Source organism: Plectropomus leopardus, chromosome 4 (genome assembly GCF_008729295.1).
Source record: "Plectropomus leopardus isolate mb chromosome 4, YSFRI_Pleo_2.0, whole genome shotgun sequence".
Taxonomy (NCBI): domain Eukaryota; kingdom Metazoa; phylum Chordata; class Actinopteri; order Perciformes; family Serranidae; genus Plectropomus; species Plectropomus leopardus.
Window position 1 is genome coordinate 33,845,161 of NC_056466.1, and position 144,179 is coordinate 33,989,339.

Genomic DNA, 144,179 nt, shown 5'->3' on the forward strand with positions numbered 1-144,179 from the left:
ATCAAACTCCCCACAGCCACCCACTGAGTCTGTCAAAATGATAGATAACCAAAAGAATAGGTTTTAAAACAAACGAAAAGTGGGATTCACTCAATAGGGGGGAAACAAAATGAATGGCCAAAAGAAGAATCACACTTCCAACACCACTCAACCCAGATTTCCACTCAAAACAAAACAAAAAAAAACCCCACCTCCTAGGTAGGCTGATTGCAGGCAGCTGGGGGAGAACTTCACAGCTGCACCGATAGCAATGGATTTTGGATCTGTGGATCTCTGACCAGAGCAGCCTCTGCCACTATCGTGTGAGTGTTTTGTGTGAATGGGTGAATGTGACATAAAGTGTAAAAGCATTTTGAGTGGTTGGAAGACTACAAAAACACTATACTAGTACAGTCCATTTTACATTTATGTCCACTTAGACTCTGAACTGATTACAGTTTGGTGGCAAAAGGTCACTTTGACCATGCAAAACACATTTTTGGCCATAACTCAAGATTATTTTGACAAAATTTTACATCATTGATCCTTTGCTAAGCCCCTCTTGGTTACTGTTGCTACGCCTAACATGTGTGAAGCGTCCTCGTTTTAGATTTTGTAGGTTTCCTGCAGCAACATCTGACACATTGTCAGTTGTGATAGCTACATGTGAGTTTGAGCAGACTTGGATGTAAACTGTAATGTGGCTGGTTGGCAGAGGCACACAACCTTGAGGCTATACTTCTAGTTGTCTCATCAGCCCTTTAAAACTTGAGCAAATTGGTTTGACTTTTTTTTAAAACTTGGGCAGGAGCCAAAAAGCACCCTAAGCAACAAATGACACAAGAATTAGCAATAAATTAGTGAAAAGTTACACAAAGATGACTTGAAATTAGCCACGAAAAAAAGGTAAAAGAACAAAAACAGAAACAAATGACCTAAAAGTTAGTAGGAAATTAGTTTAAAAAAAAACAACAAGGAAAATACCTGAAAATAAGCCAACTCTTTTAAAAAGTATGCATTTTTACCTGTAACATAATTTGAAATATATGGTTATAATAGTTACACATATAGTTTTCTGGACCCTTTTTTAAAAATGAATATTCAGGTCATTTTCTAGTCACCTTTTCCTAATTTCTTGCAGTTTGTGGGACATTTCTTGCCAAGTTACAGCACAACAAACCTGATGTCATGGGCCACCTGGTGGCTCAGTGGATTGAGCAGGTGTCCTATATTTAGAGGCTGTGTCCTCGCTGCAGCGGCTGCAGGTTTCGATTCCAGCCTCCGCCCTTTGCTGCATGTCACCCTCTCTCCCTCCCTCTTTCACACTGTCACTGTCAACAACAATTAAAGGCAAAAAAAATGCCCTAAAAATTAAAAAAAAAAAAACAATACAAACAAAACTGATGTCAATCCAGGTTTCACAGGGTTAACATGGCTGCATACACATGCCCAGTTTTGATTTAGGGTCAGTCTTTTAGGGCTATTACAGAAACTACCGATTAATTACATAAGGTGTGTTTTATATCGTATCATACTAAAGGCAATTACAGTGTACCTGTATTGTTTTACTGAGGGCTTGGCCCTATACAGATAATTTTTTATGACCTTTTATTTAATAAGTGTTACAATAATCAGTTCAGATATCAGCAGCCATAAATCAGTCTTTTAAAATGCCAGCTGCCTCCTGTAACCTCAAACCAACTCTTATCTGCACATCTTTAATTTATAACACTGTTTACCATCTCAAAAACCGATTGTTTTACTTTCAAGCCAACATGACAAACAGGACAAATTACACCCGAGAACATCGTTAGTAAACAATCTGCACTTATATGAGCAAAATGCTTAACTGTGTTTATTTCTACATTAGTTTGTCACTTTCAGTGCTTCAAACAGCCACATGATGAATGACAGGAGTGCTGTCTTTGTTCATCTTCCAAGAAGAAAGAAAAAAAGACCAAAGGGAGTGCTTTTTAATTTCCAGTAATTAAACTGTGATGTGTCTAATAAGTAACACATAACACACACACGCACAAAAATGCACCTTGAGTTCAATTTAGTCAGATTACTGTGGAATGTATGTATCAGTAACTGAACACATCATTATGCAACTGTGACATGTTAACCAGCAGTTAAGACATGTGGAGCTGCAATGTCTGGGTGGTATGTTGAAACACATATGCAAACACACACACACACGCGCGCGCTTACACAGACAGTGATGTTGAAATGACACCACAGGGAGGGATATGTGCAATTTCCTTGCCAGGAATTTGACGTTTCTTTGAAAAGATCTGTTAGGTGTCTTATTAGTTTTTCTTGCTGACTGACACACCCCACACAGAGTGCAACTCAGAACAAACCCACCTGAACGATAGACAAAAAAATAAAAATAAAAAATCTAGAAACATTTATTTAGTTTTATTTTTGTCACATGCTCACACGACAAGTGTGATGGAATGCTGACTGTATAAATGCTGACAGTATAACTTTGAAAACTTTGAAAAGAAAATTAGTGTGAGAATTTGAGTAAAAATAAATCTTTCGTCTAATCCTAACCCAAATAAATACAAAGGATTAAAAAAAACAACATACAAATAATATGTATGTGTATATAGGCCTGGTGTCTCTGTGGGCTGTGTCAGAGCTAAAAAATTAAAGTAAACCAAAAACCTTTTGTGCATGCTTGAGTACAAATTTGCAAATAGATGGTGGATCTCTGAGAAGCTCAAACATCATCTGTCAACAGTAACGGTTAACTCATAATGCTAATAACAACATTGTGGAGGAAAAAACAGACTTTTAATTACAGGCTTTAACCCTTTAACACCTGGATCGGCATCAGTTTTATTGTGCTGCTTTCAGACACATTTCACAAGAATTTAAACCTGTGAAACCTAAGAAAATTGATATCTTTAAAAGTATGGGGAATAGGACAAAAAAAGTTATAGGTGGCAAAAATTATTATTTTTTAAAATTAAACTAAGGACTATTGTTCAAAAATGTTCTTTTTTCGTATTTTGTTTGATTTTTCTTTTTTTTGTGCGCTAATTTTCACATATTTTTTTGACTACTTTCTGGGGCATTTCTTGTTAAGTTGTTTACTGCCCCCTCTTTCTATTATTATCATTATTTAAGATTTTAAGATTTTGGGCTTGTATTGCTTTTAATGGACAGGACAGTTTGAGCGTGAAAGGGGGGGGGGGGTGCAACATGCAGCAAAAGGGTCGAGGCCGGAATCAAACCCGCAGCCGCTGCGGCGAGGATACAACCTCTGTATATGGAACGCCGCTCCATCCACTGAGCCACCAGGCTCCCTGTTATTATTATTATTTAATCCAACCAGTTTATTCAAGTTTTAAAGAGTTTACTTGTTTTCAGCATTTCTCATTTAATTTGTGGATTTTTAAAAACAATACGACAGGGAAAAAAAGACAATTTATATAAAGTGCACCTTCTTATCTTTCCTCTCTGATTCCTCTTGTAACTAACATTATCAATATGTAAGGCATAATTTCCTGTACAGCAAAGGGTTCCCAGAAAACTGATAAGCCCGATCATAGGTTGAATACAGCATAAAAAAGCTTTCTTCGTCTCTATTTGAGTAAAATAATCTACTGTTATCAAAAATAAATATATTTGGATTAATATTTCAAAGGTTGAGCAGATGTCAGACCAAAGGTACAAAAGGAGGAGCAAGTCCAGTATCATCAGGAGCTGACTTTATGGCCTCCATCCCCTTAATTATCCGGGTGCTTCAGGTAAAGTAGCTGCTTATCAGGATTTAGTGCTGCAGTGGAGCTTTATGAGCTGTGACTGACAGCGTTTGACCTTTTGTACTGACCAGTGTGCTCTGATGTCAGCGCCTGATGTGCTGGTAAAAGTCTTTAAACAGAGCATCATTAATGATTACATCCACCTGGATGACTTTATACGCCACATAAAAGGATGAAAGAAGATATTTATTGGTGTGTAAAGGTGGGCTGATAGACACACCCTGCTAGTCCACCCACCTCTTTGGTCCGTGCTGAAAAATCCAAACAACTGCAGGATGAGTTACAATTAAGATTAGTGAAGCCATTCATGGTCTCTTGAGGATGAACCACCCTAACTTAGGTGATCCCCTGAGATTTTCCTTTGGCACCACCATGAGGTTCACTTTGGTGATTTTGAGTGAAATGACTGGATTGAGTGGATACAGACTGTACATATGAATACATATGAATTGCTATAACAATTACAATTATATAACATTTATAACATTATAACAATTATTTAGCACAGATGTTCATGTGCCCCACAGAATGAGCTGTAGTAAGACCCCCCCTCTCCAGAGAAAATTAAGTTTTTAACCTTGTAAACACGTCCATTCCATGTTTTTCAACACTTTCTCACTTTCTCCCAACTTGTCAAATACCGACCCTCAGTCAGTGGTCCTAAACCTCAAAATATGTTGCGCCAGGTTCCCCCCAGCATCAGTTTTAAAAGCACAGGGACAGCGTGTCAATTAACGTGGAAAAATCCCATGGGCTTTTTGAGGGAATCAGGGCGATATTTGCTTCTGCATTGGCCTAGAGAGAAACATCATCGCTAGGGCACCCTCACTGGTTTCTACCAGAATAAAACAGAGTTTCATAATCTCTGATATCACAAACATATGTTGCCATCAAAGTACTTATTTATAATCAATATATAATTATCACATCCCAGGGTTTAAAACCCGTCTCTCGGGCTGACTCAGAGTGCGCTGGCTCGTGGTTGTAGGAGGACACATTGCATGTGGTGGAGCTGTGTGTTGGGCAGGGCGGGGCGGGGCAGGCCTGAGGTGGAGTGAAGAAGGGTAAATAGATGCCAAGTCAAATAAAACAAAACTCCGGGCAGCGGCACAACCTCTGGCAGTCTGTTCGGCCTGGCAGAGAGGGACACACATAAACACACCAGACACACACGCTGCACACATGCACTGTGTTTACACACAGCGTAGGCGGCACTCTAGACGGCGGCTGATCCCGTTCCATCTCGGCTCATTCAACCAGAGAATTAAGAAAATCTGTCCTGTGAGGCCGAGTCTCAACCGCAGTCACGCAAGAAGCCGTCCCTCCTGAATAGACAATATGTTTGTGCCCTTTTCAACCTGCAACACTGCAGGTGCACACACACAAACACATATACAAAATCTTACAACACTGCATAATAACTGAGCCTTTAACACAGGCACATACACGAGATGGGCATGTCTGCTCGGTCAAAGAGGGGGTTATGGAGTTTAAAAAAATCCGAGAGATCATCACAGATTAGCTGCATCGAGCCCTGGTGAGGCAGGTGATGGTGATGTGCTGGGTGTGGCCGCGAATCAAGCACTCATGCAGTTTACCCGCTGATCGCTGTCATTAGTGGCCTACAGCAGGGCGTGTGCGGCTTCTCGGTGCTGTGAGAATAATCTGACTCCCTTTGTTGCCGCTTCGTGGAAATCTCCATTCAGCTGGAGTGTTTTGTTTGGATCAAGACTTGAGACTTTAAAGCAGAATGATCGCTACAAGAGTTCACTGACGGTATTAATTATGGTGTACAGCTCATAATATGTTTCTTTTGTTGATCCCTGTAGGGAAAGTCCTGCCCTTATCCACAGGGCAGGTCAAAGGTCATTTGCAGTGCAGCATTTCTGAAGCTAACAAGGAGTCAGTAGCCAGCATACATGTTTTTTAAAATAATTTTTGCCTTTAATTTATTGTGACTGCCACTTGTCCCACAATGCAATGCACACTGTACACACAGAGGAAAAGGACTCACACCTAAAAACATTAGTATGAGTTGCAAACAGATGTAAGATAGGTCCTGAAGACAAACAAGGAAAAATCTTAAGAAAGTTTTGTTTTTCCTTAAATTTCCATGAAAGATTCACAGTAGGATTGTGCACATATTTGATCATTTTTTGTTAGGGTCACCTGCATTAAAGATGGAGTCAGCAATTCTAATCCGATACACTTGTTGTCAAGTTCAGTCTGTCCACAAGCTGTACGTTCTGTGTTCATGCTGAAAAGAAAAAAAGTCTAATGTTCTGCAAATGAGAACCAGACAAATTTTCATACTGCTTTCAGCCCCAGGCTAACAGCTCCTGTAGCTCCTGCTTCAGAGGCAGCGCTCACACTGGCACATTCCTGACACACAAGTGGGCTAACATTGACTTAAACTTAGAGTTTACTGGCCCTTCCCTGGAGCAGGGTTAGCTTCAAGTTTGCAGGGTGAAAACTGGACCTGGACCTAAACTGGGACTAAAAGTTGCCAGTGTGAAACGGGGCTGAGCAACCAATAGAATTTTATAAAGTTGATGTGAGTTATGTGTTGCAAATGACTTGTAAGCCAGGGCTGGTAAAAGCGCAGTGCAAATGGTACAGCCCTTGTCTTAGATTAACAACATGTATTGGAAAATGGGCCAAGTTAGCCCAGGACCAACTCTCAGCCTGGGACTATCCTTAACCCACAGTGACCTTTGACCTTCGACCACAAATTCTAATCATCTGTGCAAAATTTGAAGAAATTCCCTCCAAGTGCTCTTGTGATATTGTGTTTAAGAGAATGACACTGATGCAAGGTTGCGGTGACCTTGACCTTTTACCATCAGAATCTAAATCGGTTCATTGTTGAGTCCCAGTGAAAATTTGTGCCAAATTTGAATCAGTTCAATCAAGATGTTCTTTATATATCACACAAGATATTCACAATAATGAGAAAGACCAGTTCACAGTAACCTTGATCTTTGACCTATGACCAAAATAATCCAGTCATTCATTGATGAGCCAAATTGGATGTTTGTGTCACATTTGAAAAAAAAAAAAAAAAAAGTTAATGTTACATCAACTGTGTAGAAATTCTGTCTTTGTGCAACCAGTTCAGTGCTTTATCATATTTTAACAGCGCACTTAACCATATAAAATGGTTGTTGTTTTTGGTAGTGATGATCATGCACTCACACAAAAACATCCTGATAAATCATGGGCTTCACCCTGACCAGCTGGTTGATTAATGGCTGCACTCAGAGGTCCTCACACAGGTTTAGGAATGTGAGGAGAAAAAGCTCTCGCTGGGAGACTTGAGTAATTGTTCAATCCTGTTTCTGCGGGCTGGACTTTGAGGAAATGCAGTCTTTCGCATAACAAAACAAAAAGACACCATCACCTTGAAGAACCATGGCATTTAGCAGCGCAGTGTCATGTCAATAATTCATGATCAGTGTCTTTTTTTTTTTTTTTTTTTTTACTGTTTTAAGTTTGTAATGCACAAACCAAAGAGGTCAAAATTCTCATCATTCCACATTCTGATTTATTGTGTCTTTTTTTACTTTTCTTTTGGTTGAGGCTTTGCTGTTTTTGCGTTTTTCCGTTGTGTACACACTCATACATGCATACTAACAGAGCCACAGCTTGCCCAGACATGCCTTTTTTTCTTTAAACCTCAGGAGGAGTTCCTGGAAACAAATGCATGTCTGTGTCCTAAATATTGTGTATGGTATATTTCCCATATGACTGAAACCTTCTACCAAGCCCATAGCATTCAAAGTGAGTGGCGTGTTTAGACAGGAGCTACAATCTACACCAACTTCAACAGTCTGACACCTGACCTGACACACGTGAGTCTGCACTGTGGGCCCCGTAAACACACACACACACACACACACACACACACACACACACAAAGAGAACTCACTTGAGACGTGCTGAAAGGATATGAAATGTATTTTAAAGAACAGAATAATAATCAATAAAACAAAAAAAAATGTGCAAGAGGAGTATGGAGTAAAAGCAAAATATTTTTACAGTGTAAATCAGATTTGTTGCTATCAATGAAGTGCACACACACATTCACTCAAACCAAAGCTGCAGCTCGGCTTGAATTCAGTGTGTTGGATACAGTAAAAGACTCGTAGCTGACAGATTGTCTCAACAGCAGAGGTTTTATCTATTTGAAGTTTCAGACAGAAGTGTGTTTTGAAGCAAACTCATTAATCAGTCTGTGCTTCCCCTCACTAACAAGGCACAGCTTCAATTTTCTGCTGAAACTGCATCTCGTTCCCTTTCCACAGAAGGATCGACGCATATTCAAAGGTGAAAAAACAGGATGTGAAATGGACTGGATTTATTGTGTTACTCTTCCTGTGAGCGACTCTAACCGAAGTTTTAAAAACGCACGGGATCAGGAAACGAGACCAGAAATACAAAGGAGGAATCAAAAATAGTTTGACCTCTGAATATGAGCACCGCCATCTTGGATCTGACATCATTTAGCTTATGTCATATTCAATGTAAAATGGTAGAAAAAAACACTTTGTCATGAAGTTAATTTCTTCACCCGTCCCTTCATCTTACTTTCTTGTCACACTTCTCTCCTCTTTGGAAACATTACATCTTTGTATTTTTTGTGGTTAAGTGTTATAAATACCATGTTTTGGGATCTGATTCTTTGTTCGAGCTTCTTTTATAATAACAATAATGACATTCTTTGGCTATGTTAGCCTTGTTGAATCCGACACGCGAGTTAAGACACTCAGACATTCAAAGACACAAACATTCATACATGTACAGGTGCAAATGTAACTGTTCTTTTTTTTACAGTAGAGGCCCAGTGGGACAGTGCTATCTTTGGGAATTGTTGTTCATATCACACACAGTCAAAATAAACCATTTGTTTCTCTTTAAAAAGTTAGTGTTGGGTTTGACTTAAATTGTTGACTAAATTTGAGAAGACAAGTTGAATCATTATAAAATCACCTCAACTCGTATTCTCAAATTCAGCTTAGGTTAAATTAAATTTATTTTTACAGTGCATGTTTATTTTTCTTTTGTTTTGGGATAATACTCAAGGTTGCCATCCTTTATTTTTCATTTCTATCATTTTTGGGTTTTTTGCAGTTCTTCTCCTCTCTGTTTTAGGTCCAACTACCTCCGTGTTCCCTCTATTTATCAAAACATTTTGGAGGATAAAGGTCAAGGCAAGGAGTTTTACTCGACCCTCTCCTCCTGGGCCCTCCACAAACGGCTCCTCCTCTGCTCGACCTTACCATTTGGAAAATTATTAGGTGCGGTTAAGATCCCTCTGGAAGCACCAAAGGGTGGGGAAGGGCGTCCACAGTCCTGTTCACAAGCCCCTCTCCGTCTTCCACCTTTGCTGAAGCTGTTATGTTGTGTCTATCGGAGGGTGGGGGGAGCGTGTGTCCGTCAGGGGTGGTGTGTATGCCGAGGGTGGCGAGGAGGTCCTGGAGGCGTGTGACGGTGCTCACCAGCTGCTCCTTCTCCTCCTCCAATGCAGAGACGTGCTCCTTCAGTCGGCTCTCCGACTGGGCCAGAGCCTCTACTCGGCCCTCCAGGCTGCAGACTCGAGCGTGTGACACCTGAGGCAAAGCATGATGGATCAAATGAGAGCAAAAGAGAAAATAACTTGTTTTTATTTGTGAAAAAAAAATTGACCACCGCACACTGAAGAACTTTATTGTGACTTTATTCAAAACGAACGACGCGTTTCGCCTGTAGCTTCCACAGGTTCGCTCAGTAAAATTACATGAGTATTCACAGGTGCGATAAATACTCATGAGTCACATGACTAATTATCAACATTATTATCATTATCATAGTTATCAACCCTGGCACTCACCCTTCCCACTTTGTGAGACAAAGGGACAACTGTAAGACTGGTGGTTTATTCTTTTTAAGAAATGTAGCCTTCTGGATAGCAGTTAGTTTCCTTATTGGGAAAATGGTAAATAAATAAGTATTCTAGGCTTCTTGATGTTTCTGATAAATGTTATTTTGTAAATAATGTCACATTGACTATTTGTCATGAAATCCTTGTTGTCTTTTGATAAGTTTTGTGAATATTGTCATGATTTATGCTTTCTTCAGATAATATGTTAGAAATACACTATATAATGATATTGATCATTAGTCATGTGCACTGGATGTTCACAGGGAGTTTTGTTCATTGTTTTCATTTGTGTTTGTGAGTGTACCTGCAGCTCCTCAAGCAGGTCGAGGTTCTGCTGTCGGAGGCTCTGATTGGTCCGCTCCAGCTGCGCTGCTCTCTGGTGTTGGTTAAGGGTCGGGGGCGTGTCTAGCAGCTCATCCTGCAGGACGTGGTACTCCACCTCGTAGGCCTGGAGCTGCTTTGACACGTCCATCTGACAAACCTGATGAACACAGGTGGTGTTTACAATGTGCAGCAACAACCCAGATCCCGCCATTCATACTTCTTAAATTAACCCTTTGAATCCTGGATCAACATCAACTTTCTTGTGTTGGGTTCAGATGGCTTTCTGAAGTATTTAAATCTTTGAATGCTGAGCGTTTGGTATGATTTCTTTAAAAACATGGGGGAAAAAAATTGGCAACTTGGCAAGAAATGTCCTGCAAATTGCAAAAAAATAGTAGATTAAGGGAACCTCAGCTCAGAAACTTTACCAACAAAAATAGACAAGAAAACTCACCTTTGGAAAGAAAATTCCCGACTATTAAAATGTTTCCGGATTACTTTACACCTGTTTTTATTTTTTTAAAGAGACAACCTGACATGTTTTAAAAAACAAACTTTAAGCCGCTCTTCAGTAAATACCTCGCAGCTTAATATAAGAAGACAATCTATTCAAAAAATGTTGTCTGATTAAGTCGAAGATATGCAAGAAATCTAGACTCTTTGTAGCCTTCTTCCTCCTCCTCATTTTACTTGATTAGTTTTCCTGTTTTTCACTTCCTGATTGTGTGTCCTTGTCTAACACATCCTTTTGGCCCACTAATCATCAAAGCGAGCAATAACCAAGTCATTGTTTCCTACGTATGACACATGAGCCTTTTTGCTTATGTAACAGATTCTTGAACCACTTAGTAGTCACAACTTGGGTTTAGGGCTGGGCAATATGGCTTTAAAATATTATCACGATAGTTAAAGGCTGTATCGCCATACATGATGTTTATCCCAATATTTTTAAATGTCCTCTAAACTAACTACTAAAATAAAATAAAAAATAGTGAACGAACTGCAGTTACAATATATTTAAATACTTACTTAAGTATTTGTTGAGATCTAAGACAGTGACAAAGCTAAGTAAAGACTTATCAATCAATCAATTAATCAAGCTCTAAACAAGCAGTTTGGGCTGATCCAAACATGGCTAAAAGTCTTTGTCAGGTTTTGGTTTTTTGACCGAAATGCATTGGTTGCTGTACAATTTTAAACCCTTTCTTTATAATCAGATCTTAAAAGTGTTTTGAATTTTTGACATGTTTAAGCAGAAATCTGATCCTAAATTTTGGGCCGGGTGGGGGATGATAATCAACATAAACAATAAAGATAAGGTGCTTTCCTGATGGAAGCATGTAGCTACATGTAGCAGTGTACTTATCAGTCATGGAATGACTGATAGAAGTACAATCCAAAATTGGGGACAAATTAACAACATCTGAATACAAGATTCCATGTTTTTCTGACATCAGCATGTAGTTATATGTAGCAGTGTAGGCTACATAGTATAAACACTTGCAGTAACATACCTGGAACAGATGACCATATATATAGAGAAATCTGTCATGAGCTGACATCATCTTGATGCAAAAGTAGAAAAGTAGAAAGTAGAAAAAGTTTTTGCTCACAGGGTTTACATATCTTTATCTTATTACTTGAAACTTTGTGTCACATTTAATATGATCATTTGAGTTTGTAATGTTGTGTATATATGACAGAAAATTTGAAAAAGCATAATAGATCCCTTTTAAGGACATTGTTTGTTCATAAAACAAATCAGATCTTTTTTTGTATTGATTTAGGAAGAATATTTGAGCCACTTTATTGGGAAATAAAAGTCAGCATGAGCACACCAGAAATGTTTCCTTACAGCACAGTTATGGCGAGTACAGAGGCCCAGGCAGTCATTATAAAGTAGCAAGATAAGCATTCACCTTTGTTTTCTGACTAACCTGTTGGTTTCTTTACAACTTGTAAATCTGTCTGATTGTGTCTCTTATAGTAATGCTACAGTGTTCTCAGATTTCAGAAATCTAACTTGGTGAGTTATTATTATTAATAGGAATGACTAAGAGATGTTTCCTTTGAATGTCACAAATTTAGTAAATTGTTGTTTTCCTGTACATTCACACTCAGTATTATTGCAGCATAAGTTTTGCATAAGCGGCTCCAAACATTCTGTGAGTACACACCATGTTTCTTTCTTTTTTTTTTGTGAAACTGTGAGACACACCACAGTCAACATACAGACAACCTGACGTTGATAAGTGGCACCTGAGGGAAAGTACCTGCAGGCTTGAGCATGACTCAACACCCTTCTGCAATTGCATGCAAATGATATGGTATATGCATACTTTCTAAACTATAGAGTGCCTTGATAACGTCTCTCTACATGTATGTGACTCATCACATCTCATGCAAACTGACCAACATTACAAGCAACTTCACTTGTAAGTTTTCCATCTTGCCATCAGCTTCCACTGAACTGACTCATAAAAACATTATTACACAAGAAGACTTCTGTAATCTTTTGCTTTTTGGAGTCGTTAAACACGTGTGCCTGGTGTTATTGACATTCGGTAGTTTCCTTGATTGTCACCGCAAACACTGACACATGAATTTAAGGTTAAATGACCTCACTGACGCTCCACCCATCAGCTGCCCTCATCAGCGCTGAAGGAGAGGGTGTGGTTCACACTGGTAGCACCTGCCACTCATGCAGAATATCCTTCTCTGTTTTGTTTGTTTTGGCTGTAAGCAATTATATGCTGTCTTTATCACTGCCGTGAGCTGTAAAATCAGACCTTGTTATGAAACGCATATTTAGATTTTGTTTTCTGCACAGTTTCTTGTATAGCAGCACGTGCAGCTGTTTGGAAAATTACCAAGTTTTTATTTCAAAATTAAACTACAGTATATATTCATGATTTATTTTGAAGGATTTGTGTTCTCAGTGGAAGTTAATGGGCTGTTGTGTGAGTAACAGACAGGAAAGGGAAGCTGAAAGGCAGTGACACGCAGACTAACACACTGTTGGTTTTGGTATTTTTATGGGATTTGGTGACGATATGAAGTTTTTAAAAGGAATGTCAGACTCATTTTTTAGCAATGGATAGATTACCGTTCCTTGCTTTCCCAGAAGTATCATCAACCTTCCCAGGCTGGGATGTGATTCAAGCACTTTACTGCAATCCCCAAAATTAAAATACATAAGATCAGCTAGTGCTGCGCAATTAATCTACCATTCTTAATCTCTAATCACAATAGCAATTGTGCGATTACATAACTGCATAAAAGGCTGCGATTTGCGTATTAAAAGGAGAAGGATAGTCTGGATGTGGAAAGTCCACCTACAGCCAAAGCCAAACAGAAAACTTTAGCCAGTTAATGAAAAAAAATACTTTTTTGGGAAAATATTCAGTTATTTTGGAATCAGTACTGTAAAAACGTAAGGTTTTGTATTATTCTCATTCTACTTAATATCTGTATGTTTTGAGTTGAGAAATACACACTTCAAAACTTTTATTATTCTCTGCATTTCCTTTATAACCAAGAAGGCAGACTCATGATATCATTTATTTATTATTTTATCGTAATCGAAATCGCAATATTGTTCAGTAAAATCACAATTGCACATTTTTACCAAATCGTGCAGCACTGGATCAGGCCCATAAAAACTTTTTATTATATTATTATTAGGAAGTCCAGTGACTAAAAGTGGTATTGACTTAGAGGTCCACTGATTAATCGACCCGCCAATTAAATGCTTTTTCGAAATAATCAATGCCTGCACTCACGAGGCGGCTTAAAGACGCGATGTCTGCAGACACATTTGCATGAACTGCATGCAGCCTGTCAGTGCGGCTGCTGTGTGTGGAACGATGCTCTTTTTCCCTCTGCATCTAACTGAGCAAGCAGATCAAGCAAAGGATGTTTACCAGGGTTGGAAATTAACTTTTTGTCGACCTGCCACTGTGGCTAGCGGATTCCAAAATCTACCAGTACTCAACAGATTACTACTGTTTTTTTAAGCTATTAAATAAAGCAAATCTGGCAGCCATTTGCATATATTACCAACATTAAGCTGGTGCTAATTTCCTGATGATTACCATGGGCTTTGCTTTCATTTGAAATGGAGACAAGAACTGTAAAGTTTGTATTACTAACAACATAGTCCACTAAAAATACTTTAACAGAGCACATGGAAGCAAAATAGGCCTTTTATAGAATGCCATTTTTAGTGAAAATGGCAAACAAATTGTGCTTTATAATTAATTTTCTAATATACCTCCTGTGGTTCATAATTATTTTGTTCCTTTTTTGTGAATACTGAGCTTGTGTGTTCAATACTTTATTCACAGAATATAATAATTAATAACAGAATCCATATTTTTTTGTTTATTATTACATTGTTGTATTTTATCAGATGCAATAAACAATAACTACAAGAAGATATTGCATTACACACTGGCCATTGAAAAACCTATATCTGTTGACTCCTTGTAGGGTCTGTTTGTTATTCTCACCTGGTTGATGGTTTTCTCCATCTGCACCAGGCCCAGGTTGGGCAGCGTGGTCTTGATAAAGTCCACTATGGACTCCAGGCTCTCGTGCTGTAGGATCAGCGGCTTGTGGCTCCCCAGCAGGCTCAAGGCCACCTTAAAGATGACCTCTGATCCCTGCAGGAACAACATATCTGAAAGAAGACAAACAGGAGTCAAAAGTATACAGAAAAGAAAGGGGAATAATTGGTCGGAAACACCGTGCCGTGACTTTTTTTTGGTTTGAAATTACGTAACAGTAAAATAAATAATAACAGATGATCAAAGCACAGCCTACTGTGTTGATTGGTGACTTCACTGTTTCTTTCTTTAAATGATGGATGCTTTGACGTCAATAAAAAGCTTTGAGCAAGCATAAATATAGGTCAGAGACGGAGTAGGTGTGTGTATTTGTGTGCGTGCTTTGAATGCATCAGGGTGGGGTAGGGGTGAGGCAGTATTGCATGAGATCACACCACAGATTAAAGAATGGGAAGGGAGTGGTGGAGCCCAACATACTGTATCATATCAAAGACTTTACAGCGTTATGATGATGCCTCACTGTAACGCACACACACTTACACTCACTCACACATACACGGCGTTATGCTCAAATGAGCATGAGGAGCCAGAGAGTCTGGTTCAGTGACTGAGCACCGTGTAAGAAATTAAGCATGAAAACAACAGTAAGGAAGGAATGAGGGAGAGGAAAAGACGTATAGCACGGGCTGTGGGTGTGATGGTATTTACACAAATGATAAAAGGTCACTTGAAAACAACAGCCTGTACCTGACAAACAAAGACTTTATCTCACATGTATCTGAGTGTACGTGACTCCCTTTTGGAAACTTGATTCCAAAGAATCATAAAACTTTATAGTTTATTCTTTAACAACAAAATGCCACTCCCATCTTCTTTTCCCTATTGCCAAACTTTCTCTGTATGCAGTTTGCTCTCTACACCGTCTATTTCCTCATGTTTTGCCAAGTCCTTCAATCACAGTTCACCACAATCACCTTCATCATTCCTTCATCATTCTGGATCCAAGATCTCATTAGTCCTACATCTATACTGCAGCCACAAAGTAAAACAAGAGTGTGGTCTAAGAGCGCGGATACATATTCAGCTCTCAAAGATTACCGAAGACTCTGGCCACAAAGCCGAGGGGGAAGTGTGAGGCGAAGGCGGTGAGGAACCAGGGTGTGGCGTACAAGCTGGGTCCGATCTCCTGCTGCTCCAGGTGGCTGTAAAGATCCCTGTGGTAGTCGTGGAGCAGCCGCGACAACTGGTACATCTGAATCTGACATGACAACACACCAGAGACTGTTTTATTAATCTGACTGGGAGCATGTGGTTGAGTGTACAGTTTTGTGCTTTTTTTAGATTTGTTGCTCATAAAGGTGTTATTGACCCAAGCTGTTGCATAGCAATGCATTATCAGTGAAACGGTCCATAGCAGAGCTTTGGAGCATATGCACACAGCTGCAGCATTACGTGCACCTGCTCAAAATGTAACTACTCATTGGATTGAACAACATCATTATGTTGACTACACATCAAAAGACCTGAAAAATAATAATTAATAAAAAAAAAAAAAAATAAAAAAAAAAAAAACAACACAAATAAAAAAATGAAGGAAAAAAAAAAGAAATTGCCTGGAAAAAGTTCTTAAAAATATAATTTCTTTAGCTTTTTTCTTTTTTTCCCCCAGGTATTTTTTTCCAAGCTATTTTTTTTTTAACTATTTACTAAATCTACTAATTTATTGTGATTTGTGGAACATTTCTCATCAGTTTCTTCACTCCCTTGTTTACCATGTTTAACAAAAAAACTCTTGACAATTTGCCCAGGGGTCAAAAGTTTAAATATTACGAAAGGTGCCTGATAGCAGCACAAGAGAAGTGATGATGCTCCAGGTTTTGAAGGGTTAATATGCTAGTCTATGAGACATGTGATCTAGATAAGGGTGTGAACAGAGGCAGATTCTGTAAATGTGCTCTGTACATGTGGGACAAAGAGATCCTGTGTTTGTGTTTTACCTGCAGGATGATCATGTCAGGCCTGTACTGTTTGCGGAGCCCCACGTCATACATCAGAAATTTGAGCATGTTGAAGGCGTCCTCTTCCCCCATGTGTAACAGCAGCACTCCCGCAATGAAGGACAGGCCCTGGCAGTAGCCCACCTACAGTAACAACAATAACAAACTTCACGTCTGCACAGATGAGGAAGGGGAAAAAAGCTTAAGTCTTTAAGACAGCTGACAGGTCAGTTTAGTCCACTAAAAGAGGAGGAGGGAGACGCCCAAAAAGAAAGTGAAAGAAAGAACACTGAAGGAAGAATTTAAGGATACCTCGGGGTCCAGCAGTGAGTAGGCTTTCAGTAAATTATACAGAGACAGCTGTCCCGCTCCCAGCTGTGCTTGGAAATATGGATGAGTTGGAAAAGTGCGACCTGTGACCAAAGAGAGAGCATGATGTTATCTATATTGCAAAAACATCACCACTGTTTATATTTAGCAAGATGCGCCGCTGCAGACTGTTTGATTTCTCAGAGATCAACCTGTTAAAAAACAGTTTTAACCCACACACACACACTCATACCGTTCTGTGCACAAAATACGCTTTTTCAAAATCAGGCTGTAAAAACTTTTAACCCTTTGAATGCCAGGTTTGTTTTCATGATGCCACTATGTTTTTAGATGAAAATAAATTAATAAACAATTATTTATATACTACATACAACGTAGATTTTTTTAGTATTATCAGAGCCTGGGATATGTCAGTGTTTGCTGAAATGTTAACTGTTACATGCATTTATTCGAAATAGCGTGTATTTTCTCCACATACCAAATATGGTCAAAATGATGTAATCAGGTAGAAAATAGTAAAAATGCCAAACAGTATGAATGTTTAAGTTTTGTTTCCACAGTGTATTTTAGACTTTCTGTAGGATCGAAACTGGAAATTCCAAAATTTAACAAAAATTCGCAATTTGCCAGAATTTAAGCCATATGCATGAACGCAGACAAAACTCTAACTAATGAAGAATGAAAGGCGCGTAAAATGCGCCAAACAGGCCCTAAGGGTTAATAGATTTGATTTATTTGATTTTCCTGACATACTCCTGCAAAAAATCTGAGTGAACTTTCCATAAGAGACCTTTGGGTGTGTGCATGTGTTTGAATGAAGCACATAAACTCTATTCGACTTTGCCTTGGGGTTGCGAGACTTCACACTTCGCTGTTGATGAGTGAAAAAGGAGCTAAGTGCACAAGCATTTGTCGACAAACATGTTGAAAACATACATGGCTTTATGCACAAAAAACAGCCTGCCCTCCCTTCAGAAGCTTAACATGTAACAGAGGATGGGACATCTGCCTTGACAACATAATGACCTGGGATCTGTAAGAGAACATTCTTAACATGGATGGGCTAGTAATTGGCAGGTGTGTGTGTTTTGGGGACCGAGGACTTCTTGACTTACAGTGTGAGACAGTAAAGCTTTGGAGAAGACAATGTCGATCCGGGTGAGTGCTTATGCGTGGAATGTGCTGTGGGGGCTTTATCGTTTGTGAACATGAAGCCAAGACTCCCTCCCCTGCCTGGAGGAAAGTGTGTGTTTCTGAATGTAAGGTTTGGGTGTGTTGCAACTTCACAACGCTAAATTCTATACCTTTATTCTCTCGCCTCACTCATTTCAACTGCAATTTTGCATGTTTACGTGAAGCCGGGCGGGTTTAGAGCTGCTGTGCAAACATCTTTGCCGCGTCAGCATCATAAACACCTTGCGCTTTTATCCTACAGGACATAACACCTTCATACTGGGCCATGTTAGCTATAACCATCACTCAATTGCCGTTACCTCTGTCGCCGCCCTTATATTTGATGTAGAGTGAATAACATGATAATCAGATGAAAGACACAGGGTGAACAGCAAAAACAGGGGAGGTGAGGTGCTGCAGGGATGGATGTGTGGGTGGATGTGTGTGTATATGTATGTGGGTGTTACGTGGGTGAGGTGTAGGTAATGTTTGTGTGTGTGTGTATGTGTGTGTGTGGGTTTTTGGGTGGGAGGTGTTTGGTACATTTGAGGGTGAAAGCGTTAAAATGAGGTTTGACACACTGAAATGTACTTTGACAGGGAGTTCACCAGATTATATCTAAGACCTTTAGAGACTTTTTAAGAAAAATCACAATAAGGCAATTTAATACCTTTTTGATGATCATACTTGTCAAAGAATTGTGGGAAATCATTAGGCACAATCAACTATAATTTAACATACATTTAATTTCATGCATATCTCATAATGGCAATTTGTAAAATATTTATTTTTCTAGTAATGGACCCAGATGATGTGGAATGGTTTAACCAGTTCAGAAATAAGTGAGTCAATACTGATGTAATTAAATCTCTGTGATTGCTATGGCGTATAGAAGTATAGAGTTTTTTGCTCTTACATTTATTTTTCATTTTGTTACCTTAATTTAGTTTAGTTTATTTCGGTCATTCTAGAACTTCTACAGCTCAAATACATACAAAAATAAATAAATATTTTTCTATGTTTACGTTACTTTTTACTTTGAGTTTGGGAAGACCTGTTTAGTTCTCAGCTACTTAAACTTGAAAAATTGACAGTGAAACAAATAACATCAGCTAACACTGCTTAGCTAGCTGACCTTAGTGGGCTGCGGTTGTCCCACAGAATAAAATAACTCAGTCGACTAACTGTGATGTGATTGTGAAATGTAACATTAGTTCCACTAACTAGAGCAACCTTATGAACAAAAAGTAAACATCATTCAGTCAAAATCATGAACACTGTGACCTGGCATGGCGGTAATGGCGGCAAGGCAAGAGAGTAAAACACATGAAGCTGTCGCTGGATGCGTCTCAAACAACCCGCAACCAGATACAAAAAACAGAACCAGTCAAGTTGCACTTGCAGTTTCCATCAATATCTATCCAGACTCACATATAGCCATTTGACAATGCTTCAAATATGGATGTTGCTGCGAAGACCTTAAATATTCCAAAACATGGAAATGTCATATCTTAAATCATGCAGCAAAGTAAACAATGACAACAGTCTTAAGATTAGTGTCACCAATTCAGTATCTAACCAAATGTCTCCCCCTCTGTGTTCTTGCAGACTATAATGTCAAAGTGAAATTGACCTTTGACCTTTTGGAGATAAACTGACATCACTTTATCACATATTTTTGTCATAATGAGGGAAAGAATTCTTGAGTTATGGCCAAAGTCGTGTTTTATGAGGTCACAAGATCTTCATGAGAATGAGATGGATCAGGCCGCAGTGACCTTGACCTCTGGCCACCAAAATCTAATCATTTCATCTTTCACTCCAAGTTTGTGGTAAATTTAGGGAGATTCCCCCAAAGACTTCTTGAGATATTGCGTTGATGAGGATGGGACCATACACTGTATATAAAGACGGAAGACGTGCCCCCACTAACCCCCCGCTATGCAAGTGAGGTTAAAATATTTGAGATAAGAGCGTTGCCATCTTGTGAGGGTGATGTCATTGAGAGCCTGCATCTGCGCAGTAGCGATATCCATGGTGGGGGAGATCCCGCCAAAAAACGTGAGCAGCCCCATTGAGTGCGAGCACACGGATTGGCTGTCACAGCTACCAATCATGGTGGAAAAGCCCCCTTTAGTATAATTCAATAACTCATTAAAACCAAACTTATCATAAAAACAAACACTTGAACAAATATCAGGTTGGTGAGAACCACCTTCAGTGACAGAAGCCATCTCTGGACAATATTTATTTGGTGTGTACTTTGAGTTTTTAGTTTGGCCTATATCCCATTCACTATCATGGAGGGGTGGGCTTTATGACCTATACTGCAGTCAGACACCAGGGGGCGATTTAGATTGTATAACCTCACTTGGGGGGAAGTTGTCATGTCGTCCATCTTTATATACAGTCTATGGATGGGACAGATAACCCAAAAACACTGTCACCACTGCAAAGGCATTTAAAGAGAACTAGTGTCCACAGCAGGCAAGAAAGAAATATTTTTGTCAAGAATATTCAAGACTTTTAATACCTTCTATGGCCTTTTGTTAAGGGAACTGAATTCGACCCTTTATAATACTTTTTAAGACCTGTAGATACAGTCTGCAAAATGTAAAATGTGTGAATGAGAAGGAAATTTGTGTTTTTATGGACAGGGTTTACTGTATATTCATGTGTATCTCAGTGTTCTTTCCATGTAATGGAATAGCTTCAAAATCAAGCATATAAAAATGTGTGCAAGTGAATATGAATATTATCTGTGTGTGTGGTGTGTGTGTGTGTGTGTGTGTGTGTGTGTGTGTGTGTGTGTGTGTGTGTGTGTGTGTGTGACCGAGATCTATGAGGATGGCGTGTTGCTGCGAGGTGAGCTGTTTGAGCAGCTCTTTGTACGGAGTGTGATTGGCAGGGGGTCGGGACGGGACCGTCTGTCTGAGCAGGTACTGCTCCGACAGAAACTTCCAGATCTCACCTCGATGTTGCCTTGGGACGCCTGCCGAAAGATGACAAGAGATGAAAGAGAGTGAGGGTGGGGTTGGGCGGGGTAGTACTAAAGTGGAATGACACGTTAACATGCCATACCTGACAGAGGTTCAGATGCAGACATTGTCAAAGACCCATTTCTACCAGTAATATGCAAATCATGAGAAAAGCTGACGTCAGGGCGTGAAAATGTGGTGAACCTCAGGGGGCTGAAGATACTCAGAAGTCCTAACTCCTCTGAAAAAATACCTCATGTAAGCCCAGTAATTAGTCTGACTGAGTGACAGACGGGGAGTTTGTTTGCCAGTAAAAAGGGTTTCTAAACAGTGAGTGAGTGTGGAGTTTCACTCCTGACTTTAGGAACACATACGTAGCTGTATGCAAATATTCTGTTTTTCCACTTAAATCTTTATTAACACAAATATGTGTGACGTTGCCATGTAAGTAGAGTTGGATGATTAACTGATTTTATCAATGAATTTGTATTTGTGTTTGTTTTTTTGTTTTTTTAAATTCATATCTAGATTTTCTCCTCCTCTGCTCTCTCTCTTTGGGCTTCCGTAGGTCACAGTGGGCTGCGAATGTACATGTGAAAAGATCGCTAGAGAGCTGGAGGGGACGTTGTTTGACTCCACTACAACAGACCAAATCTGAACTTAATAAATGACATTACTTGTTAACACGGAACTAATGTTTAAAGACGGTTGTATGATCTCAGAATTGATCGTTTTTAATATTCTCTGCTGTAAAGCTGTACAATATGCAAAACTGTGTGATATGCAATACAGACTTGAAGCCCTTTACATTTTTCAGTTTGCCTTTGTTCATTTTTATTGCTGAAATTAAAGCAATTTGTAGTTTGTTTTTAAGAGAGAAAAAATGTCCATTAAAACTGTAAATCTACTTTGGAGTGAAAAAATCTGAGATCTTATTTTTAGGACATATCGCCCTGCCCTACATGTCAGTAACGACAGAATAATAAACCCAAAGACAATAGCTTAAGTACAAAACAAAAACTGCTTGGGTGTATATAAATTTTTACATCCTTGAAGATTAGTTTCTATTGTTCCAGTCCAGTGTCATCTTTTTGAGTCTGTTATAAAGTTAGCTTTTTCCATTTTCTTTCTAGTTGTGCTTCTTGTAGTCATAGTATGTGTCAATTTTTCAATTAAAAAGACCTTTTCCACAGCTGTCAGCCATTGGTCCTTCAATGGTGGTGTGCCATCACCTCAGTTCTAAGTGGTAGCTTTCTTGCTTGCTACTAGCAGTATTTTGATCAAATATCTATCACTGGCATTAACAGTTTGTCCAAAGAATTTACATACAAAAAACACCAAAGGGACCTCATGTCCTAGTATTTTCTTTATCTCTTTGCATACCATTTCTAAAAATATAATTATTGCTGACATTTCCAAAAAACGTGAAAAACATACAACAAAAGAACCACACTCTCACCAACGTTTCTGACGACAGCAACTGATTACTTTACATTTTTGGCGTAATAAAGACACAAATCAGATTCTTCCGTGAGAATTCCCTCCAGGCGAATTAGTGTATGAATGGTCCATCTTACACACATTATGCCAATTTTTCACTGAGTTCTTTTTTCCCCATTTCACCTTGATATATTTAGTTAAATGTTTGTTATTAGTGTTCAATCATTGATATAATGCTTAAATTATTCTTATGTTACTTTCCTGATATGCTTTAATTTTGATTTGGATAGCAGTATTCACCTCCAAGAATCTGACATGATTTCTTTTTTTGGAATAGTCCTTTAGTTGAAGGTACGTATGAATTTTTTTCATTCCCAGTTTGGTATCTTCCTCTCAGATTTCCAAAACTCTCCAACTGTTATTCATTTTGATACCCATTGCTTAGATCCTTGATCATATTTTTCAGGCTGAAATTTCTATTGTATGTATGCTAATATTCTAAAAGGAGCAGAGCAAATATGTTATTTTTACACTTAGGTATTTGTATGGAGTAAACAACTAAGATATAATAAGATATAATTCACTGAAATTAAGAGCCTGAGTATAACCACAAAACTGTGTGTGAAGATCACAGGGGGGAGGATGTTCAAACATGTGACCTTGCAGCTTTACTCCCGTGTGACCACCGTGTCAATTTGATGTCATCATCTTGCGTCATAATCTAGATCTTAAGGTTAACTCAGTTCTGAGACTGATCTTCATTGGCCAGAAGCCTTTCTGCTTGCATGTGCAGTTTGAACTTTAGATGTCCCGTTACGTTAAAGGCTGAGGACAGCGGAGATAACCTCCCTGTCCTCTGTGCGGAACATACTGATACTAGAAAGCAGAACAGAAGGTCTTGACAATGAGAAAAACTCAGTGAGCGGAACAACTGTTAAAGTGAAATACAAACTGTCTTTACTGTGTGCACACATGGAATTTAAGCTCTCTTTTTTTGCAGTATTTGTTAAAAGGGTCAAGGCTGATGATAAGCATATCCTTACAATTCATATTTTCAGTTTTGGAGCTTAATACATTAAGCTTTGGTCAATATTTGCTTATACCTCTGGGTTTTTCTTTAAAAAAAAAAAAAGAAGAAAAGAACAAACATTTCCAAGAGGAACTGATACATGTATTTGTGGAACCAAATATGTACCTTGTGCAACAGCAGCGTGTATGGTCTCTGCGTCAAATTTGACCTTTGCCCTCGCAGGAGTTCCCAGCATCTTTTCCCACACCAGAGTGACCTCCTTTAGACACGGAGTGATTTCCTCATAGTCCAGCTTCAGACGTTTGTTCTGCAGATCGCTCTCTGAGGCTACGAACATAATAAACACACAGACTTCAATAACATGACAACTCTTTGTCAACCTCTTGTCTCGGTCCTTAGGTGGGTGTGCGCGCGTCTGTGTGTATAGCCGAGGTGCTAACACCTGGCCAGATGCCAGTGCGTGGCTGTCTTCAAAAAGCACCAAGTCCTGTACATTTTGTCTTTCTTTTTGGTTTTGTTCTGCACTTGTGCACTTTCATACACTACGGAAACAGACTTCAACATGCTCTTTGTTGTGGTAACCTAGCCAGAACAATAAAACCAGTGTAGAAGACAAAAAGCAACTGTGACTGCAGACAAAAACTGATTTAAATTTAGAGAGTAAAATACAAATGTGTTTTTACTATCTGCACGCGCGCGCACACACACACACACACACACACACACACACACACACACACACACACACACATTTAAAAAAAATAATATACATTTTATTACATTACACTTTAACTTTTATTCTCATGTTTTAGTCTTCTTAGTCTTGTTTTTATTTTCTATTCTCTAGCTCTTTAATGGTGTCTTTAATTGTATTTAAAACTCTTTTAATAAAGTATTTCTTTTGTACTTTGAATTTCCCTGCTGTATGAAATGTGCTATACAAATAAAGCTGCCTTGCCTTGCCTACTTTGTCTCTATGCAAAGCACTTTGTATTGCCAGCACAATCATGTTTTCTTCCTGTAAAACAAACTATGACGTGTGCTTACATGAGCTAGTACCCACCCATTTCAGCCAATAATATCATGACATCCACCTGTCAATCAATCTGCAACTTTTAGCCACACAGAAGCTAAAAATTAAATTAGCGAGCAAGCAACAGCATGCTACATCTGTGTGTTTTTGTTTCCCCAAAATACCGTGGTTACAGGCCATCTGGCTAGAATTTGGCCACTTTTAGGAAAGTGGTGCCTTTGGCAGCGTCAGATAATGCAAAAGGGTTTGGAACTCCAGCAACACTTGTAGTATTTAAGTATGTAGTATTCAACTTTATTGCAAGACAACACACCTTATCAGGGTCATCTGATGTTGCTGGATTCCAACCTCCTTTTGACTTATTACCCTTTTCCATGCACCTTGTAAGTAAGTCAAGTTGTGCCAAAAATCCTCACCTAGCTCCATAATGTGTTCAGTGCTTTTTACAGTGGACTGCCTTAAGAACGTTACACGGTGCCTATAATGAACTTCGTATCTCTCTTCCCGACATATATTAGCGTATTGGCATTACACCACTGAGACTCACTTTTACGACATGCCCACTTTTAAATGATTAATCAAATAACCTCTAAAGATTATATCTCACCTTTTTATGCTGTTTCTCTATCACGATAAATGTATCACGATACTGATGCTAGAAATGTCTGGACTTAAATTACCACCTCTAATAAGGTCAGACTGAGAAATTATTAAGGTTTTATGAATTAAAATCTTCATTTTTTAGACAAAGATCATTCTAACAGGCCAGGCCAAATGCATTTAATGAGTGAGGCTGTCATCCTCTAGTGACTGAATTTATCAGATAAAATATTTAATAATGAGTACAAGATTTAATCACACTTGAGGTAGTAAATCAAAATACATATATCACACAAAACCAGAAAACCTTTCCTTTTTTTTGGTTTGGTTGGATATGTTGGAGGCAAATGGCTCAAACAGAGTGAGCTGGGGATGTGTTAGAAATAACTGCTGCTGGTTAAACACCGTGTTTAACTTTCAAGGTGTTTTGTCAAACATGCAATAAGTGATTTTGAGCGGAAGCAAGTTGTGAACACAACATATCATTACCGTTTAAGTTGATTTATCGAATTTGACACACACATGCGCGCACATACACACACACGCGCGTGCGCGCGCACACACACACACACACACCCCTGCAGTGTCATAATAAGATGTTTGCACAATCAAATCTGTGACTTTCTCATTAACAGGGCCTGTAAAGTAAACAGAAAGACACAAACTGTGAATTCCGTTGCAACATGTTGACAGCAGTGATCAAAGAAGGTGAGGGCACACCCAGCACCCCTCATCTGTTCCTCTCTCTCTGGCAACACCCTTCCTCTCTTTCCTCCCTAATCTCTTCACCCACAGCCCCTCTCTTCTTCTCTTTTCTGCCTGCGCTCGACTCCTTCCTCTCATTCAATCCCGTATTTGTCTTGTCCGTCAATCCCTCTCCCTTTTTCTCTCCCCCATTCCCCTTGTGGACTTCCCCACCCTTTCCGCTCATGTGTGGTGTCCACCCAGCAATGACAGGCTGCAACTTGGCAGAGCTTGGGAAAGTGACATCATCACAGGAAAGAGACAGCCGTCGGTTTCCCGCTCTAGCCTGTACTGACATCTTCCAGGAAACGAAGGTAGATGTGCAGCCAACAGGAGGAAGACCTGTATTTGCATCAGCAACATTTTGCTAAAATAAGCCTGGGGCTATAACAAAAACACTGCAGCTTTAATGAAAACATCTACAATATGCAAATTGCAAATATGCAATAGACTGCTTTGCACAGATCTGAAATCTAGAATAAACACATTTTTAAATAACTTGGCACTGGATGAATTAAGATCTCAAGAGGCCTGGAAGTGTTTTATGAAGTGCCTCTGCAATCAGAGACCGAGGAGGCGTGAGTGACCTGGAAGGTGTAGTCTGGATAATAAAGGAAAACTTGGACGGAGCAGATAGCTGACACACCCAGAGTAAGAATAGATGCTGCTGGAGAGGCCGAGGTCTTATCAGCTGTCTGAGCAGCCAGAGTCTGGTCCATCAGGGACTCGCTCACTGGCTGCGGCCCAGCTCACGCTCAGTCTCTCCTCTCTCCAAACTCTCCTCCATTTCTCTCCCATTTTGTTGCCGGAACTATCCGCCCATGATAACACACACCAAGATAGGATACGCCGCCCTGGGGCTGACAAAGATACACACACACACACACAGATGGAGGCACACACTTTTGCAGTTTGACCCATAAACCAGGGCAGCAGTGAGGGAGATAAACAGAAAGTATAGAGGACAGAGAGTTCAGCTCCACCCAGAAAAATAAGGGATAGAAAGGTGGAGCGCACCCTGTGGGAGAAATAAAACATCATCAAACTATAGACGCCCAAGAAAGCTGCCACACACTGCAGATGTGTGTGCTGGTGTGTACAGTGTAGTGAATGTTTGTGAGTGTGTGTGAGGTCGCTGTCCGGACTTGTTTCTTCCATCAATATTGACCCACATTCCCTCCATCCACACCCTGTTATGTAGTGATGATTTCTATTCACCCTGTTATGTAGTGATGATGGATGAAGTGTGTGTGTGTGTGTGTGTGTGTGTGTGTGTGTGTGTGTGTGACTTAATGGTTTGTATACAGTGCAGGTAGTTAGGGGTGTGGTGCGTAGCTAAGCATGTGTTGATGTGTGCCAACTAGGTCAGAAAAGCGATGGTGCACTTGGCCCACCCTCAGATATGCCCACAGCAATCTCACACACACACACACACGCACACACATTATATAAGCTGCTGATTTGCAATGTGTCTAAATATAAAAAAAGAGATAAAAAGAACAGGTGTGCCCTTTCTCTGGAGTTGCAGCATTGTTTCAGCCGGGACATTCTGGCTGCGTCTAGTTGCTATGATATCAATATTTGCAGAAGTAAAAATGTCGACAAAAAGGTAGAGTATAAACCCTCCCGGAACAGCACAGGGCTTTGAAACCAACAGTGCAATTACAACTTCCGGGACTCATATGGGAGATCACATCGAGATTTGATCCACTTGATCTGATAACATTTAGAAATTCTGAAGTAGCTGCATGATTGAATACCTTAATCCTCACTCAAGTTAGCGAAGGGTAACCAGAAGTTAGCTGCACGGCTAGTAAAAATCTGTAGTGCACCTGCTCTTTGGACCCCAAGACGCAGAAGATCCGGGTGATACCAGGGAGCTTCTTGAACGTCTTTGGTTTCAAGCGCCACTGAGCAACTTTTAAAGGAATGAATAATAATAATAATAATAATAATAATAATAATGAATTTCGCCTTTCATGAAGTCAAGGTCGCTTTACAACAACAACTACAACAAACACATCCCATCCCTTCTCTGCTGTAACTGGACAACGATGAGCGGAGCATTTTATCCAAAGATGAACATTTTTCAAATTCAAGAGGAACCAACTCACATGATTCAAAAGACATACAATAAATCCAATTCAACTTTGCAGGACCAGGCAGAAATAAAATGTACTGTGTTTCAATCTGGTATGTATAACTGGACAGTTACTTTAACTGCAACACAGTGCATGGCAATGTAAGTGTTAATGCTAATTATAAGAGAGATTATGCTACCAGTTTGTTTGGTAAATGATTTAGGATGTTTGCAAAAATAAAACATCATCTTTTGTTTATGAACGTGTGATAAAATTACTATGAAAGGCTATGGACGGGGCGCCTAGTGGCTCACTGGATAGAGCAGCTCTCCATATACAGAGGCTGTGTTCGATTCCGGCCTCGGCCCTTTGCTGCATGTTGTCCCCTCTCTCTCTCCCCCTTTCACCCTCAGACTCTCCTGTCCATTAAAGGCAATAAAAAAGCTCCAAAAATCATCTTAAAAAAAAAGGAAAACAGGCTAGGCTATGCTATACTGTGTGTGTGTGTGTGTGTGTGTGAATACTCTTCATCCATTTGACTCACCCTGTAGTTTCTGGTTCTCCCTCTCCATCCTCTGCAGCAGGATCTGCTGCAGGATGGCCTTCCTCCAGAGCTCCCTCAGCTCCTCTTTGCTCCTTTTTGTCCTCTCCTCAGGTACCACCCTTATGGACGAGTCCCCGCTTCCTCCAACTCCCACTTGGCCCACGCACACTCGACCCCCCTCCAGACAGGGGTCCCCCCTCTCTGAAAGACATATCAGATAGTATGACATTATCTTAGATCAAATTACACTACATTACAGCAGCAGGATACAGCAAATAAAACCAGAGTTACCATATTATAATAGTCATATCATAAAATAATGGAAGTTTTCATAATATTTGGTTGTTAAGAGAAAATTAGGGAGTTAGGGAAAATTCTATATTCACTGGACATGACACACTTGGACACTTTTTATCTGGGGGAGACCTTTTATTGACCCATATTCAAAAACCCCAAGTCAATTCTGTTATTGACAATCCCTCGGATATTCCTGCAAAATAAAATGAAAACTGCTAAACATAGATATATTTGACACAGTCGGGTGCAACGCACTGGCAGTAACAAAAAAAAAAAGTGTTTGTGTGACTCCACCCCAAAGTACAGGGTGGATCCCAAACCTCAAAATACCCGGTGTTGTTTAAAGGAAGGACATAACAACTATCCAGATAGCACTTCTCTTTCACTCCGTTGAAACATCATGTTTCAGTTGATCACATGCATGCACACATGCACTCATGCACGCACACATACGCACCCATACGCACACACACGCGCGCACACACACGCGCACGCGCGCGCGCGCGCACACACGCACACACACACACACACACACACACACACACACACACACACACACACACACACACACACACACACACACACACACACACACACACACACAGACACACCCCTCACACCCAGACACACACGCCTTAGCTTGGCTTAGGTATGTCAATGTGATGCTTATCTCTCCAAAGACTCATCTGAGGAAATTAGAAACATGTAAGATAGGTCAGCGACACACACAACACACACACACACACACACACACACACACACACAATGACAATAGTGTTCTTTGTGCCAGGTGAGGTAAGGATGTATGTATGCCTTTGTGTCTGTGTCAGGCAGACTTTCCAAGACATGCTGGAACCAGCATAGTCACTATGCAAACATATGGCTCTTATGTTTTTAAAGAAGTGAAGACAAAGCAAACGTGTGTGTGACACAAACACACACACACACACACACACACACACACACACACACAGACTGATGACGACTCTCTTGAGAGACACATGTATTTGTTAGACAAACACAGACTCCTGCCATGCTTTAACGTAACAGCTGAGGAGTTAGCTTTTAGGTGTGAAAAGTGCACACACATTCACTTGTACAGACTTATCCTGCTTATTTAAACTTGAGGGGATTATCTGCTACATCAGTTTCCTTTATCTGTACCTTAACTATAGCTACCATACTGCATATGCCTAATCTTAACATAAAAACTACGCCTTAATGCTAAAATAACCACACGCACGCACACACCCTCTTGCATAAAGTGGCACAATCCACTCCCTGAACAAACACTCCAATTTCACCAGAAACATGTCCTGGAAAACACACACACAAACACTACATGCAAAGTGGGTCAACAAGGCTGGCGCTTTCCTCTGGCGCTGTCTGTGTGTGGACTGTCAACATGACCTTGAGACACCGCCATCCTCTCCAACACACACACACACACACACACACACACACACACACACACACACACACTCAAAAAGTCGACACACCCATGACCTCATGTGTGTAAGCACACACATAAATACACGCCCAACTCAACCCAATTTAGCTCTGCATTCAGCCTGCACAAAGCCCATCACACTGACCTGCTAAAAGCACTGTTATTCCTTTGCTTGACGGCAGTTGACTGTCAAAATAAACTTCAGGTGCAGATTTTATTTATGATGAAGAGAAATGTCCTACTTGATGTTTACCTGTTTGATTTGAAAGGGAAACTTAGCACACAATGACGGGCCTTAACCTCTCTAATCCCTTCAATAAGTAGGTGGATAAAAAGGTCACATTAGTCCCACATTCCTGTTGTGTTTATTAGACCGAAACGCAGAATCCAGAGGGGTGTGTGCAGAAGTGAACAAATGAATGGTAACACTTCAGTGTAATGTCATCCATTATCAAAAAATACCATCTTTGTGAAGGTCAAAGGTCAATAGAAGTGTGGGAGTATGTAGCTGGCTGAGAATTTGTACAATATGAGACTTCGACACCCCCCAAGGGTAACATGAAAAAAAATAATCCCCGTAGCTGTGCTTGGATTCCTATTGAAAATATGCTGTTACTATTCAGTCATGTGTTCAGTCATCTTTGCTTCAGCAGTCTCCTTGTGGTTAGCCTTGGATGTCATTGTTGTCGAGAGCTTAAAGGGGTACTTCAGATTTTTTGAAGTGGGGTTGTATGGGTTACTTATCCATACACAATATTACAAATGGTAGATGTCAGTGAACATGCCCAGTTTGAAGAAGCAGGCTTAAGCACAACATGTAAGCTAAGCAATGTACTACTGTGGAGGGATCAGCAACAAAACACATTTATCCATCTAAAAAAATCAATATGAGTTCAAGTGTATGCCTTATTTTGAGTATTTTCACTGCTTTACCTTAATGTTAGACAGTGATTCAGTGATACTTCACGGGAAAATGAAGTGATTATATTGCTCTCTTTAAAGCCAGAGTCCATTGAGAAAAACAGTAATTTAACATTGCTAAACATGGGAGCTGCTGCTCTACAGGATCACACCAAGATGCATGGCTGGCAAAGCATGGCCAGCGAAGTGTGGCCAGCTAAACCATCGTTTCCCCAGAACACACCTGTTGGGTGCTCCTCTCTTGCTGCTGCATAATGCATTTTTCAAGCTTTTTGGGCACGCATAAAAGTCAAAATATTTTAAACTTTTCATCAAGGTGCAAAGTCGCACTGCTCGTTAATGTCACTTTTGGCCACGTGCACACAGCTCTGCTCCACAGATGTCCCATCTGTTTTTCAAACTGCACTTTCAAGGCGCTTTTGGAGCTGTCGCGCCCAGTGCGATGAGTCTCAGTTATTGGGTATGTGTTATTGTGTGAATACGGCATTTAAAAGGATTAGTTCAGATTCACCAAAGTAACACATAATACATACCAGCTCTGATTATTTTTTACTTTTTTTTACTATTTTTATTTTTTTATTTTTATACTGGGCACCCCAACACAAATTAACTAAATAACTGAGACAGCAGTAGACCAGCAGCTCCCGTGTTCACCTAGCTAAAATCACTGTTTTTGTCTATGGAGTTTGGTGGCTTTGATGGTAAGAGCATGGATGGGGAAGTGAGGCAGTAAACCGTTTTCCCGTTGAAATGGGTAATATGACAGAAAGGTAGAGCGAAGAAAATACTCTCAATATAGTGTACACTAAAGCTGTTATTGATGATTTTAGGTGGAACTTTTGGCTAAAAAGTGGCTAAAACACATTTTGTTGCTGACCCACCTCCACAGCAGTACATTGCTTAGCTTCCTTTTCCAACTCCAATCTGCTTCTCCAAACTGGAGGTGTGCCGACTGACATCCACTGCACGAAATACACAGACGAGGGATAAGTACCTCATACAACCCAACATCACAAAATCCAAACTATCCCTTTCATATCAATCATCTGTACAGCTTCTTTCGTAATTCACTTATAGTACTTCAAAGTTAGTCTTTTTTCTCACGGTATGTATGTGATTTTACTCGTCTCTCCAGATGAAGTCAAAACTGAAATGGAAGCTACACAAGTCATTCATTTTAGGTTTTATAAAGATTAACAGTATGAAGTAGCTCAGAAGTCCAAACAGCACTGGCATCGTAGGACTTTGTTTCAGAGCAGCTACCTCTATTATTTTTGGTGCAGCGTGCGTCGCTGCAGGCGGATCCGCCACCCAATGGCAGAATGTGCCTGTTTACTTTTCAGGTTCAATGCCAGATGACACTTCAGAGCAGCAGATTTTTGTTATCTTTTTTGTTGTTTGTTGTTTTTGTTGTCCATATCTCACCTTAACAGACACCTACACAGCATCTCTACTCTGGTTATAGTACTTGAAATAATACCCAAACATTCTGTTAGACCTGCCAAGCTGTTTCATGTGTGCAGGAGGTGGTTTTGGATATACAGTGCCATAAAGAGACATAATGGTTTCTGTCTGAACTGTTGGTACTGTACTGACAAAAACTGCAAAAATATGTAATGTGTCAATAAAGGAAAGGTTCATGTGTTCTATCATGACAACACAGGGCAAAGAGGTGACAGCGATCACCTCCACATCCTTACATTCATTCAAAGACTTGACAAGATATTTCCACAACCACATGAGAATCTGTAACCTTTATGATCGTTGCCGTGAATCAGCGCTCTCTCACAGCATCAATAAAATTTTATAAATAAATGTAGGGTTTACTGCTGTTTATTCCCTATTGTATTCAACCTATTGTATTCAACTTGATCCTACTGTAGAGTGCGTCACTATAAAAGAAAGCATATGTAATTGACATCCATATCTGCCATACTTTTGAAAGAGATGTCTTGGGGACCAGACTTTTAATGTCACTGATAATGTATGATAAAAATAGTTTTCCTCAATGAAATCTTTCAGATTCATTTTACAGATAAAACAAGAAGTCGAGTTACTGACTGAAAAATAAAACATAAACTAATAAAATATATCAACGTTTTTGATAATTATTGAGCCATAAGTACACCTCCATGCAACTATGGAGTTGAACTTCTTGTCTGTGAAAATATGGATGCTTCACACACATCTTCTTCCTGGCAGCGGAGAAGACAATTTTGAGGTAACATCAAGGATTAGTGTCACCAATTCAGGATCTTACCAAATGTCTCCCCTTCTCTTCCTGAGATATGACATTAAATAACAGCCAGAAAAGTGTTAAAAGGCTAGAAAAGTGCAGAACATTATGATGTCGAAGTGGAGATGACCGTTGACTCTTTGGATATAAAGTGTAATCACTTCATCATTTTATCCTATAAGACATTACTGTGAAATGTTGTCATACTTTGCAAATGAATTCATGAGTTGGCCAAAATCATGCTGTGTGATGTCACAGTGACCACCAGAGTCCAAGTGCTCTTTTGTAACAAATTTGAAGAAATTCTCTGAAGGCATTCTATCTCTTTCATGAAAAAGGGAAAGACGGATGGATGGACACCATAATGCTCGCTTCATGCCTCACTGGTGCAGAGGCATATAAACAGCTTCTCAAATGTGAGTACTTGCAGTGCTTTTTGTGTTTGACAAATTTGGAAACAATACTTTTAGGTTCCCTTTGGCTGTTCGCCAGACTGAATGAGAGAGATGAAGATTCTGCATTTTTTTTCATTATTTTCTGACATTTAATAGACCAAACAATTAACTGACTGACCATAAAATATAGCTTGTCAAAATAGTTGCTATTTGCAACCCCATTTCATATAAGGCTGGGCTTTAATGCATATTACTGAAACTAACTCTATACTATAAGCTTACTGAAATGTGTGAAAGACTTAAAATCATTACTTCCAACACAAAATATAAACACTGGTTTAATAAAGTGCAATAAAGAAATCATTTCCTCTTATTTGCTAACTCAAGGAGAAATACATGAATGTGTTTTTGTATCTGTTTTGCACAAGGAGGCTGTTTTTTCACTGTTTGATATAGTGGAGCTAAAGTGTGACCAAGCCCAACTATCACAACTGTCAACACTTGTTCTGTCATACTCACATGCGCGCACACACACACACACACACACACACACACACACACACACACACACACACACACACACAACCACACAGTATATATAATTATCAAAACACAGGATCTGAAGACATGCAAGCACATGCATGATTCCCATGTCTGCACAGACAGACAGACAAACACACACAATATTATATATGTACAGTGCACATACACACTATTTTGTATCCGCCACACCTTCAGAATATTTGACAGGGCGTTAAATCTCCCAGCAGACCTACTGTTTGTATATATATTTATTTTTAGCCCCCAAGGCATTCAAGCTTTTACTCAAACTGTTCATTTCAGGCCAGCCTTTAGTGTCAAACATCAGCACTATTAGAGAAAATAACTGATAACACGCAGAGCAGTGTAAGCTCACTCAATAATGCTCAAGAACAAACAAAAGATGCCACGAAAACTCTTGTGCATGTTAATTAGTTACAGTCTAATAACAAGACCGAAATATGAGGCCCTGCATGTTTTAGACTTACTCTAAGTTTAGACACTTTCATAGAGAAACCAGCATCAACCTCCACGGCTGAAAAATGAAGCCAATGCAGAGGTACCAAAAACTGCAGTTCCTTTAATGGCACTTATATATATATAGCCCTCATATAGCCCTGTGTTAAAATGCCCAACTTCACAGCAGAAATAAACATGGTCTGTAGCTAATTTGTCCATTTGTGAGGCTACACTGTTTAGATGTTATAAGGCTAAAGTTGCGTAATAACGGGTGCCGCCACTTGAGTAACAGGTGGGTGCCAAACAACAAACCACAACCCACAACTCAACAGGAAATGTCACAGTTGATATGTCCATTATTTTATATGATCTATAGTTGTGAATGACATTGCACTTTCTGGCCAACTTGTATGCTTTATATATCGCAATGTTCTCTAAGGACGGGAATATATCTTGGCAAAAAAAGTTATTTTTTGAGCACTGAACACAAAATTCCCAGAAACAAAACATAAACATAAACAAAAGATATCACCCAGGTTTAAATGCACTTCTAGACTTAGAATTCAAGAGGAAAGTAAACTTGCAGAGGGTACCTTACTACTTAAAACTTGTGGTTTGGTTGGCATTTCCCAATGAGTAAAATCCCACAGCATTCCAAAATCTTAAATGCTTGAATGGACATGAAAATTAGTATATCAAGGATCACCGAAAATGTAGATAATAGGCTTTTCGGGTTCATACAGGAGAGATGTGGTAATGTGATCTATTCTTGTTCCCTTCCTCTTGACTGAGCACATAAACCATCATATTAAATTAAAGAGCGACACAGTGTGGAAAGGCTTTCTCACTACACCACTCTCTACATGTATGAGTGTTTTAAAAAGACAGCACAGGTAATAAAGCCTGTATGTGGTGTCTTACTCATGCTTTTATCTTGTTAGAGTATTAGGCACACATGAATGAACATGAGCATGTGTATTTACAGTGTATTGACCTGATACTGCCTCCTTCGTTGGAAGAAGAAATGTTTAAATTTTTAACTGGAGCATGCAAAGCTAAGTCTAAAGATCTTACCTCTTTCATGCACCCTGACACACTATGGGCTTAATCACACAAAGACACGTTGCCAGCAAAACCACTGATTCCCTGCGGTACAGGGAGCCTGTTGGGTGCTCCTTTCTTGCTGCTGTGCAATGCCTTTTTGGCGATTTTTTGGGCACGCATTATCTATTGCAGTTATCAGGGAGCTGGTATCAGTTTGTTAGGCAAGTGCCCTAAAAAAAAAAAAAAACGAAACGTGCCATATTTTCTAGTAAGCAAAACACGTGTCTAACTCAGTGATGGAATTATATTACAGAAATATTCTCCATATCAAACTCTATTAGTTGTACATTCCCGAGTTGTGTCTTTTCTGAGTCTAGAACATTTTAACTCTAACAGACAATGTCAATGTTTTTGTACAAAAGCCACTGGTTAGTCCTAGTGGAGAGCCTTGCAATGGGTTGAATCAATTTATTAGTGAGTTTGTTCTCACCGTTGCTCTCTGTGCTCTTCTGAGGTGTAGCGACCCGTAGGAAGATCTGCTGCCTCCATGAGTGGCGGTGGCTCCGCAGAGGACTTTCACCAACCCAACACGCTGCACCTGGTGTGGAAAGAGCTGCTACATCACTGAAACACAAACAAGCAAACACACACAGTTTATACCACATAAACACACACAATTATATAAAAGTTGATAACAATTAAAGGCATAAATTCAGTTGTTTCTATGCAACACAAAGCACAAATTATAGCTATACTTGACACACTTACATGGACGTGCCTATTTTGTGTGTGTACCTGCTCTTTGGCTCAGGACAATCGATCTCTTGGACTGGGGCCAAAAATTGAAATTTCAGAAAATTAGGGACAGAGGAGGAGGAATGGAGACGAGCACGCAGACCGCCCAGAGGACTGAGATGGAGAGATTGAGGTGAACAAAGGAGGCAGAAAACAGTTGAAAAAAAAAGAAACTCAGCCCCTGTCCACACAGAAAAATGCATTGCTTATGAGAAAAGTTTTTGATCTCTTTTCAACCTGTCAACCAATGAGTGACACGTGTTCCTCTGTTTGAACGGGGCTTTACATAATAACATGGCAAACAAGGTCAAAGAATGACTGAACAATTAATAAGTGAATATAAAAACAGAGAAAAGAGATACTGCATGAGCTGAGCTGAAAAGCAATGCAAGAGCCTCACCGTCTTTTATTGAGTCGGGCTCCAGCGGAAGGTGAGGAAGGATGATGAGGAGGGAGAGGAGGAGAGGGAGATGAAGAGCAGGGAGGAACGAGAGGAAGGGTGGAGTCAGTTGGGACATGTCTGAGAAACAGTGCAAATACAGAGAGAGAAAGCAAAGAAAGTCAAAGACACTGATAAAAGTGTGAAAACTGAAAAGGGGGCGGTGAGAAAGAGCAGGGAAAATGACAGAAAAACACTTTTCAAGATACAGCCGAGAGATGAGATTTATGTGAGTAGATAACAAATTTTTCTTGATCATTACAAACCGTGATAAACTTGAGATATCGTCTTTTCCAGATTTAAAAGGCAAAAGTACAACTATTAAAAATAAGCCATGTAATAGTACTTTTAATGGGAAATTAAAAGAGACATCCACAGATTTGGCGCTGCACTCCTTTAGCCCCTTGAAACCTGTATGGGCATAACTTTTTCTTGTACTGCATTTAAATGCCTATCACAAGTATCTTAACCTTTGAAACAGGAGCGAAAAGGCATAATTCTCATTCTCAGAAAATTGCAAGAAATTGCTAGGTGACAACAAAATAACCTTTAAATAAATGTTAAAAAAAGGAGAGTGAGAGGGAAATATAAAAGAAAATGATTCAGAAGAATGGGGAAAATGTCCAGAAAATATATTTATGACTATTAGAATTATATATTCCATGTGACAGAACATATATATTTTTTTTCCCAGGTCATTTTCTTGTTTGTATTGTTTTTTAACTTTTATTTTTTGTTGCTAATTTTCATGTCATTCTCTTGTTCTTTTTACTACTTTGCTTTTTTTTTTAGTTATTTCTTGTCAAGTTGCACATTGCCTTTATCCTATGTTTTGGAAAGAAACTGAGCCAATCTGCTCAGGTCTTAAAGGGTGAACACTGTCAGATTTATGATGAACTGTTCTGGAAAGTATAACCATGGATGGAACAGAAAAAAAGGATATCTATTTTGTTTCACATTCTTTTTACTTGCCAAAACCTGGAGCTTACATTACCCACTATGCAACTTGACCACTGACAGCTCAGCCAGAGGTTTGTGTATGTATGCCAGTAGTGGCTAATGTAGCCTCAAGCTAGCCTAATGTGAACTGGCTACAGAAGTCTGTAGAGTCTGTTTAACTCAACACATTGATTTTTTTTTTTTCAAATTTTAGATTTGTAGTCTTCAGACCCAACTGTCTCTGACCCACCTGATAAAAATGATTAGTTATCTCATAGCTCCCTCTGGAGCCACAAAAAAGATTTATACATTTTTAAAAAAAAGAGATCACAAAAGCATGCACATCTACATGACGAGAAAAAGGCTAGGACAAGAGATAATATACGAGCAGAAGAAACAAAGTTTGCAGTCTAGATTATGCTCCAGTGAATATTTAATAAAAGTACCACCATTTCAAGCCACATGCTCTTCATCAGACCAAAGTCACCTCAGTGATAATTATACAGAATATTCATGGCAGCATAATCTAGAGTGCAGACTTTAAACATTTTTTAACATAGGCAGTAGTATTCCCTAACGCCTGCAAATGCAGTTTAATGAGAAGAATCGGTTCGGCTATTCTCATTTCCTGTTCATACATAGGACAAAAAGTAATGCATTATCAATCATTTAGAACCTATATAATTGTAAACCAGGAGGCTGTATTCATGTGATCTATAAGATGCAGGCTGACCTTCCTCTCTGATGAGAGAGAAGGAGGAGGTCAGGTCACAACAAAAGAGCAACAAAGTCCATGAGGGTAGGAGGGCCGTTGTGGGGGGTGGATCAAACTAAAACAAGACTCTGACCCAGGGGACCGGGGTTTGGGTCTTTTGTGAAACCAAAAATCAACATTGTTACTGATGCCCAACTGTGATTCTATTTCTAAACCAAACCTAAGTGGTTGGAGTATTTTTTGTAAGATATCATGGTGCTACATTGTGAAATACAACACAAACTGTGTACATAACTTTTTATAGGATATCCAGGGTTTCCAACACTATTTTTGGCTGCCTGCTACAATCGAAACATCTGCTGCCATGTATTGGTATTCATTTTATATTTTTGGAGCTGGGCTGTTCATTAGGAGTGCTTCTGTAATATACATACGATACCATTATAGGCTGCATTGTGCCATTTTGCTGGAGCGCAGGGTGTACTTTTGGGACAAATGGAGCAGCAGAGCATCAGGCACAGTGAAAGTGAAAAGTGAAGCATAATTGCAATGAGCCTAAGGCCACGTTTAGACAAGAATGGCCCGACTAAAAACGGAAATGTCTTTGCTTTGAGTTTAAAAAAAAAATCTGCGTTCATATGATAATATTGTAAAAACGATCCTTGTGTACACAGATTTGCAAAAACAACTGGAAATGCTGTTGTATGCATGCCAGGCCAGTGGCTGGCGGTGTAACTTTGTAATGACACACCATAGAAGAACACCACATGCATGCTCAACGTGTGGCTGTGACATCACCGTTCTCAAAGGATCCGCGCATTGCCAGTTTACACAGCGACAGAAGGGGTTGCATTTTCTAAAGATTACACTCTGGAACCTGTTTAAAGCTTTGTGTTTTTAGGCCCCCAAAATGCCATTGTTGTGTGCCAAAGGCCAAACCGCAACAAAAGTTTAACCCTTCATGCAAGAACATTTGTCCTGTAAATGACGCCTAAAAGTTTGCATTCACTCTGCAGCAGCAGCTCCTCTTATCTGTCAGTCTGACCTAATCAACTCTGACCAGATAAAGTAATAAATTATTCACCTCCCAACTCCACAAACTGCATGTGAGGAAATAAAGAACTCATGAAGACATCCGCCTGCGCTGCTTTAACAGACTGGCAAAAACGTTTGAATTTAGAGAGGGGATACACACTTCATATAAACCATTGTATGAGGAAACATTGAATTGGTGGAGTTCCCCTTTAACTGTGAGCACTCTCACCTACTACATCATCTTATCTATGATTTTTTTTCTCAGATAACCAAAAGCACTGTCATCTGATTTTGCCTCCAAGCTAAATTTGATGTTAAGAGTCTTACTGTACACACAATAGTTGGTTCAAGGTCAGAGAAAACAAAGTTGATAGCCAAGATTTTAAGAGAAGGGCATCACTTTTCTGACAGGAACTCAACTTCTTTGTGCATAAAGCCAGCTTTGTCCTCCACTATGTAGATCTTGATAGATCTATTCTGTCTTGTCTCCCTTTGACACAGATACCCTGCCGTCACACAGTAACTTCATGTATGACGCTGCTCATTCCTCACCTCTACTGATGTAATCTAAGATCTCACAACATTGAATAACTGCACTTATTGTCACATTCTACTGGATGAAATCAAGCAATATTTAAATCCTCAACAATTTCCTGGTTTATGTTGATACCACAACTCACAATGATTACAAACACATTTACTTTTCTACAAACACACACACAAACACACACTTTCCTTACTTGCTCTGGTGTGGAGAGTCGGTGCTGACGGAGTAGTGTCGTACAAGCTTGGGCTTGGTAGCTGCAGTCGGGTCCTGTGGTGTTTGAGTTGGTTTGTGCAATGGAGAGTACTCTGCTGAGGAAGGAGTGGGAGGGTGGCTGAAGGTGCTGGCCCGTCGGCGGAAGCCCTGAGGCTGAGCGTCACCGGGTAAAGAGGATGAGGAGGGAGACAGGGGGAGAGAGGAGTCAAGGCGCTTCAGGTCTCCTGTGGAGTTGTGGCACCTGATGATGATGAGAAAAGTATGTAAGGAGAAATACACAGTGTCCACACATACAGTTTTATGTCGTCCAAGGCAAAAAAGAGGGTTCAGGTGAAATTAACTTTCTAATTCATTAGAGGAAGGTTGGGATAATTTAAGATAAAGCTGGGTGAATATACAAATATACTTGATGCATTGCGGCTTGTTCCACATGCAATGTACAAAATGACTTAATCGCGCCGACTGAGTATAAATGGTCTCATTGGTGTTTATAGCCACTGGCCTGAGACTCGCTTCGGCGTTTTGTTTTTCCCTCTTTCTCCTATGACTCTATGCCTGTCACCGACACACACACAAAAAGCAGGACTTTTGCAGAGCTATTTAGTTGCATTTTGCAACCACAGAGCACCACTGTGGCTTTCATATACTATTAATATATGAACCAGAGAGCTGTCTCTTAAAGAGAATAAATCATCACATTTAATGGTGCTGCGGAAACAGTCTAACTTAATGAGTCGTAGTGGTGGCAGTGTGAGCAGGTGAGGCTTTGTGTTTTTTCATCTGCAGAGTCACATTTTGCGGCCACCGAGCAGCAGTGCGACTTAGAAATCTTTGCAATCTATAAACTGGAGAGCTGTTAGTTTGTTTTAAGCTCGCAGTACATGAATCCTCAAACTGTGGTTACAATTTAAATTTCTGTTAACATCAAACTGTTGACTAAAAGCTTTGAGTCCACAGCAAACACATCGACACTTCCAGCTCGAAAAGAGTCAGATCCCTCAAAATAAAAGCACCATGGGTTTTGCTTGGACTTATTTAACTATAACATTACTATACTTTATTTAACAATATAACAGTATTTTATTAGACTTAAGTTACTTCACTGAAAGTGTAATTCATTTAAATAATTTAATTCTTAGTAGTTTAGAGGAGTTTTTCAAATATCAAGATATATATCATATATCATGATATAGCCTAAAAATATTGTGACATTTTTTCTAATTTAAGCATAATTTAATTATGTACAATGTTATTTTTTTTTCTCTACAATTCTGGCTTTCTAGTTATGCAAGCCAAAAGACAATTTCAAACCTCACTGATTCATCTATCTGTTTTTTCCTGAAGACACCCACATAGGCTTAGAAACTGCTCCTTTGAACTTCTTTGAGGGTTTTGAAAACCCCTATGATCACGAATTCCGAGTAAAACAACTGCTCTGACCTTTAAAGCACTGACTGTTCTGCCCTGAGTTATGAGTCAGTGTGTGGGCATGTGTGTTTAGGTGTGTTTACCTGAGTGGGCTGGTGGGTCGCAGCTGGGAGGAGGCAGACAAGGGGTCATCTAGACAAGGTTGGTCCTGGCTGCTGTTGACCGTACAAATGGAGGAGCCGCTGTCACTTCCTACACTGTTGTCCCTCTGAGCTCTGGCCTTGCTGCTTCCCTGCCAAAAACACACACAAACCAAGGTTACATGCAGGACGTGATTTTATATGTAACCAATGTTCACAAACCAGGACAATACTTCAGTTACCCCTATCATTCACCATTTCTATGTTTCAGATGTGAAGATTAATAATGATGAAAAATAACACCACCTCCTCTAAAATGTCTGCTTTCCGATGTCAGATAACAAACAAAACATTTAGACATCATAACATACATGCATGAGCATTACTGAATACAAAGAAAGAAAGAGTATTATTACCTTCCAGATCCCCTCCAGGGACTCAGTGAGAGAGCGCTTGGCTCGGCTCTTGAACTGTTCGAGTCGCTGCCGACTGCTACTTTGCTGCTGCGCCTCCACTGGGGCCGGAACTGCCTCCTCACACACCTGCATATACATGGAGAGGTAAAGGTAGACAGAAAACAAGACAGTGAGTGTGTGAGAGGGAGAAGGAAGTCCTCATGAGTACTGTATGACACTAATGTCTGTGTAAATGCAAGGGATCAAATATTTTCAGTTATCTTTGCTTGGTGAACTAGGCAGTCATAAACTGTTGGCACTTTGGAAGAAATGTAAATTGTCATTAAGGCTGGGTATCATTCAAAAAGCGACCATACAGGTAACCCTAAAGTGATACTGATACCAACAAACAGTGGTATAAAAGATCCAGGTCCAGGCACTCCAGATGGTTGGAAAAGCATAAAAGGCCGTTAATTTATAGGGCTAGAAAGATTGAAAAATACACCGGGAAAAAGGCGTAAGCCAATATGCTTTGGTGTATTTTTAATGTTTGTAGCCCTATTAATTAAAGCCCTTTTATGCTTTTCAAACCATTCTGAGTGTCTGGACCTCGATCTTTTATACAACTGTTTTTGGTTATAAGTTCCTCCTTTTTTTTTTTTAAACTATTCCTTTCTATGAGCACTGGTGCTTTGGGGGACACCAGAAGCGCTCCTGCCTCTCATTTTGATACTGATACCACTGTGCCAGTGATAGCCTTGACCTGACTTAGTGTCTTAAGTTTTTAAAAAGCGATTAGCAACAAATTAAGCAACTTATTCAGACCACCAAGACAAAAAAAGAGAGACATACTGTATTACTCTTATGTATATATATATATATATATATATATATATATATATATATATATATATATGTGTGTGTGTATATATATAAATAAGCAGAGAGGAGAGGAGACGCCGCTCACTGTAGGGAGTTCAGTTGTATTGAGTTTCTATGGTTACACTGACGCTCTTGTGCTCTAGATTGGAAGTGTTAAAAAAGTGATCCAGTATAGAATAAGCGCTGTAGCTATCATGCCATTCAAATGTTAAACTGTTTACTTTACAGAACAGAGCAGTACGGATTATTGATGAAATTTAAAGATTTAGTTGAATTACAGACTTTGGCAGTTATGTTCAGGGCAAAAAGCAGAGTATTACCAGATAATATACAAAATTATTTGTTTTTAGTTCAGAGGATGACGATCATAGAAGGAAATTTAATTTTAAACTTTAAAGTATGTATGACCTACTTAAAAGCAAATGTGTATTTTAGTATGCGGTGTCAAACAGTGGAATTCTTTAGACAACGACTCAAATGGTAATATTAATATCTGTCAGTTTGAGAAAATGTATAAGGAGAAAAAAATTAGACAATATGAAGTTGCCAGGTAATGTTGATTTTTGATGGATGTTGAGTTGCTCCATGTGGCTTTGATTTTTTTTCTCTCTCTCATTTTTCTGTGAGTATTGACTGCTAATTAACTGACAGACAGACCATCTATTCCTATTTGTTGATTTATATTTGAGGAAGGGGCTGGTAAAATAAGATTTTCTTCTCCCTGTGCCTTTTCCATCACAGAATGTAATGTAGCAAATAACTTGTGGTTTGATTTTATGGTCTGTTTTCATGGGCAGAGTAAAGTGTATGTGAAAATTCAGCAAAGTTTTAACGCTTCTGTTAATGTGCAATGACATTAATGACATTACCATTATGCAAAAGAGTGTATGATATCATCTAGCAACACTTAGTGACACTAGCTACTTTTATTGGAAAAGAGTTGGCAATCTGGCAACACTAAATATTTTATTTGCCAAAAGAAAGTGGGGGAGCGTCAGCTGCAGCACTACACCTATGAATCTGGTTACAAAAAGAACTAAATGCAGAAACTGCTTGGCTGCAGCAGTTCCGATACCACTTGATACTGAGTTATTTTGGTCAATACCTTAAAAGTTTCAGCCCTAAACATCATTGCAATAATGACCGGAAACAAGTAATGAAAAAAAAAGGGAGAGATGGCACACTAGTGTAAATGAGTGCTTTTGAGATGTGAAAAAGCGACCTGTTTGCTGTCTCCAGGCAGGATGTGCTGATGGCTCCTCTGCCTCTCTGCATACAGATTCCTCAAGGAGGCCATCACCAACTCATTCTCCTCCTGATCACTCTTAGGACGAGCCCTCTGAAACATACAGACACAAAATGCAGACAGCAAATAAATAAGTGTAGAACAGTTTGCAAATGTTGAGACAATAATAGTGTCCAAACCTCAACTGGACAATAGCTACATTACACGACTTGTGGAACAGCCTGCCTGAAGACCTGAAGGCAGCAGACGGGATGGACATTTTAAAAAGCAAACTCACAACCCACGTTTTTAGGTTGGCTTTTAATTGAACTTCATCTATTTTTCACTTTTTGAGTCTGTTTCAGTTTTACTACTTCCTGTATAATTTAATTATTCTTAACATATTTATTTATTATTTTACTTTGTGCTGTTATCCTGTCATCGTCTTATTTCCTATTTACAACTTGTTTCTGTTCAGGTGTGCGTGTATGTGTGTGTGTGTGTGTGTGTGTGTGTGTGTGTGTGTGTATCCAAAAAAGATATGCAGACTTACAGTTTGCTAGTATTAAAAGTGCTATGCAAAAAAGTCTGACTGATTGACTATAGTGGTATATTGTCCTGTTTTGCATTAGAAAAGCAGTAATTTGCTGATCTGGTGTATTGACAGTTCAGCACTGTTGTAGTGTTGTAGTTCAGCTACATCACCAGCAGATGTCAGCTGAGTTATAGAGACATATTTCAGAGCATTAGGCTCTCAAAGACTCATCTTTAACTGTACAACCATCTATATTAACAATAATGGATTAATACCATCAACAGGCCCTAACACTTCACTTGTATAACTGGAAAATGAGACTGAAGTGTTGGGAGAGCCACAGGGAGAGAATCAAAGAGATGAGAGGGCAGGAATATTATAGTCATGTATAAAGACAGATCAGTGCGTCACAACAAATCCCACATGAAATACATGTGATTCCGCAGTGATTCAGTCATGATGAACTTGCAGGCCGACTGGTTTGTTTCCAGCTGCAGTCGTCTCAAAGGGAACTTGAGGAATTCACACTCTTGCCTCCAGGTGCAGTCACACAACAGACACATTACCATAGTGTTCTCAAAGACTGATGCTTGCTCCTGGTTGTCCAAAGTGGCCAAGTGTCTCTGAAGCTCCAGCTTGGTTTTGGACGGGTGTAGACCTGAAAAACATGAAAATACATAATAACAAGTATTACCGCCTTGTGGTTGTATGGCTCTGTAATCCTGTTAAGTTTCAGTGATAGTTTATATCCATGTATGTGAAAACATGGATGATTCACACACATCTTCCCCCTAGAAGCACAGAAGATTCATACAATCAGCAAATTTTCAAGGCAAACACCCAAGATTAGTGTCACCAATCAGTATCTGACCAAATATCTCCCCTTCTGCTCCTCAGTTATAAAGGAGAATAATGGACAGAAAAGTACTTTTACAGAATATTATTAAGCCACAGTGAAGTTGACTTTTGACCTTTTGGATATAAAATGTCATTTTATACCATTAGACATTTGTGTGAAATTTTGTCAAATGAATGAGTTATGGGAAAATGTCAGGTGAGGTTACACTGACCTAAACCTTTGACCAACTATGTCTAATATGTTTATCCTTGCATCCAAGAACATACTTGTTCCAAATTTGAGGAATTTCCTCAAGGACTTCTTGAAATATCACATTCACTAGAATGAGATGGATTCAAGGTCACAGTGACCTTGACCTTTGACCACCAACTTCTAATCAGTTAGTTGTTGATTCCAAGTGGATGTTTGGAATTTGTTGTGTTTGAAATTCCCTCATGGTATTCTTAAGATATCGCATTCACAATAACAAGACAGAAGCTGTCGTAGTGACCTTGACTTTTGACCTTTGACCACCAAAATTTGATCAGTTCATTGTTATGAGTTCATTGAGTCCATGTGGATATTTGTGTCAGATTTAAAGAAATCCCTTTGAGGTGTTCTTGAGACAGACATTCATGAGACTGGGACTGACATACGTACAACTCAAAAAATATTATGCTTCCATCCACAGCTATCAGCATCCTGGACGGCATGTAGGGTACTGAAGGTCAATGCTGTCACCGCCTTATACTTCCAAGTTTTAGTTTATTGGTCACATAATTCAGTAGCATAATATGCTATTATCACCCCTGTGATGCAATTATCTATACAGACAAACATGGTTAAATCAATTTGTGACAATTAAATAAAGACAAAATTAAAGGCCTTGTTACAATTGCGATGTACACATAAACTTCTCCTGTATTGTAACAGCTTTGCTGTGTCAAATTTTGTTACATCTTTTGGGTATCCAGCTGACAAATCAACTGTTCTTCACAAAGAAGCTCTGATTACATCAGTCCTTTTGCTTCTTTTATCCATCACATTCATATGCAGCGTTGACTCGCAGAATACATTTAATACAAATACTCAAATTTAAAATATGAAAATCACTGTTAGATTTAGCCTTTGCCCAGTATATTTCAAATATTTTAAGAGGTAAATGTGATGAACACTAACACTAAGGAAAATGGCTCCTTTATTCTTCATCAGTTGGATACAGATTTATACAAATGTATAAATTTCATCTATCATTATTACTCACACCAATTATAATTAGAAGATGCTTCTAATTTTTTGACATGCACTGTAAAAAGAGCCGACTAAAGAGACGGTTTTCTACCTTCTATCCTCTCACACAGTCTGTGGAGCTGCTGCATGGGGCAGCTGTCACACTGCTGGCTCTGGGTCTTTGCATTCTGCTGCTGAGCTGCCACAGAGAACGCCTGCTTCAAAGTCAGCATGATCTCATCCACCTACAAGAGCAAAATACAGTCCATCCGTAAACATCGAATAATGTCAGTGCATTGATCAGTCTGTTTAATTATTCACATTAGCTTCTTTTCAGAACTGTATTCCACTATAGAGGACAATAATTTGAAAAAAATCACCCCATGTGGGTCTTTGCAGATATTATATGGCACGCAGTATAAAAACCAGCAGATGTAAAAGTAAAATAAACAGGATATGCATTTTTTTCCCCACAGGCTGTCCGGTTTACTCTGAAAGGAGGTAAATACTGACCAAGTGATTAATAATTCAAGAATTACAGTATCTACTATAAGCTAATCAAATTGCAACATTAGCTGAGTATTACACAATAGAGTACATCCGCCTAGTGACCAAGGGTTTTTATCAAACTGACAGTCCATTTGACACAGTGACTCAGTGCCGCCCAGATACACTGAGTCATGGGTCTGAAGCATTAGAGCAGAATTTAATCTTGATTGACATAAAAACAACATTTGGTGAAAAATATCAGCTTCACGCTTTGTGACACTCAAATTTAAATCCAAAACAAACTTGCGAGTTGTTAAATTAAACTGAGTGGGCACATCAAATATGAACAGTGAGTGGGAAGTGCTGATATGAAAATATGAGGTTATGTGAAAATAGTTACAGAATTTCAGCAGAAAACGGTGGAAAAGAGCAAAACAAAAGCGATTTAGAATCAAGTTTCTTTTTTTACACGACAACACTGTATGTCCCATCATTTTCTTGCCATGTTCTGCTTTGCTCTCCCTTTATCTTCCATCTCTTACCAGTGATTCATCGGTGCATTGGAAGACATAGCAAACAAAGATGCAGCTTCCTCCTTCCACGGTCTCCCTGCAAATGAAGCCAAAGTGATCGACGTGACGGATACCCTGGAAAGAAAAGATCAGGTGTTTCAGGATTTAGCAGATAGCTTTAAAAATCAAACACAAGCTGAGTAAGGTAATTACATATAGAATGCATGGTACCTGTGAGCAGAAGGAGATTTCTCTGAAACTCTTCTCTATGGCAACTTTCTTAGTGTCTGGACTAACCAAGTAGATCTGAGACCTCCCCACCTAAAACATACAAAAACACGAAGACAAAACAGTTTGAATGTTGAATTTACGTGTGGTTATGTGTGTGTGTGTGTGTGTGTGTGTGTGTGTGTGTGTGTGTGTGTGTGGGTTTAAGTGTGTGGTTTTAAGTGTGTGTGCTTCTCTGTGTGGTGAGGTTTGTGGTGTGGTCACACATAAAGCTGGAGCAGGCAGTTTCATTTTTGCTTTATTGGGTAAATATCGCTTAATGTACTTTGAGCATATTTTAATTCAAGCAGATCGAAAGTTAGACTTCTGCTCCTTTTCTTGCCTGTTTTTTATGCTTTAGAAAATCTAGCCCACGATGGGAGACTTTATTATGGAAGTAAACCTGTCCCATCTGATTTTGAAATAAAAAGGCCATTGAATTTCTGGCACTAAATATTTATGCATTGAAATTATGTATCTGATTTTTTTGCCATTTTCAGTTCAACTAATATATTTTCAAGTTGCTCAAACTCGATAGGCCAAATTCAGAGGCCAAAATACGAGGTATAAAATTCAGAGTAAACATCTGCGAAACCAAGGAAAAGCAGCTGATTCTGGATAAAGTAAAACCAACATCCAAAAAAGATATGCAGACAACGAAGAGCAGAGGGGCGAGCACAGATCCCTGTGGAACTCCAGCGGTCATGGGTTTCCAGCCTGAAGTGGCACCATTTACCACCACCTGCTGCAAAGCAACCCACAAAAGGATGACTGACTTATCAAAAAGAGATAAAGTCCAACAATAAATTAAACAAAATCGTCTGAATACAGACAAAAGGGACACTGGGGTGGTAAGGCGGTCTCTTTTGTGGTCTGATAAACAGGAGAGGGGGGCAAAGAGGGGCTGAGTAAATGTGCTGCAGGCAACACTACAAAAAAGTAAGATTAAATAAAAATTATGTCGAGGAGACACTGGGTTACTGTATGAAGCATGCATTTGCCCCTAGATAACTGGGGGAGGGGCTTTAGACAGAGTGGGGAGAGCAGCAAAGCAGGATGCCATTTCAAATTCTACCGTTTTCTTTTCCACTTTTCTGCCTCCCCCAGCTTTAACTAGTTATGGGCTAAGTTCCAAGTTTTTTTTAACATTTACCTTATATATAGATTTGTTTAAGGGCAAGAATGCCTATATCAATGGAGTTTGTTCATTAGTGAACTGCAACTACAAGTGTTGATCTGAGACTACGCAATATTTTTTTCATAATCAGATTTGTCAAATGGGGCAGTATCATTTCTTCCTTTTTTCAAAAAGTACCAAGAAATTTTAGGACAGTTCCGCTTTAAGGGGATTTTCCCATTCATAACGTCATTAGGACATTAGTCACTATAACTCCTAAACGTCAAAAAGGAACTCATTGGTTCATAATAAGCACACGGTCTAGTGTCTGTTAAATCCTTCACACTCTGTGGGCACACTTCACTGTTCTTCTGTATAAAATACAAATCACACAATCAGACACTCTCTGGGAAAAGGAAGATTTAATCTGTGTCTTTAAAATTAGGGCAATGATGTCACCGGGATGAGGTCATTCTGTCTACCACACATGTCAGAAGCAGGATGTATCATCAGTGTCAATAATATGTCTGTATTTGCTGAGAGGGACAGCAGCAAGCCCTGGTGGTTCCTGTGCCAGTGGTCACCATATCCTGTCTGGGGGACAAACAGGAAACCTGTTGGCAGCAGGTCACTGGGGTCACAGAGAGGTGAATATGTGACTGAGGTCATTTTGGGCAGCAGTCAGCATTTGCTCTTGCTGAGTCATTGAGAGATTCATATTTTTTCTCTCCGTCTGTGTGCTTTACGAGTTAAGGAGTATGAGTGCTTCATTTTAATGGAACCCAAAATTGCATTTTACAGAACAACAAAGTTCCCTTTTTATTCTCAACAAAGACATCTGGGAAAAGCATTGTGTGTGAGCTGGAAGTCAAACTACAGAGTGTTTGTCTGCCTCAACTCAGACAGAAACAATTAACCACAAAGATGGTGATTTTTTTGTCTATTCTGAGAAAGAGATCACTTTGAGCATCTTCACATTAAATATAATATCAGGAAAAAAAATCTATAATTTTCCCATATGACCAAGCATAGTCTGGACTGCTATGCACATACAGACCATGAGACTACTGCACCATCAAGTATAGTTTTTCCTTCTGTAACTTGCACATTGTCAGCACAGAATCAATTAGAAATGGTATTTTTCGGTCCATGCAGCTCAGGATGCCTGATGTACGGCCATGATTGCATTTCTCACAAACTTACTGCTGACAGCTTGTAGGAATTTGGATGTTATATGATTTCATTTTGCTTTGCAGCTCTCTACCTGTTGTCTTTGCTCTTTTATCTCATGAGACTTACACCTGTAAATCAGTTCATTCGGTCTGAACTAAGGAAAATAATAAAATGCATTTAGTGTTGCATTTAGTTCTGGTCTGGTTCTTGTTCACACTGACATATTTCATGTGAGTCTAGCTTCTGTCTGTCTAGCTTCTGTCTGTCTAGCTTCATGTCAAGAGGTCTTAACATGAAGCTAGACAGACTGACAGGTAACTTCTTAATTGGACAATTGTGGTGATAGCACTCTGCATCATCAGGATCCACACGAGGAAATCAAATTCCCTGGATCAACACAAGTTCATGCAGCACTTGAACGCTTGTGATGTGTATAGGGGATGGGGATACAAGCACAGAGGTTTTAATGGCTTTTGACCTAAAAACTAGGGAAAATGTCTGTGTTGTCGTTCAGACATGTTACCATGGTTACCAAATGATTGGCATATATAGGTTCATGTTGCTATCATATGATTCTGTGGCTGGTCCATTTACTTTCATAACACAAATGAACTGCAATAGAGTCTGCTTGGAAGCCCTAAACACATGTTTTAAAGCAGTCTCAGTTCACTTGTTTGGTCTGCACAAGGGTTCAACTGACAGCTTTAAGACCAGCCGAAAAGAACCATACTAACCAGGCAAATGGAACTGAGTTCATTGTCACTAAACAAAACAGGGCAGATGTGTTTGTGTGTGTGACAATTTGACACTGGCTTCTCTCTGTTGTGTATCTCTGTGGTCAGTGCCTCAAAGAACTCGTGTTACTGCAGTATATACGATCAGTACATCTACATGACGTTAGAAAAAGTCTAATTATTGTGTTAGAACCTCTAAAACTGGGCTTTAAAAATGCATGTAAATATGTTAGTTGGACTGAAATCGGACTAAATCGAATTTCTCGAAATTGGACTAACAAGCCCAGATAACGTGACTGGAAGTCAAGTTATTCCGTCATGTATACACCTTAGTCAGACTTTAACTGGACTAGGAGTTTTGCATCCTTGGTTTAGGGACTGTTTGTCACTTATAAGCGAGGAAGGGGTGCTGCAAAACGGGTCAGGAATTTAAAAAAATGTAAGCATTAAAGAGACTTGTGTTTTCAATTTAAGCTTAGGTGAAGAATATACAGCGTGAAAAGGTCGTATTTTATATTTACTTTTAATTAAAAAGGCACATGCCCCAGCCACCGCCCTCCTCTGATAACTAAAGTACAGTCCCACAACACTGACACTGAAGCTAAGAGATGTTGTGTCGTGGATGGGGCCCACAGCAAAAAATATTTAAGCCACCTAAAAATAAAATCAATACCAGTTTAAGTGTACACTATTAAATAATTAATAATAATTATTAAATACATGCTCCTCTTTACCTTCCACGACAGCTTATGGAGGCAGCGGTAGAGCAGCAGCTCCATTGTTTGGTGTGGTAAAATAACTGTTTTTGTCAATGGAGTTTGGTGTTTTTGATACAACGGCTTCAAATCCCCATCTGTAAGGGCTGGTCAGGTGTTGAAAATATTCCTAATATAGTGTAAGTTACACTTAAACTGACACTGATTTTTTTTTAGGTGGCTTAAAACCAATCAGTGAAGGCAGAGTTTGCTCAGTACTATTTGATCATACGTACATGCCACCCCAAAGTTATTTTAAATAAACAGTTATGGTTGTGATTAGGTCAATATCATAGACTGTATATATAATATAGGTCTACAGCATCTAACTGGAAAAGGGGGCATATCTCCACCTGCTGTGGCTGAGTCAGACATAATTCCGTCAATAAATGGATTCTCCCCCGGTGCTTGTATACTGGAAAAAGGACAGTAGTCCAATTAAATGGTCTAATGGAGCTGTAACATTAGGTCGACTTGACCCTCGTGTTGTCCTTGGGGTCAATCTGACCCCAAATGAAATCTTTTGCTATCAAAATATATTTTTTATACTGATGTAAACAAGGTCTATTGGCCCTAAACTCCAAAACGAAGGGAAAATGTGTGGTAATGGGTTGGACTGAAGTAAGACTAAAGGTGTAACACAGAATTCATTGAAAATGTATACAGTATGCTTTAAATAACAGTCAAAACAGGGTGGGGTCAGAGTGACCCCAGAGGACAAAAGGTGTATAGCAATCAGGAGGACATTACAAGCATTAACCCTGCATGTAAACATACTGACTGTGTGTGGTGCCAAAGACTGGCACATGACTGATACAACAGTGGATATTTTCTTTTATTTCTGGGGGTGCAATTACTGTAATGGATAATTACTATCAAAGAGTATATTAAATTGAGCAAACGTTGCTATTGTTTGTGTGTGCATATTCATTTATTGAAATTACCGTGAACAGCATGGTCCTGTTCTCCTGCAGGCTGGTGGGCTGGACTCCAGCGGAGAGGGCGTGTGCGTCAGTAGTGTTGGTGTGAGAGATCTCTGGTGAGAGTCCGTTCTCATCGAGGGCCTGCAGAGAGGGAAAGCTGGGGTCTCTTTTAAACAAGACAGGACGCTTCCCAGTGGTTGGGCTCCCTGCAGCACCATTACCAACGCTTCCACTCCCGAGTCCATTGGACTGAAAGGCTAATGCCCTCCTCAGTCCACCAGCTAACCCACCACTATTTCCTCCTTTATCGCCGGTCCATGAGCCATGCGACTGGCTGAACTTCTCGATGCACTCGTCAATCAGGGCAGGAGGTGCTTTCTTGTGAGCGACACTCACTCGGCCGCAAAACAGCACCTCAAACTTCTTGGCAAAGGCAGTCGGAGACAGGGCAGCAGAGGGTGCCGTGGAAGTTGTCATTGTGGAGAGAGAAGAAAAACATGTCTCAGAGGGGTCACTGCCTCCAGTGGACGTTTTGTTGGGTATGGTGGTGATGTCATTGTTGCGTGCCGAGCTCTTGCCAGCCTGCCTCAACGTACTGATGATCTCAGGAACCTGGAGGGATAGAGAGCAAGAGATAGGAACATGTAACTAAACATGGAACTACTGCAATAGCACTCTTTTAATACAACAGTTAGTTCCGACCAAATAATGTGATTGGACAGAAGGCATGGGTGCTGATACAGAGCACATCACTGGAACTTTTAAGTATGCATGTATCACTCTGCCTTCTGCCTGTTCTAAACCGTTATTCATTATAACAACTAATTAGCCTACATTAACGGGTGCCATAACAAACTTTGCACCTCAAACATGAACATATTTCCCCAAATAATATTTGAGTAAATTAAGGAATGGTTGTCAGAATACGACAAATGTAAGCCAAGAAGCCTGGATACTTCACTGCAACCCTCCAGGTGTGCTCATGTGACATCAGCTGAAGTTGTAACGTGACTGTCTGATCAAGCTGTTAACTCATCAGCACTGCACGCGCCACCAAAGAGACTGTAAACTGACTCTTATTTCACCAGATGCACAATAAATGGAAAAATGTTCAAGATACAGAAAAGCTGACCTACAGAAAATTGTAGACTTGAACACAAAGTAGGTTTGTGTTGCTTGGCAACAGTCCAGTCCCAGTCCAGATGTGGAACTATTTGTGTAGGCGGGGCCAAATAAATGATTGAATAGACAAACAAATTATAACCTCTTGTCCCTTAATACAGTTTACTGATAAATGGCATTTGAAGAAGTGTTGTATAAACCTGCAGCCTCGTCCCTATGACCAAAACACAGCGCTGCTGGTATTCAGTACAACAACACTCCCTCTCATGTGACTTTGCTAAAGTAAATGTATGACCGTCAACTTAAAGTGACCTACATACAGTTAAACTAACAAATATGTACACATCCATTTAAGAATGAGAAAAAGACTAGTGGAAACTCCTTATGCTTCACTCAGAATACACTGCTGATTGGCTTCAAAACATGACACAATGACGAAACCTGAAGTAAAAACAACGCCAGTTGCAGCATCTTATCTGTCTTCATTTCCCACCAACAAAGGGAACATATCAGAACTCATCAATTCAGCCAGCTAGACTCTGTGTTTATAGCAATATGACAGACAGACATGAAGTTGCACCAGAACCATTACCCTCTGCATGCCTTCTATTTTTGCCATATAACACCTGTTAATACTTTTAAATAAATAGTTTTATATAAATACTTTTTAATTACTACACCCATGTCCCCAAAAACATCACAATATACAACTTCTAGCAATATGAATATTGCAACTTCTAACAAAATAATATTGTGGATCAAAAAAAGGTCCAATGCACAGATTTTGACCCATTGCACATACATACTGCTTTAAGTCTTTGTTGTAGAACAAAGGATTGAGGGAGGAAAATGCATTAAGTTAATGTAAAAAAAAAAAAAAAAAGAGTACTACATGGGCTTTAACACTATGTTCCTCTGTGCAGTCCTTCGATGGCACTCTGTGATTTGACCACTCAGACTTGTATATCAATTGGCCATACTTTTAAGTGTTTCTCTTGCATTGCCATCACATCCATTTCCATAATAAAGGGTGACTCCTCCTTTCTACAGTTGGTTTTTGGGAGCTCATACTGTCCCAGCACTGACGGCACACATCCACAAACAGGTGGCTGCCGGCAGTTGCAACAGTGGGTGAACACTGAAATAAACACTCAATACATGCTGCATGAATTTTCCATTTATATCCATGTAGATGCCACATCTCACTATGAGCTAATCTGCCATATGGTGTGATGTGTGTTATGGTCCCCTGAAATAGAGCAGCCCCTCTGGCGTCTTCCTCTGTTGAAAAGAATCGGCACCTTTAGACTCAAAGCAGGCTTTGTACTCACTTTCCCTTTATTTGATACCCTTCATTCCTCCTGACCCCTCCTTTCCCTCTTCACTCTCTTTCAATAAACTTTGGTTACCCACTTTTTCTCTGTAATGTCTACTTTTCATTTCTTATAAAACTATTTAAAGCTGAATTTGTTTACTTGTATCCCCATCTTGAGGGATACCGTGTATTTGGGATTTTTGTGTGCAAACTAAACACCCTCAGCACGCCACCATTGGTTATGTGTGTGAGTATAAGAGAGAGAGGGACAGACTATCCAAAATGGAACTATCTTTTCCTGGTCTCCTTTGAAAATCCACGAACCGTGACCATTTCCATCATCCACACATATTTATCATTTTGGCATTTAAACAAAAATACACACTCAGACATGCCAACAGGGGTACACACTTGCACACTCACCCACAAACACATTTTTTTACACAGATTCATTTTGCAACTGAAAATAAAGAAGAGTAGATTAACAATGCTCCAAAACCAATCAACACTCACCAGCTGACCTTTCAAGTGCTCTCACAGAACTGTTATAAAACCACTTTATGATAGGCACGATGGCTAAATGCCTGATATAGAGCCAGCCTGGGCTATCAGCATTATACTTTTGCTAAACAAACACATTACGGTGTTGAGTCCTTGAAACAGATATTATGAGAGTGGAATGATAATTTTAGTAATTGTTGAAGTAAAAATGATGGTTCCAGCTTCTCATATATGAAGATTTTAAGCATCAATTTGCCATGCATGACAGCAAACTGAATAGCCTTTTCTTTTTTACTACTGGTTGAATAAAACAAGACAAGTAAAGTCTGATGTTGACTGTACCACTTTATACTGCAGTTTAAAGTCTCTCTCTGTCAGGCTGCGATATGCCTCAAGACCCAGTTGAGGCTGGACTATTTTGATGCAGAAAGAATGGACTAGTTATAATTATTTCTGTTAGAAAAGTTACAGTGTTATTCAAATTGCATTAATTTTACTGTAGAGATTTTTTGTTCGACTGCTGGATTTGAGCTTTGTTACTGTAACAAAGACTAACTATTTTGTTACTCCTCCTAAAAGTGACTTGAATTTTACATTGTTTTATCTATTTTGATGCTGGATTGCTAAATGTAGATTGCACTACATTCCCTTTACTTGAGTGGAACAAGCTCTTGCATTAATTTTATTTTGGAGAGACTTTATATCAGACTGTAAAACACAGATTACCAGTTAAGACTGGGCTATTTTTGTTGGGGAATAATGCCCTGCAGTGTATGACAAGTTTTAAAATGTTATTATCTGTAAATTTGTTGTTATATTAATCAAGTAATAAAAAAATAATAAATTAATAAAAAAAAATCCATAGATTAATAAATTAATCAAAAAAATAATCAATAGACTAATCGATAAAAAAATAATTGTTAGGTGCAGCCCTAGTTTGATACAACTAGTAGACCTAAAACTCACATAAAACTAGCACTGTGTTGGCAAGAATCTGGTGATACAATATATACCAATAATACTGGGGTTGTAAACCACATATTACGATGCTGTTCGCAAAGTGATATTTTGCAAATTTATTATATATACATAATTTTAGGAAAACTCTTATTGGATAATAAAGAACACACTAGCATTTGCATGTAACAGCATATTTTTATAGAATCAGAACAGCTGGACCTGCATTTGTATTTATCACATACTGTGTATCGTCCAACATCATACCACTACTTTTTGCACAGACTAAGCAAAGGAATAGCCATTTTCTTATATTACGAGAAATACATAAATACAATTTAGAAAATAAATAAATAACTGCAAAAAAATAAAAACTGACTTTTTTTTTTTTTAGAACTGATACAGTATCACAACACATAATATCACAATACTTGTGTGTACTTAAGTGTGTCAATATTTTCTTAAACTGTAATAGTGACAATATTAGGCTCCATTATAACTTATAGTGTTCAGCCAAAACTATTGGCTTTTGTTTAACATGTTTTAGCTCATCAATCTACAGTGGAAAGTAGGCGTTGAGGCAGTAGCCTATCCCATAAGTATGGCCTCCAATCAACACAAAAGTATAAACCCTGCTTAAGAAATTTGAAGACTTAAAGTCTGTGGTAAATTATCATGGATATGCCAATTATTCACAATTATTTGATTTTTTATAGACCAAAAAAAATGATTAATCAATAATTGATTAGTTAAAGAAGAAAAGTTGGCAAAATTAATTGATTTTAAAAATGATCCTTAGTTGCAGCCCTAGTGTGTTTTACAGACCGATAGCTTCACTTTGCAATAATCAATTCAAGTTCAGGTGTTTTGGAAATGTTTTTTGGGATGCATGTAAGGAATAAGCAGCAGGACACAAGCAGCAGCACTGCTTTTTCACTGCAGTACATTTTATGTTATGCTTACTCAGCAGCTTTTGATATCAAACCCTCACTGACATCAACAATTAAAGTTGCACAACAGCAGAGAGGACCACAGGGCCACAGCTCTGCCTCTCTGTCCCTCCCAACACTGCGTCTCTGGCTGAAATCCCAAATGCATCTAGCAGACAGGATGTAACAGTTCATAATAAAAAAATGGAGCATGGTAAGCTAAAAACATTTACTTTCTTCTGGGCAATTATACACGCTACCATCAATAAACTTTATCCAGGAAACTGCAATGAAGAGAGAAATTATGTTGTATACTGATTTTGTATTACTTGGCTGTAAACAGAGTTTGTATAAGCTGTGTAAACACACATTTCCATACTTCACAGATGCAAGCCTGTCTGGTTAAAAAAACAGCAGCAGCAGTGGAAACAGAGCAGAACAGCAGAAAATGCTTTGTTGCTCTTGTCTGGCTTCCTGGATATTTATGTCCAGATTTGGCCATTTTTATTCCCACACCATGTGTAAAATAATAAAAACATTCACAGAAAACATTCTCGTGGCTACAACACACAGCATATTCAGATCATTTGTAGATGATCAGGCAAAATCTAATGCAAAAGTACTTTCTCTTATTCCAAGTATTTTGCAAGAATATCATTTCTTTGTTTTGTGATGCAGATGTGTTGCTATTGTTTTAACCTGGGCTGGTCCGCAGATAACATTGGGACATTGGGGTTAAATGAGGACAGCCTAAAAAAAATCAACCAAAGCTCAGTCAAGCCTCTAACTCACAAAAAAATCCTTTTCTGTAACCACTCTTTCCGTGACTAACACAGAAGATTTCCTCGACCATCAAAACAGTCCGACACATTGCTTCTGCCAGTCTGAAAGACAGACAAGCAAAGGACAAACAGTAGAAAAATAAAAGTTTACACAACAGGCAAGAGGGCAAAAGTCAACAGCTAATCTTAAATAAGGGTACGAGAGAAACCGAAATTAATTATTTTAGTATCATATTGTAAGTCTATGGGCTTGAAATGTTGCTGCTGGTCAGTTTGATACCAAGTCAATGACAATGTACTTGACGTGAAAAAAACAAAAAACCTTTATGCAAACATCTCAAATCACAAACCACTTTCATTATATATATTATATTCATCCATATATTTTGGATGTTCCATAAAGTCCTAGTCACCAAAGTATTAAAGCTTACAATTGCTTTTCACTCACAAGCTTTTGGCAGTTGAGAGGACACTTGTGAGTCATTCAGAGTAGTCACCAATATTGGTTTGAGAGCAGGCAGGTATCATTCAGATGCATAGTCAGATAAGCTCGATGAAAAGAAACATGGAGATGCTGGTTCTGTTTAGCTTTGTGCTTCAGTGTTTACCAAATAGTTTCTGGGTGTCAGGTAATATAGCTTCAAGAAGCAGACAGCAGGGACTACAGTATGCAATAGAGGGATATATTCAATATTAACTTTTATGAACAAGGCAAAACAATGCAAACTGAAGCTTCTGGTCTCCAAAAAAAAGGAAGCGGTAGAGACCGAGCATGACAAGACTATCAGTCAACATTGCCCTGGCCTTGCCGTGTATGCGTCCCCTTTTCCCCTTCAAGGGATCAGTAAAGTACTCTGTGGACTAACAACATATCACGGTGCTGCTGAACTAGTTACTGCAGGGCGGCACGTACTGTAGCTGTACGGAGATAAAAGAAAGGGATCTAAGCCCCAGTCTTTTCTGACTAACTAATTCATGTCTTCCTAAAAATATCTTTAGTTAAATAACTCTGCGATAGTCATTTTTTTATTGGCTCAGGCTCAGATCAGCATTGATGGAAATACATCTGGGTGAACTACTGACTTAAGCCCCTTCAGATGCAGAGAGATGCAATGACAGGCCACACCAAAATACCATCTGCCTCTGCTCAAGCAGCGCTCAATCATTGATCCAGACAAGTCTGCACCGAGTTTGAAAGAGAGACTGAATAAGTAAGAGATATACAAGATGTAACCACCGTCAAGTCTTCACAGACCTCAATACATGCTGCTTTCTGCATTTGATCTATTTTCTGGCCTGTCAAAAGTGACACACCAAAAGAAAACACATACATGCAGAAAGGCATTCTTGGCCGCTGCAGAGCCGTGTACAGAGCTGTGATCTACTGGCAATGGAGAAAGACTATGTTGCGTACTTGTGAGTCTTCCTGCGTTTAAAACACCCACATATACACTCTAATTTTGGAAGAAAAGGGTTATTGTATACAATGTAATGTAATGGGTCCATGAACATTGTGATAGTCCACAGCAATATCGTTTACCCACCCCCTAAATTTGGTTTTCTTTTAAACTTAGATGATCCTGGCACATAGCATATCTAAGTATAACAGGAAAGAGAAAAGATGACCAAGGTTCTGCCAGGTTCAAAGTTTACCCAAATGTTATTGGAACACAGAGTGAAAAGCGGCAGGATTTAGGAAGGGTCAATAGTGGTGGAATCTGCAAGTCTGGGTCAGCCTGAAGAGAATATTATAACAAACAAAAACCTATTATGCTCAGGATCCAAGCATGCATGTTTGACCATGACTCACTCCCTGCACAAAATAACAACAGTTTTGTGTGGTAACAGATAGTGATGATACATATAAAGACAAGCAGGAATAGCTGAAATATGTGACGTCCAACAAATGTCTTTTGAGTTACAGCTGATCACTGCCAACTAAAATGAAAAGCAAAAACAGTAAAAACTGGGGAACGTGCCATCTCAATGTACCACAAGTTCCTGATGGTTTGTGAATACTCAATTGCACGTGTCAGTGTTGTCAGTTGGCACAGATGACCTATACTGTGTTTTGTTACAAACACATTCACTTGGTGATCTTTCTTCCATACAGCAGGGACACTCTGTGCTGCTGATTTGTACCCTTTGGCTGATAATGGGCAGCAGCTGCAACATCAACACTGTAAGTAAAGGCCAAAATACATAGAAAACTCCCCTCTCATCCTTCTGTAGCAAAATAATTGATTAAAGACAGCGAGGCGGACTCCAGCTAGACGTAGACCAAACCTGCAAAAAAGGATAGAAGCAAGCTGAATACTTTCTTACAGCCAACTTTTTTTTAAATGTAATTTTAACTTTAACAAACATGACTATTTTCACAAAGTCATTATTTCCTAGGCTACCACCCAAGAAAACTTCCTCTATGTAAATATACTTAACTAGAAGTCCAGTTACACATGGATTAAAATATAGGTTTTGAGCCTTACTTCCTTAGTTTTTTTTTTTTTTAATGAACAAAAGATACGCTACAAAAATCTAATTCATTATCCTGCACATAAACAACACTGAATTCAGACTATAACCTTTGGCTGCCAACACACACATGCTTCTCCTCTTCTGGGCCTGCTTTGCTACACCACACTGGCAGTGAATCAGACCGAGGAACAGAAAGGAGGAAGTAGACGAGCAAAGCAGAAGCAGTGGTTGAGTCACATCAGTGATGTCATGACAGAGAGATGCCTGAGCAGCTCCTAAATCTGCAGTCTCACAGCCTGACACTCAGCCTGCGGGTCCTGCTGTGTCTTGCCTTGGCATGAGGTGTGCTCACTCCTGCTCTTTATCAAAACAATACCTGTTCTATCTCCACTGCAGGCTGCTCTGGAGAACACTGTCAGCTAAATCCCGAGTGTCATGAACGGGTTTGACCCTTACATTTTTTGTTTTTAAAAACAAAAAAACAAAAACAACAGCAGTACAGTGGTAGAACGTGAGTAGTACGCTACAATTCAGAGGGAATATCACTACCCCCACCCATTTACTTGACAGTTGTACTTGTTGTTGTTTTGCAAATTAAGATTTTACATCTAAAACATACTATCTGTTTATAAAGTATGATCCCAGGGTTTCTTATACATTCATTTATTTGTGGCAGCCTGCCACGACTAAAAAATCGGCCACCACATACAGATTTTCTGTTTTTGGAGCGGGACTGTTTAGTAGGAGCTCTGTTGAAATATATATATATATATATATATATAGAGATTTTGTTTATGCATTGCACTTCCCAGAGCAAATTGTTTATTGCCAATTGTATTAACACCCTGTGGTTTAGCTAGTTAACCACATCAGCCATCATAGAGCTTGTAAGCCTATTAGTGTACATTATCTATAAATATAAGTGAGGTTTCAACTTTCAAAACATTTTGACGTGATGAAGATCCAAGCAGGATTGAAACCATGTCTTGATTTAACTTTTGCAGTAAATTATTTTGTAGTTTTACTTAATATTCTGAACACAGGACTTTACTGATAATGTCTAGGAATGTTTTATAGTGTGGAATTGGGACTATTACTTAAATAGAGGATGTGGATACTTCTTCAACCATTGCAGCAGTTAAGAGGATTATTCAGTAGTACATTCCTAGGTGACATGCCAAACAACATAAGCTTTATGAATTTTGTCTGCTATACATAATCTCTACCAAGAAGGTAAGGCTTTTGGTCATGGTGGTTTGTGTTGTTTTAGTTACCGTAATATCTCAAAATCTTGACAGGATGAAAAGATTTCTTTTGTATAGGATTTATCAATTATTAGACATTTTTTGAAAGAAACTGGGAACATGTATCAAGTAATTGTTGATCACAGCAATGGCAATTTGTTGCCATTTTTAATGAACATTTTAAATAATTAAAATAACAAATGTTAAGGATGAAAGGTATTATGCCCTCTCTAAAGTTTACTAGGATAGGAAAAAAAAGCTATTTGGTGTCATGCTCCTCAGGACATTTGTGACATGTAATGCTGCACTGTGGATACTGAAGCAACAACTGAGAAACTTGGCTGGTTGTATAATGAGTGACCAAGGGGATGAAATTAAACAAAACCCATTAAACCAAGAATTCCTTTTTATCCAAATAGCTAGGTTCACTGGTTGTTTGGCTGGGTGGTATGTGACCAAAACTATGCTTTATTCTGCTGTCTGGGTGAAGTTCTTAGCTACATAAAAAATAATTTTAACCTCTCACAAATGTATTGGATCTAAAGACCTTTAATTGAAAAAGACTGAAAGAGTAAGACATACACAGAAAAAGAAACAAAAAAGGCAAGGAGAAAGCTTATGATTAGTTCCAACACGACATTGAATCAGAAAAATCTGACCTTAGGGCGTTTTAGCACTTTACTGACAAACATCCAATGAACATGCTCCCTGACTGACTGCAGAAATGTGCTGCGACAACATGATGTACGCGCTATGTGTGTGAGTTATGTCTTTGTATGTTTCTTTAACATTAAGTGTTTATAAAATGTACCAAAAACTCTTCCAGGCCTTTTTCTTTTGCCTCTGCATATTTACATTCATGAATTGAAGTTAAACAAGTCAGGATAAGAAGGCCTTTATGCAGCCTCTAAATATTCCTTTGTATTACAAAATATCTGAGTGCAGCATGCTGCTCTCATAAACTATCCGTGTTTTGAAGATAAGGGCAACACTTCCAAAGGAAGACATGGTACCAAACATAAACACACACTGCGATTAACTGTTCCACTGGCTACTTGTTGAATATGCTTTTCAATAACAGTTACATACATGGATTGACATGGCTATAAACACCCAGTTTATGTACCCATACAAGGTTTTAATAGGATCCAAAGGAATAAGATGTTAATTAAATTAACTGTGGTGTCAGCAAGCTTCCTGTTTTTATGCCTCTGTGCTGGCGACAGCCGAGGCTGGAGACATTATGTTCTCAGGTTATCCTTCAGTCCATCCACCGCATCCTTCTGAACACGATATCTCAAGAATGCCTTGGGGAAATTTCTTCAAATTTGGCACAAATATCCACCTGGACTAAAGACTGTGTTGATAAGATTTTGATGTTCATTGGTTCGAGGTCAAGGTCCCTGTGACTCATTCTTGTGAACACAATATCTCAAGAACACCTTGAGGAAATTTCTTCAAATTTGACACATTGACACATTCACATTGACTAAACGATGAGCTGATTAGAGTTTGGTGTTCAAAGGTCAAGGTCACTGATGGCCTTGAGGGAGTTTTCTCAAATTTGGCACAAATGTCCACTTGGACTCAAGAATGAACTGATTAGAATCTAGGGATCGAGGGTCAAAGGTCATGGTGACTGATAAAACATGTTTTTGGGTGTCCACCTTGAAACTGTGCTAATTGTTGAGATCGTCTGTGCTGCCGGGGGAAAGATGTGTGTAAGACATCCATGTTTTCGCAGACATGGATGTAAACTAAAAATGCTACTTTACTGGTGTATGGAGGCATATAACTGTGTGGCAATGCATCTAGTTGTTTTTGTGTGTGTGTGTGTGTGTGTGTGTGTGTGTGTGTGTGTGTGTGTGTGTGTGTGTGTGTGTGTGTGTGTGTGTGTGCGTGTCCCCTTTTTGTTTTTCTCATATCTCTCCAAATTCTGACATTTTTTGTGGGTCTGTAAACCTGCAGCCCAGGTGATACTCATCACAAGTTATTCATACCACTTAGCAGCAGTTTGAGTCATGGCCCTAATCATTGATCAATAGATGAAATGCAAAGCAGAGTGAGTGAATGCAAACTTTAAGACCAGCACATTTTTCACAGTACACTCAGCACTCACAGAGTATGGTTATTACTTTATTGCTCGAAAATGTATTTATGGTGGCAGATGTTTTAACTGTGGTCCTACCACTAATAAATAAGTGTGGGAAACCCAATACTCTAAAACAATCACCAATAGCTGATATACTCATCCTATCTATAGACAATGTACCAACGCATGACAATAAGACTGCAGTATACTGAAACATTATTTCTGCGCAGCTCAAATGCAACATTTCTTTTCATTAAAACACTTATTCCTCTCTTTTCATTTAATATGTCATCTTTTACCCACAGACTCAAAGACAACATACAATATCCTAACATCTGTTTAATCAGTGCTTCACTCACTGCTTCTGATCTCCTCTTCCACCATCATCAGCATCCCGACACCATGTTTGTCACCCTCTCGCTTCTAGTGTCCACTTGTTTTTAATAATCCTTGCATGAGGGTAGAGTCTGCTATCTGTCCACTAACAACAGACCTCTCTCAGTTTTGCTCACCCCTCCTCCATCTACCCCCTCCTTTTCCTTCTGCTTTCACTGCATGATTGTCTGAAACACTTAACCAACAAATACATTGAGTCCTTACATGAGCCTCTCCTCTCACTTCTTCTGTCATTAAGAAAACAAAACAGCCATAAAGAAGAGGAGGATTTGTTTTCTTAACTGAAGTGGTCTTGCCTTTTCTCATTTCAGTCCACCCACTTTCACTCCCTCTGCTTTGTTTGGCTGATAATCACCCCTTAACTGCTCAGCATGATGATGTTAGAGCCCCTACTGCCTTCTCATCCATCCAGTCCCCTCCCCATGCGTTCAGCAGAAACCAGTGTCTGTATAAGTGAAAACAAATGTCCCAGTCCAACATGAAAATATCAAACTTTGGTTAAGGTTGAACTGAAAGAAGAGCTGATACAATTATTGCACTAATCAATTACTCAATCAATAGAAAATGTATCTGCTATAACTCAAATAACTGATTAACAATTTGAGTAATTTTCTTTTTTTTTTTTTTTACATTTCAGAGTTGAAATATCAAGAAAATTACATCCACATTAAATCAATAATAAAACTAATAGTATGTCATATATTGTTTCTATCATATTCTGTGATGCAGGAGGGAAAACCAATGACAGGGATGGCAAAAAAAGAGATTGTAATTGCCATGTTATGCCATAGTTAATTTTTAGAAAGCATTGCTCATTAGAGGCTGATGCTGTTGTGTTAAAAGTTGCACCCATGATGCCTCTTGCTTTCAGGATGCTGGCATGCTATCTAAAATCAAGGAAGATGCCACAATTATTTGATTCTGTCCAAAAAAAAAAAGCAAAGGTGGATTAAAAAAGGGACTTCTGCCCAATCTCTGTTTAAAAACAGCTACTTATAGCATGCTGGCCATCTCGCCAATCTTGAAAAATGACATTTCTTTGTACTTCATCATCATATGCAATCCACTTTTGGAATTGTTTTTCCAAATACTTTTCCTTTTTTAGACTGCTTGAAAAAGACTAAAACATCTGATTTAGGGTTGTGGATTAGAGGGATTGGGGAGTGGAAAGAGGGGTTTACTCCTCAGAGGGCAGTCTCAGCTATAGACACACGGGACACAGTATCTTGTTCAGTGCAGCATTTACATGATCTCAGACAGGAAGGCAGTTGGACGCAGCGTCAGGCTGTGACCCGCAAACTTGGCCTCTCACAGAGGAACGACATTGAAAAAGCATGTTGTCTCACAGCAAACCAGAATTAAATAGAACTACTGTTGTACTGACCTTGAAAAGAAGGAAGTTACACAAGTGGCACGGGTAAAAGAGAAGCTGCAATTCAGTGCAATAAACAAAATAAACTTTGCAGTGTTTGTCAAAGAGGTCAAAGGGGAGGATATAATTCAAAGGCCATGGTCTGTTACAGGAAAAAATTATTATTAATAAACAAACACAAAAATGTATTTTAGATTTGTCAACATTACTCCAATTTTTTATACTCCTTGGCTATACAAGGGTCTTTCTTTTCGACTTTCTTAACTATCTAGTTTCCTTTTTAAAAGGTTATGGGAGTCCAACACAACCATGTTAGGACCTCCAACTCACTCATTTATATGAGGTGGCCTGCCATGATATCAGCATGCACCACAACTAGGGCTGGGCAATATGGAAAAAGTCTTATCATGATAAATTTTTTCATATCAGTTGATATTGATATATCATGATATACATCAAATCACTATTTCTGTCAAGCTTAAAGGTTCCCTTTTACTCCAAAGTGAGATATGAAGATATCATAAGGTTAATTTTGGTTGAAATATTTATTTTCTGTCAGACACTGAACATGAAAACATTTAACTTCCATTACGATTAATGAACAATTATTTTCCTTTATGCTTCTTTTTTGAGGGGTTTTTTTTGGCCCTCATATTTCACTGACACAGTTTCATTTGACCATGGTGTGTTGGAGTGTAATAAACATATGATTTATTATTATTTATTTAACTTTCCAGCATAACTACATATAAAAATTAAAAGAATCTTAAACAAACTTCAGGTAAATTTAAGCACATTGTGCTGATAATAGGCCAGCCTCTCTTGACTGCAGGACTCTGACTTGAACTTCTGTGAACCTTTTGTGAAACGTCTGGGCTGTTAATCATTTTACTCAGGAAAAAACAACTATTGAGTAGGACTACTTCTCCTATAGCTACCAACAGCTTGCCAACATTCCCAGTCAGAGAAAGGGTGAAAATAAGGTAATGTGCTTGTGGCCCCAGGCCCCCAAAACATTACATCTGCCCCTGGTAACAATAATGAGCGCTCAGTGCGAGCGGCTGGATGAGACACGGATCAATGAGTCCTGCTGTTTCTAAATAATTCCATCCAAAGTCTGACTAAACCTGAAACTAACTCAAAGTAGTCTGTAGATGTCTAAAGGAGGCACTTTCCACCTCTGCAGATTTGGCTGTTTCAGACACTTTTGTGCTGTGAAGCTCCGCTCTGTTTGTCTGTCTCACTGCGCTTCTGTCGGACCATCAGCTGTTTGATCTGTGAAAATGAAACGCTGTGGAAGCACATACGACTCGGTTGTCAAACACTCAGCTGTATTATAGAGTCAAAGTCGTTCACTGCATTTGGTTTACCGCAGCACTATTCTTATTATCATTGGCTGTTCTTGTTGTCTGTCAAAACATGACTGGAATGTGTTCTATCGACTATGTCTCATTTTTCAATCGAGGAAAAGTTATTCTGCAATAGATATCGTTATCATTTTATCGCCCAGCCCTAACCACAACATACTGATTTTCTATTTTTGAAGCTGGACTGTTTATTCTAAGTCCTGTTGGAGTATACCATTTGGTTATTCAGAGCATCACACTCTCAGGGCAGCAGAGCTATTCTGGGCACAGACAGAGCAGTGGAACGCCAGGCTCAGTGAAAGTGAAACTTTAACGTTCATAAATTCTTATATAAATGGAACGCTCCATTTCTCAGAGCAATAGTGCTCTGATTTCAGTGTTTTCTACTTAAGTATAAAAGATTTTATAGAATCATCAAATACGATGTTCACAACCATAGTATCTAGCTTAAAGAGATAGTCCACCCAAAACTGGAAGTTCAGACTTTATCGTAAATGCTGCTCCCACAATATGAGCTACAGGCTAAAAGAAGGTGCCATACTGCTGTAAAGCATCTAGATAGAAACAACTTGGCATGGCGGGACTTCAGGACACTTGGATTACTTCGGACAAGCAGTTTGGAGACATTTTATGGTTTTAATATGTATTTTACTCCAGCAGTGTTTTGTGACCTAAAAAACGTCACTCAACTTTCCATCAGCATGAGGGTGAGTAGATAATGACTGAATTTTCATTACTGGGTGAACTATACCTTTAAACTGTACTAAATAGGGGTAGACAGATTATGGTTCTGGTTGAGTATTGGGGCCGATATTTGGCATGCTGCCGATTATCTGTATCGACATTTAATTTAAATGAATGCCCATAAAATTAATTAACTAAAAAGTGCAAAGAAAGGGTCAGCATGGGAAGAACTTTTACTTTGTAAAACCTCAGGGAGCTTTTTTCATTTATTGATTTTTTACTTAATTTTCACTTGACTTTATAAAAAATGTTGCAGGGATCATGTATGTGATGTTGAACCTTTCAGTTTTGATTAAACATTTGTAAAGACGTTTAAACAAAGTTTTATGTTGGTTTGTTACATTCCAAATTATAAATATTGACTAAAAGATTTTCAATTTTACTGTAAATGCATAACAGTTCCAAATATTGGTTATCAGTCTCATTAACTACTAATTATTGGTATCGGCCCTGAAAAACCAACATCAGTCGACCCCTAGTACTAAACGTTTGTATTCATGAATAAATGAGTAAAATATGGATAAAAGCTACACACGGAGACAAATTATTATCATACACCACCTCATCAAAAAGATTTTGCCACATTTTACTTGTATAAGCCTGACTTGAGATGCCAGGAGGTGAAAATCAGAAGTTCCAGTGGAACAGCACTGAAAACCCTGTGACACACCAGCCACCCTTGGAAATCAACAATATGATGACGAGCCAGCTGAAAGTCCCACTTCTGCACTTCCCATGGTCATGTGCCTGGATCTTGTGCCTTGTCGAGCAAAGCCAGAGCTCACAGTTCAAAGTACAGCAGCCATACAACAGATGAGAAACACCACCAACAAAAGAGAAAAGAGAAGGAGAACATTTTATGGGGATGTGGGATAGTCGCAAAGCAGGAAGTGCCACTGGGTGATTGAAATGGTTAGCCACAAGAGTCCAACACACTGACATCACTCTGTTGGGATTAAGGAGCCACTTCACAGCACAAAGACAAGCCAGGCAGACATGACGAACTCGTCCAAATGTGATAGCAGGGACACAATGTAGGGGCTTGTTGTCAGAGTGCTGTGCTGAGTCAGAACGAACTCTTGGCTGAGAATAAATTAGGTCAGTAAGGCTCACAGATAACCCCGATGCTCTCATCTCAGAAGATTGTTAGGTGTAGCTCAGATACTGACAGGATGATAGGCGAGGCAAGCTAAACATTGAGTGAGCACAGCGACTGCTAGACAAATAGACAAATAGCAGGCTGACAAATGACAAGGACACACTGTCAGTTATATAAAGCCAGGATGGTACTTTCAGTTTAAAGGCTTGTTTTTACAACAGAGCAAAGACTGTGTCACATGAAGAGGGAGGGGGAAGCATGTGAGACCAGAGGGATTATAAGAAGAGGGTATTCCAGTCACTGTGGTCTCCCTTGGAGAAATTGACTAATCATTAACCACATTTCCTTTTCAATATACATGCTGGTGCCAAAATCAAAATGCTGACTGTGGTAGTTACTTTGATGAAACAAATGGAATTTGTTTTGTCTGAGGAAATTGAATGTCAACTCTTTACATAAGTCATTCTGGGGTTCTGTCAAGTAAAATCTTTAATTCAAAGCAGAATCATAACTTCCAAGTTTCATTACCTCTCAAGTTATATCACAATCACTTAACCAGAAAACCAAAAAGAGTGGGGCCACCATCCCCATTATTCTGCAGTCAAAATGATGATATAAAGTCTCACTTGACAAGGTTTTGAGTGGCACGAGTGTGAAAGCAGCCATGAGAGACTGCTGAAGTAAGAGCTCGAGACACACTATGTGACTAATAACACTGCGTATGAAACGACCTGCCTCCTATTCCAGGAGAGAAGTCCTGGCATAAGCACAATGGCTCCGGAGGTGATATCCCCATGACTCACTCACACGCTCACTCATACACCTACATTTGGCTTGTGTTTGCAACAGCTAAGCAGACTGGATTTTCATGTACTGCACGTCACAGAGGGTCTGACAGTCAGTAAGCCACTGTTTACCAGAATCTGGAGCTTTAACAGCATGGAGTTAAAGGAAAATGTTGTATTTATTAACTAGGATGATTATGCACTGTTTCAAAAAGGCAGAGCAACACCGTGAGCTATGAGAATGATGCACTGAGCAAGTTTCTCTGATACAAATGAGACTGTGCCAACTGATCAGAAAACAACTAATGAATTGCACTATCAGTTAATATGCACGTTTCATCCAATGGAAATCAAATGTTCCAACCAATATCTGCATTTGACCCCAGGAATTGATTTTGATATTTTTTTCCATTAATCAATCAATCATTTTACCAAAGAACATTCAAAACTTTTCCATAACATTTTACCCCATACCTGTGACTTTATTAAGATTTGACACGCACTTGCCAGGTATTTGCAGATAAATAATCTGCTAGCACTTGCTTACTTTACTTGCTCACCAGACATTCCTGTAACCAACTACCTGCATATGACAACAGACCAGACCGGCACATATGGTTACTTCATGAAATGTCAAGGCCATGCCCCTGTTGGGATATCTTGTAGATGCAAAAGCAATTTGATATGTTTTTGGATTATACGTTTGAGAAGTTTGCATGCATTTATTTTTTGACGTTTGTTTTATAGACATGTCTAATAATTGTTTTGTGACATGCCTGATCTTAAGTGCAAGTGATACATAATTATTTAGGGTTGATCGCCCCATTTTCCCCTATCTAAGATTAAGATCTAAGAATACCTGGTGATTTAATCAAATATGTGTATTTGATTAAATCACCAGGTATTGTTAGGCTAACAATACCTGTCGGTAAATAAGCACTCGCTGATAGCCAGCTGTTTGATCTTGGTTGAGATTTAGTTGCAGCAGCCTCCCACTCAATCTAACGTAGCTACCGATTATTAGTAACTAACAACAGCTCATGTAGTGATTCACCACACTGACAGTGAATATTCACGCATTTAATGTGCCTCAAATCTCTGTGTGGAAGCCTTAATTAACCCACTACAGCATGTTTCTTCCTCCAAAAGGACACGTTACCGGTTTGGTCTATGTGTATCATCTGATACAAGTGACGTTGGTCAAAGAATTGAATGAACATATTTTAAATAACAGCCAAAACTATGTTAAATCAAAACTTTTCTAAAATGTGTTAATTCCAAACCATTTCCATACCTGGAAAACTGATTCTTTAATTTCCTAACTTTTCCAGAAATTTCATGACTGTGGGAACCTTCTCTTTTGTTCAGAAAATAGAATAGACAAAAAATAAAGAAAAATGTAAAAAAAAATGTCCACGCCATGCTCCAGAAGCTCAGGGTGATGCAATTGCCTGAAGCAGCAACCTCTGGGGCTGAAGCCAACAGTTTTCGGAAGACCAGGAGCCACCCCCCCTCTCCTTTTTTTTTTATATATAACTCACCTGTTAACATTTTATAAAGGGTTAAAGTTACACATATTTAAAGGCAGGGCTGCTAAAGTGACAGGTTGTCTGCAAGGCATTGCTACAGTCTGTGAGTCAGAACCACCCCTTGCTCATCCACGGCTCTACCCTCTTGTCCAAATATGGACACTTATGGCTCCAAAAAACCAAGATGGTAAAATGCCCAACTTGAAACTTGAAAACGGCAGTTCACAAAACCAATGGGTAACGTCACGGTAACAATGTCCATTACATTATACAGTCTATGGATTGCCCATCCAATAGTCCAAAACCTAAAGGCAGTCTCTCATAGCAGTAAAGGTCAATTTACTGCTGTGAGAGACTTACAGTAAATATCATACAGGGAACTAATATAAGTTGTGATCATTTTGTTTTGCCACATTTGCTTAAAATCAAACACCCCCAAAAATATATATCTATCATCGACTTTACTTCAAAATATATAACCAGTTGCAGTGACAATTGTTTTGACGCCAACCACAGGCACGGGCTATGGTTTGCAGCAGATAAACAACAATGAGAGTGATTGTGTCAAAATACACATCCATGAGGTGTAAAAGCACAAATGAAATCTAATCTCTTTATAATTCACAAGGACGTTTTAATAACGGACACTTCCATCATTATCTTATGTAAATACATTTTGTTGAGCTGCTTACAATACACTTAACTCACTGCACTGTCACTGCTGTCACTGTGGAAACCTCAGTGAACCTCTGTATTTACAACCAGCACACCAGCAGCAACCATTCAGTGATGACACTTTCCCCCATCAGTTCTTGACCAGTTATGGTAAGGTACTTCACCAACTAATGAAGAAGCCCAGCACCATAACACACAGTTAATAGGAAGAAGAGCAGCACTCTGTGTCAAAGGTCACCTGGTCTTAAGTTACACTGTCAAACAAAGAGGCATATTTGACATAAAGACAGGTCTGTGTAGTTAACTAAACAAAGGACACTTAATATCATAACCACCATTAATGAGCGAAGAACACGTTACTAGACATGTAAGGACTGTGCTGAGTCGTCTTACACGACGTGTAACTTTAGCTTTAGCTGACGTTAACGACAGCTAACTTGTTGAACTTGGTTAACAACAGGTTTCGCTAATTTGGCTAACGTATAGTGCTCGCTAACAGCCTCGGTTAACGTTAGCCAACTGCCCACTTTAGCATGGCACGCACACTAAGCAAAACCCGCACCGACACACAGCTTTTACACGTAACTTACATCTTTTGGTTCTTGTTTGGTGTTGAACAGGTTGAGTCGCTGGAGTCGCGCTTTCATCCCATCCGCCATAAACTTTACAAAAGCGACTTCTGGGCACTAACTTCTCCGAGACTCTTTCTGACAGTGGAGACACTTCAATATCATTTCATTGGAAAGTTGATTTTGCTCTCTGAAGCCTAGGATCCTGCTGTAAAGCACCAAGTTGACCAACAAACAATCGTAACACATCCTGTTTAAACACTTCAAAGTAAGACAATCACATTCAGTTCCTATGGATATCTATTTGACAATACATCCATATGCTTTTGTTTTGAAGGCAAATAGAGCCACTTCCGAAAATATTCCAGCTACCTATGGTTAACTTGTCGCAGCTAACTCCGCCAATGCGTTTGGAGAATGGGGTGGGCACAGTTCCTGTCCCAGGGCAGTCAAACTTTAGGCGGTAGTCTTTTGGGTGATTTCCCCCCTCGTTGCATGATAAAGATTGTGCCGATTATCTTCGTCGGTATGACTGAATGTAAACAGAGTTTCCGGTCTGCGAGCAGAGCAGAGCTAATCTAACAGTAATGAACGCCCATGGGATGCTCTGCAGCTGATAGGTGGGGATGAATAGTGGACTTTATGAGCCACAAGTTTCAAACTATTATGTTAGTGTCCTTTGGACGACATGTCATACAGTTTTGCCTCAAACTCCACAGCCTGAGTGATAAACTCATTATAGTATGTACTGCAGATTATTATGACAGTGTAACATTCAGCAAAGGCCATTGACTGCCCCATTTATAATAGAATTAAGGTGTAAACTACTGTAACTAGGCAACAACTAATCATCATTTTCAACCATCATTTGCTATTAAAGAGTGATAAACCAAATATGAATTAATTAATTAATTATATTCACCCCTAAGGCCCGCTTTAATATTACACACAATCATATGGCTCTACGCACAAAATAAGTTTTCAAAATCAAACTTTAAAAAATATTTTACTTTAATATTATGTTCTACTTTCATTGAGTTTTATTCACCAACATCAGTCTTAATCATGAATACCAAAATAATCCTTTTTTAGAATTTTCCTCTGAACTTTTCTGTCACAAGCAAACTGTCTTACATATGCTGTGAAAAAAAATCCAATATTGTTGGCATTATTGTATAATTATTTATCGATTACATATTTACTTAATTACAATTTGTTATTGACATGAGAAAAGTAACTTTTAATAACTTAATTACCATGATTTATTCACAAATGGTCAAAAAGCCAAATCTAAGTAGCATGTTAAGTGACAGTGATTAAAAATTATATTAAATACGAAGAGAAACACAGTTAGTAAAACCAGTAAAACATAAATTAGCAGCAACAGAAAACACTCAGTCTGAAACATTGTGAACTTTGTGCACTTCAGCAGTGACACCCAGTGGTTACCTTTTTGCTTCTTTAAGAGCAGTAAGGAAAAAACCCCTCTGACTGTTTGAGAGCACTTCGGTCCCCTGACACAGAGCAGGAAGTTGGGCTTTTTTTTCTGCAGGGTTTCAATTCTGCACTAATGATACATTTTCCTGTAACGGTTATTTTTACCGCAAAACAAATAGCACTTGTAACTGGGACTGCACGTTTTGCTTCTCCACATCAAAATACAACACTGCACAGAGAATATCACAATGCATCCGGTGAATATTTTGAACATGACATGTCTCGTATTATGTGTATGATTTCTAATCAATCTTGTTTTTCAGCAGCTTAAATGTGTTGTGTGAGCTCCTGCAGTACAACAGACAGCCCTCATCTTCTGAAGGCTTTGCTTTCTCCCTCACACTCACACACACACACACACACACACACACACACACACACACACACACACACGTTTGTACCAGTGAGGACCGTTATGACATACTGCGTTGCCTTTTAAAATATGATACAGCTCAAAGAATCCTCTCGTTCCTCTACCATTGACTGCATGCTCGATGAAGTCTACTCTCCCTTTAAGCTCAATCTGTACTGGCAAAAATTTGATTTAATATTCAGCTTTTTTCAGAGTACAGTACCTCTGGCCAAAAGGAAAACTTACAAGAACTATTTTATTCCAAACGCAATATACTTTTTAAACACGATAGTCACTACTTTTTTAATGCTTTGCACATTTTTTTATTGATCTATGGAGCTGTTGTCTGATTTTATGTGAGTCTCATGGGTGTCAATGCTTTTTCTTGTTGTTTGAGCCCCCAACCAAAGGCAATTATCTGTCACTATGTGATGTACAATTACGTTTTTTTTAATCTGGAATCCTGAATCTTAAACATTTATACCTGGCATGCTATGACACAGTGCAGAAAAAACATCAGTTTAAGTTAACATTTACCACTTTGCAATGTAAGCCTATACATAAACACTCAGATGTTAGCTGCACACTGAATTGCGATGGCAATAAATGTATCATCACCTTCCCCAGTAGAAAGTGAAGGAGGGATTTTGTGGGTGGGTGGGTGTGTGTGGTTCGGATTTTCTTGTGTAAAATGTTTACTGATCTGGTGGTGTGTCTGGTTTTGGTTTGACCGTATGTGGATGTTCTCAATTCCAATCCTGGTTTATGGCACTTCATACACAACGTCTAATAATCAGGAGTAATAACACAGTTAATTAAGTCCTGTAGTGGTGCTAAAGGATTGCACACATATATTCAGCATGCATGTTAGTGTGTGTGTGTGTGTGTGTGTGTGTGTGTGTGTGTGTGTGCGCGCGCGTCTCAGCGTGTCAGAGCTAGAGCAACAGGTGGTCGGCCTGACATCATCAGCACGTTCTTGAAAGGGCTGAGAGAGAGAGAGAGAGAACAAAAAGCATCCACACACACACACACACACATACACATTCTATCACACACACAAACTCCACAACAAAAACACATCGCAACAGGCGCCAGGCCACAGGAAGTGGTCGCCATGGCAACGTGGTTCTACATCCTGCATGGCTAACGTAAACGATTTCATCTCATCTCACTCTCACTCAGAAAAGCAGAGCAAATGTCTGCACAGTCATCCCAACACATGAACAGCCTGCCATGATTATGATCAGGTACAGTTTATCTGCATGTGTGCATTTACACCACATGCAGATGCAGTGATATACACACACACACACTGTTATATTTACAATACATCACACAGTGCATGCTGGCTGCGCACATATTTGAAGCATATGCAGGTGTTCGGTATGTGAGCCTGGACGTGTGCGTGTGTGATGAGAAAGAAAACAGAGAAAGGTCAAGTAGACTTTTTTTTTTGACTTCTTTGATTTACTTAATATCCTCCATTGTCTCCAACTCTCTAATTTGGCCAAGTCTTTTAAGTCTTTGGTATGTTGGGCATGGCATGCAGAGAAGATGCTATCAAATGTCAGTGGCCTGACTCGGACACCAGCTGCGACCTCACAGTGCAAAGGCTGCTGGCAAAGCACAGTATGTGGAGGAGAGGTGAAAGGATTTAGAGGACAGGGGTGTGTTGGTCAGCTCAGTGAGTCAAATTGTGCTCATGGGCTTCCATAGTCTCTAGTGGGATGTCATAATAAATAGTGCTACTCAGGCAGCTTTTTGACACTAACACTTTAAACCTGAGCAAATTGGCTTCAAAAAACATGGGAAGATGAAAATGAGCAACAAAAGAAGATGTGATCCAAAACTTTGCAAGGAATTAGGGGAAAGTACAAGAAAATTACCTCAACGTAAGTTTTAAATAAAGCAAATAAAAATGAAAAAAAGAAGAGAGAATTAATTGAAAATAAGAAAGAAAAAAAAGAAATGGCCAGATTTTTTTTTCAAGTTTTCTATAGCTTTTAAAAAATAACTTTCTAAATCTATAAATTTCTTGCAGTTTGTAGGACATTTCTTGCCAATTTGGTTGTGGCCATTCCCCATATTTTTAAAGAATCAAACCAATTTGCTCAAAGTTCAATGGTTTAAATACACAACAAAGGTGTCTGTAAACAGCATGTGAAAGGTGATGTTACTCCACATTTTAAAAGGTTTAATATAAAGGAGGCTGACTCCTGTCCCTGATATCAATCAGATTGTTTCCTCTGTGCTCTAATCTGACATGCGCCAAATTTCTGTGAACGTCTCTAAACTTGGTGTATGTTTAAGTGTTTTTGTTTGACAGGTGTTGTTCCAAGTTATAAGACTGTTCTGGACTTATGAAATAATTTAAAATAAAATAAAAGTTAGGCATTTGGTAATTTCCAATCCTGTCTCCCAGTTTTAGCATTAATTAAGTGCTTTTGAGGAGATTTAAAAATATTGAGATATATATTGTGTAACAAGATTTAGCCTAAAAATATTGCAATATAAGCCCGTATTGCACAGCCCTATGATGTTGGATGTTGGACAAACTGTAATATACATAAATCCAGATCCACTGTTGTGGAACAATGTTTAATCCACACAAATGTTTAATCTCACTTTTTACACACACACACAGACACACACAGACACACACAGACACACACTCACTTACCTTGGTGCTGTCCTGGCACTGGAACACGTAGCATGCACAGTCCTGTGTGTCTCTGACCAGACAGCCGAAGCTGCTGGGCTCCTGGCTATTGTGAATTAGCTTGGTCACCTGGTGTGGACGACATTCAAACAGCATTGTGTGTGTCAGAGGGTCCCAAACAACTCCTTCTCCCAGAACGGACACACATCGCACCCATGATGCTGACACACACAGAAAAACCATCTGATTACGATTAGAGGGGTCCAACTGTCCTCCAGACCCCATCCCAGCAGCCAGATTCTTCTCTGCAGGCTGAGACCTGCTGATCTCAGCCACCACCCAGGGCAGCATGGCCATGGTGGTCAGGTGGTGGACCGGCAGAGAACCGATCAGTGACAGTTTGTATCGTACCTCCTCCTCCTCCTCTTCTTCTACCTTTTCCCCCCATGTTGCAATGGTCTTCCTAACAGAAGAGAGTTTCTGAGGACACAAGGTAAGATGTGTGAGTGATGGACAGGAGCGGCGGTTTGAAGTCATATGAGGAGGGGGTTTTGCAGAGCTCCCTTGCTTGGAGGGTTCATCTCTTCTCGGCTTCACTTCAAAGTAGAGTCCCTCCATGGCTGGTGGGGCCGGAGGCTGCCGTCTGCCTCTGCGTTCACCTGCAAAACATCAGTTAGAGATGAGAGGTATTTAAGGGGAGAATTTGCTGTGCTCCACTTTGCCATTAGAGTGGCATCAGGACACTGAATCAGCTGTGTAGTAATCACAGGGTCATTTGGAGGGTACTATTAAATGACCACCTGGTGTTGTTTACCCAAGCAGAAACACATGACTACTGACCTACACTTTTACAGACTCAAGGACACACAAACAAATGACAAGCAAACTATGTGGCTCATACTTGGGCGGTATTGTGTGTCAGAGAGAGGGGGCAGGCAGCTGATCTCCCGTGCCAAACACTGTCAACAAACGTGAACGACATTATTATCACTTAAAGACAGAGGTGTGTCAGAATCTGTATGTGAATTAAGTGGGAGAATCGACTACGTGAACGCTGACATCAAAAATGTTTATGATGAACAAATGCAGCTCTGGAATCGAAGCATTTGCGTCAAGTTAAAGCGAAAGAAAACGAAGGCGGCTGCTTACCTCGTATTTGACCTTGCAATATAAATAAATCCTCAACTTAAATCAGCTGGGACAGTGCGACATGCAATATGGGTCGCTCTGCTGCACCACAACAGCAGCGGAAGTTAGAATGAGATTTTTATTTCCGAGGCGCGCAGCACCACTTTTACCGGTTTTTATGATTTTACGCACGAAACAAGTTATTTTTACGCACGAGGTTGCGCAGACGCCAAAGCGCGCACTATGAATGCACATTATTCCTACAGTGCACTTAAGGTATTTTTTTTATTAGTTCAACATGATTTCAAGCTTCTCTCATGCAGTCCTCTTACCTGTCCACCAAAGTCTTGTCCGATGCGCAACCAAGAGGTTGTAGTGTGTTTCCGAGGAGCTACATACAAACAGAGACACAAAAAGAGAGACGAGAGCTTCACACAGCCACAGCGGTCCCTAGTTAGAGTTAAATATAGAAGACAGGGCAGGGCAGACCTCCCTCCTCTCCTCTCTGTGCTCAGATGGGGCATGACAAGTGCATGCTGCATGCATGCGCTGCCGGGGGATGCAGGGACGACGTGACTGCACGTACTGTAGCGCGCGGGAGCTTTATCCTTTGACATTTGTCTCCACATACACCGTTAGAAACCTTTTATTTTATTGAGTTACATTGTATATTTAGCACAGCATTTTGGATCAGGAGGCACATGAGGAGAGGAGAGCTGCTAGTCACACATTTCTAGAGTCCACATCACTTTGGGTCTCAGCTGTAGATTTAACTTCGTGGTGTCCAGACTCCCTTCAAGAGTTAAATATTCATATCAAGCAGAGGGTGCATTTGAAATATTAATGTACAATATCTCCACTTGGTGGTGCTCTAAGCTTTTGGGATTTTTCAAACTGCAATGACAGCGTTTAAAAATATATTCAACTTTCGGTGCCATGCCTCACTATTGTCTAAGATATTACACATTCAAAGACAGTTTGCAATGTCCATTACCTTTACAACATTAGTTTAAGCAGTTAACATTAACATAGACAACATAGACATTAACACTCTAAACTCTTCTTACAGCGGCCTTGAAATTAATGCTGAAGTAGTTTGAGCACCTCAGTGAAAGAGCAGGAATGCCTGTGGCTGTAGGATGGTGAAGGTATGACAGTTATGGTTTTAAATCTCCAGCACTGAGGTAAACTCAATTTAAAAACATGTAGCTGTGATATAGGGTGACTGCAGGATGTAGCTCTGGTTCCATTACCACACCCCCCAAAATAGATGGATGGCTAAACAAACTCAAAGTGGAGGTTAGAGGTTGTAATAAAACCTGCAGATGATTAAAGGGACAGTTCACCCCGAGTTCAAAAGCACATATTTTACATCTTACCTGAGTGCCATTTGTTGCTAAATTGTTTTGCTCTCCAATATAATGGAACTAGATTGCACTCAGCTCGTGGTGCTCAAAGCTCAAAAAATATTTTTTTAAAGCCCTAATGAAGATTGGTAGTGGTCGAAACATGTTGGCTTTTTTAAAATGATTTAGCCACCACAATTAAGTTTTTTTTAAATATAATTCCTCCTTGTTGTTTCACCTTTTTTACACTTTTGGAGCACCTGGATTTCCTTCCTGTTTATTCTGTTGGTTTTTGTTTTCCATGAGCACCCAACACAAGTGTTTTAATTAATTTTGATTATAGTCTACAGAGCAACCAGTCATCTCACTCTTTTTCTAAAGAAAAATGTTTTTTAATTTTTTTTAATTTTCTTTCTACCAAACTACACCTGCCAACTGTATCATTGTACAAAAAGAAGCATGCATCTACTCGTGGATCCACTGCTAGATGCATGCTTCTTTCCTCCAATGCTGTGATACGGCTGACAGGTGTAGTTCAGTAGGGAGAAAACAGGGCCATGAACCTGCTCACAACAAGGTCTATGGATTATCTTACGTAACTGGGTCATGATTTCTGCAAAGAGACATTGCTGTTGAGTTTTTCAAATTTATTTTTTTGGCACTTTGAGCACCACAAGCTGAAAACCATCTAGTTCCATTATATTGGAGAAAGGGTTGACATCTCTACACCCAGTATCTCCAAAACTCTGCAACTCACACCAAAAAAACTCTAGAGCGATAAAATGGCCCCAAAAATAAGAGGGAAAATGTGTATTTATGATTTTTGGGTGAACTGTTCCTTTAAAATAAAGACAGCTGCATCAGTAGGAAGTATCTCTGGCAGACAACACATTGGTAAAAGTGTCATTACAGTGATTGTTTATCAAAGTCAAGCTTGTATTAAACCGAGAAACTCTTCTGGAGTATTTAAGACATTGTGTGGAATGCTGGTCAGAGATGTAAGTAACAACTGGTCCTGTGTGTGAATGTATCATCTATCAGTGCTACTCCGGCTTTGGCTGCAGCTTATTCTTCTCTGGCTCGAAGAAGTTTTCAACAATGGCATCGACCAAGTCGTCCAGCTGCTTCATCAAGTGTTTCACATCACTGTTAAGAGACCAAAAACAGAGTCAGAAGGGAAACAAAAGATGTAACTGTTGAGATAATTGGGGTTGCCATTCAGAGTTAAGACATTTAGAGCCAAAACAAGTCCACGGAAAAGTTTATGGCAACTATGTTGAAAATCAGTTAATGGTTAAAATCTTTATTTATTATTCATTTTCACTTCATACTTAGAATACTACTATGTGTGTACTACAGTTTTCTGAGAGCAATTATCATGTGTAATCTGTCATCATAGGTCACACTGGTATATGGGACAGTAAACAGAGGTGTATGTAGTCTTTATTCTTACTGTGAATAGTAGTGGTATTTTTACTTTATTTTACTATCATTCTTTGTGTATTACATTTTTTTTGCCATGCTTATTTTAATTTAACACCTTTCTATCTGTAAGTTGCTGTAACAAGTGAATTTCCCCGGTGAGGGATCAATAAAGTCTTATCTTATCGTATCTTATAGTCAAAACTCGTTTGTAAAGAATAAATGTAACAATTATTTGTTCCAGTCTCTCAAAGGTAATGATATTCTGCTTCATCTTGTTTTATATGATTGTAAATTGAATATCTTTAAGTTGGACAAAACAAGACATGTTAAGTTATAAACTTGGATTTTACTGTATGAAATTATAAGATTACTATTTTCTGTCATTAACAGTATAAATGATAAATCAATATTCAATATAATCAGTAAGACCTGAAGAGAATTGTCACTTTCTGACCTGGTCTCCACGGCGACCTACCTGTTACCAGGGGCAGCACAGAGTTCAGTGTAGTATTTGATTTTAGGCTCGGTGCCGCTGGTCCTCATGGTGGCCACACCCCCGTTAGAAAAGGTAAAGGTGATCATCTGGCTGGACCTGGAGGTGGGGAGGACCTGGGACAAGAGGAAGGAGTGATGGATGGATAGATGATAAGACAAGATCCAAAGGGAAGTTCTGTTCGGACAGACAGCCGAAGTGAAATTCTCCGTAACATTTGAATACGATGCATGAATGAAGCTCACATATTCAGTTTCTGAGATTATTTTTGTAAAGACTGCAGCAGTGACTTCCTTTTTTTATAAATAGTCATCTAAAAAGCGGAACCTGGAAAAGTGGGTTACTGAATGTTTTCCACATTTCTCTGTATAGTCCTACTGCACTTAAAGAAGTATTTCACTGCTGGAAAGATGCTCTTTCCACATATTTGGGCTGTCTATGCAGTAGAACGATGGAAATACTTTTGAAAGTGGCATTGCTTTTACTAAGAAGGTAAGAAACCTACAAATACCAGAATGCACTGTGCTGCACTGGACCAATAAACACTCCCGCTGGTAGTTACGTAATGTGAGCTCATCTGTTTTGATACAGAAAACAATATGGCAACTGACTTGTAACAAAAAATCTCATATTAAGATTAAAAAGTAAACTAAAATATGTTTCTGAAAATATTTTGGGTGAGAAACAGGTAATGCAGTGAGGCTGGTTCTAGGCATGGGCACAGTGGGGCAATGCCACCCCCAAATGCTCCACCTACCCCACAAAGCCAAACACAGGCATCTTTAGTTATTGTCACTAAAGCGAGGATACTCAACTTGCCTATACATGTTTGTAGGATTTAACAACATTTCTAAGATTTTAAGACATTTCTAGGATTTTAGGACGTCCAAGGGTTTTAGGAAATCTTGCAGATTTTTCAGACATTTACAGGATATTTTTGTACATTTCTAGGATTTAGGACATTTCTAGGATTTTAGGACATTTCCAGGAGTTGGGGTAATAGCTGGGGCCTCTGTCTGGTCATTTACTTTTTTTTATCAACAAGCCCTTTTTTGATGCTGTTTTATACACTCTGGCACCTTATGTATCCTAAAAGTACAAAACCAATTTGCAGTGGGAGTCACTTTATTTTTTTATTTATTCATTAGGTATATTTTTGAAAGGGGAAGAGAGAGGAGAAGACATGTAGCGAAGGGCCGAGGCTGGAGTCGAACCTGCGACCGCGCGGCGAGGACTCAGCCTCTATACGTGGGGCGCCTGCTCTATCCAATGAGCCCCGGGCGCACCACTTTCTTTTTATTGTAAATTAGAAAATGGTTAGTGGGCCACACACACCATATCGGGGGCCAGATTTTGCCCCAGAGCAGTAAATTGAGTATCACTGCCACTGAGCATAAAAAAAGCACAAAGTTGAGCTTGTTTATCAAGAAGCTTTGGATAAAAACATGACACAGTTCAGCATACACCTTAAAGAATAACTCATATTGCCCACCAACATGTCTTACTGCCCCCCCATTCAAAGCAGTCTAGAGCCAGACCTGTGATGCAGTAAAATAATCTTAGTTTATATTTGATCAGCACTGCTTAGTTTCAGCATTTGATGAATGTGGTCTAAGTTGGAGAGAGAGAGTGAGAGGGTGAAAAATGCAAAAATGACAATCTGTAGCTCAATTAACGGCCTGAGAGTCAGTGAAAATGCACTGTATGACATGTTATTTGAGCTCAGGTTTAAACCTGCAGTAACAATAAATACTTTTTCTGGCCACTTGAGGTCAGTGGAGGTCACTAGAGGTCAGATCCATACAGTATCATCGGCCTTTAGTTGATACACATCCATCAGATAAGGATCACCATTATTATTTATTTCTTTTAGTGGTTTTCTTACTACCGGCATGTTATTTTCATGGTTGTGGCTTAAAACATGTATTATCTTTAGGCAGTAATGTAACACTCAAATGCCAGAGGTTTGTCCTGCTCTGAGTGAGTGGAGGTGTCATTGTGTGCACTTACAGCCTTGTTACCAGGTTGGTTGCTGTCATAGCCGGTGGTCAAGTCTCGCACAGCAGAGATGGAGAAGCGACCACATTCAGTGGGATATGAGTCTTTCTGGCCGCTGTAGTTGCGCAGGCGCTCAAACAAGCTGCGGATCACATTCTGGTCATGGCAGATGAAATAGGAGTTCTTGGTGAGGTGGTAGCCATACCTAACAATGATGAGGAGGAGAGAGAAGAAGAGTTAACAGTTCCAACTCATCTTTATAAAATTTTGCTGCTGCAGAAACAGTTTGTTAGAAAAGCGACCTTCTCTAACGTTGTTGTACCAAGTGCATCTCTCTTTTCTAAATTGCAGTTGTTGACCATTTTTGACATTAAAATTCTCTAAATCTGAACATTTGCCTTTAAATCAAGATCTAAGGCTACAGATTTATTTTAGTTTTAGATACTATTTTGTTAAAAACTCTCAGTTCCATAATTATAAAACTAGACAGGCTCAGAATCTTCATATTCCTTTTTATAACACTTCCTGTGGTCAGTTTTCTATCAAATATCGTGGAGTTATCTTATGGAATGAAAATCTTCATTTACTGAATTATTCTGTGTCATTGTGTGTGTATAGAAAGAGACCCTGAAAAGCTCTGCTGTCAAAAACATCTTATTTGGATCAAGAATGATCCCTCTATGAAGTGATGCTCACATGTTCAAAATAATTATTTTCACTTTTATTTTTTAAACCCTATACTTATACTGAGAGATTTTGAATTTTTGGCAACTAAATGTATTGATGTTTTGATTGCTTGTATTTTACTATAATTATGTTTTCTGGGTGTGTTTTTTACATAAGCGAGTGCAGGTTTCTACCACACCCTCACATGTACTTTTAATTTGTGAATCTCAGTCATGGAAATCAAAGATGAGTGGTCTTACTCTTCATAGATGGAAGTGAGTTGTTGAGAAAGGCTTGTGTTTTTCGTGGCCAGATAGGAAATCATCTCTCCTGCAATGGCTGCAGCACTCACTCCATCCTTGTCCAACACAGAGGGACTACACATATACCCTGAAACACACACACACACACACACACACACACACACACACACACACACACACACACACACACACACACACACTTTCAGTTCCTCTCTGGTATATGTAAACCTCCATCTGCTGTAGGTCACTTGCTTCTATTACTAACAGTGCGTGTAGAGGCGTGTGATTCTAATTACAGCATCATAATCATGTTACATGGGAACGCTGTAAACTATGTGATGTTGCATGTGTGTGTTTGAGTGAACATCTGTCATACTAACCTAAAACAAACTTTGACCAAGTGCATGGTGTTTGACTGCTAACTGACCAAGACCAGTGACCTGAGCTGACATGTCTGACACTTCACGCTTTCTCTGTTTTTAATGATTAATGTTTCACATAACAAGCAAGCAAGACTGTACAGCACGGTTAGAACAACAGATGTCAGACAGAGGCCACAGAGGAAGTGTCTGAAGTTAAAGAGATTTGTTTTTTCTCTCCGAAAAAAGCACGTCAACTTTGTCCCAAATAGTAGAAGCTATTCAGCTGGTTATATTAAGCCTTTCAAACCTGGCTCGTCATCACTTTTCTTGTGCTGCGTTGAGATGCTGTTCAAAGGTATTTAAACCATTGTACCCGGGGAAAACTGGTGCAATTTCTTTCAGAAACATGGGAAAAGGGCAATGAGGACTTTGCATGAAGTGTCCAACAAATTGCAAGAAATGAGTAGATTTAAAAGATTATTAAAATTATCATTTCTTTTTTTTTCTTTTTACTGAATTCTTATACTTTTTATGCAGTTTTCCAAGTCATTTCCTTTATTTATGTTTTTTTTTTATTTTTCATTTTTTGAGGGGGGGTATACACTAATTTTCAGGTAATTTTCATGTGTTTTCTCTCCAATTTCTTGCTCATTTCTGGGTCATTTTATTTTTAAGTTGCTCATGGCCTTTTTCCTATGTATTTGAAAGAAGTTAAGCAGGTTTAACCAGGTTTCAAAGGGTTAAAAGGATCGATGGCTCCCGGCAATTACAGAGATTGAGGCAATGAATTCCTGAGTGTGATGCATGCTACACCTATGCCCAGGTGAAGCTGGGCTGTCAGGTATAATGGAATGTGTTTTTAGAGTGTTTTATATTACTACATTGCCTTAGGTTAGGCTTAGGAAGAATAGGCAATTTAACTACATACTTAAATAAAAGAAAATAAAAGTTTAAAGGTCAAATGTGTAGGATTCAGTGGCATCTAGTGGTGAGGTTGCACACTGCAACAAACTGAAACTAGGAACACTTGAAAATGCAAATGACCCTAGAGCCAGTGTTTGATTTGTCTGTTTTCGGCTGAAAAACATGCTGGAATCCTGTTAAGAGGACCCACTACATTTGTAGATATAAAAAGCTCATTCTAAGGTAAAAAAAAAAACATAACAATTCTTAGTTTCAGGTTATTATACACCAATGAAAATATAGCTATGGATACTATATTCCATGCATGCAACTTTTATACTGGTAAAGTATAATGTAGGAGGGGTACCTTTATTTCCATGCATACTGTTTTTCGCCGGTTTTGACAATCAAGTTAGGTCCTCACCCCAGTTTAGATCTTGTGAGCTGGCAGAAGGATTGCCAGCTCATAAGATCAGTTAAAGGCCAGTGACAACTGAAGTTGTCCTCAACTGATCCCAGATTAATTTACATCAGAAGAACACTTTTTTGGCAGATCAAATTGACTAATGTGTGACACTGTGGAGGCCTTTGCGAGAACAAACTCTCACAATGTGATGCCACAGGGAATTAATCACAACTGCTTCCAAGTGCCCATGGACAACACTAATTTATGTATATGTGAGTGTGTGTGTGTGTGTGTGTGTGAGAGAGAGAGTGTGTGCATACCTATGGCCTCCTCAAAGGCGAACAGAACAGTCTTGCCCTGGTCCAAAAGGTCTCTGGCTCTGTTTCCCATCCACTTGAACCCTGTAAGCGTTTCCTGTCAAAACAGTGATGACAGTAGCCGTCAGCCGTGGTTTCAAATGTTAACGGCAGCAACATTTGCAACGATGAAGTCCAACAATAATGTAGTGCATTAAGTTGCACTGTTAATTATCCATTAGTATTCTCCCAATTTCCTCCTTAATCATCTTCATTGCAAGAGAACCTGATATACTGGAAAAATGCAGATAAGGCTCTCTTCCTCCAGCAGTACACCTCTACAACTTCTGGATGCATGAGGACATACAGTGCTGATCATGTCAGCTTAGCTCTGTATTCATTTAACCCTTTGAAACATGGCTTGATTTCTTTCAATAACACAGAAAGAAGGAAATGAGCAACTTAATAAGAATTGGCCCAAAAAATCGAGAGAAATTAGTAAAAAGTTACAAGAATAATACTAATAATATTATAATTTTCTAATGATTCTATCTCTTTTTAGTGATTTTTTTTGCTAATTTTCTTGTGACCTTTTATTACTTTTGCAATTTGCAGGGCATTTCATGCCCACTTGCTGATTGCCTTTTTCCCCATGTTTTTGAAAGAAATCACACCAATTTGCTGATGTTTCAAAGGTTTAAATGCTTGTGAAATACATCTGAATGCAGTACAAGAAACCTGATGTCAACCCAGGTTTCAAAGGGTTAAACAGACATTTTGTTCAGTATGTGCTCTAGGCCTCTCTGCTCCCCAGTTTAACATTTAAAACAACCGTGAACTTGACTGCATTACCTCAAAGTGGAAGCCTTCTTTGAGAGCGATGGCGCGCAGTATCTTTGAAGAGACGGTGCTCGACAGCATGTAGAGGTTTTTCACAGCAGCAGTGTCAGGATTCTGCTGTTTCCAACAGCGGAACATCCACCAGCCGAGCAGCGCTCCCAACTCATTACCACTGAACACTCGCCACTGTCCACTGATACAGAGAGAGACACAGGTTAATATAGAATATAAATATATATATAATATAGAAAAGAGAAAATATCAAGAAATTGATAAAAAAAAAAAAATTAGACCAATGACACACAATGACCTGAAAAAATGAAAGACTAATAATTAAAAACAAAAAACAAACAAATGGGAAAGTAAAAAACAAAAAGAAATCATACAGGTAAATTGGCTAAAAAATGCACAAAAAATTGTAACTATTCTGTAAAATGATTTTGTGTATATAATTGTGATAATTAAATATATAATTCTCTGTAATTTTTTGCTAGCTTTTTTAAAAAACAATTGTCTAAATCTAATCATTTCTTGCAATTTTTTGGGGGGCATTCCTTGCCAAGTTGCTCATTGCCTTTTTTCCCTAAGTTTTTAAAATAAATGAAACCATCTTGCTCAGGGTTCAAAGATTTAAAAAAGTGAAAAGTGTCTAAATGTAGCACAAGGAAAGCGGTGTCAAACCAAGGGTTAATATCATCAGTCCATGATGTATTTGGTATTGGTTCTGGAAATTTGTAAGTAAATGAGAAGGAGTTCACACCAAAATGACAAATAACGGGTTTTTAAAGGAATACTTTACACACAAAATGACCATTTGTCTATCAGTTAGTTGGTCTGTATTACCTTGAATTAATGGGGAAAAAAACAAACTTTGTTTTTGTTTTTTTTTTCAAGTTTAAAATGCATGTGTTTGTGCCGCGCTGAGCATATGACTGGATAAATGAGACTTGGCTTGAACTGCACAAGTTGTCAAGTAACATAACGTGACCAACTGATTTTTGCACACTCAATCTGCACAAAAATCTTCTGCACAGATGGATTGTGCGGGTGCTTTTTTCTGCTTAAACTTGGAACTCAACACATTTAAAAGTTGCCTGTTTCTGGCAAAAACTAAAAAAAATTCAGTTCCAATAAAAAAAAGAGGAATCCATGCAGTTTTCAGTATTCTTGGCAGTGGGGAGAAGGCTTTAAAATAGCAATAATTTAGTGACATACAACTTATAGAACTTATATCAACTGAACTGTTAAACACATTATCAAATGTAAAAAAACAATTTTTAAATATTTAAAATTTTTCAAAGGTATTTTTTGTGGCTAGGTATTTATAAATATCCAGCGATGGCCCTGGTTCCAATTAGATTCTTTTCCATAACCATGCCTCATCAACTTCTTGCACTTGAAACTTGTTCTTTAATTCTTAGATTTCCCTCTTGTTTAATCAAAGTATTATATAACAAGATAATGACATAGTCGGTAGTTCTAGAAGGGCAGAATTGGCCTCCATGCGTACTCAATCTCAGCTGGTCTCTATCACTAAGCTCAGTTGATCAGTGGTTTAGATCTTGTGAGCTGAACACTCAAGTTGTCCTCTGCCCTTAACTGACCCCAGATACATTTACATCAGGCAGTTCAAATCAACCTACATTGTGACAATGTGGACAGAGAAAATGTGACAAGTACATTACTGCTGTCTACTGTTCAGCTCAATATGCTTAACATGGAGAGGCATAAAAACGCACACGCACACGCACACACAAACACACACACGTGCGTGCACGCACACACAGACCTCTCCTGCTTCTCAGCGATGGCTAGCCGATCAGCATCAGGGTCATTCGCCAACACAACAGTGGCCCCCTCTTTCTCTGCCAGGGCGAACGACAGTGTCTGAAACACACACACACACACACACACACACACACACACACACACATATATATATTCAACTAAGAAAGACTGTCTCTATATGTGTTGCAAATGTACAAATTGTAAAGAAGTAAACTATAAAAAATGAATTCAATCAGTAAATAAATGAATATAATAACAACAACAATAATAATGATGATAGTGATAATAATTATCATTATTAAAAAAAAGAAATTGAAATGAAGAATTAAAATTAATAAAATAAAAATTAATAAGATAAAATAAAGTGAGTGAGTGAGTGCATTGTGTTTTTTGTTGTGTGTGAATTGTGTTTAGAACATACCAGGACTCCCTCTCCTTCCTCAGGATTTGGATATTTGACCGTGGGGAATTCAGGATCTGGATCTTTCTGTTCCTCTACAGCGTACGGAGGGTGAAGGTCAAAGGCCTTGAAAGCTGATTGGACAAATGTGTGACCAACACCGTGCACAGATGTGTGCACAATTTTCACTTCTGAACTCTTGTTTATGCTCCTGTGAAGACAAATTTTTGAGTCAAAATGTGTTTTCTTTCTTTCTTCTTTTAAGTTTCCATTTGATTTTTCACATTTCAGTTCTGTAGTATTAATGTATTGTAGTATTGTAGTTATTGAGTATGCATGTAGTATTCTCATGCAGGCATTTCAAATGTTAGGCAGAAACACACACTGATTACAATCATCAGTGGAGCACAGTGTATTATGATGTACATCATGCTCTCTCTCAGGTGTTATAGATGGTTTTTGCAGCTCAGTGGGTAGCTCTCTATAGATCACCTGTGATGACAGTGTTTCTGGATGGCTTTGAAGTATTGTGTATGGATGTCCTGGTACGGATCTTTGAGCAACGGGCTCTTCAGGGCCTCCTCTGTGCTCCAGGACTCAGGCCAGGGCTCCAGGTTCTCCTCTATGGTCTTAGCGATACCTTTGTCGTGAGGAGACACAATCTGAGCTCCGTTCTCCCAGTACACCTGAGACACAGACAGAGCAGCAAAAGGCAGATATAAAAATGAACTGCACACTTTCTTTTCTTTCTTTTTAATCTTAATATCAATAAATCTGCAAATTGTTTTCATGTATTTTTTGTATTGGCTGAACTTTTTTCTATATCAGAAAATGACCTAAATGCCTGTGATAACTTCCTATTAAATGTCAAATGTTACATATTCAAATGACTTGTTTTGTTTGATCAAAGGTCAAATACCTGATTCAGATCACCACACCCAGGACGAAGAAACCTCACAAACTCACATTTGAGAAGCTGGAACCGTGAAACGTTTCTAATTTCTTTCTTGGAAAATGTCAAAAACAATTAATCTGCTCTCAATATAGTTGGAATAATTTTTTTGTTGCTCAACTAATTGAGTAGTCCACAGATTGTTTAAACTCTACATTAGGCCTGCAACTAAAAATTAATGTCATTGTCGATTGATCTGTCAAATATTTGATCAATTAACTGATTAGCTGTTTTGTCTATGCAATGTCAGAAAATTGTGAAAAATATCAAAGTGTTTTCCAAAGTCCAAGTTGACACACTCAAATGTCTTCTTTTGTCCATAACCCAAAGATATTTTATATACTGTTACAGAAGAGGAAATAAAGCAGAAAAATATTCACACTGAAGAAGCTGGAATTTAGAAAAAATTTGCAATTACTGTACATATTTCTTTTATTTATTTATTTTTTTGTCTGGACCCTTTTTGTTGGCACATTGTAATTTTATTTTATTTATGTTACTGCTTTTTCACCTTGTTTTTTTAAAAAAATTTGTTTTAGTTTTATTTTTATTTTTGCACAATTAAAACACACAAAAGAGAAAAAAAAATTAAAATACAGTGCAGGGAGAGGCAAAAAACCCATAGGGCTTATCTAAAGCCTCCACCTAATGAAATTAACACAAGATTATTGAGAACTCAGAAGTACAGAAACATACAGAAAAAATACATAAAATAATACCAGTGATAGCAAACTACTAGTAACCAAATATGTTTGATAATAACAGCAAAAAACAGCTATAATAAAATCCAATTAAGTGCAGAAAATATGAATGTGAGACATGTAAGATGATGTTAGTGCGATAAGTGTGTGTATGGGTATGTGTGAGGGGTATAATAGATTATACTACGCTGACCCTTGAGCAATATCAAAAATACATCACAGTGAATGAGACATTTTTAAATATGGACAAAATACACCCATTACAAAAGAGAGGTTTAAATGTTTTTTCAGGCATCTTTTGTAACACTTTATATGAATGCAGGTTTTTACCAGATGGAAAAAATCATTCCACAGTTTCGCTGCCCTAAATCTTATTGAAAACTGACCTCGACAAGTAAGAAATTTGGGAAGATGAAGAGCTGAAGAGTTACGAGTTAAGTGTGAATGCAACTGTGAATTAACTGTAAAATAAGTTGTGAACTGCTCAGGAATATTCCCTTCACTAAAAAGTATTTTGTAAGTAAAGACACATATTTGAAAAATATTGATGTCGTAAATAGTGAGAATTTGAAGTCTCTGAAATAACGGGGCAGATGAAGTGTGTGACTCTGATCTGGTTGCGATCCTAACAAAGCGTTTCTGCAGCACTAAAATTTTATAAAGAGTAGTCGGGAAAGTACTTGCCCAAACTATATTACAATATGAGAGATATGGATAAATCAAACTATAATAAAGAATTAGAAGACAGTTTGTGGTAACAAGATGACTGATCCTCATTATTATACCAAGAGATTTATGAATTGTTTTACTAACCCAATCAGTTTGTTCTCTCCAATTCAAATTCTCATCAACAAAAATGCCCAAAAATTTCATACTGGACACCTGAGGCATCTCAACAGACTCAATCATAATTTTGGATAAATCCTTAGAATACATTTTTTTTGCCACTGAAGATAATAAAGTTAGATTTCCTTATATTCAAAGATAATTTATTTAATCTGAACCACATAGCGTAGGCAGTTAAACCAGCATTGGCGTCCTTCATAAATGAATCAAAATTTGAATTAGAGAGAACAAGGGTTGTGTCGTCAGCAAACATTATTGGGCAGAGGATATTTGAAACATTAGATAAATCATTTATATAAATGAGGAATAGTAATGGTCCCAGAATGGACCCTTGTGCGACCCCACAGGGTAATCTAGCTTTGTCAGAACAGCAACCCTTGACACAAACAAACTGACTTCTGTCAGTGACATAATTAGTTAACCATTCGTGTGCAACATCATGAAAACCATATTTATACAATTTTGCTAATAAAATATGATGATTTACTGTATCAAAGGCTTTTGAAATATCAATGAAATCATACTTGGCACCTTGTTTTTCATTATCTAACATTTTAATATATTTTTATATTTGTAATTTTTTTTTTACTATTGTAAAAATCTTATATTTCTTCGTACCTCATAGCTGCTGTAATATTGTGAATTTCCCCACTGCAGGACTAATAAAGGATTATCTTATCTTAAAACGTCATCCAAACCAACTGATTGATTAATCGATGAATCGCTGATGAATCGCTGAATCTACATTTGATTAAATAAGATCTAATAAATCAGATCAGCCAAATTCTGTTACAATAGCAGCCATGATGCATATTTATAAGACATATTCAGAATTTTTATACTATACACTGAAATGTCAAAAGTTGGACCAGAGTCAATCAAAAACACAACTAAATACTCATTTATATTGTTTTTCAATTGAAAAGAAAAGTGGATCGGGGGCTTTGAATATGAATTAGGGCCAGAGCCAAAAACTAATAAGTAACTTAATCAATAACAAATTAGTAAGTGTGCAAATAAGTAAGAGCCGTTACCTTGTAGCCATTGTCCTGTTTGGGGTTGTGAGAGGCGGTCACCATGATACCAGCACACAGACCCAGGTGTGACACTGTGAAAGGCTGCCGAGACGCGGAGAGAAATATGTCATTTTTCCAGCACGCTCAGAGATCATAGGCAATAGGAAATACTGACAGATGTATAAAACCAGACCTTGAAGAATACTATTAGAGCTATCATTTCATTTCTAGCAGGAGCCTAACTCTTGAGGCTGTTTGGACCACAAGCTGAAATGGAGGCAGTGTGGCACTTTTTGCTCAAATTCCTTGTGCTATGTATTTGGGAAACATTATTATAAGATAATTATTGCTTCCTGCTAGTTGATTTAGTCCTCTTCCTGTGCTGCCCACAGATATGCCCAATCATAAACAAACACACTTATTTACTATAAACTGTAGTGAATATCTTCTTGCCATTTATGAAGTATAAACTAGTCATCTGTTTTACAAAATGTGCTATGTACGTGAAAAAAGATCAACATGAAGTGCACTGTTCCCACAATTAGACAAACAAAATGAGTACCGTAAAGTGAGAATGATGAAAGAGGCTGACAGTAATCCTGAGCGGCCTCAGATTGAGGCTGACTTTTTTTTTAGTTTGTGATCGTGGGTTATTCAGACATTAAAACAGCCAAAAAATAAGTTGCTACACGCAATCATACTTGTAGTTGAGACATCACAGTCATGTTTCAAAGGATATGCAGGTACAGTACTTTTAAGTGTATATGTTACGACTGTAAAAAGTACTTCAATACTTTTTTAATTTTAAAAAAAGTATATGATCACTATAACCTTGCTAAAATAACAAAGTTTAAGGTGGCCCAAGACATGGCGACAATGTTCCTACCCTGGAGAAGAAAATGCAGAAAGTAATTAATCTCGCTGCACAGGGACGTTTGTAGTATGGACTCTTTTTTGGAGCTGTGGCCCCAAAATGCTCTGTTCCAACCCCTGACACCAAACCAGGTTTTAGCTGCTCATTTTGGATCTGTTGTATTCACAGCGTTTCGCACAGAATTATAATCTGGAGTGTGTGTGTGTGTGTGTATGTGTGCGTGCGTGCGTGCGTGCGTGCGTGCGTGCGTGCGTGCGTGCGTGCGTGCGTGTCATTTTTTAAAATCATTTTGTGTCCCCTCTCTGAATTCAGATGTTTTTGCAAGTCCGTGAACGCAGTGCAGGTGGAACTCTTCATGAGTGGATCAGATCAGACCAGATCAATGGATGAGAGGAGCAGCTGCTGCAGATGGAGTGAATGCAAACATTTAGACCCCTTACAATTAATGATTTTTTTACTTTTACTTTAAACTTTTTTTCACCAGAGGTTCTGCTGCTCCGTCTGTACCCAGAGTACACTCTGTGCTCTGAGATTGTGACGCAATGAATAGCAGAACTGTTTATATTCCAACAGTGCTCCTAAATAACAGTCCAGCTCCAAAAATATAAATTTGAATGTGACAGGCTGCCACAAATAAATGACTGTGTGGGACACCCTGTTTAAAAATGGTAAGATCTCATTTTATGACACATTCGATAGTACCAAAATGACAAATTTTCAACCCAAGGCTGCATAGATGACATAACAGCAGGACAACCAACTGGTTCTCAACCTGCAGCTGTGACAGCTCTCTCTACAGCAACAACCTAACACGTGATTAAAGGTGTGTGTTCAGTGATTTTTTCTGTACCAGCACTGTGTACAGATTGTTGATTTAAATATCTAAATATATTTGTTTCCTATTTTGTGAGCCTAAGATTTTTTTTCTTGTTTTTGGTATGGACCTATAGAGTATCAGTTTTTTGTACCAGTGCTGTATCAAAGTATAACATTCAAATCTAATCTTTGTCTGAGCTGCAATAAGGATATCATGTATGGTTTTATGCATGTGTAGTATAGACACAAAATCATGTGAATGGTCACAAGTTTTAAAGCAAGTATAACCCGGTGAATCCTATATGCGTTATGCAACCTGCAGCGGACAGAGGTGAAGTGTACTTTTTAAATGGAATTTGCCCTGTAGCTTCAGTCCCACTTTCACCTGCTCCACCAGCAGACCTGACCCCACACAAACTGACCTCACTTAAGAATTTGGTTACAATCAAACATTTGCCCGATAAGTAACATCACTTTAATTTCCATCTACTGCACAGAATGTCTCAGTTGTCCTGAAATGACACTTTACTCCTCCATTTTTTCAAAAATTGTATGTACCTCTATTTTTTTATTCGATTTGTATTTTTGTCACTTTGTTTTGTACAGTATATTGATCTTTTATTTATTATATGTTATTCTATTTGACCTTTCATGCATGCAACTTTTACTCTTGTACTTACCCTTGTACTGCTGCTACACTTGAATTTCCCCTCTGGGAATCAATAAAGGATTATCTCAAATATGATACCTGTGTAAACTGGCTTTACTTCTTTCAAAAACATGAGAAGCAGACAAGGAGCAACTTATAACGCTAGGGAAAATGTCGAGAAAAATATATTAATGATTGTCATAATTACATATTAAAAAACGTGACAGTATTATTATAATTTCAAAAGCACTTTTATCAGGTAATTTCCTTGTTTATTTTGCTCTTTTTTTCTTTTTGTTCATTTTCAGGTTATTTTCTTGGACATGTTCTTGCTAATTTTTGGGTCGTTTCTTGTTTTTTTTTTTTTTTTTTTCTATTTCAACTAATTTGCTTAAAGGTTTACATAGTTGTGAAAGGCATCTGTAAGCAGCACAAAAAAAGGGATGTTGATCCAAGTGTCAAAAGATTAAGCATGTTTCACATATGCAGGAAAATGATATCACTGTTTTAATGTATTATATTATCTGTGACTGTCACTGCAATGTCAAAGAAAGAGGAAATTAGAGAAGTGATTACCACAAAGGGTGTAGGGGTAATGTCGGAGAACAGGTAGACCGGCACCCCTCTGCTGATGAACACAGCTGCAGCCAGGCTGGCGAAGCGCTTGCTGCTTCCACCGCTGGGAGGGTGGGCACGAGCGTCGTATCCAATCACCACCCCTCGCTCCTTCAAGTTATCAAAACTCTCCTCCAGATAACAACAGAAACCCTGTAGGGTGAAAACTTGTGTTTAATGTAAAATGAAGGACATTAAACATTAGCTACAGGAAGTCACTGAGAAAAGTAGTTGCACTGAGATCCCACAATGATATGGAACAGGACTGTATGGCATGTGAGCCGTGCAGTCGACCACGAGCGTCTCGCCTTCTTCAAATGGAAGAGAATGCGACTCAATAAAGTGCCTGTCTGGCTTTGCATGTGACTCCATGCTAAATGTGGAGTTGCAGTTTGTCTGTTAACCAACCTGCGTGGTCTGGATGATGGTGAGATCATTCATACAGGATGTGCCGGGGCCCATGGCTGCTCTCAGACCTGCTGTGCCAAACTCCATCCTGGAGGAGAAACATTTCTTCAGAGCCTCCACTGCTCCTTCTTTCACCAGCTCCTGCACCATAGACACCGTTTTGGGGTTCTGGGGAAGAAAAACATGCCCATACCAATGACTGAAGCTGAAATTTAGCTGAATGGCAGGAATGCTATTTTAAGTCTGTTGCCCTTTTAAAACTTAGAAGGTGAAATGTAAATAATTTTAATAATTTTAAGCTCAACTCATTGATTATTTCCAGGGGTCGACCAATATTGGTTTTTCAGGGCCAATACCTATTGTTAGTACTTAATGAGAACGCTAACTGATATTTGGAACTGATATGCATTAAATCAAAAATCTTTGTCAATACTTAAAATTTGGAATATAACAAACTCCAATACAAAACTTTGTTTAAATGTCCTAAGCAAATGTTCAATCCAAACTGAAACGTCCAATATCATATACAGCAATTTCGACGCAACTTTTTTTCTAAAGTCAAGGGAAATTTTTAATTTAAACTGAAAAATAAAAATAGCTCCCTGTTACTTTTACCAAGTAAAAGTTCCTCCCATGCCCACACTTTCTTTCCGCTTTTTAATTAATTAATTTTATTGGCGATCACTAAAATAAAATACTGATACAGATAATGATAATCAAAATGCCAAATATCTGTCCCAATAATTGGCCACGCCGATAATCTGTTGACCCCTAGTTATTTCAGTTCTAATTCAGATTTTGTGGAGTACCAAGATTATATGTTCTCCTAATCAGGTATCTTTATCAAATATGGTGGATTTTTTGGTGAATAAATGATCTGCCCATGTTTAAATAAAGCAACAACTTTAGTAAAGAAGTGTTCTGGTTCCAAATGGCATCCATAAATACAGCAAGTGGGTCCATGTGATGATTCCCATTCAAATTGACCCATGAGCAAACTGCCCCCTAACCCAATAATGTTAAGACTAATGAAGCAGAGTCTCCTCTCCAATGTGACCTGATTGGTGGCATCCCCTGTGTCTTTAAGATCATGAATGACCCGGTTTGTGTTGCTCATATGGCCGGATGCACGTTAGTCTGATACAGTGCTCACTAACATTGAGTGGCACGAGCCTTTTCTCTGAAATCACTAATGATAGCTGAACCAGTCTGAGCTGAGGAAGTGCACTGTGCTTTTGATTACGACAGCACTGAGAGAGAGGAAATGTGGCGCACTTGATTTGTTTAAGATTTTTACTGCACAAAATATTAGGACTTTCCTTCATGTTTACAACACAAACTGAAACAAAAAGTAATGCTTGTTTTTACAGGTCCATATTTCGAAATATTTTACCCTACAGTTTCCTGGTAAGAGCTAGGAGACCGAAAAACAACGGTAAAGTCATAGTTAGACCCAACATTGATTCACTTATGTAACACCAGGTAACAAATTGACACTCACTCACAGTACAGCCTCAGCACATGAAGCTAGCAGGCTAGCTGTCAGCTTACCTTGTCATACTGCAGCCACAGCTTCACAGCCTGCTCCAGCTTTGTGTCTCCCGTCGAGGACAAACCTTTCTCCATTTCCCTTTTTACCGCGTCAACACAGCTCACTGACTATGGTCATACGAGGTGAATACACCCCGAGGCTTTTTATAACACTGGAAGAGTAGTAATGCTGCTGCTACTGCTGTGGATGAGGTGACCACTTTACTGTCACAGTGCAGGGCGGAGCGACGTAATGCGTCACCAGCCTCTCATCTGTTGCCTTCACGGCCTGCCGCAAATGTGGTAATTACGTAAACATGAGGGCTTCACTGACTGTTCAACAAGTGGAAACAATGGTGGAAAGAGAGCCCCAATAACGATAACATTTTGCAGTGGAGGAAATTAATAAAGTGCATTTATTTAAGCAGACTGACTGCAGTTCAGTATTTATATCGTATTATTTGTGTCAGTTTTGTAGTTGCTTGTGAGTAGTTTCCAGAATAGGATTTCATGCACAGAACATATCATTTTGTAAAACATTATTTAAAAAAAGTTTTAAATATTTACAACTAACCATATACAATCTATGACACTAACAGTTTGGCTGTGCCTCTATCCTCTACAACAATAATTGCAAACTTCCCCGTTGTGGGACTAAAAAAAGGATTATCTTATCTTAACAATCTTATTATTATATAATAATATATAATATATATTATTAGATGTGTTTTCAAACGAAGGTCAATTATTTCCCATGTATTCTTATGGGGATGTAAACCCCATAGAAATCCATGGAAATCCATGGTCATAGAACCATATTTCTCAAAATTTCTCCATAACAACACATTGGAAAATCGGTTTTATAAAGTATTTTTACTTAAGTCTATCTGGTTATTAAGTGCATGCATTATTTCGAACATGCTATCATGTGAACCTTTATTCCCACCAGGGTTTATAGGAAAAGTGATAAAATGACTAACCCTATGTGACTAACTATTAAAAATAGTATGTTACAGAAATGGCTGATAGGACCTATATCACATTTTTGGTACCATTGGACTCAGAACAACTTGAATTTCAATAATTTGTTATTTGTTCCAGGGTATGTATAATATAATGCGTATAAAATTAGTATAATTAGTATAAATGCTAAATTTATTTTTGTGATTTTTTTTGTCTTTCAACTTTGTCTATCAATTAAGGCATGATAAATTTTAAAAAATTGTTTTACTTAACATACTAAATATAGTATAAGGATGTTAATGGGTTAGTAACATATAAGTGTGCTATCCAATAAGGTTTTGTTTTCTTTTACTTTTAAAATGTTAAGTAAATTTAGCAAAGTTTTTGAATTCATGACTTTCACTTGTAATCTTTATCTTTACGTGAGTAAAATATAAAAGTAGCCTACTTCTTACACTACTGGTTGAATGAGATTTTAGGCAGTGGAGAGCCTGTATCAGAATAGGTCAACTTTTAGTTGCATTTTTTAGTTTTAATGCATGTTAAGCATTCTTAGTTTAACCTTATATTATGTTATTGGACTGCTCTGACCTGAGGAGGGACTGCAGATGCAAATTAGCTCTAATACTGTGTATCAGGTGATAACATTTATGTTTAAACTGTATGTGGTCCCAGACTCTCATCTTAGACATCACTCACCATGCAGTTGCTGCTCCACAGTGGGTGCCATACTGATTTTGGACTGTTTCCTGACATTACTTTGAGTTTTAAGAAGTGTGAAATTGTCAGTGTGCAAACTCCGCCTATGCTCTTGCTTGGTACAATTTCTTTCAGTTCACATATTTATGAAGACATTAATATTAACAGGAGGGCTCACTTGTGGGAACATCACCTCATCTTTTTTTCAAATTTCTAGTTTTAAATGAAAGCAGTGATTGATAATAACACCACAGAATCTTTATGGAGCACGCAAATGATACACTTACATACACTGAAATATGATCGATATCCCATCCATACAGGTATTTCATCTGGTCGACAAAAGAAGACAGTTAGGGACAGAAACCAAAAGATTTTAATGTATTTTCTACATAAATGACAACAGAAATGCAATGTGAGTTACAGAAATGCAATGTGAGTTATTATGGATGAGTTACTGAGTAAATTAACCAGTGTGAACAGCTCTTAGTAGAAGCAAACAACTGGTGCAACTGGTTTCTTTAAACTAAGAATTAATAAGTCAGACAAAGCAGATTCAAGTTGTGTTCATCCAAGTGACTTCAGGTAGAAAGTATTCATATCATCAAGGAACCGTCTCATACTCCTTCATGTGATTTTACCAAGGTTTCACAATGTCATAACCTTAAAAATGCACCACTGAATTTGAAATAGTGGATGATTAAAAATGAATACTGTCAGGGCTGCATGCCAGTGATGTATTTTATCCAAAAATATGGTGAGGCGACTTTCTGCAGACATGATTGAGGTATTCACAGTATGCTCATATATTTAGATGATTTACAAATGCATGTTTGTTGCAGTACTAAATGAAAAACGACTATATTCAAGATTATCTTTAAAAAATTCTCCCTCTGGGTCCAACTGCAACCTGCAGCGACTTTAAGGCTGTGTGTTCAGATCAGAGGCACTGTGAAATGATCTTAGTGTACTTCAAAGAAAGTCTTTTTTTCATTTAAATGTATTTACTTTTTTGTCTTTAATAACTACTGAACTGACTGTATGAACCCTAAACTGGGTTCTTAACTGTCCAAATATATTAGCAGTGACTCGGATGTGAAAATTATGCCGATGTTTGAATATGGGTATAATTTTCACAGCGGACATTTTTACATGTCATAACAGGAAAAACACAGTTGGTGGAACTATATTAATTAGAGGATAACCTTGCAGCATTCATGTTTGTCTTGAAACAATAATCAGGTGCCGATATAAACATTCAAGTAGGTTCTACTGGTTATAATCATCCATCCTGTTCATACTGGAAATTAAAAGATTATTTCCGTATGCATTCCAATGCAGGTGATGGGGGACATAATCCTTAATTTTCTTAAAAAAAAAAAAAGTAATAATAATAATAAAAATAAAAATAAACTAAACTAAAATAAAAATGTATCCAGAACTTTATCCAAAATTAAGTGGATAGAATTCAAAGCTACTGTTTTATTAGCACAAAATTCCCTCCTTTTGTTTCCCTGGCTGGTGTTTTCCTATTTAGCTACAGTATGGAAATTATGAGAAAAAGTATGTACTAAATTCAGAGTATCTTTCAAAGATATCCAGTTGATTTGTCTAACTCAGACAGCTGAAGCTCAACCGTAGTTTCAGATGAAAAAATTAATGTATGAACAGGAGGATTTATTACATAGAAAAACCTGTTCAAATGTTTACATGGACACTGCCTCGGTACTCCCATGGTGACCTTTGACCAGCAAGTCCAAAACAGTTCATTCCTGAGTCCAAGTGGACGTTTGTGCCAAACTTGAGGAAATTCAACTAAAGCCTTCTTCAAATGCTGTTTTCATCAGAATAAGACACACAAGGTCACAGTGATCTTAACTGTGACCACAAAATTCTTCTCAGTTTATACCTGAGTCTCGGAGACATTAGTGCCAAATTTGAAGAAATTTTCTAATTATGTTCTTGAGTATCGCATTCATTACATTGGGATGAACAATGTCACAGTGACCTTGACCTTTGACCACCAAATACTAATCAGTTTATCGCTGAGTCCAATTAAAGTGGATGTTTGTGCCAAATTTGAGGAAATTCCCTCAAGGGATTTTTAGAGGTACTGCATTAACAAGAATGGGATGGATGAACAGCCTAAAAACATAATGCCTCTAGCCTCATTGCCTCAGCCTGCAGCAGGTGTAGTGGCATAAAAAATGTGAATCCTTTAACAGCAGCTTAAGTGTCCCAGTAAGGCCTGGCAGTGTGACAGTGGGTCAGCATGCACATTACCAGGACCCTGAAACTAAAGCAGATAAATTAATCCATCATTTATATTCTTTACACCTGTGCTTCTCCTGCTGTGACACGTCAAAATGTCTTCCGTATAAAAGGCCTATGATCCCCATAAAGCAGCACTGGCAACTTACACAGAGTCAACAAAATGTCTGATTCATCCCTAAAAGTCATGAAAATGTACTACAGCATGTACTGGTCATGAAGATCGCAGCCGTGGCGGACCCTGCCACCCACATCTGATACAAACTGATGCTATCTTTTGCGTTTCCTCTGTTTGATGATAAACAGGTTCTCATCTGTTGCGTACATCTGTGCCGGAAGCTTTTTGTCAGCGTTCCTCTGGGCTCGACTTCTCCAGTTCCTCTTTCCTTTCTCTGTCTTTGTCGTTGACGCCTGCATCACTCCAGTTGCAGTCCATTGGAGATGGTCCGGTCTGATTTCCTTGGATCCGTCTGGTTGCCCTAATTGAATTTTATTCTTTTTCTTCCTTATGCTCTTCTTCTTCTTCTTCTTCTTCTCCATGTTCCCTCCTTTGCCTCCACCTCTAGGAAAGTCACCATCTTCATCGATAATTAGTTTAGTTTTTGGGAGAGGGTCTTTCGAGGTGGGCACTGGCCTTTTGGGTTTCCATAGTTTCACATTGCCAGTGCCTTCTTGTTTGTGCGTATTGTGTTTATCAATTTTGGGTGCTACAAAGCCATGGCTGTCATTAAAAAATATGTGGCTGGATTTGGGTTTGTGGTCGTTAGGACTTTGGTAAGATGTATGGTTGGTCTGGTGGTTCTTTTTGTGATGGCTGATTTTCTGTTTCTTCCTTGGAGGTCCTGGAGTCAGAGGGGTCTGAGGGCTGGTAGTAAAAAGGCCTTTTCTCCTAAGTTCTGCGGAAAATAGATACAAAAAAGGCTAAGTTTTCATTTCTGTTAACAAAAGCTATGACTAAATATGTTCACTTCACTTCTTACCTTTTTTTCATGACTAAGATAAGACTATGAAGAGACATATTAAACATGAAATGTGACTATATCAACATGCAATATTGCTGACTAGAAAAAACGAGACTGAAATGAAGAACAGGACGAGAAGGAAACAGGGTGCTATTCCATATCTGGATGAATTGCTTAAATTGATACCATTAGACCAAAAGACCAGACACTTTCTGCAAAGCTGCCTTCCTAATCATTCAGCCTGTGTTTTCTATCAGATAATGATGAAATCAAATCTTATGTGAAGTAAGTTTGACTAAAATGAAAAAAATGTTGGTTCAGTGCACATTGTATTTAGGTTTTGACTCATGTAGATTGACCGAAATGTTCAATATGATCTGATGACTAAAAAATACTAAAATATCAACAGATTTAATGGACTAAACCTAGACAAAAATAGATGCCAAGAATTATCGTCAACTTAAATCTGACCAAGAAAAAACAAGATGAGGGTGACTAAATATGTTAAAAAAGAACAGTTGACATGATACTAAGACTTTATTAAAACATGACTATGTTGTAATTAAATTGGAGGAACACTAGTATTTGTTTTGGCCGTGAGTTTGGTGAGGTAATGTGCAATTTTTTGGTTAAGACATGGTAACGTGAGGCAGCAGGGGGCTTTTGTCGCTGTCAGTTTGATGTGTCTGGGCCTTTAAAAACACAACAGCTTTTGATAGTAATAGAGGGCCACAGCTAAGAGATGTTTGTGAGAATTTCTGTGTGTGACTTACCTTCAACCTTCAGCCGTGTCCTGTATTCTCTGCGTTTGATGTCATCGGTGGTGTCATAGTGGTTGATGAACGGGGTGCTGGGATACGTCCCGTTAAACATCCTCTTCCATTTACATGCCTGATGAAGACACATAAAACATGGCATTGCGTACATGCCGAGACACATATGCAGTATGATTTTTCATGTGAAAACATGTAATGTTAGATACTTGACCAAAGTATCGTGGTAACATATTTCAAGACTTTAAGACCAATAAACAAATGTGAAATTTTTCCTCATCAAATTAACTGCAGTCTTTGGGTGCAGGCAGTTAGATATATAGAGATAAAGAGAGTCCTCACATAAAACAAGGCCGCCTCTGCAGTTAAAAAAAAAAGACACTAATACTTTTGAAATTGCTGCTACATGACCAGAGAAAACAGAGAAAAGGACACTACAAAATCTACAACTATCAGAATGCAGCACCACCGATAAATGCTTCTGCTGGTGGGTGCCATCACAAACTGACAGGTCCATGTGAAATAATAGCGGCTGACGATCTTGTATTACATTAAAACAGTAGGCTAAAATGTTTCTGAAAACACTTGAGGTCTTGCCTCCTGGGCAACTCAGTAATAAAATCTTGTTTTTTTTAAATTTGATCAGCACTACTTTATTTTCCTTGTTAGATCTCAAGGTTTTTTTGGCCTTCTTTTTCACTGTGCAGGAAGCAGTATGGTACCCAATTCCTGCTCGCTATTACAGCTAAACAGGCTGTTAAAATACAATTCTGAACATTTTAGGCAAGAAATAGGCAGTGCAGGAACATGTTCTTGATTTATATTTGATCAGCACTGCCTAGGGGAGAAGGAATATCTAGGCAATGGTTAGAGGAAAGTCTTCCACAGTTCATCTACAAATACTACCCACATTGTTTTGATGCAAAGCTAGTTGAAAATCAGCGAAGTATCCCTTTAAATAAAAATAAGACAGAGAGACTCACGTGGCCAAAGTGTTCTCTCCTAGCACAGTTGTAGCAGTAGGCAGGGCTCCGACCTCGGTCTTCTCCCCGCTGCTTCACAGGTGGACCCGTCTTAGCCTAAGCACAGCCAGATAAAATGAAAAGACTTTGTTACAAGGAAACCAAATAATTACCTCTCAGTGAAAAGAATGCTGTGGTTTAACGTTCCATTTGTCTCCCATTCTCCCTCCTCTCATTCCCATGCTCTCTATTGATTCGAGCGGCTGCGTATTGTACGCTGAATATGGGTGCTGATAGAAAGCAGTGATTACTGGGGCTATAGTTAGAGGTCTGTAATGACCCTGTATGATAAGTAACCGTGTATGTGTGTGTGTGTGTGTGTGTGTGTGTGTGTGTGTGTGTGTTGGACACAGGGTTCCGTCCCCTATGGGCCAGTGTTCTGAAAGCCTTCCATGCTCCAGCGCCTTCAGCAAATATACACTGATAAAGAGAGAGAGAGAGGAGACACTGGCACAGTGCATTTACTGCTAATGTCACACACACACACACACACACACACACTCACTCTCTCTCTCTCACTCTCACACACACACACACACACACACACTCATCTAAGGTGCCCCTCCTTCCTCTCTCAACCCTGATTCCACGATTACAAATGATTTGTGCCCCACGTCATTTCTTAAACATAGCTTAGCTAACCTCCCCTCCTTTTCTTCTCCTCTCCCGTGCTCCTGCTTCCCTCTCTCCTCCTCACACACCCCTCCGTCCCCACATCTACTCCTCACACTTGTTTTTTTCCCCCCCCCCCCCCTCTTTTCCGCTTGAGTAGTTTTGCAGCAGAAAGGATGAATGCTATTAGAGCGTCGCGTCATTATCAGGTCAGGCCGGCCGGGCCCATCTCCATCACAAAGGCCAGGAGATCACAGACCTCTTGCGAGCACACACACACAAACACACATGTGCACCCTAAGGAGATCACAGTCCCCGTCTCAAGCCCCCTCCCCACCACCACCAGCCCCGACCTCCACCCTCTTCCTGCCCCTCTTCCCATTCATCTTTCATGTAAATTGGCTGTAGGTCTCCCTCTGTTTCTCCCTCCCTGACCTTGGGCTTGTGTTATCTCCACACACTCTGATCCAGCACACAGACAGAAATGAATGAAAGCATGAGAGAGGGCGAGAAAGAAAAAAAAAGAGGAAGAAATAAAATCCCTTCCTATTCTCCCATCAACCTGTGATGGTTGTCTGAAAATCTGCTGTGAGTGTGCGTCTGCATGCGGGTGCTAGAGCAGTTGTCTGCCTCATACAATATTAATTAACTGGATGAAGCTTCATCCCTCTCTCATTCCCGCTCTCTGTTTTCAGCCGGCGCTTCCTATCGGGGACATCTAAATTGCTAACAGGGCCAGGGCCTGGGGGATCATATCAGTTAGGTGTCTTTCTCTCTCTTTCTCAGGGGTTTGGAGGAGAGTCCTAGAGAGTCTGGCTGTGTAGTGAAAGTCAATATGACACAGGAATATTTTTAGGTAGTTTTTAAAATACACTTTATATTTGTGGTTTAGCTTCGACTCACGCTTGACTAACATCAGTGATGTGCAATTCTTTGTAAAAGAACTGTGAATCCTTAAAAATTAGGGGTCGACTGATATTGGTTTTTCAGGGCTGAAACCGATTCAGATGATTGGTAGTTAATGAGACCGATTACAAATTTTTGGAACAGATAAAAAAAATAAAATACAGAAACTTTCTGTCAATATTTAGAATTCGGAAAGACTGGTATAATGTGTGTTGGGTGCAACATTCAACCACCGGGTCAAGAGTATGGAGGGAGCTTGGATGGAAGAATGCTGTACGATACTTCATAACCCCAAAGACAAAAGGGAGGTACGCCCCTGATAAGCATGTGTGCTGGAGGCTGTGTGGACAGGAGGGGGCGGACCACACACACATATTTTGGAAATGCCAAAAGTTAAGGGAGTACTGGGAAGGAGTATGGGGAGTATTAAAGGGGGTATTAGGCTATGAGGTGCTTCAGACTGGCCTGGTGTTATACCTGGGTATTTGACACAGGAATACACTCAGGGCCGGGACAGATACTTGATAGGTACTACCAAGGTACTCTTGGCAGCCAGCAAGAACACCATAACAAGGGCGTGGTGCAGAGCTGACGCACCTAAAAAGGAGCAATGGCTGGGTGTAGTAGAGGAAAGATATGCGATAGAAAGATTCACACACATATTGAGGGTCCAGGAGGGGAAATTTGAATCAAAGTGGGAAAAATGGGTAGAGTATAAAAGAAAAGTGAATGACACCACAGATTAGGAGGTCTAGTTTCAGATCAGGGCGATGCATCACAAAGTTGTAAGAGAGGACACCACCATGTCACTGGGTAGATTTCTTTTATAGTTAATGTTGTTGATATTATTATTATTGTGGTAGAAATTGTATGTTTATTGTTTATGTCTCTATCTAAATGTTGTTTTTTTTTAATAAAAATTTCAGTATTAAAAATAAAAAAAAATTTGAATTTGGAATTTAACAAACTCCAACACAAACTTTGTTTGAAAGCGTCAAGCAAATGTTTCATCAGAACTGAAACTTTCAACGTTACAGCAAGTCATATACAGCAAGTTCCCTGCAACGTTTTTAAAAATAAAGTTCAGTCAAAATTTAAATAAAAATGAATAAATAAAAATAGCTAGGTTTTACGATGTAAAAGTTCCTCGCATCCTGACACTTTTCCATTAATTAATTTCATCTGTGATCACTGAAATAAAATACAGATACACATAATCTGCAAAATGCCAAATATCACCACCAATAATCGGCGAGGCCGATAATCCTTTAACCCCTATTAAAAATCCACAGAAATTAGATTCTGGTTAAAATTAAAAAGGGAAACTGGCTCATGACTTATTTTACTGCACATTTACAGTACTTGATTTTATAAGTCATTCCCCACAGGTTGACTGCAGTTGCAGGACTGGAACTCGAGTCAGATGTGAGTCACAAATTTGATGACCTCAGATGACAAATTTTAAAGTGACTTGCTGAGATACTTGTTGAGATACTTAGACTTTAACACCAATGACTTACAACTTTCCTTGGACTTGAGCCTTTTGACCTGAAAATACTTGACATGTTTCGTCGAGCCCAAAGATTAAACAGAATGTTATTTCAGAAGTGTGTGTGAAACAATGAATTTCTCTTCATTTAAGAGAAAGAGAGTCAACTGACATCAGCACCATTAATTTCCCACCAAGTCAACAGTAATTCCCAAGATGTACTTTGTCCGAACCAATCTGACAGCATCCAATCAGGAGAAAACCAAGAACTAACATTAGGACACATCACTGAGCACCAGTTAGACACAATGTCACCACAAATCATTTTGTTAGCATACAAAACTACATGTGGTCAACATGAAAAACAAAAATAAGTATACTAAACGTGTGAGTTGAAAATAACAGAAGGAGATGCAACAACTTCCAATTTTGTTCAACATTTGAATTTTGCACAAAGAACAGTAAGTTGAGGCTAATATCAACATGGTTAGCCAGGTAAGGCTTAGCTGACATTCGCTTGACAGCTAAGTAAAAAAAAAAGTTTAACACTTCCATACAAATTTTAAAAAGCATTCGTGGTTTTTGTTAATTAATACATTATTACTCAGTTGAGAGAATAGCGTTACGTTTGGTGAGGAGCGCATCATGACTTGTTGAGGACTAGAAACTAAAGTTATGACTTGGGACTTTTCAGTCTTGATTCAGGACTTGAGTGCAAAGACTTGAGACTTAGTTGTGACTTGCACAACAATGGCTCAGTCCCACCTCTGTTGCTCACACCATTAAAGAGCTTTGACATGTAACAAGTCACGTCATAATGACCTGCTGACTGGTTGAGCTGTCAGGTGACTGACAGAGAGAAATCTTGTGGTAAAAAAATTACCTCTACACAGCCAGCAAAGCATATGTTGGATTGTGGATTTTAGAGTTTCAGAAATTGTTGGCCATGGTGTGTACTGCAGATCTGAGCATAGTTTAGAAAATCATGATACCTGTGCCAATACCAGGACTGCTGAAGTGATACAGATACCAATAGAGCACTTCATTTGATACCCATCATATAAATGGAAAGGTGTGTAGTACAGCTAAACTTTTGAATGTATGCTGCGCTGGACTTCACCACACCGCACACTGTACAGGTTATTGGAGCTGCTGCTGTGGGAGTATGAGCGCTGCGTCGGAAACAGTTGTAAGAGTCTGCGAAGCTGCACACACAAAGTGACAGGGCTACCTGTTAGCATCACACAGCTAACCTTACCTAACAGTTACTGAGGGGTTTAAGACAGAGTCGAGTCATTTTGGTATCAATGTTTGTTGGGATCCTTTCACAGCTCGATGTAGGGTGTTAACTACTGTTGCTTTGTTAGCTCATGCTAATGGGGGTTTCAGATGAACGAGAGACCCTGTTAACCAGCGACTTTCAGCTAAATGCTTCTGCAGCTGTCAAAGTGATGAGAGCTGTCGAAAATATGAGGAGAACATGTAGCTGTCCTCGCAAATGTCGCTTTGTTTGTTTTCTCAATTAAATGTGAAAACAAACTGAGCAAATGTCGGGAGGGGGGCGGCTCAAGAGATGGCAGCAGCGACTTTTCCGGTCTGGCAGAGAGTCAGGATGGTTCCAGGATCAGACCCCTGACGCAAAACAGATCGAATGCAGGTATTGTTTGAGTGGAGACATTTCAATATCACCTGGTACTGGGTTATTTCCGTCAATGCCTTAAATTTATCAAATAGGGCTGCCCCTTCAACATTGGCAATACAAAAAAGTCGAGCAGTGTCAATGTGCTGTGCAGTGTACTTGTGGGGATACTTTGGTCTCTAGATTTTGCTGCAGAGTGAGTGCTCTTAACTTTCACACTACTCTTTTGTATAAGCTGCTATGGACATGCAAGCAGCAGCAAAAAGGAGGTGAAAGGAGAAAGCTTCTGCTAATAACTGGCAGCTTACAGAAACTTAATACGAGGCAGTCTCTGGCTTTTGTTTGATATCTAGTGTCAGCGTTGTTAGCGCTGTTAGCTTGTTTACTATCTGACATAAATGCCGCTGTTACATTGAAAATCCAAAGAACCCGTCCAAACTTTAAAACTTTGTAAAGAAAAAAAAAACAAATCATTGAATATTTGTATTGAACAGCCTGATTTGACTGGACTGGCATTTTTTATTTATTTCCTTTAATTTGTTTTTTCATTGCCTTTACTATTTCTGTTTTGGTTGTTTCTGGTCTATTTCTATATATTATTTTATACTGACGTTTAACACCCTGCATCTTGCAATATTTGTCCTCTGGTTTTAATTTTATCCTAACTCTACCCTAGTTTTAATCACATTTGTGTTCTATAGGACTGTTTGGCTTTCCGTTGTTGTGTCACTGTCTATATATCAAATTTTTGTTATGTAAACACTATTTTAAAGGTGCTATACATAAATAAAGATATTATTATTATGAGTCAGGTGCAGCCCTAGCATCATGTACCAATACACAACTCTAACACAGTATATTTTTTCTGTGCTATGTGTATTTTATGACAGAAATCGTATCTAATGTCTTACAAATTACCACTTCAATCTACAAGTTTCCTGCTTTTCCAAAAGGTGCTAACCTCTCCATTCATAAATTTCCTTGACAGACTATTTCCAGCATGGAAGGCTGCATTAAAAACATCTCTTTGTGTTTAAAATAATGTCCTCTGAATGCAGAGAAAGCAGCAGAGATCTGAGTGTGAGCCACTTCCTGCTGATATGACATGAAGAGCTTGTGGAGCTGCTCAAAGACACTCTGCCAGTCAGACAAAAAGGGGACTGAAGTTGGAAGAGGACTGACTGTTTTAGGATGCGTGTGTATGGGCGGGTGTTTGAGAAGGTCCTAAGGGCTTCGGTACGTGGACACAGACAACCAGCCATCCGTGGCCTCTCATGCATGCACACACAGACACATGAACGCACTCTCTCTGTCAAACACACACACACACACACACACACACACACAACTGTGTTTTCCCACAGTTGTCCTGACACATACACAGTGTCTCTCTAAGCCCCGCTCTCCTTTGCTCCTTGCCTTAGCTTCTGGTGGCAAAGCTGTGATAATCCTTTGGCCAACACAAAGCTCAGACTGTTACAGACTACAATCTGAAGGAACACACACACACACACACACACACACACACACACACACACAGAGTTATCAAACACAATCCGAGAAGCAAACACGCTTATGTGTGTGTGTGTGTGTGTGTGTGTGTGTGTGTGTGCGCGCAAGAGAAAAGGGGGTGGGACCTGAATAGTAACGGGTGGTGGTGATGGTGGCGGTGGGAAGCATGGGGGCCAGGGCCAGCGGCGCTGTTTTGCATATGTTATTGCAGCAATGGGGAGAGGTTTGCATATGTTACTGGACCCACAGGGGACCCACTCTGCATGCTTTATCATAGAAAACAGCCTCGCAACACAACACAAGACTACTGGGCTCATACCAAAACAAACAGATCCTTATGGTGCGTGTGTGTGCAACATGCCAGTATGTACATATTAGGTTAACACGGAGGGTTAATTAGAAAGTTGTGAAATAGCTTTAAGGAGGTCTTTTCAAAAAATCAAATACAAAACCACAAAATGATGTATTCTTCATTCAGAAATTTTCCGAAATGTCAGAAGAATTATAGTGTTAACTCTCACTTGTGAACAGAAACGGAAAATTGAATCGTTCTTAGGAGACCTTTTAAGGTGGAGGTGTGCATGTGTGCAGTTCGGGGGGTTGTGGAGGTGGGAGTAGGGGGGGGAGGGGGGGGGGGGGGGTGCTCCCCCAAATAACCAGATGTGATTCCTGCCCCCTTTGTGTCTGCCAGTCCACAAAGACTCAGACCGAAGCCCTAACCCCGCACCCTGCGAGGACTCGCACTCACACACTGTGGAATTCCCAGAGGCTCTTCCTATCTCGTCCCGTCACTCAGTCTACCAGTCTGAAGACAATCAGCGGGAGTCCTGATTTTCTCTTTAGAGAGCGAAAATGCTCCTGGAATGTAATGATAATGTGATGCAGGGGTTGAACAGCAGTGGGTTGCAACCTCTGGAGGTAAAACCCCACTTTTGGGGCAGCGACTGGAGGTAATCTGGTCACACCGTGGAAGGCGGAACAGAGGATACAAGCTAATCTATTCAAATCTAAGTCGAACTTACTCAATTTCTATTCTTAGCAGGCTCCTCTCTATTGTTGAGAGTGTGTGGCCAAGTGTTTTTGGAAATATGTTGTCTACTTTGTTCCCAGCAATTAGACAGAGACCACATGTATGTATGTACATGAGAGACAAGGATTTAAATATACTATATACAGATGGACTCTGGCTGGTCAGGATGTTAAATCCTAATTTTACCTCTAAGCCAACAAAATCACACAAAAAACACACACTTCCAGACACACACACACACACACACACACACACACACCAAAATCGACACCATCCAGCTAAGCGTAAGGGCACAAAGACCTGCAAAGCCTGCAAGACCTCTGATAACATGAACCTGTGTGTGTGTGTGTGTGTGTGTGTGTGTGAGAGAGAGAGAGAGAGAGAGAGAGAGAGAGAGAGAGAGAGAGAGAGAGCATGTGTGTGCATTTGTGTGTACATTCCTATGCTTTTGCATGTACATTCAGTAGTGTATGTGAAGACACCTAGACACCTGTACAAAACTCCCCAAATTAAGTGTCCCCGTCTTCCTAAGCAAACTCAAACAGGACAGACTGCAGGGGAAATCTGTGGACCATTTCATGTCTCTATTTTTATTGCCTCTTTGTTGGATTGTTTCATTTATTTATGCAATGAATTATTAAAGGGCTGAAAGTAATGATTACTTTCATCATTGGTGAATTTATTAGTCAAAGAAATAACCTGCAGATTAATCATTTGGTTAGAAAACTGTCAAAAAATATTTATCACGGTTTCAAAGAGTGCTGGAAAACATCTTAAAAATGTTTGTTTCAAAAACAAGATATTCAGTCATAACGATACAAAACTTTTTCAAATTCCCTTTTATTGTTACTTTACCGTCTATGGGCCTCCTTATGAGCTGGTGTTTGTCCTCTATTTACATCTAATTCTGTTATTAATTTATTGCTCTCACTGTCTGCCCAGAGGCTATGGGCGGAAAAAAGCAATTTTGCTAAAACCTGGTACAATGCATCTCTCCTTGTTTTTTTAAAAATATGTTAATGTTTTATTGTGCATTGTTCCTGTCTAAATAAAATTACATTACATTACATCACATAAAATGGTGGCGAGTGGAACAACCAAAGTAACTATAGAAATTGTGTTACTTGGCTCTGAAGAAAACGAAAAGTGATCCAGCTGTCTTTGCAACGGTGGAACCATCAATAGTAGCACTCGGAATCCTAGGCGGGGTGGTTGAAAATTACTACTACTACTATCACTACTACTACTACTACTACTACTACTACTAATAATAATAATAATAATAATAATAATGATGATAAAAGACAGCAATACAACAACGGAAAACTAAACAGCCCTACTGAACTCAAGTAAGACGAAGCTAAGGTAGAGTTAGGATCAAATTAAAAACCAGAGGACAAATAATGAAAGATGCACAACATAGAAATGTCAGTATAAAATAATAGAAAGAAATAGACCAAAAACAACAACAACAGATGCATTAAATACTTATGGAGAAGGGGAGTGATTAAATACGTTTTTTTTGTTTTTTGTTTTTTTTTACCTCTTCTCACTCCCTTTCGAATATATCTAAACCATGTCATTATGCATCTGACCATTTCTTTTGCTTCATGTTTTTAATTTTCTGGAATTATAACTTCTTTTGCCAGTCTGTTTTTGTATAATAATTTCTCTATTTCCTTTTTTACATGTTTGAAATAAATCAAATATAATCAAATCAAATCAATAGAAGCACATATAAAAGGAAATAAAATAAAATAAAATAAAAATAAATTAAAAAGGTAAAAGAAATAAAGTTGTCTGTTTCCACATTGAACAATGAATCGAGGGGACTGAGAGTACAAAGATACAGAGAAAACGATAAGTGTATGTATACCAATTCACTGTCTTGTGCCATAGTTTGCACACACTTCTCCTTGATGAACTACACCACCCAAACTTAAACCTGCAGGACGTCATTTGACCTGATGGGCGCTCGTTTTTAATGGAATTAGACTGAAAACATACAAAAGCCATTTCTTTTACAAATGTCCCCTGACCTGCCTCCTGTGCCATCAGTGTCTCAGTCTGAGGGAGAATAAAGAGTCGAGAGCCTTTTGACATGGCAGAGGTGAGAAGACTGGAGAGTCTGTGCTGTACAATGATGAGACAGCAAAAACAGCTCAATGAATAGATGTGGATTTAAAGGATTTTTTTTTTTTTTTTTACAAAGCACTGTTTGAATTGAGCCCATTCTTGTATGAGGAGTGAAGAAAAAAAAAGAGGTCAGGCAGACAGAGGAAAGGACAGAACAGGGAACGGAATAAAGGTCAAAACTTAAACCTGTGATTTCAAGTTCAGCAGAAAGACAGAGTTCAACTAATGCTCATTACTATTTGAATTAAGGTTCATTTGTGAGCTTTAACTATTATGTGGGGTTTTGTCCAGAATGGGCGGGGATGTTAATAGACTTTTACTCATAAGTGTGGGTCTGAACACGGACAAATCAGTCACGACAGGCCGCATTAATGGCAAAAGTTAACATGAAAGTTTTGAATCAGTCCCACAGATTTTTGTATTTCTCTCTCTTTTATGAATATGTGCAGTATATTGTGACTACAAAGTTACATCTTCATCTCAGGTTCCCTGTCAGCGCTTCATGGATTGTTATTTTTCTGTTGTTACTATTTATATATATATATATATATATATATGTTTTTGAGAGCTTGTCAACTATTTTGATCTTTGTTCTTTTTTCAGCAGCAGTCTTGTTTTTTGTTATTTAGCCTAGTTGCCAGAAGAAAAAGTCGGCACTGTACATTTCTGTAAACCACTATATGCACATTTGCATATGTTTCAAATCTAAAGTGATGCAAATAAGGATGGTGGTAATTGCCTGCAAAGCTGCAAAACACTGTTCAAGACAAACAAACAACAAAACTAATCAGTCATTGCTGTGTTTCCAGCAGCTTTTTAGCCAAAAAACGTGGGTGACTTTTAGCGAACTTTTGGTGGGTTTCCAAGTGTCATGAAAAGCGGTTGTTTTTCAGCATATCATTGCTTTGACATTGCCTGGCAGCTTTTTTTGGTAGAAGCCATGGGGGTATTTTAGTGACCTGTCACTGGTTTTCCAGGGATAGCTCACCCAGAATAAAAATTTAGTCATTACCTGCTCACCCTCATGCAGATAGAAAGTCAGGTGAAGTTTTATAGTCCACAAAACACTGCCGGAGTTTCATGGAAGAAAGGTGTTGCAGTCATCTACCTAACAATTAAAGCAAATGCTGACTAGGATTAATATGTTAAAAAAAAACATAATAAAAACACAAAATCTCTCTATACTGTTCATCTAAAGTAATCCAAGTGTCCTGAAACCCTGACGTGCCAAGTTGTTTTGAAAAAGGTCACTGGCACCATGTTTTTGGCCTTGTTTTATTAAGGCTTCAGGACACTTTGATTACTTTAGACGAGTGGTATGGAGACAATTTGTGGTTTTATTTTATTTTATTTTGTTTGATGGACTATAAAAGTTCACCTGGCTTTCCATCTGCATTTGGGTGAGTAGATAATGACTGAATTTTAATTGGGGGGGAACTATCCCTTTAAGTAAAAAAAAAAAACAAACAAAAAAAAAAAACCCAACCTTTTTCTAACTGTAACCAAGTGGTTAAAACACCTCAACCATAACAGTGTAGAAATGTTTCAATGTATCTTCTACATAACATGCTAATGTAGCTAATGTATCTGTGGTATAAAGTAATATGGGCTCATACCAAAACAAAACAGAAACATTTCTTTTCTGGCGATCAGGGTTGTATTTTTAGCATGACTGAATAGCTATTTCACTTTTAATTTTACTGCTTTCTCATGTCCAATTCTCCTTTTATTCTGCATGGGCTGTTTTTGACATATAGACCATTTGTTGTCTATATGTTGTCATGTCCATGTAGGAAGAGAGAATTTGAGGGAATAAGACAACAGTGTGGAAGTATTTTTGTCTTTTCAAGCAAATCATTAACTCAAAACACTAGGGAAGGAATTTAAGAATGTGCCTCAGTTGACTGATTTATTCAAATAGAACATCACTTCATGTCCACAATAACCTGTCAATTGAATCTTGTCACTTTCTAAGTGACACTACTGCTGTTATTTGGAAAAGGGACTGAGGAAGGAAGGAATGAAAAATCTTTAAATCAACACAAAACCAAGAACTTGAGTATGAGACTACAGCAGCTAAAAAACATACAGGCATCCAACAGATGTATAGTTACCATGTATGTGCGTAAAGACTTCTGAATGAGAACTTCCTCTCCTGCAGTTCTCTGTTTGGCCACTGAATGGCGCTCTAACACAGCATGCTGCAAAGCTCCTTCAACACCCTCACCTGTGGCCGATCTCAATTGCTCAAGTGAATTCGGTTGAGGTTGGAAAAGAAAAACTCCGTCAGAATTACCAACATGTATTTAACACAATAAAAGTTGTGAACACCTCCTTCTAAGTGTGTAGAGAGAAAACATTTTTGAAATCTTTCCAACCACGGACCACACTTTGTGCCACCGAGAGACCTGACCAGGTCGCTGGGTTGGACAAGCATTTTCAACTGCAGCTCAAAACACTAGTAGACAGCTAAAAAACATAAAGTTATACTTATTTAATTTGACACCAGAAATGCACATAAAGCTATTTTGTTGCTGCTCTGCAATTACATGTCAGTGAGTCAAACAATGAACCTGGAACACAATGTCCGCGACACATTTACTGAGATAGTCTCTGCAAAGAATTAACCATTAAATTCAACACGACTGATATCATGTCTGTGAATACACAATCATTTGCTGTTAACTGATATGTAGTTCCTTACGTGAAACATTTTGCCATATTGCAATAATTACTAATTACTTTGCTTACTCTTTGCAAAAATAAATCCCAATGACATGTTCCCATGTCATTAGTGAGATAGAACAACCAATTTTTAACACTAATGTGCAGAAAAGATGACTAAAATACACGATTTTCACATATAAAACACAAATTCACCATTAAAATTGGTCAATCATGTGTTTTATGTGTAAAAATCATCAACACACCAAGTATTTCAATTGCCTCTCTGTGAATTGCTATCTGAAAAATATAAACAGTGAGGTACAGACACCAAGCTCTGATACATATTTTTTAAATTGGTAAAGTATTTACACAACTGGCCAATAGACAATTTGTATTAACAAACACATAGAAACATACTTTAACTACATATCACTTAAATTACCCTTAATGGCCAGAGGGAAACACATTTTGAAACAAAGTTTTGATATTTCAGGAAAGAATTACCAAAATAAATCATCTTGAATGTAACCACAGTATGTCCTTCAACCACGTTCTACATCTGTCTCTTTAAAATAATAAAAAATAAATAAAATAAATGTAACATCAGACATGTGGAGTTTGCTGATGTGCTCAAGCTTTTTGACCTATTTTCAAGTTTAATTATCTGAGTTTTACACCGTAGGATGATTTTATTCATGTTAAACACATTGTATAGGATTTGAATTGTGATACTTAATGACTATTTAAGTGTCACAACAATGAATAATTATTTAGTTTAACCAACAATGTGGAATTAAAAAAAAAGAGTTATTCGAAGTAGACTAAATATTTTCATATTTTAAAGCACATAGTGCTTTATGAGCTTTAATTTGACATGGACAAACTGTGGAGGCCTACTTTGTTAGAAAGTCTTTTTTTTGAAATGTAAATGTATCTTTTTTTCTGAAAAGAAGAGGATTTTGAGGAGCAAAACGTCCTAACCTTGGGCTAACAAAGGCATGTGTGAATCGAGCATACAGCAAAGAACCTTCGAGAGAGAGCGGGTGAGACAAAAAAGCTATAAAATATACTAAATGAAAGGAGAGAAAAAGGGCAGTGAGGTGAGAAAGAAGGACACCACATAGACTTTAAGGCGAGGAGTTAAAACGGCTTAATTTCTGTGGTGAACAAAAAGGTCACAGACTGTTTTTCAGGGGCACCCCGAGAGAGAGAGACTGAAGCACACACACACACCTGTCCCTGAGGAAAAGATCGATACACACACACTGATACCGCCACGAGGACAGAATCCGCTCGATGCTCATTCACACTACCGTGGGCAGAGGCACCGATCAATAAACACACACACGTACAGGTGTCACCGCTACTATCTAAAGAGAGGCCAATCAATGCTCACACACTGATATACCTGTACCAATCAGCTGCTGTGTGCTCACACACACTCTCCTGTCTCTTTCAGCCTTTTTAATACACTCCCTCCTCCTCACTTCTCTCTCTCCTCCCATCCTTCTTACAACAACACACCTCTCCCTCCTCCCCGGCTATCTCCCCCTCTCTCTGGTCCATACAGAGTACAGTTCTCCTATGTAGCTGAATCATGTTAAATAATGTCACCTCTCGCTCTGATCCACCACATACAGCTCAAACAAATCAAAAAGGCACACAGGAGTTGATTTTTTGATTTGGATTTGAAAAGTTAGGATTGTAAAATTAAAAGGAGGGAAATTCTCACTTCAAATATCCCAAAGGAGAGAGTCTACACTCCCTGCAGCAGCCATAGGGTGGCGCTCTGGTCTTAACCCAGCCCAGCGGGCTCCTGACAACACTACCAGGAGGGAAAAAGTCACTGTGACTTGTGTGTGTTGTATGATTTAACGCACGCATTTATGCATGATCTTCACATGCATTAATGCAGCCTGTGTATGAACAGCAGGTCGCTCAACTTGCACTGCCCTTCCTGCCTTTGCTGACCCCTCTCCGTCCATCCATTACCACCTCACTGTACTGCTTCCTAACCTTCCCTTTTCTCTGGTTTTCTCACTCTGTCCTCGCCTTTTTTTCTTTCTCCTGTGTTGCTGACTGGTATGCAGAAAAAATGGTTGTCTTTGCCTTTCGATCCTTCGTCCAAAATGTCTACGGAAAAACACAGCTGCTAAGTTCACGCACATGTGACGAAAAAAATTCTATTCTATGTATTAATTGTTTAAAGCCTTTTTTAAAGCAGAAATGCCAATAGTTTGCTGGATTCAGTCTTAGAATTGGCTGCTTTTCTGATAGAATTTATTATAAATTCAACATCTTTTGACTGTTGGACAATCAGTCTTTTATTTGTCAAATTAAATTATACAATGTAGAACTCCACTGAAATGTGATCTCATCAGCTCCTTTTACTTATGGAATTTGGTCCTTTTTTGCATTTTCTTCCATTGTTGGCTGCTGCTTTATAGTTGCCCATGTGATTCTAGGAATCCATGATTTCTGGTTGTGAAATGACTTAACTGTCCACAAATCCCGACCTCAACAAGACGGCCGTAATTTGAAAATGTCACCTCGGAAACTGAAAGCCTGAAATGGACATTTTTCAGAAATTTCTGGCATTTCACAGGCAAACCATTTAAATTTAAAAAAAAGGATTATTGAAAGAATCATCAATAACTTCAAAATATGATTTTTGACCTGATGAAAATCCAAGTAGGATCAAAATGTTGTCTTGCGTGGCATGGAGTAAGTGTGCAGATGTTGTTTTGTCTTTCTGAGGTATTTTTAGGAGTAGTAGTATGAAGTCTTTTTGGATGCCTGTTATTGATTGGCTTAATATAAACAACATGACATCGCCACATGACATATAATACTATTTAAGAACAGAAACACTAACACAATAACAAAATTTAAAAAAGTATTTTGGTATAACCCAGTCTGATTCAAAGAGTAATGGCTTCCCCCTGAAGCCGGGTTGCCCAAATTTTTTCCCTTGGAAAGCGAAAATTTAACCTTAATGTTGGGCCGTGGGCCAAAAGCAAACACCACATGTACCGTACTGTATTGTATTTTTTACAATGCAAAATGGTACTAGGATCCCAAGTCCCTGAATTGTAAAGCCTTTTGTCGATGTGCCACTGTGTCTGCCTCTCTGTTTCTTTCTTTCCTCACTCAAACTGACTTCCTGGGCAAAGTGTCGTAATAATAATAATAATGATAATGATAATGATAATGATAAGAATAAGAATAAGAATAAGAATAAGAATAAGAATAAGAATAAGAAAAGAATAAGAATAAGAAGAAGAAGAAGAAGAAGAAGAAGAAGAAGAAGAAGAACAACAACAACAACAACAACAACAACAACAACAACAACAACAACAACAATAATAATAATAATAATAATAATAATAATAATAATAAGGGATACTTATTTAAAGAGCATGTTACCTCAAAAATTTTTTAAAATGATATATTTTATAAAATAAATGATTTAAAGCATTTTTTTTGCCAGAAACCTCAGGTGGGCAAAATTGAACATTATGGGACCCTGGGGTTGGGCAACCCCAGGGTTTATCACACACTCATTAATTTGTAGTGGGACGCCATGATTAAACACCTGCTGCCACAAAGAGATTTTCTACTTTTGGAGCTGGACTCTTTTAAGAAATAGATCTTCAATACCACACTCTCAGAGCGCAAAGCATACTCGGGGCAGAGACGGAGCAGCGCAACACCAGACCCAGTGAAAGTGCAACTTCATTGTTCATTCTGCCAAGTCTAAAAGTTTGCTTTCACTCACAAACTGGTGCTCCTCTCATCCGTCAGTCTTATCCGTTCAGCTCTGAAAAGATCGATCAATCAATTATTCACCGTGTGAGTCACAAACTGCTGCTGAGGAAAAAGATAACACATGGAGAGCTCCACCTGCGCTGCTTTCACAGACCCGCAAAAACCTCTGAATTTAATGAGGGGACACAGAATAATACACAGGGACAAGCAGGCATCAAAAACAAACAACAACAAAAACCCTGAAAGTTTCCATAAACTCACATACACATACAATCACACTCCATTTTGCACTGACAATCAACAAGCAGAGGGAAATCAAAGCTAAAGAGGCATGATTCAGTGCTGCCATGAGAAAAGTGATTTGTGTTAGAGACACAGGTGACATCATCGCCATCAAAACAAACAACAACAGTGACTCAACCTTACACCCACCACAGACATATTATGAATATTTGCATCCTAAAAAAATCTTGCTAGGATCCATAAAACATCATACCAATGCTAAATAAGATTATATGGGGGATTTCTTTCAATGACATTTTGCATGTAGGGTACTTCGTGAGAAAGACACAAAGATGGAAGGCGGTAGACAGATGGGGTCTGCAGAGAAATGACCCCATGCTGTATGCAAAACCAGGCTGTCTGTAGGCGTGTGTGTGGGTGAGCGAAAGAGAAAGAGAGACGGAAAAAGAGTTATTGAAGTAAACCTGTTCATCCAAGCAAATCTTTTTTGTGTAAATATTACAGTTGTGTAATAAAATGTCTTCAAAACCGTATGACAGAGACAAGATGAAAATGTTGTGGAGAGCTTTTTACCCCATTTACTCCTCTCTATATATATTTGCCGGGGTGTGTGTGGGTATTTGTGTGTCCATGTGTGTCAGTATCTTACTTTCTCAGTAAATACCCCGGGGCTTTGTGGTCTATACTGTGCGGTTTGGAGGAGTTTGTTAGTTGAGGGCCAGGTGCAGGCAGACAACACATACACTCACGGAAGATAAACGGACCTGGTGGGCACACGCGCACACGCACACACACACACACACACACACACACACACACACACACACACACACACACACACACACACACACACACACACACACACACACGAAGGATAAATGGACCCAGTAGCAGGGAGGTCTGACAGAATGCCCTTTTCACACCTGGCTGAGCCCAGCGGAAGGTGACAGAGTCACATCTCCCAAAGCAAACACACACACACCATCACACCAACACACACACACCTTCTCACATTGGGGAGTTCAGGGTCATAAGCAGCATCATGAATAAAATGAGGCTGTCTTAAACAGAAGGAGCCCTGTGTATGCATGTGTGTTTGTGTCTGTGCGAGCCCCTAACCCCCATGCCAGTTTGGATCTGTAACGACCTTCTGTTCCCAGTGCTTAAATGGCTTAAATACTTCAATTAGACCTGGGTCACAATCCTCCACCCGTTAAAGCATGCCGTCACACGCAAACACACACGCGCAAACACACAAAAAAAGGTGGTTTCGTCATCTTGCAAAGGATTTTTCTGGCGCTCTTTCATCAGCATCTTCTCCTCTTGCCTGCTATTCAAAGTTTCACAATAAAACATCCCCCACCAACACATGAGCAACTATTAAACTTAACTCCCATCCTCTGTGCCAGCATCTCCCCTGGAACTTCTCTGTACTGTTCCCTCCTCCTTTCTCCTCCCTCCGTCTCTCCCGCCGTGCTACCCTAGCGCTAACGATGCTGCCTTTTCATTAGACAGCCCCTGCTAATTAATCTCCATAGAGGAGAGTGACAGACCTCCCCCAACACATACACACACACACACACACACATACACACAAAGTGCACGCCAAGATATATGCAAACACACACTCTTCTTCCCACTCTCTCTCTCGCTCCCTCGTCCCGAGTGGCGTTGGCAGCCCATTTCATGCTTTATCACGTCTTTTAATTGACAAACAAGCTGCTCTTTTCTCTTAGGCTGAGGTCTATATCACCCCCTCGCTCAGATGCACACACACACACACACACACACACACACACACACACACACAAACACACACAAATACATACATAAAGAGCCAAGATCTCAGATTTTGGATAAACATACACACATACACACACACACGCACACACACACACACACACACACTTAAACACACAAATAAGCAAATGCATCCCTGCTGACATATGGCCCATGTGACTGTCACACAGTTTTCTACTCTTTGACACATTGTCTCTGTGTGCGTGTGCGTGCACGCTCGCGCACACACACACACACACACATACACACACACACACACACACACACATAAACACACACACATAAACACACACACACACACACACAGAGCCACAGATGTCAAATGTGCACTTAGGTTGAAAATGAAGCCCAATAAAAGTAAAGGTTCCCATCACTCAAGGCACTTCCTTAATCTTATGAGTTGTTTTTTTTTTCCCCCCTGCAATGGTTCACTTATCAGCTACAGGGCGAGGTCAATACCAATCACAGCTGACTTATTGATTTTGAGTGATTATGTGACATTCTTTCTGGGGATTTCTTTTTTGAAAATCCACATGCTAAGAGACAAATTTTCTGGTTCTTGTCACATTTCTCAAATCTCTTTAACTGTTGGTTTGATTTTGACGGACACTGAAAGACACCGCAGATGAGAAAGCAATGTGTCAGGCGGTATCGGTATTACAGTATATCAGGGTATTTAGGAATCATAAAGATATATTTCAATACCATCAAAAATACAGACTCTACTTGTTCTCTTAAATTGATTCGGAGATGCTGTATTGAGGTGATGTAGTGCACACCACACGCCACCAGGGGTCTTTGTGGAAAAGGTAGCAGAGTTGAGAAAGAGCGTGACTGCAAGTGGTGAGGATAACGTTACAGGTCTAGAAAAATAAGAAAAATGCTTCTGACCCTGTCTGGGAGTATTGCCAACATAATCTCAAGACCACTTTTTCCTAAAAAAAATCAGTTAACTAATAAATCTACCTTGTTCCTTGTTTCTTACCCAGTATTGTCATATACCATACATCCCCATGATGTCGGGAATATATGAAGGTATAAAAAAATAAATACTGCCCAAGCCTAATGTGACGGTCATCACCAAGAACCCTTTGATATCACTGTTTAGAGTTTGGTCTGATAAATACTGCCAATACTAGGACTGACAACGAATAATTGCTGATCAATTAAAAAAAAATTTCAATTTAATTTAAATTAAAGATGTAAAATTTAAGTGAGGTTGATAGGCTATGAATGCTGTCAAAGTATATGCAATATGTTGCTTTTAACTTTGACTGAGGAAAAAACTCATTTTGAAACAAGCAAATTTGTTATGTTTTTCCAAATAATGATTAACAGATTAATCTATTATTAATTTTACACATTAATCAATGCTTACAATTTGAAACCCTAGCCATTATCCACAAATGAAGTGTTTCTAAGATTTGCGGTAAGGGTACTACTCGTGGAAATTGGGGCACTTCAGCAGATGTGGGATTTGTTTTTAAATGTTTATTTAAAAATGTAAGGGGGTAAATTATTGAAAAAAAGTTTGAGAACCACAGCGCAAAAGCACAACCTTCACTCTAGCACTTCTGTTTTAAGCTTTTTCTTACTGTGTAAATTATAGCACTGAATATAATTTAAAAAGTCTCCTTTGCAAGATCATTTTCTACAAGAATTCAGATCATAAATTAAAATTCTTGAATGTTCTTTTGTTACAGCATATTCTGTACAGTAAGATTTGAAATATTTCTGTTCTGATGAGGCAGGTTCTGCATGTGTGTGCTGCTGCCTTAGTCCCCCCCTCTTCACCACCACCTTGTTCTTTTACATTTCTCGGCTTTTAATTGGGACTCTGAGCAGAAGTACTGCGTCCACTGGGATTCTACTAAATTTGACACAAGTTGGGCACAAACTGTGAGTACACTCTATATACTTAAAATGAGTACACTTGAAGGTAAACTTTGTTGTATGTCAAATGCATGTGCATCTTATGTTATCTATATATAATGAGATGTCATAGCTTGTTCATGCTGCTGAATAAATACTCACTGAAGTGTATCATGGAGATACACTTCAGTGTTATGACCTGTGTAGTTTTCTGTGTACCTGGCTTTTGTTCTCTGTTTCAGTAAGCTCCCAATTAACTCCTCCTGTCCAATCAGTGGTACCTGATCCCACGACAAAGGGCCCTTCATCCACCTCACTCGCTCTCTCTCTCTCTCTCTCTCTCTCTCTCTCTCTCTCTCTCCCTTAGCTAGCAGGAGCACAGTCTTCTCACACACACACACACACACACACACACACACACACACACACACACACACACACACACACACACACACACACACACACACACACACACACACACACACAACTGTGTTTGCTCCTTGAAAAAATATCTTGCACAGAGCTCCAGTTATCACTTCTGCATTGCATTTGATGAAGAGTAGTTTTTTTGCCACTGTGGTGCATTAAATAACTGGGGCCCTGCAGTATTTTTTTTTTTTTGCCTTTTTACTTGTCACTCATCTTTAGTTCGGTGTGTTTGGTTCGAGTTTGTATTGGAAGTATGTGCATGCTTTTTCTTCATTATATATGACACCCTCATCTAGAATTTATCCATGCCTACAGAGTGATAATCCCACTGATGAAAAGATAAAGAAAAGTGCTCAGGTGAAAGTGTGTGAACAGCATGAGTGTGGAGTTTGCTGACAGTGTTGGTTTTGTGTACTTACCGTGATGTGATACTGTCTCCAGATCTCTGGACAAGCCTGAAGAGAGAGAAAACACTTGATATGGTCATCTGTTACACAAAGACATACTCACTTTAATGGAGGACATAAAAGGAGCTCAACAGATTAAAAAGAGTGGTGTGAAAATGTCTAAAAATAACCTGCAGCATGTATCTCTTAAAGGGATAGTTCTCCACAAAATCAAAAGTACATATTTTCAATCTTACCTGTGGTGCTATTTGTCAGTCTGGATTGTTTTGGTGTGTGTTGCCAAGATATCGGCCGTAGAGATGTCTACCTGCTCTCCAATATAATGTAACTAGATGGCACTCAGCTTGCAGTGCTTTAAGTGCTAAAAAGTTTCAAAAACTCAACAGCAATGCCTTGTCCCAGAAGTTACGAGCTGGCTACTCAAGATAGTCCACAGACCTTGTTGTGAGCAGTTTAATGCAGAACTACAGGTATTTTCTTCCTACCAAACTACACCCACCAACCACATCACCATTCAGAAGGAGGCATGCATCTACTGCTAGCTCACCTAGCAATGCAACAGCTCAGCTGAGGAGGATGCCATTGATGTTTACATCTAACTGTTATGAATATGAGCCTCTCATCCATGAGTAGATGCATGCTTCCTTGTGCATGATGATTCTGTTGGTGGGTGTAGTTTGGTAGAGACAAAATAGTTCCTTCATGAACCTGCTCACAACAAGGTCTGTGGATTATCTTGCGTAACTGGTTCATGATTTCTGCAAAGAGACATTGCTATTGAGTTTTTAAAATTTATCTTTGTTTGGAGCTTTGAGCACCAAAAGCGGAGTGCCATCTAGTTCCATTACGTTGGAAAGAAGGCCGACATTCTCTACGGCCGATATCTCCAACACTCTGCAATTCACAGCAAAACAGCCTGGATTTATTAACAGCACAACAGGTAAGAGTAAAAATTGGTCATTTTTATTTTGGGTTGAACTGTCCCTTTAATTCTGAGAAATTCACATTTGCACAAATAGGATATTAAAGACACATTTAGGCAGATGCTGACTAACAAAGAGAAGACAGGAGGTCAAAAGGAAACTGGAAAAAGGCCATGGTGTCATTTGTTCGCCTGACTTTTTAAATCTCTCCCTCTGTCTCTCACTGAACATTCATCAACCCGATTCCTCGGCAACAGCCTGCTTCCCTTCCATGTGTCCCTGTGCAGCCAGTCACTCAAACAGTCAGTAAGTAAGGCAGTCAGTTGTTTTGTCCCGGTGTGGCTAAAGCATTATCTCCGGGGCTTCGCCACGCTGTTCCTTAAGCGTTCCGACATCCTTTCCCAACCGCCGCCACTTCCCACTGGGAAATTGAAAATGCCGCAGTCGCCGCAGGCAACAAGATTTATCTACTTACACACCTACTGAGTGAGAGAGACAGAGAGAGAGAGAACGAAAGAGGAGAAGAGCAAGATTTAAGCCTGTCCTGCGAGGATGTTTATTTTTCTTTTGCATACACTAAACAAGTTCTTATACAAATTTGCATGATATGCAAATCCTTGTCACACTAAAAAATGACTATTTGACATAAAAGTGATGTTCAAATCCAGACCTCTAAGCCTGCGAAGAACGCTGGCCACTTTTTTCAGGCTTAATCTGAGCTGTTAGATTTGAATACAGACATGGGCAAATATGAATTTCGATAGCTGTATCCTCCTCCACCTCTCATCTAGCTTTCTTTTCTTCGACAACCCCCCTCCACCACACCCACACCAGCTCCCTCCCGTTTTTTGCTCTCTCCCTCCAGACCGCCGGGGTAGTGTGTTGTTGTCGAGGGCGACAGGCGAGGCGAGCGACACACTCGCGCTCCGTCAACCGTCTGTCTTTAATGAGAGACACAGAAAGGCCCAGGGGACAGAGACCTGACTCTCTTTCTCTCTCAAACACACACACCAACACATACAGTATAATTTGTGAGTGTAAGAAAACAAAAGTTATGCGTTCCGAGAGGAGGGTAATTACGATACCGCACAACTTTGCACTTGTGTTTGCTCTTAAAAAACAATATGCAAAGGAGAGAGGAAGAACAAGATGAGCGTGAGGATCCGGAGGAAGCAGAGAGGAAGAATGAATGAGAGAGAAAGAGAGAGGGAGAGAAAAAATGGGCGGTGTGTGTCCTGGTCTCCCCTCTCCCTCTGGTGTTCACCTGGTTACTCATCCATTACACAGAGCACAGTACGTATGACTGACTGACAGAGAGCGAGAGAGCGGGGAAGAGAGCGAGAGAGGTGGGGGAGACACAGGCAGCTCTTACATGCACAGGGTTTTCCATTCTACGGCATTAGTGTAAATGGGCAAGGTAATGAACGTTGCGGTGGGATAATTGTCATTGATGGTCATTAGATTCACCCTTCACTGCCAACACACACACACACACACACACACACCCACACACACACACACACACACACACACACACACACACACACACACACAGTGTGCGTGCCCACAGCTGGAATATGCAGCATGGCAGAGACATAACTAAGCTGTAATTGCTGAAGTGTATCAATTAATGTGAACAGCAGCGTGTGCTGACCCCCGGTCACTCATTATTACTGGGAGAGGAAAGTGGGGGAGAGAGCGAGGAAAAAGAGGGGGAAAATGAGGGAGAAAGGAGGAGAAAAAATGAAGAGGAAATAAAAGCAAACACTCTATACTTATGTTAGAAAAGGTGGCTGGTGCTTCATCATGTTTACATTCGACACTAATTGTTCTTTGTTCTTACTACAAGCCGAACACCCCCCCTCCTACACAATGTGTGGCCATGTAGCTGTGCTCTCTACCAGTAGCATGGAGATAATTGAATTCAAAGCTTGCTAACTCCATTCTCTCCTTTTTACTATAAACAATATGTCTTCAAATCCTGACTGTACATTTGCTAATAACTAATTTAATTGTATTAATAGGGTTTCCTATGTGCATTTCACACATGGATTTGAATTGTGTTTAACTACATTACCCACATGTAACTGCTTGACAGGTGTGCTATCTGGACTTCATACACTGTATTTAAAGATGGATGACGCGTCCCCGGTAATCCACACGATGCACAAGTGAAGCTAAAATATGGTGGACACGGCCACTGCTATCTCCGCAGCAGGGGCGTTCTCGCCAAAAACACCCATTGACCACTCACCAGCAGCTCGACTGAATGTGAGTTCATGGACTGACTGTAGAATTTAATAACTCATTAAAACCAAGTTTATCATAAAAACCATCACTTGAGCAAACATCAGGGCGATGAGAACTACCTTCTGTGTCAGAAACCATCTTTGGAAAAAAAATGACTTGGTGTGTACTTTGAGTTTTTAGTTTGGCCTTTGTCCCATTCACTAACATTAAGGGGGCAAGCTTCATGACCTATACTGCAGCCAGACACCAGGGGGCGATTGAGATTGGAAAGCTTTACTTTGGGGGGAACCGCCATGTTGTCCATCTTTATATACAGTCTATGGTTGGACTCCCTTGTGTCAGATAGACCACATGGCCAACAGTATGTGGACACACAGTAAAACAAGCATTGTTGCTTTTAATGGCTTTCACTTCACCTGCTAATTACTTATCCTGTGGATGAAACATTTCCTTGAACATTTGTGTAGTTTTGACTGCCAGGAAACGCTTCAGGGCAAATCACTCTTTTTACATTACTCACATATCCATAAGCTATATTGCACTATTTATTATATCTGAACTATTTATCACATTGGAACTATACATTCCATTTGCACAATAATCCTTCACTGCATAATAGAAAAACTGTACTTCCGTGCTTACACCAGCATTTCCACACTATCCATGTCCTGTGCATATAGATGGCAGAATTGAGAATAGAGTTGACTTTGACTTTGTGTGCTTCTCAGGCTGTGCTACATAGTTCGAGCTTGGCCCTTCTCTGCTCACTATGGTACATCTCAATGCTTTGAAATACACAATATCTCAAACTATAATGCACTTCAAAAGCTGTGGCAACATTTTCGAATGGCGCCTATCTGTCTCAACATGCCAATGCCGCATTGCACAAAGCGAGGTCCATGAAAAAGAAAAAAAAAGGTTTTCCAAGTTTGGTGTAAAGGAACTTGACTGGTCTGCACACAGCGCTGACCACAACCCCTCTGGGATGAACTGGAACAGTGATTTTAAGCCAGGCCTTATGAACCAGCATCAGCACCCAACCTCATTACCACCCTTGTGGCACAATGGTAGCCAATTCCTGCAGCCAGGTTCCAAAAGGTCTTCCCAGAAGAGTTGAGACTTTTAAAGTAGCAGATTAATGCCCAAGGGTTTAAGAATTGAGATTTTCTACAATTACACTGAACATACAAAAATACTTTCAGCCATGTGTTGTGATACAGGACCCTGATGGTGCTAGGTTTGGCTTTATTCCTACATGCCTGCATTGGACTCAAATGTGCAAAGCTGCCTCCTTATTTTAAATGAAAATGAAACAAACACAAAACTGTACTTACATCAAAAAAGTGCCCCGTCATGCCGCAACGATGGCATTGTTTGTGCCAGTACGCTCTCTCGCTGCAGGAATCATAGAGGTGCCCGGGCAGGCCACAGTTGTTGCAATGCCTGTTGGGACATTCACTGGACAGGTGGCCTGGGTTGCCACAAAGGAAGCAGGGCGAACACTTCTGAACACACACACACACACCCACACAGAGATACACAGATACACATATTACACAGCTAGTAGATTTACGTACTTGTACTCATCAGTGTGTATAAGCTGTACATGCTTGTGTGCACTGAGTGGAACTGACTTTGGGCTCAGGGCAGTTCTTGGAGAGATGTCCGGTCTTGTTGCAGTTTCTACACTCCACGTTCTTGTTAGTGTAGTATCTGTTTGACAACCGCTGCACCGTTAGCCTGGCACCCTTGTCTTTGTTATAGATCCGAGCCTGAAACACACACATCATTTACTTATAATTTTGTACACACAAAGAACAAAAGTTTAACTGTCAATCATTGATTTCCATTGAAACACAGAAATATTATTTTCCAGCTCTCTGTTACAACTGACAAAAACTCTTACTCTTGGATAAGATAGTGCTTTTCCATTCTGGGAACACCAAGTCAAACCATGCCGCCTTGATTTGCGATTCAGATTTAGTTCCGTTTAAACGCACCAAGTTGCGCCTGACACGGACCATCTCTGGAGTTGAGCTGAGGCGCACCCGACCAGCTCCAAGCAGGTTGCAGTGACATCAGATGAGCTTCTTCATCATTATTCATAACGTAAATAAAGCGCCAATAAAGCGCCTGTGCAGCTCAAAGGCTACCAGCGGCTACTGGGAACTTTTAAGGTGGAATGTTTTCTTGCATGTTACTGAGTGCATGCATTAAAGTCATGAATCCTATGATAACAACAATTAACTTGTTAACAAATGTTTTTATGACAACTCCATTTTTGTTATTGACTCTCTTGCAGGAAATGCGCTTTAGTGATGATTTGACCTTCAAAAGTTTAAAAAAATATATTCAACCAGATTATGAAGACTGCAAATTTTCATTTTCTGCACTTGGAGAAAAAAAGGGGTGGAACCAGGCCATGTTTGCACGTGTATGGAAAAGTGAGTCCGCCATAAACCTTTAATTAGGGCTGCTCAATTATGTCAAAAATCACAATCACAATTTCTTTGGTCAATACTGAAATCACAATTATTTAATTAATTAATTATTGTATATACTAGTCACTGACCAAAAGCCTCTTTTCGTCATCTTGGCTGAAGGTACACTAAACATCTCAGAGCCTGGCTGAGAGTGAGTTTGGGCATTTAGCGAGGAGCAGAAAGCACCCTACTCTAAAGGGAAGGGGTGGGCTGGATTTATAACACAAGACAAAATCAGACCATCATTGGGAAAAGGACTGCAGCACAAAAAAGATTTTATCTTGAGTAACTTGTTTTTATACACACTAAAAGCCATCATAATTGGAAAAAAAATCTACTCTGTAGAAAGACCTCTGAGGACAAGAGTGGTTAAATGTTAGGATAAATATTACATACTGTGAAGCTGCTAATGTCCACATACCTCCTTGTCCTTGGATGAAACCAACCAGCTGCTCTCTTCTTCTTCTTCATCTGGCAAGACAGAAAAAAATGCATTTTAAAATAATGCATATCTTCTTAATTTTCTTAAGTTTAGGATATTATTTTCAATTATATATACTAATTCATTAACAATTTTAAGTAAATGTTTTCGTTAATTTACCCAGTAGTGTAATTTTGATCCCAGCAAAAAGCAAACTTTCTTTTTTTTTTTTTTTTTTTTAAATGTTTGTCAAAATGCAGGTTTCTTAAAAAGGAAATCTTTGGGCTAAATGATTCCAATCATCACACAAAAAAATAAAAAAATGATGAGAAGAATGGGAATTTACAAAATGATTTGTTACAAATGTCTGTTAGTGTATCTTTAAATCTATGCAAAAAATAAAGGTGTTTTTTTCTTTCCCCAGTTTGTTTTTGTTACACAAACAATATGACAAGAATTGCAATCAGGATCTGATAAAGAACTAAAGCTGGTAAATTCTCGACAATATCCGGAGTAAGTTTAGCTTCCCATAAGAAAAGAACACGCATGCGCGCACACGCGCCCACAGGCACACACACACACTGAGAAACTGACACAGTGGCAGCCCAACACATCTGTATGAGAGTGGCACTAACAGCGCCCTGAGGGAGACCACTGTATTCTCCTCAGGCCCACAGAACTGTAACTGACATCCAGAAATTGTAACGTACACACAAACACACACACGGAAACACACACAGACACGTGTACTCGGCATAAATTATGTGCTGATAGCAATGACCCACACATGCTTTCACAAACACATACAGACACACCCACCCATCGACCCCCACGATTAGCTGGTTGACAGTCTTTAGCCTTTGGACAAACATACAGCCTTGAGCCATAATCAAATATTACAGTCTTCTTTCCACCCCTCGCTCTCTCTCTTTCAGTCTTTTTCTTGACTCTCTCTATCCGCTACCTTATCACAATTCTGCTCAGCCCTCCTTCCTTTGCTTTCGCGCTCTCTCTCTTTCTCTCTCTCTCTCCTTGTTTTGAACCTCTCCCCCCCCCTCCTCCCCGGGCATGCGGCTGCAGAGGGAGGTTATCACCTCTCTTCTCCGTCAAACAAATTAAAATGGCTGCTGTTTGGATGGGGCTTTTTTCTGCCACGACCTTCACCTCAAAAAACACACACACACACCCTTGAGAGAAACTCAACATCCTGTTCATCACAGCAAAAGCTTTTTGGCTCCAATTTTCAATGATTTTTATCTCATAACGTCACCTGGATTTATTAATTTGTGCAGATGAAAACCTTTAAATATGCTTTAGATGCTGGACGAGTATATATATATGCAGAACGTATTTATTTTGGTGATACACACACTAGACCATAGAGCGTGTATGAGCCAACACAATGTTCATCCTGTTTTTCAGCGAGGCTCCTCTATCAAAAAAACAGTCTACCAAGAATTGACACTAACTATGAAGTTGGTCCATTGAAACACAGTAATACACATTTTCCATCAAATTAGCACATGTATGCACGTTTTCAAATGTGAAAACACCTGCTAAAAATAAGCGATAGACTCCTTTCACATTACCAGTAGGCCAGAGCTGTGCACTGGGCTCTGAAGCAGAGAAGCAGGCCTTTCTGTTTTTTTTTTTTAGTTGTGTGTAACGTTCACTTTCAGGGCAAAAATCAGGTTAGTAAACAGTTGAAAGCAGCATGGAGGCCAGTGAAAATGCTACAATTGTTACTTAATGTTTATATCTCTTACTTATTTCAAACTCGGTGCAGACTATATTTGGAGCAACGGGGCTAAAATAAGCGCATCCAACTGAGTGTTGTATTTCTATCCCTGCCAATCAGAGCTGATCAGACTCGGAGCTGATAAATACCCATGAGGACTGCAGAGTCATTTGATCCAGGTGTGAATGCCTATTGTAATCTTGCCCATTACACACAAAAGCCAGATTTTAGCGGGTGTTTGTGCAGTGGGAACGGGCTTGAGAGACAAAGATGGACTCCTATTTTACTTTAAGGTGTATTATACCTTTAAGATTCATATCTTTGTCTCTGGCTCTAAAAAGGACTGGGTAATGACAAAGAAAGAGTTTAAGTAAAGCAATGTGTAGTGACCAACCTAAAACCAAACAAATAATAGACAAAAGCAGTTTTAAAAAGTAGTATTTAAAGAAATATTCACAGAACACACACAGATTACAATTGCATATTTTTAAAGAGGAGCAACAAGGACAAAGCATCATAAATAAAAGCATTTAATTGGCTTGCCTCTGCTTAGGACTGCAACAAATTTCATTATTCAATAATTTGCTGATGACTTCCTGATTTTTTCATTATCTGTCTCACCTATAAATGAAATTAATGAAAATGTCCACCACAGTTTACAAAGACCAATACGTTGCTTAAATTACCAAAGATATTCAATTTCCAATGATATCAAACAGAGAAAAGCCTAACATCGGAAAAGCTGGAACAGGCAAATGTTCAGCATTAAATCAACAAAACAAAAAAGACTCCAATACTTTTTTTTACTTTTTTTCTTTTTTCCTTGGCCGATCAGTCTATCACAGTTTTCCGGCTACCAGCCATATGCTACATTCTAGAAAAGTTAGTTTTGGTTTGGTTAGTCCAGAAGTGAACATGGGACCTCTGCAGCGCTCACCTACTGTGAACAGACTGGGGGGCCTCTGTGTGAGGTGTGTGTGTGTTTGTGAAAGCGTCCATGCACGCGTACTCTGTTACACAACGACCAGCACCCAGTCAATGGCCAGCTTAAAAAAAAGGCAAGGGTGAAAGGTGTGTATGTGTGCACAGAAGTGCATCTGTGTGTGTGCGTGTGAGAGTAGGCGTTAGTGACTCAACGAAAGTCATTCCCAAAGCGTCTCCCGGGGGGACTCCCCAAATAAAGAGCAGGAAGCTTTCCCTTAATCTAAGGGCCCCCCATCTCACCAACACACACACGGATAAAGGTTGAAGCTCTTTGTCACGGCCGAGGAATCAAACACATGGGTGGGTGGAGGGGTGGAGGAGGAAAAGAGGAAGGAGAGGGTGGGTGGGGGGGCTGTTGTCTGTACACTGGGTGAAAATATGCTAATCAACCTTGAGGCCCTGCTCAAAACCAAACCATCAGAGCTGCTCGCTTCATCGTGGCCCAACTGATCTGAAGGAGTCTGAAGCTGAATAAGCAGATGGCAGCGGCTTCACCGAGCAGCTGAACGGGCTCGAGAGAGAGGCCTCCGCCATGTCAGCTGCAACTGTTCAATTTCATCTAATGGCACAGCGTTTCTTACAGCCATCTTAAAAGTCCAATGATCCTAGAAAGAGAAATGCGTGTGATTCCACAGCAGGGGGTGAAGAAGAACCAATCACCAGAGAGATAAATCTGAGCTCCTTAGCACCCCCATTTATGAGTTCTGCAGGTTCCACTGATTTTGATTCTCCGGGACAACCCGTACATTATCACATCACTCCGTCGTCGAGGGAAATTCGACACAATGGCGTGGAAGAGGGGGAGACGGGGAAACAGAGGGAGGGAAGGATCAGGGGAGAGGAGGCGACAGATGCTACCTGTCTGTCTCATAGGTACCCTGATTACTAGAAGATGAGGAGGAGAGGGGAGGAGGCTGCGTGCCAGTTCATCAGAGCTGGCAGAACAGAACTAAACAGTGAAATATGTGTGTCTATGTGTGTATGTGTGTGTGTGTGTGTGTGTGTGTGTGAGGTGTGCTTTTATGTGTGTGTGAATGATCTGAATCTGTCCCTTCTACCAGTGAGAACAGAACAGAAGTGTACATGTGGCTAATGAACCATGAACACCTGGCTCTCCTGGGGTGACACACACACACACAGGCAGGGGATATAAGGGGACCGCGAGCGACATCGTTCTCTCGGGACGAGGTCCAGACAGGGTGGTTTAAGTCCAACAACCAAGGGACAAGACTGGGAACGTCAAGTCTTCAACGTGTCTTTTTACTCTAACAACCACCTTCAACTGTAACCATTAACCAGTTTCCTTCAATGTATGTGTGTGTGTGTGTGTGTGTGTGTGTGTGTGTGTGTGTGTGTCATCTACAAGCTGTTCTCCCCTCTGTCACAGCAACATCAAAGCCTTGCACTAGCCTGCCTTGCCCCTATATCCCTCTTTCCCTGTCCCGACACTTAAACAGGCAACCCAAGCCAGCCCGCCCATTGTACGATGCTGTTGACCGGGCCCATTAACACACCAACCAGTGCGTGCAGGCACACACACACGCACACATGCACACACGCACACGCACACACACACACACACACACACACACACACACAAAAACGGGAGTGAAAGAGAGGCCTTGCCCCCCAAATGGAGGTTATGTTTGATACTGAAGCGACAGGGCTGGATTAGCAAAACTATACATGACAATGGTGAGGGTGGGCGGGAGTGTGCAGGCTCTGTGTGTGTGTGTGTGTGTGTGTGTGTGTGAGTGTGCGTGGAAAAAAAAGTGCTTCCTTTGTGACATCACCCCTGCCCTACAGCCTTGCCCTCTGTGAGGTTAAACACACCAAAAGATTGGCGCACACACGGACACACGCACACAAACCCGTAGCTTTTCGATGCTCTTTTGTGTGACAAAAAAAGTCTGGCCAAGGGTGTAAAACACAATGGCAGAGAGAGCAGGAGAACAAGTGGGATCAACAAGAACAGTGAGAGGAAGAGAGAGAGAGGGGAGGGTGAGAATGCATGGGTATGGACCATGGAGCACATTACAACACGACAAAAGAAGAGCGGGCTGAATATCAAGCCCGCCGGACAGCAAAGAGTGTCCAGGTAGAGGACTGAGTGTGTGTGTGTCGGTGGACAGCCGAGAAGTGGAGCAAATGAGGTAGTGAAGATGAAATGATATGCAGAACAAGAGGGAGATAGACGGCGTCTGTGTGTAGACAGATATTTGCCATGCTGGGACTAGATCAATAGCTGTACAGGCCTATTATAGATTAAAGCTGCAGATTTCATTTGACTTAATTTCATGCTCTTTCTTTGCTCATCTCGTCTGATCTCTCTGTTAGCGCCCTGACACACCAGGCCCACTGTCGGCCAGCGGTCAATATCGAGCCATCGGTGAACCTCAGTCACCGTAGTTTATACAGTGTGTCTCGCACCTTTATTCGACCATTGATGGTGGCTTTTCAGACAATTCACCATCGCCGCCTCTGAGAGAAACCCCTCTGATTGGCAGTTCAGGTCACGAGAACAAAAACAGACATGAGGAAAGCCAACAAATAACCAAAATTAAGAGGCTGTGAGATCAAAACAAACTTCTAACATTATGGTTTTAGCCAATGAGCTCTTTAGCAGAAACTGTTCATAAATATTTGTGTTATTATTTGCGAGCTAACAGTAAATATTGTTTGTTCTTTACATGTCTTGTGTTTTGTGTGATGAGCTAACTAGCAACTTGAATCTGTTCTGTCGGTCTTACAATTTCCCTTGGTGGATGACAAATACAGACTACCGCTGCCTGCTGTTACTCCTTCTCATACAGCCACAGAACATACATACTTGTTTGCTATTGGCTGCGGTCTTTGTGATGTGTTTCAGAGCAAGTTTTTGGCCACAGGCAATGCAACAATCAGCCTTCTTCGCCAAGAATTCTTTGATGTTGGTTTGACGTGTCTGGGCCTTCAGACAGACAGGGTGAGATAGAGCAAAAAGTCAAAGCAATGAGGCTACTGTCATTCTCTAACATTTGTATTTCACATTTATAAGAACAATATAGTTCCACTGTGATCTCAATTAATTACTTACTCCTTCATCAACACATCTTTTTGCAAAAGTTATAAAAGTTTTGTTTAGTTCCTGTTTAAGGCTGCTCCGACTGATCAACCATCAGTCGTTATCAGATGATATTAGTTCAAGTTAGTTTGAATGGTGTTTTCTATGAAGGCCGCTGAGTCGAGCCAATCAGATGACGCCAAACACATCTCTAACAAACTGTAGCTCTCTCTCACCATTCACTGTTACATTCATGGTTTACTGCTAACCTGACGTCCAGCTCACCTGCCTGTTCTGAGTGCACAAACACACTGTCTCTCCTTGCTCGCCACAAACACACATAGCAAGAAATGCGTCTGTAGAGGTGATACATTGCTGTTTTCTGACAGTGTTTAAATTTGATTTGTTTTGTGCTGTGTTGAGCACTAAGATGATGATATCTTTTTTGTACATCAGTTTTTTTTTTCAACCAGCAACTTCCAAAATCAAGAAATTATCCACAGAATTCAAGAAACATTATGCAACTTTTTTTTTGGGTACCATATTGTTAAGAAAAGTTAAATAAACACATAATGCTACATGATAAATATAAGGCTTCAAATAACCCCTGTGATTGGTTATAGGTACCAACCAATACTGCTTCTAGTGATAGCCCACCAAAATCCCGATCAGAGCACCTTTTTTCTGTATGTGCTCCTCTCATTGGCTTGTGAGGGCAACATTTAGCAACATATGAATCAGAATCTGATGAAGTTGCATTGTTTGCTTCTGTTGTCAGGCAACTGTCGATAAATGTGATGAAACCACACAAACGCTGTCTTGATGTAGCAGATAGGATGACTTCATGAGTGTTGAAATCTTTGTAAATAACATCTAAGGATTATTTCCAAACTTAACTTTTATAGTTGAATATTTACTCAAGAATATTTAAAGTTGTGAATGAATAAATTACACTTTCAGCAACATAGAAGGCCATTTGATCAATGAAATATTTCTAATTTTTCAAGACTCAATCGGGCTGAATCCAACTGGTACTGAAAAATTTATATCTCAAACTGGACCCTAGCCTATTTTTGGTTAATGTATGTATTTCTATAGTTAATTTGATAGGGACAGTGCAAATTAACGTAGTACATCTTTGGCCTGTTGCAAACAAGCTGCAGTAACTGATGTTTCACATATAGATTATAGCTACTGCAAACTCCTGTCCCTAGTTAGGCTTTTAGTAAAGAAAAAGAAAAAAAACAAAGTTATTAAAAATTACATACACTAACTTACATACAATAACAGTAAAGGTAAAAAAGAAGAGGCAACATTTATGTCAAGATTACATCAAATTACAACACAAAAATGACAAATATCAAGTTTACATGCACTTACAAAACTCAACTGTAAGACATAAGATGTATAAGACATTCTTTTCATCTATTACTGATACACGTACTACTCGTGAGGCTAATTCAACGCATTGGCAAATGTCTCTTGCTCTATTTCCACTCTTACAACAAGTATCAAAGGACAGAAGGAATTTAAGTTTTTTTTTTTTTAGAAAGATGCCAAAGATAACACTTTACTCATGTTGGTGTTGAACTTCTGCCAGTACAATAAGACAAAGAGACACATTTCTCAATGAATAATCCAAAATAATCTATGTTATAACCAGCCAAAGTTTGATTACATCTGGTTGGGTAAAGAACTCTTTCCAGCCAAGCTGCTGGATGATGCTGGACGTCCACCTCGAATACTGTTCGAGAGGCTTTTCTGAACATAACCGTGATATAACAGACTGGCACATATATCAAAGGCAGTCTTTAAAAGTAAAGTGCTTTGTGATTTTACATACAGTTTTGCCACAGCAGCTTGTTAAAAAAAGCAAAATGCAAGCAGATGCCATCACCCTGGTCCCTGTTGAATCTGCCTCGTGTTCGGCCATCACATATTTCATCGCAGCCCGTCTCTGATTATCCATCCCTCGCATGACAAGCCGAGTGTTCACCCCCTGCCAGCCTTGTGCCACCTCCTCCCTTCCTCCTCGCACCCTTCCACACCATGTTGGCAGCCGGGGCAGGGCAGGTGGCCAAACCCGTCAGTCAAAGCACCGTCGCCACGCGGCAATACCACAGACACCAATTACCACACAGCAGGGGCGCGGCCTGGCAACCGCATGGCAACCACATGGTCCAATCAGGGTACACAACAACAGGGACCAGAGAAGGCCAAAAAAAGTGAGTGAGTCTGTTTGTGTGTGTGTGTGTGTGTGTGTGTGTGTGTGTGTGTGTGTGTACGTACGAGTGCGGTGGAACCATGCTGAAGTTATCCAAAACCGAGCCAGTGCATGTCGAGGGTTTCACAGGTAGTCATTGTGTCTTTTTAATATCCGTTAGCTTTTTTATTTAGGGGAGATTTTTAATTCAAAATTTATCTCCACCTATCTGTTGATAATCACAGTGGTTCTTATTAAAACACACAGTCCAGACTCATGACCAGTTCTGCTGCTCTCACCAATCATGCATCTACGTTTCAAAGCAAGGCTGAATCCGAAATTATTTAATTACCCAGAACATGCTTCGACGGTTTGTGCCTATGACACGTTACAGGAAAATAGAAAAAAATGCCAAGATCTCGCTTTTATGAACAGTTTTTTTTTAACATGTATGCTCTCTACTGTTGTGTTTTTAAAGCAACTTGTGGAGCAAGATCTTGGGATTCTTTCTCATAATAAAATTGCTGTTTTGCAGTCATGTTGATCAAACCAAGACTTTGTATAAGATAATATCCATGACTCAGACTTTAACCTGAGTCACAGCTTTAATATCTTTGAAGCTGGAATTAACATGGTGGTAACAGAAATGGATTTGGGGCTGTAAAGTTATGGCTTTCTGGTCATTTATATAAAGTATTATCATTTAATAGCAACAAGAGATGATTTCATGCCGAGACCAATTAGTCTCAAAGCTTGTCTTTATAAAGATATATAAGTAAAATCTATATTGCGTCAAAAAATAAATTTATTGAAGTAATAGATTTTTCTTTAAATACTAATCCTCCTCTCGTAATGGACATTATCCAGATCCAGCAAACTAATATATAAAACATGTGACACATCTTGGATGTCTCACGTTATAATTTAAATTTGAACAGAGTAAAACTGAAACGTGACCTTGGTCAGGCTTCTAAATTGTGAGGATTTGCTGACTGTCTTTGTCTTGTGTGATAGTAAATTGCCTATCTTTACATACTGAGTGTTCGTTAAACAGGGAAAAAAAAGCAGGGATGATAACAATTAATTGACAATCAATTTATGGATCATTAAGGATTTGACTGAAGAAGTGAAATTTAATCGATTAAATAAAGATCGGATTCTGATAAATAAACCGTGTAGTCTCCTAATACATTCTAGCTGTCAATAAATGGTGTATTTTGAAAGTATATTTCAGTGACTAGCATTACCAAACAAATGGTACAATATAACCATTTATTATAGTTTTTTGGGGCATTTACCTTTATTAGATAGGACAGAATTTAAGCGTAAAGGGGTAAAAAGAAGGGATGACTTGTAACACAGGGCCGCGAGCTGGAAGCGAAGATGCGGCCTCTGCGGCAAAGAAATTGCCATCGCAATACCCACTGAGCTACCAGGCACCCCGCAATATAACTCTGTTATGGCAAGGCAGCCATCTTTGTGTCTGGAAGAAGAGGGTGATGGCGACATTGAAAAATGAAGTGGGCAAAGCTTGGAATTTTTTTTTTTTTAAATGTGTTTTATACGTCTAAGCCTCTACATTTTTATGTTTCATAGGCTATGCAATGCGGTTGGAGAATACTTGTTGCTGTGAGCTTTGGAAAAAATCTTAATTATAAATTCAAAAACAAAATTCCTGATTAAATGACCATTGTTGCTACTGGTATTTAACTAAAGTGCTTATAATTTGCACCCCCCCCCAAAAAAAACCCCATTAATAACATTAATTTATAGGTAAACGAGAATGAAAACAACTGTTGGTGAAGGTGAACCCTTTTACCTGTGAGTTTTTACACAGAAGAGTTTACACCCACAGAGTCGCCCACATTAAAAAAATGTACATAAGGTTGTATCAGTGGCAACATGTTTCATTTAATATGTGCACTGACAGGGAAGGTCAGTCTCCTCAGTACTATGGCAGGAAAGCATACTTGTCAACAAGTGTTTGTATTTTCCGGCTAAAGTCACACTCCTGTACGCAGGCACATAAAAGAACGCTGATTAAACTGACCAAATTATTCCGGGCACCCCTTTTGTCTTCTGCGGCGAAACACACTAACACACCAGCACACAGCGTCTGCAAGGGGCAAATATATTTTAATAAAACCAGTGAGTTGCAACCTCAATTTCATTTTGATGAATTTCCTCCTGCGGGAGTGAGCCAGGCAGTGGGCGGGAGGGCGGGAGAGCAGGAGAGGGAAGTGGGGTGATGGGGGCTGGGAGGCAGATAGAATTTTCATTATTGTTATTTTTTTTTTTATACAGTGAGGGGAGTGGGGGGGGGGGGGGAAGATAAACGACGCTGGTTAATCTGAGGCATTTTGCGGAGCGCTCCATTATCGGGCAGGTTGGGCACGTCGAGGGGGTTATTTTTCCGAGGGATCTTTGGCCCCGGTAATTAAGCTCCATTCACCAGGCCCTGTTCCCCAAATTAAAAATTTGTCATTAAGTGGAATTTACCATAATGCCTTTTTATCTGCCGGCGCTTCAGCATGCGTGCATGCATGTGTGTGTGTGTCTGTGTGTCGAGGGTAGAGGTGAAAGGGGGGGTGGGTGGGGCTACAGGAGGGGGCAACCAATAAGGGGTTACACTGTGGTCACACGCACTGACAAACACACACATGAATGCCCTTGCATGCACACGCGTGCGCGCGCACACACACACACACACACACACACACACACACACACACACACACACAAACTCTGAGGAGAAAGGGCAAATTGAAAAACTGAAATAATCCTGGACAGCAGCACACGTTTGCATGAGCAAACACAACACACACATACAAACGCACACACACACACACACTCACACACACCCTTCAATCCTTCAAATCCACAGCCTTTGGGGTAATTAAATAATGGTGCTTTAAAGTTTTAATTTAGATTTGGCTTTTTCCTTCCCAGTCCTACTGTATGCCGCACAGCACACACACGCACGTGCACACGCACGTGCACACGCACACACACACAAACCCAAAACAGCCAGTCACAGTCAGTTATAGACTTCATCCAGCGAGATAGCCCTCGATGTGCAGGCGACATTGGAGACAGTGAATGATTGAAGAGCAGAATCTCTGTCTCTAAAGGCTTTATAAAACAATACAATTATTAGTCTTTAATTAGAGCAGTCCCTCTGTGGGACGGGGGACAGACAAAGAACAATAGAGGATTAGAAGAGGAGCTCCTAATATGGCTCTTTTATCGCTTCACTCAAATGCAGTTTATAAATGCATCCAACTGTCCTCTTCACCTGGCAGAGCTAGAAGTTGGTGGTAGATTTGGGAGAGAATAGGAATAAAACAATATCATTTAGGGTAGCAACTAAACATTATTTGTTATTAATTCATCTGCAGATTATGTCTTTAAAATATGGATTATTACACTACAATGAATGGGCTGCGGTGGTGACATTAGGGTTCAAGGCTCCCACCATAAACAACAAAGTCTCCAGTTTGAGTCTGGCTGGAGACCTTTATTCATTTATTCAAACCTGTATTTAACACTCGGGAAATCCATTGAGGGAGATAGTCATTTTCAATGATGCTGAGCATGAACAAAGACATAAATAACTTTCATTAAGCAAACCTAAAAGAAGTTATAATGAACAGATAACCAATGTGTATGGAAGCATATTGCTGCCTGCCACAAACCTCTCCCCTCCTCAGAACTTATTAGCACGATTTCATGTTTCAACAAGACATCCCCATGCCACCACGTCATACTAACTTATCACGCAACAAGTAACCCTTCTTGTCGCAACAATACACTATTTATCCCACTACAACACAAATTTTTTCATGTTGTATGTATTGATATAACACAAAAAGTTTCACGCCATAAAGTGATCACTTATCACGCCACGATGTGACAACTTGTGTTTGTTACATGTTGTTCTCAATTTCTCTCCTTTCATTTCCTGTTATTCCTTTAGCGTAGACTCTAAAATGCCTGAAAAAATAACAACAAAGTAACAATTACAGATTCCTGTCCTCTATGATCAGAGATGCAAAAAATGTCTTTTTGTAGTTTATTTTGTCAAACAATCAGTCAAAAAAAACAACAAAATATTGTTACCAAAACATTTCCTTCACAAATTACTTTTAAGATAAATGTGTCATCTCTGTTATTTGGCATATAGATTAATCAGTTAAACTGTATTATAATTAAGAGGGGGAAGAAGAAGCAGGAATGAAGCCCTAGACTAGCAGGTAACAGCATTTTCTATTTTCATTTTCATTTTTGGAGCTGGACCATTCATTAGGAGCTCTGTTATATCTACTGTTCAGTTGTTCATTGCACTTCTCAAAGCGCAGAGTACTGTGGGCACAGACGGAGCAGCAGAATGTTAGGCACAGTGAAAGTGAAGCTTAACCATTAAAGGTGCATGGTCTAAAAGTTTGCTTTCACTCCCTCTGCAGCAGATTCTCCTCTCATCCATCCATCTGTCCTGATCAACTCAAACTCTTTAAACTGCTGAAAAAAAGGTGAAAAAACCTCATGACAAGCTCCACCTGCACTAAGTTTACAGATCAGCAAAAACGTCCAAATTTAGGGAGGGGACACAGAATGATAAAAAAAAGGG

General features: G+C 39.3%; 3 protein-coding genes across 5 annotated transcripts in view; all 3 read right to left on the reverse strand.

Annotated features, from left to right (window-relative positions):
* Nucleotides 1–5,699: 5,699 nt before the first annotated feature.
* Nucleotides 5,700–79,626, reverse strand: tbc1d1 (TBC1 (tre-2/USP6, BUB2, cdc16) domain family, member 1). Of its 3 annotated transcripts, none has more exons than XM_042484948.1 (21): nt 79,047–79,626; nt 77,608–78,245; nt 53,147–53,737; nt 48,388–48,477; nt 48,187–48,291; nt 47,268–47,400; nt 45,654–45,745; nt 44,550–44,666; nt 42,467–42,592; nt 42,054–42,202; nt 40,523–40,783; nt 36,350–36,483; nt 28,518–28,718; nt 23,681–23,842; nt 20,901–21,059; nt 16,877–16,977; nt 16,565–16,708; nt 15,666–15,825; nt 14,511–14,680; nt 9,980–10,156; nt 5,700–9,364 (listed from the first exon to the last, which is right to left on the reverse strand). In XM_042484948.1, exons 2-21 carry the CDS (start codon nt 78,202–78,204, stop codon nt 9,059–9,061), a joined length of 3,975 nt encoding a protein of 1,324 aa, XP_042340882.1. In that variant the 5' UTR covers nt 78,205–78,245; nt 79,047–79,626; the 3' UTR covers nt 5,700–9,058. The 3 variants fall into 3 exon arrangements, with proteins under 3 accessions (XP_042340882.1, XP_042340884.1, XP_042340885.1); XM_042484950.1 differs by lacking the exon at nt 79,047–79,626 and adding an exon at nt 78,736–78,818; XM_042484951.1 differs by lacking the exons at nt 77,608–78,245; nt 79,047–79,626 and adding an exon at nt 73,100–73,259.
* Nucleotides 79,627–80,693: 1,067 nt separating this feature from the next.
* On the reverse strand, nt 80,694–98,529 carry pgm2 (phosphoglucomutase 2). Its single transcript, XM_042485014.1, has 13 exons — nt 98,329–98,529; nt 96,778–96,945; nt 96,331–96,522; nt 93,434–93,517; nt 90,393–90,586; nt 89,922–90,111; nt 89,502–89,599; nt 87,725–87,905; nt 86,897–86,990; nt 84,903–85,032; nt 83,989–84,181; nt 81,961–82,094; nt 80,694–81,206 (listed from the first exon to the last, which is right to left on the reverse strand). Exons 1-13 carry the CDS (start codon nt 98,401–98,403, stop codon nt 81,104–81,106), a joined length of 1,836 nt encoding a protein of 611 aa, XP_042340948.1. The 5' UTR covers nt 98,404–98,529; the 3' UTR covers nt 80,694–81,103.
* Nucleotides 98,530–100,327: 1,798 nt separating this feature from the next.
* zcchc7 (zinc finger, CCHC domain containing 7) overlaps nt 100,328–144,179 on the reverse strand; it is a 65,283-nt gene continuing 21,431 nt past the window's right edge. The window contains exons 4-10 of the mRNA XM_042485013.1: nt 131,585–131,634; nt 130,315–130,452; nt 130,015–130,185; nt 125,520–125,555; nt 104,959–105,054; nt 103,976–104,093; nt 100,328–103,136 (exon numbers count right to left, since the gene is read on the reverse strand). Coding sequence (XP_042340947.1) covers nt 102,511–103,136; nt 103,976–104,093; nt 104,959–105,054; nt 125,520–125,555; nt 130,015–130,185; nt 130,315–130,452; nt 131,585–131,634 — 1,235 coding nt within the window. The 3' untranslated portion in view covers nt 100,328–102,510. The remainder of the gene's footprint in view (nt 103,137–103,975; nt 104,094–104,958; nt 105,055–125,519; nt 125,556–130,014; nt 130,186–130,314; nt 130,453–131,584; nt 131,635–144,179) is intronic.

What these genes read in the sequence shown, in the direction of transcription:
- tbc1d1 (XM_042484948.1), bottom strand. Translation starts at nt 78,204, where the DNA reads ATGGAGGGACTCTACTTTGAAGTGAAGCCGAGAAGAGATGAACCCTCC. An exon ending in ACTGTGTGAGAGGATAGAAG is followed by an intron (nt 45,746 to 47,267) that starts GTAGAAAACCGT and finishes CATGTTTTTCAG; the next exon opens with GTCTACACCCGTCCAAAACC. An exon ending in ACCTGCTTGAGGAGCTGCAG is followed by an intron (nt 9,365 to 9,979) that starts GTACACTCACAA and finishes GCTTTGCCTCAG; the next exon opens with GTGTCACACGCTCGAGTCTG.
- pgm2 (XM_042485014.1), bottom strand. Translation starts at nt 98,403, where the DNA reads ATGGAGAAAGGTTTGTCCTCGACGGGAGACACAAAGCTGGAGCAGGCT. An exon ending in TGTGGCTGCAGTATGACAAG is followed by an intron (nt 96,946 to 98,328) that starts GTAAGCTGACAG and finishes TTTCTTCCCCAG; the next exon opens with AACCCCAAAACGGTGTCTAT. An exon ending in AGGAAGGAGAGGGAGTCCTG is followed by an intron (nt 89,600 to 89,921) that starts GTATGTTCTAAA and finishes TGTGTGTTTCAG; the next exon opens with ACACTGTCGTTCGCCCTGGC.